Source organism: Bos mutus, chromosome 12 (assembly GCF_027580195.1).
Source record: "Bos mutus isolate GX-2022 chromosome 12, NWIPB_WYAK_1.1, whole genome shotgun sequence".
In the NCBI taxonomy this organism is placed as follows: Eukaryota; Metazoa; Chordata; class Mammalia; order Artiodactyla; family Bovidae; genus Bos; species Bos mutus.
The window spans coordinates 26,764,026-26,908,204 of NC_091628.1; the positions used below are offsets into that span (position 1 = coordinate 26,764,026).

The 144,179-nt window shown below is 41.7% G+C and overlaps 1 long non-coding RNA gene and 1 other non-coding gene across 2 annotated transcripts; both read left to right on the plus strand.

The window, feature by feature from the left end:
* Nucleotides 1-20,146: 20,146 nt before the first annotated feature.
* On the plus strand, nt 20,147-119,375 carry LOC138990194 (uncharacterized). The gene is made up of 6 exons (XR_011466305.1): nt 20,147-20,279; nt 21,850-22,102; nt 57,969-58,083; nt 88,087-88,292; nt 89,842-89,917; nt 119,123-119,375. It is a non-coding gene; the product is annotated as an uncharacterized lncRNA (long non-coding RNA).
* Nucleotides 46,682-46,753, plus strand: TRNAE-UUC (transfer RNA glutamic acid (anticodon UUC)). The gene has a single exon. It is a non-coding gene; the product is annotated as a tRNA-Glu (tRNA).
* Nucleotides 119,376-144,179: the final 24,804 nt, after the last annotated feature.

A 144,179-nucleotide genomic window follows, 5' to 3' on the forward strand; every position in this document is an offset into this window, starting at 1 on the left:
TCTAGATCAGTGGTATTCAAATATTTTGAATGTACACGTCATCAATAATATTTTAAAGCAAACATCCTTTCTGTTCACAATTATATTATAAATTCTTTGTACTACTGTACTCATATGCATATTATAACTATACAGAAAAAAATTAAAACTTAGAAAGGGCGTTTCATTTTATTAATACTACAGAAATACTTTCTCACCTTTGCTCTGTCTGATTTGAAAGCTTGGAAAATCTCGGTATTACACATGTTTCAAAGGTCTGGATCTCAGCTAGTTTTATTTTGATACTTGTCTTTAACTCGTCTTTTTATTGGATATAGTTGATAACTTATTTTCACCAACCCCTCCTCTAAGTCTTGCATAGCTTCTTCTAATCAGTACAGATATATTTATTAGTATTCAAAACCTTCTCAAAAGAATCTAGAAAATTTAAATATTGGTTTACCAAGTTTTGGAATATAATAATATACACTCAAGAAATAATCATGAGATAAGTCTGTGAACACTGAGAACCCACTCTGAGACAGTCTTGGGTCAAAACTCTATGTTTTTCTGTTTTCTACTATAGAGTCTTGAGCCAAAACTCTCCCTTTTCCTGTTTCCTGGTAGTTGCAGTGATGCTTCCACTAAACTAGGCTGAGATATCAGAAATTATTAGATAATGTAGAGGAGGAAGCCAGAAACTTAGGGAGATGGAAATTTTCAATTGAGTTTTGCTGCGAGACTTTCATTTTCACCTTATCACGTACCCAGAAAGGATCCTCAAGGACACTCTGTTAACCAAGAAATTAAATATGTATTGAGCTTCCCAGGTGGCTCAGTGGCAAAGAATTTGCCTGCCAGTGCAGGAGACACAGGAGCTGTGTGTTCGATCGCTGGGTCTCTCCTGGAGAAGGAAATGGCAACCCACTGAAAAATCCTATGGACAGAGGAGCCTGGTGGGCTACCATCCATAAGGTTGCAAACGAGTCAGACACAACTTAGTGACTGAGCATGCACACAAAATATGTATTAGCTATGTAAGGATTAATATGTTTGAAAAATGCTAGGGAATGCATGTCTCTGTTAGGCTCAGTATGAAAGTTTCAAAAAGTCCTGGCTTTGAAACTAGTTCCCTGACTTACAGTCTGATGGAATCTCCTGTTGGCAGAGTCCCGTGGCTACAATTAATCACCAGAAAATGGTCATCTATTACTGAAATAAACAGTAGGCTATTGTGGTCATCACAACAGTTTGACCCATGAATGTCTTTGTTGGTAGTTAATTGATCACGGGGGCTTCCCTTGTGGCTTGGTGGTAAAGAATTCACCTGCCAATGCAGGAGACCCAGGTTCAATCCCTGGATCAGGAAGATCCCCTGGTGAAGGACATGGCAACCCACTCCAGTATTCTTGCCCAGGAAATCCCACAGAGGAGCCCAGTGGGCTATACTCCATGGGGTTGCAAAAGAGTTGGACACTGCTTAGTGACTAAACAACAACAAATTGATCATTGATCATACAATCCCTAGAACGCTCACTAAATAGGGAGGCTTGTAAAGTTAGGCTTCATTTAAAAAAAAGAAACCAAAAAAACACCTAAATCTGGAAATGAAATATGATTTGAGTTACATGAGTGAGAGTTGTGGTCACTCTCTCAACGTCCAGACATGAACCAGTTCACAGATCCTTGAAGAAATATCCTAGGATGTTGGAATGACTATGTACTTTGCAAGTTTCCTTCTATGTGTTCTCAAAGAGACTTACAGCCACTTACCAGAAGAACTCTGAGTTGAGGAAATAAACGCCAAGGAAATGCGAGCATTATTGGCTACCGACTTTGGATTATATAAATCTATTTAAGACTCAGAATGGAGATTGGGGGGCAAGTGGAGTTGGCCGCCATCTGTCTACAGTGGGTCACAGTGTCCATGTGCATTTTCTGCACCATAGTTATTTCTCTGGTGCCTGAAGGCATAGTTGCAACATGCAAATTTGGCTACTAACAGATTCCCCAGAATAACTGTCTGATAAAAAGAGTGAAGGCTATTAAGGGAGGGTGGGCCAAAGGTAAGACTCTGCAACTGCATGTCTAACTAAAAAGTTACACATAAGCAGTACTGCACCTCATGGTGAATTACAACACACATTAGTGCCACATACAAAGACATAAAATATTCAGAGATTTCTAGTTTATTCTCAAATAAGGCAACATATTTTTTTCTGTGCAGAAAATGGAAGAGTCTAGAATGACGGGATTATTGTAAAGCCATCAGAAGGTGATTCAAATTATACTTACTGTTCTAGGTGTAGTCTTATTTTCTAAAACCACCACTGCCTTGCACCTGCTATGCAGCTGTTTTTCCAGAAAATGCTTTTGAAGACTATTCTAATAAACAGAGAACAACTAGAAGCGATTTGCCTTCATCTGAAAGGCAACAGCAGTACCCTTATGCTCTGCGCTGCTGTGCTGTTACTAAGAAGGCAAAACAAACTCTCGTGCTCATCTGTCCTCTAAACTGTGACCATCTCATCATTTCATTTTCACTCTGATAGGTGATAACGTATTCCAGCACTTCTGCGGCAAGAGTGAGTCGATACCTTTGATACCTAGTTTGGTAGATCGCATTTTCCCAAAATGGCTGCATCGTTATCTCCAACCCCACACACTTTTCATACAATGGGATTCTGACACGCCTCCCACTCAAAAGTAGAGTCAATTCTACATTCCTCTCCCCTTAAGGTGGGCTTTTCTAACTCCTTCAACCAGAAGAGCATGTCAGAAAGTGGTGCGACGTGTCCTACCCGACTCAGTGGTAAAAAATAAAATGCTTTCCATTCTGTTCAGTAAATTATTTGTCCCGGAAGCCTCCACCTGCTATAGAAGCAGAAAGACTCTATACTGTAAGGAAATAGAAAGATCATACAGAGAGACCTGAGATTACATGAAGGGAGATATCTCGCCTTCCTCCAGCTGCCTCTGCACCCCATCCGTTCCAGTGCCAGCCACAATCTGACTGCACCTACATGAGAGATTCTGAGCCAGAGCTGCCCAGCCAAACCCTCCCCTTATTCTTGACTCATAGAAACCTTGAGAGATAATGAAATGATTGTTGTTATTTTGAGTGGCTAAGTTTTGGAGTGATTTGTTACACAACAGTAGAGCCCAAACACCTGGTAAGATATATGCCTGTCCACAGTGGAATATAAACCCAATGAAAATGTATGTGCTTGTCATCTCAGAGAAATTTCTGGTACTCCTGTAATACAGGGCACGTCAGGATATTACATCCGAAGTGAAGACAAGTTTCTATATTTTTCAAAACTCCAACCACTTAAGAAAGGAGCTTTGGGGATTTTGAAGGCAACAATTTATCACATTTGGGAGCAACTAAACCAGGGCTGCATTGTAAGAAGCTCCACTACCTGGACCTTATGTCTCTGTGAATGTAACATTGTTCAGTATTCACTATGATAGATTGGGATACTCTAGGGATCTTGTGGGAAGCCCTATTAGGAGAATCACAGTGCAAGTGTCTTGAATCCCAGAGCAGAACTGTACTTTTTCCAGGAAGTATTTATTCTCTTTGAAAGAAATAACCCCTAGTTATTAAGCCTTGTGCTCAGTTGTGTCTGACTCTTGGCTACTCCCTGGGCTGTAGCCCACCAGGCTCCTCTGTCTATGGAAGTTTCCAGACAAGAATATCGGAGCGGGTTGCCATTTCCTTCTTGAATCAGAGGATCTTCCCGAATCAGGGATCAAACCTGCATCTCTTGCATCTCCTACTTTGGCAGAGGGATTCTTTACCACCAGTGCCACCTGGGAAACCATTGAACTTTAGGGATACCAAGTGGTCAAGCAGATCGAGTGTCTATTAGAAGCAGGGTGTTTTTTGACCCACTGAGCCATAAATTTGGACAGTGGATCAACATCAGTTAAAGAGTTAGGTTAGAGCAGGTATGGAAGGCACCAGTATGCCACATGGTCAGGTGGCTCACAGTCTTAATGCATCTGCATTTCCTGCCTCTCCCTCAGCTACAACCTAGGCATCACGGGAACCGAGGAGAATATTCAAGCCTGATTTAGAGATGCGTCAGTACAATATGCTAGAACCAGTCCCAAGTGGGATGCTGCAGGGTTATACCTTACCTGAGGGGTATCCCACAAGTGTGACCAGGAAGGTAAATTCCCCAGTGGTCAGAATTTCAAGTGATACATGTGCTTGTCCACTTTGCTTAGAAATAAAAATGAACAGAGGTGTGGAACTATAGATTCGTGGGGAGCTATGAATGATTCTGTGGGATGACCTGATATTTGTAAGGAAGAAGATTGAAGGATTGGTGATAAGGGTTCCCAGAAAGGAAGTATGTCAAATGGAATCTCAGATGTTACCCAGAGTGTGAGAATATTCATTTTACATGTGAATTCTCTGTAAGGGGGTTCTCCTGGGGTCTTTGAGACCATTTCAGGTGGCCCACAGATTCAGAACTATTTTCATAATAATATTAAGACATTATTTGCAGTTTTTGCTCATAATGTTTTGGGAGTATAGAGTGGTATTTTCTGGGGCAACATGATAGATGACAATTCACCATGTTGGTTTTCAAATCAGATATGAGACTTCATCTGTCTTCTAGTAAGACAGACATTAAAGAGACTTGCAAAAATGTAAAATAATGCTGTGCTAATCAGTTGCTATTTTATTTTTCATAAAAACCTATGTGTTGATAAAGACTGGAATGAATTATTAAAAATGAATAAAATACATTTCAAATTTTTCTCAATTTCTGTTTCTAATATATATAGTCCAGTTTTCCCAGATGATGCTAGTGGTAAAGAACCTGCCTGCCAATGCAGAAGACATAAGAGACACAGGTTGGAACCCTGGGTCTGGAGGATCCCTGGTAGTAGGAAATGGCAACCCACTCCAGTATTCTTGCCTGGAAAATTCCATGGGCAGAGGAGCCTGGCGAGTTCCAATCCATGAGGTCGCAAAGAGTCAGACATGACTGAGCACAGACGCACACAAGAATATACAATCCACACCAGTAAAGCACTTTGAAGTTCACAATAGTTTTTTAGGGAATGAAGGGGTCCTAAGACCAGGACGTTTAAGAGCCACTCTTCTAGTCTGTCTCATGCTTTGTTGTCATCTTTATTTGTGTGTTTGGTTCACTTGCCTACACATTTGTCTACCAGATTGAATTGTTAGATTATTAATATAACCATTTCTTCAACTTAACAAGGCCATTTGGATCTGGATCTTTATGAGTTAAGAAGATTCACCATTTCTCTTTCCCTCATTTTTGATCCCTCTACAAATGAAAAAAAAAAAAAAAAGGCTGTTCTCTATTTTATCAGATAACATCTTGATGAAAATATTTTCTCACCCTTGGCACAGATTGATCATGGCTGGGAACCCACTGATAATTATTCTTTGTCATGGTTCACCAAATGATGATGCATCTATCCCACACTTAAGTGGTCTGAACCACATTTTCCCACTTTATTACTGATTTGCTCTTTCGGGACAAAAACCAAAGCCATAGCAGTTTAGACCACAGTTTAATATCCCAGGTTTCTCCTTGTAGTCTACAACGTTACTAGAAAGACTCAAACTCAACTGCTTTGTCTTCTGTGGTGGGTAGCCCCTGGAGCGTGTGCCCAGTTCATTCAGCCTTCATTCAGCCTGCTGGAGCGTCTGTAGTCTCCTCTGGGCATGTACAGTTAGGGGTCAGTCAGTCCTTTATATGTGGATTTTGAGTATCTTTGTAGCTACTACCTCTCCAAAATTTTTCCCTTTAATTTCCCATGACTCTTACAGCCTCAAATACTATCATTATTGGGCTTCTCTGATAGCTCAGCTTGTAAAGAATCTGCCTGCAATGGGGGAGACCTAGGTTCGATCCCTGGGTTAGGAAGATCCCCTGGAGAAGGTATAGGCTACCCACTCCAGTATTCTTGGGCTTCCCTGGTGGCTCAGCTGGTAGAGAATCCACCTGCAATGCGGGAGACCTAGATTCAATCCCGGAGTTGGAAAGACCCCCTGGATAAGGGAAAGGCTACCCACTCCAGTATTCTGGCCTGGAGAATTCCATGGACTGTATAGTCCATGGGGTCACAAAGAGTCAGACACGACTAAGCAACTTTCACTCATTATCAGAACACTTTACACCATAAGAATGTCACTTTCTTCTTGAGTTGGAACCATCCTGTGCTTCACAGAAAAGGTGGATGTCCCCAGGAGAGGTTATACAAAGGTGAATCTGACCCAGTGAGTCCCTTCCTTCACCATTCCCTCTTCTTTGACCCTAGTTTTTGTTTGGCTTTAGAGACTTTCAGTACTTTGAAATAGTTGGATTTTTTGTTGTTGTTGTTGTTAATGGAATTTATAATAATTATCTGTGTGAAGGTTAGTTTAAGGTAAACCACTGTTATCAGACTGCCATTTGATTTTAAAAAATACTTTTTTACAGTTTTTAAGAGTAATTTTTACAGTTTTAACACTAATATAAATTTATGTTTATGTCAAATCCCTGGGCTTATGAATGAAAGATGCTCCCTTTAAAATTTATAATCAAATAGAAATAAAGTCATTATTGATCATGTGTTTTACTTTGCTAGCTCTCTTTTATATACATACACAGACACATTCTTATTCTTGCAGAAAGAAATCTATTTCTGTGCTGCTGCTGCTAAGTCGCTTCAGCCGTGTCCAACTCTGTGCAACCCCATAAACGGCAGCCCACCAGGCTCCCCTATCCCTGGGATTCTCCAGGCAAGAACACTGGAGTGGGTTGCCATTTCCTTCTCCAATGCATGAAAGGGAAAAGTGAAAGTGAAGTCGCTCAGTCGTGTCCAGCTCTTCGTGACCCCATGGACTGCAGCCCACCAGGCTCCTCCGTCCATGGGATTTTCCAGGCAAGAGTACTGGAGTGGGGTGCCATTGCCTTCTCCCTATTTCTATGAGGACTAAGTTATTGACAGATAGTATTTCTTGTGGGAAAGTAAGATAAGGAAACTTCAACTCCTACCTTTGCTCCTAGAACACTAGCTACTTTTAGGACTATGATAGTTAATCTTGCATGTCAACTTGGCTAGGCTATAGTGTCAAACACCAGCTAGATGTTGCTGTAAGGGTATTTTTAGATATGATTAACATATACAATATTAAAGTAAAGAAGATTTAAATAAAGCAGATTTCTCTGTATAATATGTTGGGCCTCATCCAATCAGTTGAAGGCCTTAGCAACAAATACTGAGGTTTCTGGAAGAAATTTCCTCTCAAGACTGCAACATAGAAATCGTGCCTGAGTTTCCAGTCAATTGGCCTGCCCCACAAATTTGCCCTCAAGAGTGCAACATTAACTCTTACCTGAATTTTCAGCTTATTGGCCTGCCCTACTGGTTTTAGATTTGCCAACCTCCATAATTCTGTGAGTCACTTCTTTTAAATCTCACTTTCTATCTCTACCTGTATGTCCTGTTGGTTCTGTTCCTCTGGATACAAGGAGATTACGTAGTAACTCATGTCATCTACTATAATTGAGATGCTGATGTTCATTTTTGCCAAATTTTAAACTGCTGCATCCCCACTTCAGAAAAGTCCTTCAACATATATTGACTTTGTGATTGCTTTCAGTGAACATTTTAATATCATAAAGAAATTACATGAACAGAAATATTAAACAATTAGCATTTATTGACACTGTCTTTTTTTTTTTTTTTTACTTTTGAAAGAAGTAAGGCAAATGGAATGATTTGAATATAATCACTCTTACTTTGTAATTAAGTAATCTTATATTAAAAAGAAATATTGTAGCTCAGCTGATAAAGAATCTGCATGCAATGCAGGAGATCTGGGTTCAATCCTTCAGTTAGGAAAATCCCCTGGAGAAGGGAAAGCCTACACACTCCAGTATCCTGGATTGGAGAATTCCATGGACTGTATAGTCCATGGGGTCACAAAGAGTCCGACACAACTGACTGACTTTCACTCACAAGATATGTTAATATTACAATGCTTTCCATAAGTTTAAAAATTAAAAGGAAATGCATCAATGCTACGGTTTCACCAAATGTTATAAATTATTCACAAACCTTTGTTTTTGAAGGTTAAAAAAATGTTTTATTTAGAAATGTTGCAATGATTGTACGCTGATTTAAATAGCTACGTTATACAAGAAATGGGGTAGCTCCCCTTGGCCGCTGCCCCTGACCTTGGACATGGGGTCGCTCCTCTCAGCCGAGCTCGTGCGCCATAGCAGCCAGCGCGCTCATGCACCATCAGACGCACTGGTCATAGCAAACACCCTCTTCCAACAACACAGGAGAAGACTCTACACATGGACATCACCACATGGTCAACACCAAAATCAGATTGATTATATTCTTTGCAGCCAAAGATGGAGAAGCTCTATACAGTCAGCAAAAACAAGACCGGGAGCTGACTGTGGCTCAGATCATGAACTCCTTATTGCCAAATTCAGACTTAAATTGAAGAAAGTGGGGAAAACCACTAGACCATTCAGGTATGACCTAAATCAAATCCCTTATGACTATACAGTAGAAGTGAGAAATAGATTCAAGGGTCTAGATCGGGTAGACAGAGTGCCTGATGAACTATGGATGGAGGTCCGTGATATTGTACAGGAGACAGGGAGCAAGACCATCCACAAGAAAAAGAATGCAAAAAAGCAAAATGGCTGTCTGAGGAGGCCTTACAAATAGCTGTGAAAAGAAGAGAAGCGAAAAGCAAAGGAGAAAAGGAAAGATATACCCATTTGAATGCAGAGTTCCAAAGAATAGCAAGGAGAGATAAGAAAGCCTTCCTCAGCAATCAATGCAAAGAAATAGAGGAAAACAACAGAATGGGAAAGACTAGAGATCTCTTCAAGAAAATTAGATATACCAAGGGAACATTTCATGAAAAGATGGGCTCAATAAAGGACAGAAATGGTATGGACCTAACAAAAGCAGAAGATATTAAGAAGAGGTGGCAAAAATACACAGAACTGTACAAAAAGATCTTCATGACCCCATAATCACGAAGGTGTGATCACTCCTACTCACCTAGAGCTGGACATCCTGGAATGTGAAGTCAGGTGGGCCTTAGGAAGCATCACTATGAACAAAGCTAGTGGAGGCAATGGAATTCCAGTTGAGCTACTTCAAATTTTAAAAGATGATGCTGTGAATGTGCTGCACTCAATATGTCAGCAAATTTGGAAAACTCAGCAGTGGCCACAGCACTGGGAAAGGTCAGTTTTTATTCCAATCCCAAAGAAAGACAATGCCAAAGAATGCTCAAACTACTGCACAGTTGCACTCATCTCACATGCAAGCAAAATAATGCTCAAAATTCTCCAAGCCAGGCTTCAGCAATTCATGAACCATGAACTTCCAGATGTTCAAGCTGGTTTTAGAAAAGGCAAAGGAACCAGAGATCAAATTGCCAGCATCCTCTGGATCATGGAAAAAGCAAGAGAGTTCCAGAAAAACATCTATTTCTGCTTTATTGACTATGCCAAAGCCTTTGACTGTGTGGATCACAATAAACTGTGGAAAATTCTTCAAGAGATGGGAATACCAGACCACCTGACCTGCCTCTTGAGAAACCTGTATGCAGGTCAGGAAGCAACGGTTAGAACTGGACATGAAACAACAGACTGGTTCCAAATAGGAAAAGGAGTACATCAAGGCTGTATATTGTTACCCTGCTTATTTAACTTCTATGCAGAGTACATCATGAGAAACACTGGACTGGAAGAAGCACAAGCTAGAATCAAGATTGCCGGGAAAAATATCAATAACCTCAGATATGCAGATGACACCACCCTTATGGCAGAAAGTGAAAAGGAACTAAAAAGCCTCTTGATGAAAGTGAAAGAGGAGAGTGCAAAAGTTGGCTTCAAGCTCAACATTCAGAAAATGAAGATCATGGCATCTGGTCCCATCACTTCATGGGAAATAGATGGGGAGGCTGACTTTATTTTTCTGGGCTCCAAAATCACTGTAGATGGTGATTGCAGCCATGAAATTAAAAGACGCTTGTTCCTTGGAAGGAAAGTTATGACCAACCTAGACAGCCTATTCAAAAGCAGAAACATTGCTTTGCCAACAAAGGTCCTTCTAGTCAAGGCTATGGTTTTTCCAGTGGTCATGTATGGATGTGAGAGTTGGACTGTGAAGAAAGCTGAGTGCCAAAGAATTGATGCTTTTGAACTGTGGTGTTGGAGAAGACTCTTGAGAGTCCCTTGGACTGCAAGGGGATCCAACCAGTCCATTCTGAAGGAGATCAGCCCTGGGATTTCTTTGGAAGGAATGATGCTAAAGCTGAAACTCCAATACTTTGGCCACTTTATGTGGAGAGCTGACTCGTTTGAAAAGACCCTGATGCTGGGAAAGACTGAGGGCAGGAGGAGAAGGGGACGACAGAGGATGAGATGGTTAGATGGCATCACCGACACAATGGATATGGTTTTGGGTGGACTCCAGGAGTTGGTGATGGACAGGGAGGCCTGGCGTGCTGTGATTCATGGGGTTGCAAAGAGTGGAACACGACTGAGCTACTGAACTAAATTGACAAGAAATGACTTAAAAAATCCCCTTTCTGATGTCCTTCAAGAGGTGGCTGCCATTATGTGTGCCCTATTTTTTTTCAAACCTCCAATTTCAGACTGGGGTTGAGCAGAACTATTGCTGACAATTTCCCTCTTATCATTCTTGGGCTCCACAAAAAGTGCTAGACCTTTGAGCAAACAAATAGGTTACTGGAAATAGAACCTGGGGCAAGACAAAGCCGCGGGCGGTGAAGGTCTCGCTCATCCTATCTCCTCACTCCTGTTTTCTCCGTTTTGTGGTTATTTTTAGTCTGCAAGGTAGCATCTCCTTTAAGCCCTCAGTTTGCTTTTAAATATCACACAGAATAGAAATGAAAGAAGATGACTTCAATTTTCTGTCATTTCCTTTTCTTTTCTTACCATTTTTTTTAAATTTACGAGATGTGAAGTTGTTAAGTTATTCACAAGAAACAATAATGAGATTTTTGAACTTGTACGTGAAGGTAAATAATGCTAGTGGCATTGTGTCTCCTTAAGTGTATAATAGAAGAGACTCCCTTGAACTCACAGTGCCTGTCCTGACTCTACCAGCTTCTGTGGCTGCATTTCGTAATGACTTCCAGGCTGGGCTAATAACACATGGCCTTTTCACCATTGGATACTCAGTGTATGAGCACTGTACAGATCACAGCTCACGGGCAAATATATGTGGGTTTTTCAGGGGGAGAGTGAAAAATCAAGAAAAATGGAAATAAGAGTATATCTTATCAAGGGAAAGGTTCTATGACATTTGAATTTCAGTATCTCTCCAATGAGGCTTTTTGTTTTTTTAAACAAGAAAACTACACTTTCATTTTTAACAAAATTCTTTTTTTAAAAATTTGGAATATAGTTGCTTTACAATGTTGTGGGGGGTTTATGTTTAAATTTTTTGATGGTGACCATTTTAAAAATAATTTTATTTATTTATTTAGATTTTTGGCTGTTCTGGGTCTTTGTTGCTGCACAAGATACTCTCTAGCTGTGGTGTGCAGGTGTGCAGGGCTTCTCTTGTGCAGCACAGGTTCTAGGATGCTCAGGCTTCCATAGCTGCAGCACGTGGGCTCTATGGTTGTGGCTCCCAGGCTCTAGAGCAGACTCAGTAGTTGTGGCGCACGGGCCTAGTTGCTCTGCAGCATGTGAGATCTTCTTGGATCAGATATCCATCCTGTGTTCCCTGCATTGGTAGTCAGATTCTTTACCACTGAGCCACCAGGGAAGCCCTGATGGGGGCCGTTTTTAAAGTCTTTATTGAATTTGCTACAATATTGCATCTGTTTCAGGTTTTCTGGGTTTTCTGGCCTTGAGGTGTGTAGGATCTTAGCTCCCCAACTAGGGACCAAACACACACCCCCTGCATTGTAAGGCAAAGTCTTAAGTACTAGACTGCCAGGGAAGTCAGAGTGTTGTGTTATTATCTAAGAAGATACTATCCATTTGTTAGATGTGGAATACTCCTCAACTGTAAATGCAAAAGCCCGCTGACTCCCTGTGCTTGGCCTGAAGTAAAGGCATTGCCACTTGCTCAGTAGAGAAATGGAGTGGGAGCAGCACCCCCGTCGGGAGCACTGTCGTGAGGGCTGTTACCTGAGATGGTCCCTCCATTGTGCGTCTCTAGAAGGTAGGGTTGTCCTGATTGTTTATATTTCCCATCAAAGGTGAAAAAATTAAGAGTCATTCTTTACCACTTCAATGAAGAATTGTACAAATGTCCCCTTGCTAATGGACTTCCCAGGTGGCACTAGTGGTAAAGAGCCTGCCTGTCAACACAGGTGACATAAGAGACGCAGGTTCGATCTCTGGGTTGGGAAGATCCCCTGGAGGAGGGCATGACAACCCACTCCAGTATTCTTGCCTGGAGAATCCCCATGGACAGAAGAGGCTGGTGGGCGACAGTCCATGGGGTCACACAGAGTTGGACACGACCAAAGTGACTTAGCATGCACACACTCCATCCCCTTGCCAGAAAGCAGAAAATACGCACCTCTGGACCAAACTCACCCAGAGTGCAGAATGGGCAAAGGGGAAGTCAGGAGTGCTCTGGAAAATAGCTCTGTTTGTAGCTCCACTAATCGTAATTCAAGTGTAATTGTCACTAGTTCTGCTGAAGCTGGAGAGTGTCATTTACCTGTTTCCTATCTTTCAACACTGTGTCTGCTTTCTGAGAGAAGTTAATACACCAGGTAAAGCTTTCAAGAAGTTTAAGATATAGCCTGTTTATGGCTTGTGCAACAGTAAGGATTTTTTGTGGTCATGTGAAGGCATGCTTTCTGATAATGATCATTTTATGGGACTTGCCTTAAACTGCATGACATGGAGGAAGGGAAAAAGGCTATTGTCTTTTCATTTGTCATTTCTTAGGGTCTAGATGTTCAGGGTCTAGATCCCCAGGGTTTAGATGCTAGACCTAAAGAGAGGGGCCAACCTGATCCTTCTGGAAGCTGACACAACATGGCTTCAGTTTGGGTAGGACCGTGGGCTCTTTGTAGGGTATGTAACTTTGAGGTGATGAGAAATGGTTCTCTAATCTCTAAAGCACTGTTCCCATGGCACCTTCTTTAAGGGCTGTGGGTGCTAGACATCAGTAAGCAGGGTGCTACAGAAAACCCTGAAATAATCATAAGCAGAAGGGAAATACCCCACAGCATCTTGGGATAAATGGAGCAGTCTGTTCTAATGGCCTGTTGTACAGGGGAGCCTGCACATAGGCCAGCAGACCGTGAATTCAGTCAATGTGATCTCAGTTGAACCCATAGTTTGGAGTGGCCTAGGGACATTTGAGTTATATATATATATTAATAAAATTGATGAACATTTGCTTTTCCCTGTTACTTTGCTAGATGATATTGAATTAACAATCCTTAAGTTGCCTTGTAACAATGTCACTCATTACTATTTATATATTAACTAAATATACTCAATTGAATAATCTTACACTTGACTTCTTTCTATTTATTTTTCTCACTACTAGCAGCTTTTGTATTTTTTCTATTTCTATGGCACATACAAAGAATTATTTATGAATACACAGTGAAACAAAGAAATCTGCCTATTCAAGTATGCCTGAAAAATACTAGTAATGGCTCCTTTGCATATATGTCATATTCTTTTGTGGGAATTGGAAAATAATTAAAAACAACTTTCATTTGCATTACAGTTAGTGTTTCACAGGCCTTTCATAATTCAGTTTTTCTTCTTCAAACTCTGAAATCTGGGTAAAACAGATGTTATTATTCCTATTTTATTAATAAGTGATATAGAGCCATTTGACTAGACTTCCTGAGAAAGAAAATGACTGAGCAAGCCTTGGTCTTAAAACAGTGTGAGAAAATCAATTTGATTGATTCATTCAAGAAATATTAAGTATTTTTACTGTGTGTTTCAAGTACTTTCTGTTAGATGCCCCATAATGAACAAATAACACTAGAATCCATGCCTTCATAGAGCTCAGATTTTCATGGGTGAGACACATACATTTATTCAAATAAGTGAGTAAAATATACAGTGTAAAGTGTGGTAATGTATGCTATGGAGAAAAATGAAGCTGGATTAGGGGGATAGTGTGTGTGTATGTGTGCCTGTGTTGGGGAGATGGGGCATGGTATTTTAAACCATTTTCCAGAAAATGTTTCAATGAGAAAAGATCCAAAAGCCTTGAGGGAGTAAGCATGGGATATGAGGGAAGGGCATGCCAGGCAAGAGGAGTGACCAGTGCAGAGCACCGAGGCTTGCCTGCTATATGAGATAAATGCCGATAGCATGGTGAGTAGGCTAGGAAAAAAAAAAGAGAAAGAGAAAGTCACAAGATCAGAGAGGTATGCATCAATCATTAAATTTTGGTTCCCAACTTCTCAATGACATATCTTTTTCAAGAGATTTTCTTTGCCGTTTCAGGGGAATTTCAAAGTGTGGTGCTAGTGGGAGCAGAGACCTGGAAATGTTAGAAATGGGAATTTCCAGGCCTCATCCCAGATTTGGGGGCTTCCCTGGTGGCTCAGATAGTAAACAATCTGCCTTCAATGCAGGAAGTTCAGTTCAGTCACTCAGTCACGTCCAACTCTTTGAGATCCCATGGACTGCAGAACGCCAGGCCTCCCTGTCCATCACCAACTCCCAGAGCTCACTCAAACTCATGTCCATTGAGTTGGTGATGCCATCCAACCGTCTCATCCTCTGTTGACCCCTTCTCCTCCTGCCTTCAATTTTTCCCAGCATCAGGGTCTTTTCCAATGAGTCAGTTCTTCACATCAGGTGGCCAAAGTATTGGAGTTTCAGCTTCAGCATCAGTCATTCCAATGAATATTCAGGGCTGATTTCCTTTAGGATGGACTGGTTTGATCTTCTTGCAGTCCAAGGGACTCTCAAGAGTCTTCTCCACACCACAGTTCAAAAGCATCAATTCTTCAGTGCTCAGCTTTCTTTATGGTCCAACTCTCACATCCATACATGACTACTGGAATGCAGGAAACCCAACTTCAATCCCTTGGTTGAGAAGATTCCTCTGGAGAAGGGAATGGCAACCCACTCCAGTAGAGGAGACTGTTGGGCTACAGGCCATGGAGTTGCAATGAGTGGGACACAACTGAGCAACTAGCACTTTCACTTTCATCCCAGATTTGCTGAATCAAAAACTTCGGGAGGAAGCCAGAAATTTGTGTTTTATCAATCCCTCATGGGATTCTTCCCTGGTGGCTCAGAAGGTAAAGCGTCTGCCTACAATGTGGGAGACCCGGATTCAATCCCTGGGTCGGGAAGATCTCCTGGAGAAGGAAATGGCAACCCACTCCAGTATTCTTGCCTGGGAAATCCCATGGACGGAGCATCCTGGTAGGCTACAGTCCATGGGGTCGCAAAGAGTCAGACACGACTGAGCGGCTTCACTTCACTTCATGGGATTCTGATGCAGGTTAAACTTTAAGAACCAGTTGTTATTGTTCAGTTGCTAAGTCCAGTCCAACTCTTTGCAACCCCATGAACTGCAGCATGACAGACTTCCCTGTCCTTCACTGTCTCCTGAGTTTGTGCAGACTCGTGTCCTTTAGGTCGGTAGTGCCTTTCAGCCATCTCATCCTCTGTCACACCCTTTTCCTCCTGCCCTCAATCTTTCCCAACATCAGGATCTTTTCCAGTGAGTCGACTCTTCACATCAGATGGCCAAAGTTTTGGAGCTTCAGCTTCAGCACCAGAAAAACTAAGCTGTTTTCTCAACAGATTTTCAAGAAACTCTCCCTCTGGACTCTACTTGGACCTCCAGTTGTATCCTATCACCCTCCCTCAGGCTCAGCAAGCTTTGCCACACTGACCGAACCACCATGGTGACTCAAGTTCAGACCTGTTCCATCTCTCTTTCCTGTTTCTTCTTTTCCAGGATGCTTTGCAATTCTGATACCCTCTTTATGAATTCAGACTCAATCATCTAGACCCATCCAAAGCATCTCCTCCTTGGCATTCCCACTGCTCAGTGTTCATAAATGGTACCTCAGTTCATAACATTTATGTGTGAGTTAATTACCCATATGTCTTCCTTCCTTTCTAGACCATAAACACTGTGAGGACTGAGGCCATGAGCTTGGGTTGTGTCATCAGTGGCAACATGGTGCCTGACCCATAGTGCCTGGAAAATCTGTGTTATCATTGAATGAATGAAGGACAAGGAATTAAGCTATCATCAGCTGCTGCTGTTTCAGCAGACATGTGTGGCCACTCTTGCGTTAGAAATTCAAGAGCAATGCTGGCTGAAGGAGATTCCAAGGAAAGCATCTGGCTGAAGGTGGGGGTTTAGACTGAACTATGAGGTGCTTGCTGGGGAAGATGAGTTCCAAAGCAGAGCCCTGAGCTCTGAGCCAGAGGGGAAGCTAGGACAGTGCTGGACTTCCAGGAGAAACCTGAAAGGTGATGTTGGTCCAAATTGTCAGGGAGGCGGTCATGTGCAATAGTCATGATGTGGTGGGGGTCCGGGGAGCTTTCAAATCCAGGGTTGAGTCCTGTCTTCCACAGTTAGTTGTGTGACCAGAGCAAACAATTCATTCTTCCCGAAGCTCAGATTCCTTTTATATAAAGTGGGGATAGTTATAGTTCTTAACAGTGTGTGCTCGGTCATCTTCAGTCATGTCTGACTTGTTGCCACCCTGTGGACTGTAGCCCACCAGCCTCCCCTGTCCATGGGATTCTCCAGGCAAGAATATTGGAGTGGGTTGCCATGCCCTCTTCCAGGAATCCACCGTACATCTCCTGGCATCTCCTGCATTGTAGGCAGATTCTTTACCACTCAGCCACCAGGAAAGCCTACCTAACAACAGGAGCTAACATTTATTGAGTGTTTCTACAGGTTATTTCTTTTAGTCTTTGCAATCGCTCTGGGAAGTTGGTGCTCAGATCTCCTTTTTCACAGCACAGAGACTTGCCAGCCTGCCTAGAGTCATGTGAGGAGATAGAAGGTAGGATGTGGACTTGAGCCCAACTGTCTGGCTCTGGGACCAGTTACTTGCCATGCTAGACCATCTCTTTAGGGGTCTGTCAGATCATATATGTAAACTCCCCAGAAAGTGATTAAATAACAGTCACATATTTTTGAGGACCAAGCTGGCTTCAAGATGTGAGAGAGAAATAATCCCCAAATATGGGAAAGAATTTTGGAATGAACACCAAATCTCTCCTTGGTTTTGTTTTGTTTTTTCTCTCCCTTGGCTGTGAGAAGTATGTTCTCCCAATTCTGCTGTTTGCCCATTAACCTTTTCCCACCTGATATTGGCCCTCCCTGGTGGCTCAGGGGTAAAGAATCTGCCTGTCAATGGGTTCAATCCCTGGGTCGGGAAGATCTCCTTGGGAAAGAAATGGCAACCCACTCCAGTATATCTTGCCTGCGAAATCCCATGGACGGAGGAGCCTGGCAGGCTATAGTGTGTTGCTTTGCAGAAGAGCAGGACATGACTTAGCAACTGAACAACAACAGCACTTGATATTGACCGTATCCTTGCTCCCAAAAAGAAATTTACTGTTTCAAAGTCAGTAACCTTAATCCAGTTATGAAGGGTGATGTTTTAGACAACACAATATTAGCATCTGGTGAAAAGCATCGGAGCCTCCCTCTCTGAACATCCTAGAGAAAGCACACAAGTGGTGAGGTGTGGTGTTTGGGTCTTTTCTGTTTCTGAGAGTGAGATCTCCACCCTGTGGCTTCGACGCACAAGAATACCACCCTTTGGAAGAGTTTCTGACAGGGTCCTGACATGAGGACAATGCAAAAGGGCTGTGCTAGTTCTAAGGAACAGCCTCTATTGGGAGAGCTAAGGCAGGCACGTCTCAGGCACATTTTCTCTGAGTTCTGCAGACTGAGTGATTCCCAAGCTGAGAAGGCTTTGCCCAGTAGGTCTAGAGTTCTTCAAGAACACCACTTAACAGACAGCCAGGATCCATTTTTCTGAGGTCACAGGAAGGACAGCCCCTCCCAGCTAACTTTTAAAGGTGAAGGTCTACATCTTCTCCTCTGGAACTTCAGGGAAAAAGGCAGGAACAACCATGGAAGCCGTTGTCAGACTCAGGATCCTAAGATGACCTCGACTTCCAAGGGCACAGGGTTGGCCTTCACTTCTTCAAAGATTCCATTTTAACACCTCGAATTTGGTTGACCATCTGCCTGGTGGCAGCAGGGTTTGTCTAGCTGTGAACCCGGGAAAGTCATGTGTGTTCCCATCTTGGTACAGAGTGAAGAATGGGCCTGTGTTGATTGAATCATGTTCCTCAAAAAGATATGTTGAAATCCTCACCTGGCAGTTTATGTAAATGACCCTTATTTGGAAACAGGGTCTTGAAGATGTAATCAAATTAATTTAATATGACTGGTGTCATTATACGGAGAAGGCAATGGCACCCCACTCCAGCACTCTTGCTTGGAAAATCCCATGGACGGAGGAGCCTGGTAGGCTGCAGTCCATGGGGTCGCTAAGAGTCGGACACGACTGAGCGGCTTCACTTTCACTTTTCCCTTTCATGCATTGGAGAAGGAAATGGCAACCCACTCCAATGTTCTTGCCTGGAGAATCCCAGGGACGGTGGAGCCTGGTGGGCTTCCGTCTATGGGGGCGCACAGAGTCGGACACGACTGAAGCGACTTAGCAGCAGCAGCAGCAGGTATCATTATAAGAGGGGAGTTTAGACAAAGACAGACATGCCATGTAAAGACACAAAGACATAGCAGGAAGGCAGATGAGGCCACTGCAAATCAAGGAACACTGGGGGTTATGAGATGTGCGAAGAAATCAGGAAACGTCCTTCCCAGAGGTGCTGAAGGAAGCCTGGCCCTGCCAACACCTTAATCTTGGACTTCTGGGCACTAGAACTGTAAGAGGATAAATTTCCATCGTTTGAGACAACACAGTTTGTGGCACTTTGTTATACATCCTGAGGGAACTAATACAGGGTCCCATTTGGAAATGAAGGGATAGGTAACTCAGCCTGAGCACTCAGGGAGTGATGGGTGTCTCTTTCAGATGTCAGGGTGATGACAGGGCAGGCAGGCACTCTTCCAGAACTGTGAGTGGTGGTAACACCGGGGATAGTCTTTTCACTAGTTCAGTGGACAGTAAGGGTTGTTACTGCCGCCGCCGCCCCCCGCCCCCCACGACTCAGCCCAGCGTGCAGTCACCTTCCTGAGCTGAGCTGGGCTGCTTGCTCTTGTGCTTCAGGCTGCCGGCCACTGCTCCGCTCCTTACCTGGTTGAAAGAACCTGTCATCAGGAACCACAGGATTCCAGAGAGGCAGCCTGGCCAATGACCTTGACAACCTCATGACATAATAATGCTTTAAACCACTCCCTGGCTGCAGGTCTAATGAGATTCTAGCCCCTGCTGTCTCCTCCCAGCCCAGGTGGCTAAAGTGTGAACAGGTAGTTCACTTCCAGGGATCCCTTTCGTGGTCTCTGCAGGATGCATTTTCATCGTCAATGAATGGGGAATCCAGCCATGTCCCAGAGGCACAGAAGTGTTGCTAAGGGACCTGAGATGACTGCTGGTGGGTCGGGTTTGGCTGTGGGCGCCCCAAGCCTGCTCTGCTGCTGTGAGGATTTCCTTGTTCTCTTTTCCTCCTTCTCTTCGTGATGCTTTAGTTCGGATCCCCTGAAGCAGTTCAGCAGCAAAGAGTGAACGTGACCCTCAGTAAAATGGGTTTCTGGGAACTTCCCCACCAGAACTGAATCCTGAGTACATCAGAGAATTATCCCAAGGGATTTCATAACAAAGCAGTTTCTCTCTCTTTGTTTCCAGCCATCCTCCCTCCAAATGTTTAGGGTTTTGAAAGCATGTCTTTAAAAAGCAAAGGCCTGGAGCAGAGTCGACATCAATATCTTGCATGCATGGCTTTACAGTACTCCAAGTTCTTCTGCAGAGTAGCCCCAAGCCACGTACTGATTAGCCAGAAACTGGGAGTGGGATGGGGGTGGGGGTAGGGGGCCTTTCTCCATCTGCAGCTGTGATTTAACAAAGGCCTAAAGTTGGTGTGTTCTTGGCTCTGTGTGAGAGATTTAATTTCTTGTCTCTTTCAATGAGTAAGTGACCATTTATCTCCTAACAGCAGGCAAGAGAGAGGGTGAACAGGAAGACCCATGAGCTATATCTCTCCAGGACTGGTGTTGATGTCAGCTGCCATAAACCAACAGACAGAGCTGAGCCCCTAATGTCAGAGCTCCATCTCCTGGGTTCCTGTGAGGTGAGGGCCAAGGCTAGGGGACATTTTTTGAGGATTATTTTACCTGCTCAGATAGACAAGGAGTCCTGATACACTCACTGTTAGAACATAATGGACTGTGGCTGATGGTCCCGATGTCCCATCCTTGAAAGCCATGCTCATGTCAAAGCTACAAAATCCTTTGTTAAGCAGCTCTCAGGCCGGGAAAGTATTTTTCTGGATGGTCAAAGGAAGTTCAGTGGCAAGTGGTTCAAAATCTCCTCAAACATATAGAAACTGTTTTCCAATACTGAGCCAACTGTACTGTGGCAACAGCTTCCTAATCCCCACAGTCATTCTGCCCCTTCAGTTAATCCTTCAAAATGATGACTTGTCATCTTGCTGGACCTGACATGAAGGTGGGGTAATCTCACAATCTAGACAGGACACAAGAAAGAGGGAGTCAGAACAGAAAGCCCCTGGGCCTCAGCATGGCCCCCACACCGGCAGGACTAACGGAACCAGCGCTACTGGTGGAGGCCCAGTGGTGATCTCTAGGGATGCCTTTCCCCTCCCCTCTCTTGGGGTAACATCCTGATGTGTCTCTAAATGAAAACTGGCACTTTTTCATTCGATTGTGCTTCTCAGCATAAATCGAAACATCTGGAAACAGTTGCATGCGGAGAAAACATTGGTACTAGTAGGACACAGTTGAGGTCACTTTTTAATTTCCGTGATTAGAATTAATTAATATGAGCATGCTGTGTACCATCTAGAGATTTGCCTTCAAACAGCATCACCACATGATTTCAGTGGCTGCTTTGCAGTTTCATTTATGATCTTTTTTATGCCAAGCCAAAGGCAAATGATATCATAGCATTCTGAAAAGGAAGATTTTACAGTAGTTCAGATCAAAAAGGGGAGAGGGAAAATGAATCATTTTGGGGCCTCCAGAATATAGGCATGCCGAAATCCAAAGAACTTGTGCTGCGGCAGCCAGTACCATATGTATGTTGGGAGCAGATGTATTATGCAGATTCCATTTTTGCACAGGCAAACTTGCAGCCATTCATCAGCAAAAAGTGTAGCAGTAAAAAAGCAATGCAGAATTTTCTGTTGATTCTAGCAGTAAGTGGATTAGATATCTATTTAATGCAGCTTTCAATAACACTGCAATGTGAAACTTATCTTCCAGTGAGCAAGCTAGATGGTTGTGTAGTTATCAAGGTTCACCTTATTAAAATGTGTATCTCGGGATTGAGAAGATTTCAGATTGCTGTGAGGCCTGATTATTCTGAATGAGCAAAACAAAGCTTTAAAATGTTATAGTGCATTTTTGTACAACTTATTTATGCCAAAGGGGTTTGTAATTTAGTTTCATGTTTTTGCAAGTTCAAGTCACAAAGAACTTATTGGGAGCAGGAGCGGTCTGTTGAATTTTTTCTCCTTTACAAAGACTCATACAGGCAGCCTCCAAGATGGCCCCAGCAATCCCAGCTCTGGGTATTCTTGCCCTGTGTAATCATGGCCCATGTTGTATCAGTTGGTCAGTGGGACTAATAGAATGCTGCAAAGTGATGGGATGTCATTTCTGCTTCTCTCTCTCGCTCAGATCATTCACTCTGAGGAAGCCAGCTGCCACATCACGAAGACCCTCTGGCTATACTATGAAGAAACTCCCATGACAAGGATCTAAGGCCTCATGGCCTTAAAAGCCATGAGAGGGAGCATCTTGGAGCTGATCCTCTATACCCAGCCTTCAGGGGACTGCAGACTGCAAGGCAACAGCTTAACTTGGAGGCCCTGAATTGGAACCATCCAACTACCCAGCTGTGCTGCTCTGGGATCCCTGAACATCAGAGACTGTAAGTGTTTGTTATTTTAAGCTATTGGTTATGTGGTAGCAGATATCTGATGTAGGCGCCTGTGTATAACTAATAACTGAGAAGCACTATGAAACGTCACTTCCTGAATTCAGGCAGTAGATGTGTTTACTGCTTAGTCACTGACCATAAGCATTATTTTTTAAAATGATATCAGCCTCGTCTCTTAGGGTGAACTCAATAGTGACATTCATCCGTGTTCATGTAATCTCTCAAAAACTATACATAGGAACAAGGTCAGCATTTAACACTGTCATTCCTTGTTATTGCTATGGATCACCCCCTTCCTGGTCCACTTTGATGAGGAACAAATGCCTGGTATATCTCCTGGTTGGTCTGTCCATTCCCACTTCTCATTTTATTCAGCTACAGAGTAGGACTGCAGATTTCATTCATCAGATCAGATCAGATCAGATCAGTCGCTCAGTCGTGTTCGACTCTTTGCAACCCCATGAATCGCAGCACGCCAGGCCTCCCTGTCCATCACCAACTCCCGGAGTTCACTCAGATTCACGTCCATCGAGTCAGTAATGCCATCCAGCCATCTCATCCTCTGTCGTCCCCTTCTCCTCTTGCCCCCAGTCCCTCCCAGCATCAGTCTTTTCCAATGAGTTAACTCTTCACATGAGGTGGACAAAGTACTGGAGTTTCAGCTTTAGCATCATTCCTTCCAGCTATAATATGCAGAGACTATGTAGCTCTTTTTTATTTCTTCTTCTATATCTAATCTGGTTTTTTGCCATGGACAGGGAGGCCTGGCGTGCTGCGATTCATGGGGTCGCAAAGAGTCGGACACGACTGAGCAACTGAACTGAACTGAATTACCTGGAGAAAAACAAGCCAATACAATTCGCAACTAACTTTAATACTTTGGATTCTGATTTGCAGTCTTAAAAAGGCACCTTCAGCTCAGTCTTTTAGGAAAAGAACCCCAACACTATTTATCTCTCAGATTTGTGTCATCTGCTTAGCACCTAGTTTCATTTCAAAAAGTCATCTGGATAAGTGGTAAGAATGGTGAGACTTACAAGATCTCATGGTGGAAGCAAAATCAGGGTCCTCAGACATGGTGTCCTTTGGCTCCCTGGCTTCTGGAATGATGTCTTGCACCCTGTGAACCTCTGTGGCTGCATTCTGGCTGTTGTTTCTCCTTCCTTGTCAATGCCTGTCATACTCTACAGGACACTTAGCCTCCAACTGTTCTCCCAGGGGTGCTAGGAAGCCTTCTGAATTCTGAGGGTGACTCTCATTTGGCTCCTGTCTAGGCCAAAACCCTCAATCCAGAGCCACCTTGCCCCAGGGAGGGTGATGCTCTGAGCATGGACCCCAGCCAGATTCTCAGTATACCTGGGTCTCTTCTGTGCTGTTTGGAACCAAGAGTAGTCCAGGGAAGCTAAAACTTAGGCCTCTCTCCCCCTCACTTCGCCAAACAACCAAGATTATTTTGTTGCGACTGTGTACAGGCTGGTATAGTCTCAGGAGACCCTATCTGTCCTCAGCCTGAATGTTGATGGTTTGATATGTGATATCCACACCAGGCTAGGTTGAAGCCCAGATAAGACAGGCAATGTCTGTTGCACAATGAAATGGTCACACAGTGTAATGGTCTTCCCCTCCTCCCTTTCTTTTTCTCCTCTTTCCTTCAGGTTCCCACCGCCTTCTTCTGTGTAAGGTCTTTCATCTGCAGTAGAACCATAAGCTTTATTGACTTGCTCCTCTAGTCACAACATAGCTAGGAGGATTATTTTCTTTATACCATGGAAGAAGAAATGTAAGGAATAAAGCGATTTAGAGTATTAGTAAAGCTTTATGTTGCTACATTGTCAGAAACCAAGTACAACCTCAATCTTCCCCTGTTCACTTCTGGAAGAAATCTTGGTTTTCCATGCAGGTGGTTGTCTCGGGCCAAGGTGGGTGAAGATGAACTCAGAAAGGCAAGGAAAAAGTCACACTCATAATTTTCAAACTATTACCTTGTTACATCTGTGTCTGTTATTATTTTTCAGTATCAGTTACCCGTTCACAGATTACAGTCTGCAAAATGGAGGCGGGGACCTTTGATTTTCATTTGATGCTCTTCCGTTTGTCTTCTAACCGCCTTGGAAAATGCCTGTGAGTCTCCTGCGTGTGTTCCGCTCCAGACACACAGGCCATCCCATTTTCCATAGGCACTAGGGTGTTAGTTTGTCATGCTCACTTGAGCTGATGAGCAGTGAGGCTGACTTCGCGCTCTTGGGCCGTTGGAGCACCTGCGTGGTATATGTGGCGCCCTCGGGAGAACAACGTAGTGGGTCATCAGGGACACTCAGTGAGTTTGTGAAGCCTGGTCTGGGTCTCTCCCATATTCCTGCTCACACCTCCCTACTCAGCTGCAGGAGATGAAGTGAGCCCAGCCAAGCCAGTAAGTTCTGCCTCCGAGGCTCCTTGTAGTGTCAGTAACTCACTTTCCCTTGAGGCTCTCAGACGCACAGAGCCACCCACCACCCAACAGTTCCCCTTGTGTTTAACACGACTCTTGTATGTTTCTGAACTTAAAATCAGATCTGCTTATACCTTCCAGATGTCACCAGGTCTCTTCCTATTGCTCTCACTTTAAATCAAACTACATGTGGCTGAAAGAGAGCCTTTATCACATTCTTTAATTGCTTCCATATCAGTGACTTGAGCTGCAGTCCTGGTCTGGCTCCTACAGCCTTCTTCTATCAGAATCCTCAGACTTTGGGCAACTCACTGCCATGCCTGCAGCATCTATCTTTCCTTTTTGTAAGTGACAGTGCTTAGCGTCTGCTCCTACTTTCATTTAATGACGACTTTAGAGGACATATTCTCTGAAGGAGACATTAACATTTGCATTAGTCAGCTCCAGGCTTGTCTGTGTTTAAGTCTGTGATGCTGGTAAATGGTCACCAACAGTTACTGACCACCTACTGTACCTGAGGCCACTCCCTTATGAGTGTTATTTCACTTAGTCTTCACTGACAACTCTAGTTATTATTTCCTCTCCACTTTATAGATGAGAAAACGAGGCTTGGATAGGATAGTTAAGCAAATCGCCCACGCTCACAGTCACTGAATGGCAGTTTCTCATACCAAAGACTGTTTGTCTCCAGTCTGCTTACTTGACGTCAAGATCTGCTCCTCCCTGCTCTGTTTAGTTGATGTCGAGATCTCAAGATTTTGTCAGTCACATGTCTTATAAAAACAGCGAATAAAAAGGAGCCAGCTTCCCGGAGAGCTCCAGTTGGATGTCTTCCAGGTAACACTGCATCAGATTATTGCACGTGAACCTATCTAGGTCCATCCTAAGCCTTCAGGGCCTTAAAAATGAGCAGCAGTTTTGGCCTCTGGGTCTTTGACAGCCCTGATTCCTGGGGCAAGAGCCTATGGAAGCATCTACCAGAAAATGCCTGCTGTGTGCCTTGTCACAGTGGGTACCTTGCCTTCTGAGACTCACATCCAGTAGGAGTGAACTTTTTGAGAACAGCTTCTTCATATGACAGCGTAGCATAAGCAACACTCTAGAGACTGGGTGGCCAGTGGCCCTTCATCCCTCCTCCTCCTAGATTGCCATTCCTATGCTTGGCAGCTTTTTCTAGTTTGCTCCTTTGGGCTGAAAAGAAGTATTTAAGGGCAGCAGGGAGGAGTGAGGGAGAGCTGGGTGTTGAACAGAAAGTGATGATGAGTGAGGAGATGAGGGCAGAGCATTTTGGTTCCTCTGCTGGCCCAAGAGATGGGCTCTGACTCCTGAGAAGCTATAAGGACCGGTTGACAAGGACCCAGAATCACTCCTGGCACCTACAGTACTGCATAAAGGCCCAGGTGACATGATATTGCACAGAATTCATGGGAAGAAACATTCTTGTGTTTCTGTGCAGAACTCAGTGACGCAAACACAGCTCTGGAAGGTTTCAAAGGTGGAGACGCTGGCCATTCCACTGGAGTTCCCCTGTATAGGATGGAGCAGCAGCAGGAAGGGGAGGTGGCTGCCTCACAAAATCTGTGGGCAGCAGCTTAAATGATAGGGCCTGAGAGTAAGAGAGTGAGTATCCTGGGAACTGCTAAAAACTACTGAGGACATGATGAGAGATGAAGATGATGTCAGAATATGCTGGTGGGGAATTTGAACTGGCTAAACTGTAGCACAGTTGCTGCTGAGGCTGTAATCTGGTCAGGAAGCTAGAGTGGGAGGTGGACATTCAAGTTTATGCATCTTCACAACAATTACAAATATGGCTGGGGTACAGCAACAGGGCTAGCAGCCTCTTCTCAATCGGTTATTGATAGAAACCCTGTGTTTCCAACAGCTTGACAAGCATTTCCCACTGAATCCTTTTGTCCTTTGTAGACCTGGATTCTGCTGGATTTTTTTTTTTTTTTTTTTGCTTCCACGTTAATCCACATACCATGAAGATCCATGCCGTGTTGACCATCATCAAAGCTTGGAACTCATATAGTAATGCAAAGAATTTTTTTTTCTATGGAGGCTTAAACTGATTTCTTCCATATAAGAACTTTCTGTCTTGCAATACATCAGGCACATCTCATCAACTACATCATCTCTCTTGTTTCTCATGGCTAATTTCCAAGGTAGAATACATGATAGGAAGACTGGGGAGTGGCTCTTCTTCACTGTAACAGCTGGGCTTGTGCTTTCAGCTCAGATACCTGTGAGTATTGTTCATGGCTGCCAGGGAAGGAGCCATGAAAAATTCTTGCCTTCCCTTTTCTCAACCTTTGATTGAGAAAAGATGAGCAGCTAGGTTATGAATTAGTTGGAAATACTGACTTTATTTTTCAGAAGCTGTTTCATCTATTGTTGGTTCTGTATCCCACAGCACCCTTTCTCCGTCTTCACACTCCCAGGTTATGTGAAATGTACATGCTCCATGGAAAGAAAGAAGTATGTACCTTATTTCATCCTACTTATATATGGATTATGCTACAAGTGTTTGTGGAAAACAAAGTACCAATTCCAAGTGGTAGTCAGCTTTTCAACTCCATCTAAGGGGACAGTTTCTCTAGCCCAGCACTTTAAAACAGAAATGGGCATCACTTATTTGTAAACTTGAGTTGCATCCACTCTAGGTTAATTTGATAAAAAAGGAGTTTAGATTAAACAAGAACAGTAATAAATATTTCCCCACTTACCTTCATCATAGACATTTTGATTACAGAAATGGTTTATCTGCAAATGCAGTTTGGTTATCATTTCCTTTCCTATCTTGAAAACTGGATCCCATAAACCATGCAGTTCCCAGATTGCTTTTGCAGCTATTGGATTATTTTAAACAAAAAAGGAAACAGCCACAGAATAATTGAATCAATCTTGTCATATAGACATAGCTCCAAGCCAAAACCCTAGGCATTTATTTTATTCCACATTCTTCTTCTAGAAAGACTCCATGGCTTTTTCCGGGCAGTATTTCAGTTTTTTTCCCCCTGTTTCTAAATTTGTTATGCAGTCAAGATAGTCTACTTTATCTTTACATTTTATATCCTGAGAATTCATGCTTAAGCAACACACCGCCTTTAGAAAAACTCAGAATGCATTAAGCTTCACCATTCCCTTTTACACTGATTCCTTCAAGCTTAGAGATTGTTAGTCAGGGAAGTCAAGTGGTAAATCTGTCCTCATCTGTGGTGCCTTCAGACTACTGACTGGAACGCTTTGGGCTAACACGATTTTAAAAAGAGCTCCAATCCCAATCTACTTAGCTTTCCTTTCCTTTGTTTTCAATGATGTATGAAATTTCTTTTCAGGTATTACAGATTTTTTCCAAATGTTTCTTTACTTGTCAACTGAAGAGAGCTCCCTTCTGTCAGCTGCTGGGGCCAGATCACGACATGAAGCTTTATTTGACAAAAGCCCCAAAACATGGGTCTGACATCTGTCCTGGAAACCTGATGTAGCCAGCTTGAAAACTTCTCTAGGACAGAAGCAGGGCAGAAGTAGAGCACGTTTTCTGTCACATTAATCTTAAAGAATGTGACTTTGTTACAAAGAAAAAAAATCCTTCTAAAAATCTTGTGTTGAATTTATGTCACAATGATGAAGTTATCTATACTTTCTAATTGCATTTTGAAAAGTAGTTCCATCAAAACACACTTTAGAAGGGCAACTCTTACAACTTCATTTTATAGGATTTGGGGGTCATTTTTCAAGAGAGAACAAATTGAGTTCTATTTTTAAAATTTTGACTTCTTATTAATGAAATGCTCATTAATTAAAAGGCATTGGTGAAATTTGACAAAGAGACTGATAGAATGTCTAAGAGTACTGAAAAAAGACAATTATTCCATTTCCAACAGGTTTTCAACATTTTATTTTTCTAAATCTTTCACATGGAGTTCATGGTTGGAAAATTTCAAAAGTACTTTTTGCTTCCTCTTTTTCAAAAAGGAAAAATGTTCCCACTTTTGTGAGAATGTCTTGATCTTGCTTTTGGAGAGAGGGCCATGACCAGAATAATGGAGTGTCTCTAAGACCTAAAGCAGAGATCCTAATGCCAAATTGGCAAAACAAAAGCAGCCTACTTCCAAATTTAGTCACTGCTTTCTGGCTGGTACTGAATTCACACTATTCTATTTATGTTTCCATTTATTGCTGTGACTTTTGAGATAAAGACTCTTAAGTTGTGGCTATCAGAGCAAGAAGTCAATGGACTATACCGACAGGACTGGGGGTGTGCTTGGCCATTGTTCCAGTCTCCTGATCCAAATTCTATCTAAGGCACTTAAACAGCTACAGATTTGTACAAGAGAACTTGAAATCTCAGGCACTCACTCCATCCCAGCAATGATCAGACCTCAGGTCTGGGCAGAAACTCTGCAAGAATGCATTACACACAGGACTTTAATGCAGACTAAAATCATGCATGAAGAAAATATATTTTTAAGAATTTTAGAAGTTCTGAGAATATTGTGGTTCAAAAAAATAAGAGTTTTTGTCTTCAGTTACTCTATAACATGCAGAGATAACTCATTATATTGAGATAGTACAGAGTGTGGTGGGAGAAATGAGGCAATTCTTTGAATAATATACATAAAATTGAAACTACTTATAATTCACTGTGTGGTTATTTCTGGGGGTAAGTTTTTTTGAAATGTCTAGGTAGAATTATTCAGAGTAGTGGCTTCGTCTCTTTACTTGACATCTTTAAAGTAAATATATTTGCATAACAAATGTACTTGTATAAAAGGCATATAAAAAAGAACTCAAGTCCTGTGTCCATGACTAGATTAATTGTCATAAAATGCACACGCTTACATGATCACCCCCTAGGTCAGAATGGAACATTCTAGGCACTCAAATGCTCTATTCATTCAGATCCCCTTCAAAAGCACCTGTTTCAAGCAGTGGAATTATCAGAGCGCCTCCAGCTACTCACACATTTCAGACCCACCATGGGCTTGACACCAAGGCAACCACCTCCCTAGGCTGCTCTCAGCCAAGGACCACACATGGCCAAAGCCTTGGACTAGTCATTCTTGCCCAATGCAGGACTTACTCTAATGGCCAGTCTTTGCTCTCTGACCCCCAGAGGAATGGCCATGATCTCTTCAGAACTGCACTGCGGTCTGAAGCTCTTTGACCAAATTCTCTTCCTGTGCCCATCTCTATTTGTCAAACCAGACCTGTATTGTGGTTTGAGGCTCTCCCACCTATGCTGACTCCTTCTCCCCTTCATCCTCCACAGGCGTTTCCCTGATAACTCTCTCACACTTCTCTCTGGTATCTTCTTCCCAGAGGACCCTAATTGACACAGGTGATTCCAGGAAAGCAGAAAATAAGATGGATTTAGGAGACTAGATCTGGAGAAGGTAATGGCACCTCACTCCAGTACTCTTGCCTGGAAAATCCCATGGATGGAGGAGCCTGGTAGGCTGCAGTCCATGGGGTCGCTAAGAGTCGGACACAACTGAGTGACTTCACTTTTACTTTTTCACTTTCATGCGTTGGAGAAGGAAATGGCAACCCACTCCAGTGTTCTTGCCTGGAGAACCCCAGGGATAGGGGAGCCTGGTGGGCTGACGTCTATGGGGTCGCACAGAATTGGACACGACTGAAGCGACTTAGCAGCAGGAGACTAGATCACTCCCTTTTTGGCTTATAAGAAAAAAGTTCAGTGGAACCCCCAATGTAACTTACATGTGGAGCATAGGTGGTTTCTGGCACAAGGTGGTGGATACCTGGGGAAACATCCTGGCAGAAGGGAACACCTTTACTCCCTTAATGATTCCCACATTTGAAAGCATTCGGAGGACACTGCCTAATGACAGTGGAGTTGGCTGGTTATTGTATTGACGGCTTCCACAGGGATGTGAGGAGCTGAGGGTGGTTTATGAAAAGTTAAAAGATGTGTAAGAACATGATGGACTCTTCAGTAGCTTACAAAAAGGCCCCTACGTCCTGCAGTAGAGAACAGGTACAGCTGAGCAGCAAGCATGGGGCAGAATTAGAGCCTGTGATGCAAAGGCCAGGCCACTGGTTGAAAAAAACCTGAGACCCTGAAGCATGGTTGGGGACATCTGGACAGATCCCCCCGAAGATTATGTCTCTGTACACTCCTCTGGACTTGTGACACTTACAGAAATGGCCCCTTGCCCTTCTAAGAGCTGGTACTTTCCCAGTGTAGGAAGATACTCTGGAGGCTTCTCAGCAAGGCAACAGGTGCCCATACCACTCCCCAAGGGAAGTGTGCCACCATCTTTCTTGGATGCCAGGCCAAAAATTGTTACTGCTTTTGTTTAGTCACTCAGTCACGTCCAACTCTCTGCAACCCCATGGACTGCAGTCCACCAGGCTCCTCTGTCCATGGGATTTCCCAAGTAAGTATACTGGATTGGGTAGCCATTTCCTTCTTCAGGGATCTTCCCAACCCAGGGATCAAACCTGAGTCCCCTATGTTGGCAGGTGGGTTCTTTACCACTGAGCCACCAGGGAAGCCCCACCAGGCCAATTAAGTAGGCTTAAACCCCAGCGGAACCTGTAGACAAGGAAGGGAAGAAGAGTATTACACCCTGAAGGAACTGCAAGGACCAGCTAGGATGGACTAGTAGGATCTAGAGGTATACCCCTGGGCCTGGATTTTGAGGATCTTGATCAAGGGGACTAGAGAGTAAAATTCTTAAAGCAAGAATTCATTGACCTGAAGGCATTATTTTGAGATACAGGATTTAACAGTCAGACAAGGAGCCCAGAGGGTAGGAAAGACTCAATGCTAGTGTAGGTCTAGGAATTCTGGACAGAGTGGTGACCTTTGCTGATAAAAGAGAAATGAGTGTCATGGCAGATGACAGAAAAGGCATAAAATACTCAGGGATCTTGGCACACTAGAACATACATTTAGGGGATGTGTGAGGCTCAGAAATTTTCCAGAGGGTGGTCTCTATGAAAAGACTCAGAGGACATAGCATTCTTTAAGGTCATGAGGAATGGGTCGAATAGAGGGTTACTATGAGTCTGGTAGTGGCCAGGATCTGTACCTGCATTATTATCTCATTCTGACCACTCAACTATGTAAATTAGGTACCAGTTTATCCCCATTTGGCAGAGTCTTCAGAAAATTAACAGTAACCATTCAGTAAATAGTAACTGAAATTGTAGTCGACCTCATTTTTGCTGTTATTATTTCTGTTGTTGTTCGGTTGCTCAGTTCTGTTGGACTCTTTGCAACCCCAAGGACTGCAGCACATCAGGCTTCTTTCACTATCTCCCGGAGTTTGCTCAAACTCATGTCCACTGGTCGATGATAACATCCAACCATCTCATCCTCCGTCACCTCCTTCTCCTCCTGTCCTTAATCTTTCCCAGCATCAGGCTCTTTTCCAGTGAATCGGCTCTTTGCATCAGGTAGCCAAAGTATTGGAGCTTCAGCTTCAGCATCAATTCTTCCAATAAGTATTCAGGGTTGATTTTCTATAGAATTGACTGGTTTGGTAATCTTACTGTCCAAGGTATTCTCAAGAGTCTTCTCCAGCACCACAGTTCAAAAGCATCAATTCTTTGGCACTCAGCCTTCTTTATGGTCCAACTCTTACATGACTACTGGAAAAACCATAGCTTTGATTATTTAGGCCTAGGTCGGCAAAGTGATGTTTGATGTCTCTGCTTTTAAATACACTGTCTAGGTTTGTCATAGCTTTTCTTCCAAGAAGCAAGTGTTTTTTAATTTTATGACTGCAGTCACCATCCACAGTGAGATTTGACTAATGCCTTTCGCTTATGTATTTCATATTGCTGTTGCTGTTAAGTCTCTTCAGTCGTGTCCGACTCTGTGTGACCCCATAGATGGCAGCCCACCAGGCTCCCCCGTCCCTGGGATTCTCCAGGCAAGAACACTGGCGTGGGTTCCCATTTCCTTCTCCAATGCGTGAAAGTGAAAAGTGAAAGTGAAGTCGCTCAGTCGTGTCCGACTCTTAGCGACCCCATGGACTGCAGCCCACCAGGCTCCTCCATCCATGGGATTTTCCAGGCCAGAATACTAGAGTGGGGTGCCTTTGCCTTCTCCAGTATTTCATATTACTCAAGCTGAAAAAGACATAGTTACTATTTCTGTCTAAAATTATATTGCTTGGTATTTCTTTCAAGCTTCCATCCCAAACATTAAATCAGTTTAAGATGTATTTTGAGACTATCTAAATCTACAATAAATCAGTTTATGTTAATTAAATAGCTCATTGAAAAAATATTCCAGAAGAGATAGATACTTGGAAAAATCAGTTGGTTAAATTTAATCCTGAGAAATCCTTTACATTGTCAACAAATGCTCTCAAACTTGTTATAAAATATTCGAACTGTGTAGCCCATCCTTTTACATACCAAAAGCAAGACAATATTATATAACTAGTGAATTTGAAGTGAAGAAAACTTATTCTGATAGTTCAGGTCACTTGTAGCAGTTTGGGTTACTGCATGGTTGATTCGAAAATGTGATTATCATTTAAGATGTCAAAACACCTGTTAATTTGATGTCAAATGTGGATGTATAATAATAGTTATTATTATTTGGAATCTAAAGTGCAACACTTAGTTATTCTAGTTTAACTCAATTAACCTTTGAAGAGCTAAGTGCCATAAGTATGAGGACAAATTATCATTTTGTTTTAGCAGTTTGATTTTGGCTACATGTCATTGTTTGTATTGAGTTTCTAAATTAATATCTGAAATACATATTTCAAAAAATATTGTAATTATGTATTCAACATGTGACAGATACTGTACCAGATTCTGGAGACAGAAGAATGAATATATTCTTCTCAAAGATCTCACAGTCTCAGTTCAGTTCAGTTGCTCAGTTGTGTCCAACTCTTTATGGCCCCACAGACTGCAGCACACCAGGCCTCCCTGTCCATCATCAACTCCCAGAGCTCACTCAAACTCATGTCCATCAAGTTGGTGATGCCATCCAACCATCTTATCTTCTGTCTTCCCCTTCTCCTTCTGCCTTCAATCTTTCCCAGAATCAGGGTCTTTTCCAATGAGTCAGTTATTCACATTAGGCGGCCAAAGTATTGGAGTTTCAGCTTCAGCATCGGTCCTTCCAATAAATAATCAGGATGGACTGGTTGGATGGACTGGTTGGATCTCCTTGCAGTTCAAGGGACTCTGAAGAGTCTTCTCCAACACTACAGTTCAAAAGCATCAATTCTTCGGCGCTCAGCTTTCTTTATAGTTCAACTCTCACATCCATACATGACTATTGGAAAAACCATGGCTTTGACTAGACAGACCGTTGCTGGCAAAGTAATGTCTCTGCTTTTTAATATGCTAGGTTGGTCATAACTTTTCTTCCAAGAAGCAAATGTCTTTTAATTTCATGGCTGAAGTCACCATCTGCAGTGATTTTGGAGTCCAAAAAAATAGTCCGTCACTGTTTCCATTGTTTCCCCATCTATTTGCCATGAAGTGATGAGACCGGGTGCCATGATCTTAGTTTTCTGACCTTAATTTTCTAGTTTTCTGGGTACGGCATAAGCCCTCTTAGAAGAGGTCACCATTAACCCCACAATAGAGCCACCAGAACTTACACAGGTGTGGGGAAACAGACTCTTGGAGGACACAAAGAAAACATCGTGTGCACCAGGACCCAGGAGAAAGGAGCTTGACCCGGACTTGCCCGTGATTGTCCAGAAGTCTCTGGCAGAGGCGTGGGTCGGTGGTGGCCTGCTGCAGGATTGGGGGCACTGAGTGTGGCAGTGGAACACAGGACCTTTTGAAGGACCTATCTTCATTATCTCCACTATAGTTTGGCCTCAGGTCAAACAACAGGGAGAGAACACAACCCTCCCCATCAAGAAAAAAATTGGATTAAAGATTTACTGAGCATGGCCCAGCCCATCAGAACAAGATCCAGTTTCCCCCACAGTCAGTCTCTCCCATCAGGAAGCTTCCAGAAGCGTCTTATCTCACAGTCTACTGAGATTTAATTCAACCATGTAAGTAAGTGTAAACCCTTCCCAGGTTGCTCAGGTAAAGAATCTGCCTGCAGTGCAGAAGACACAGGAGATGCAGGTTGGATCCCTGGGTAAGGAAGATCCCTTGGAGGAGGGCATGGCAACCCACTCCAGTATTCTTGCCTGGAGAATCCCATGGACAGAGGAGCCTGGTGGGTTACAGTCCATGAGGTTGCAAAGAGTCAAACACAACTAATTGTGTGATTGAGCAGCCATGAAAGTGTAAATCTTAGTGATTAGCTACATTCCTTCTCAAAAAAGCATTGATGTCCTAACACAAAAATAATCCTTGATTCTCCTGAGAGTTCATTTTATGTGCCAATTTGACTGGATTTCTGGGTCTGTCTGTGAGGGGGTTTCTGGAAGAGATTAGCATTTGAATGGGTGGGCTAAGTAAAGTGGATTGCCCTCCCTAATGTGGATATCCACCATGTGGTTCATTGGGGACCTGAATAAATAGAACAAAAAGGTGGTGCATGGGAGAACTTGCTCTTTCCCTCTAATGACCTGGGATGGGTATCAGTCTTCTGCCTTCAGTGCCCTTGTTTAAGGCCTTCAATCTTTGACTGGAACTTGCACCATTTAACCTCTCTTTCAGGCCTTTGAACCTTACACCACTGGGTTTCTTGGGTCTATGGCTTACAGAGGGCAAATCATGGGACTTCTCAGCCTCCATAACCATGTGAGTCAAGACCTTACAATCAGTCTCTCTCAATCAGGATATCATATTGGTTCTGTTTCTCTGGAGAACCCTAATACGATTCTTAAGCCCAATCTGAGACAATCAAAATTTCAATTGAGGATGGGCCTGATACCAGTTAGCATAGGAATTTAACTAATAAGAACTTAAAATGAGAATAAGAAAAAAAGCATAAAAGTTCAGATTTTCCTTTTTGGGAATTTATGGTCCCTGGTATGGAAATGAGATGAAGCAGGATTTGCCTGCATATGGTAAATATATCTAAGTCAAAGAGGATAAAACATATTGGCATATTTAAGATTTTCATATCTAAAGTACATTAGGAAAAAATATACTATAACATTTTGGCATTATTATAATATGTAATAATTACATACAATAATAATATGTTATAATATTAATACAATATGAATTATATAATTATAATCATATACTCATATAATATGTACTTATATATCATATACTTATTATATATATTTTAATAAATATATTATGTTTATTATGTTAAAATTATTAAATGTGAAAAATATATAATATGAAGTTATATAAACATAAATTTATATAATAAATATAAATACATATCATCTATGTATAAAATATATTTATATCTATATATTTATAAATTATTATAAATTGTTTATTATTTAAAATTATATCTATATTATATACACTATATATATAACTTTGTATTATAATATATAGTTTATATTATATATATAATTTTTACATATTGATTATATGTTAAAATGTAATATGAATAATATGTTATTAATAATAAATTTTAATTTATATATATATGATATATGTCTATATGTGTCTGTCCATATATATATGTGTGTGTATATATACATGTTTGGTTTTTGTTTCTGGTTCCTAGCACAGAGTTTCAAAAACCCTTGTGGATTTCCTGGTGGTGCAGTGATTAAGACTTCTTGTTTTCACTGCAGGGGTCTCAGGCTTGATCCCTGATTAAAAAAAAAAAAAGAAACTTGAAATTTCCTTAGTCATCAGTTCATTTCAGTCACACAATAGTGTCTGACTCTTTGCGACCTCATGGACTGCAGCATAAAAGCTGTCCCTGTCCATCACCAACTCCCAGAGCTTACTCAAACTCATGTCCATCAAATCGGTGATGCCATCCAACCATCTCATACTCTGTCATCCCCTTGTCCTCCTGCCCTCTTCAATCTTTCCCAGCATCAGGGTCTTTTCCAATGAGTCAGTTCTTCGCTTCAGGCAGGCCCAAGTATTGGAGTTTCAGCTTCAGCATCAGTCTTTCCAATGAACACCCAGGACTGATCTCCTTTAGAATGGACTGGTTGGATCTCCTTGCAGTCCAAGGGACTCTCAAGAGTCTTCTCCAACACCACAGTTCAAAAGCATCAATTCTTCAGCGCTCAGCTTTCTTTATAGTGCAACTCACACATCCATTCATGACTACTGGAAAAACCATAACTTTGACTAGATGGACCATTGTTGGCAAAGTAATGTCTCTGCTTTTTAATATGCTATCTAGGTTGGTCATAGCTTTTCTTCCAAGGAGCAAGTGCCTTTTAATTTCATGGCTGCAGTTACCATCTGCAGTGATTTTGCAGCCCCCCAAAATAAAATCTCTCACTGTTTCCATTGTTTCCCCATCTATTTGCCATGAAGTGGTGGGACCAGATGCCATGATCTTAGTTTTCTGAATGTTGAGCTTTAAGCCAACTTTTTCACTCTCCTCTTTCACTTTCATTCTTAGTCATAGGGGAGTTCTATTATTCATAAAGAAGTCCTTTCAGTAACAGGCAAGTTTATGCTAATGATAGGAAGCTTTAGGTAGCTTGAGAACAGAGACTGGTCACCAGAAAAACTATGTGATTAGAAGGTTGGAATTTCCAGCCTCATCCTCTGCCCTTCCTCTCAACTTGTAGTTTAATCTTAACATTTGCATTAGTAACACATTTTTCTTTCAGTACATGTATTACAAATATATGATTTAATATAAAAGTAAAATTTTTCCCAAATGTTCAAGTAACATGGACCCTGTGGGTTGATCCTCCAGTTTATTCTATGGCTTTTGTCCCCTTGCCCCATAGTACCACTTAACCCCATGGGCATCTTCTCAGTTCCCCCCTCCCCAGTGCCTAGGCTACATGGGAAACACAGCCGGAAGAGGAGAACCACCTCCAGAAAGTGGTTCTGACACATCAGTGTAGATAAGACTTATCCTAGGGAGGTTTTGTGTAAGTGTAGATTTATGGATGCTAGCCTAGAAATTCTTATTGGTAAGTATGGCAGTGTGTCTCAGGAATCTACATTTTATCCAGTACTTAAAGCATGCCTAATATTAATAATCGTTGCATTTGACTTTGAGCAAAACTATATGAGGCTTTTTTCTTATTTTTGACTACGCCATGTGGCATGTGGGGTGTTAGTTCCCTGACCAGGAATTGAACCCATGCTCCCTGCATTTGAAGCTTGGTGTTGTAACCACTGTATGGCCAGAGAAATCCTTGTCTTAGGCTTTGGTCTCAGCAAAGTGCATGACCTGAGTCAAGCAATTGACCCCTGTCTTCTCTTCCTCATCGTAAAATAAGAGAGTTGATTAGATGTACTTGACCATTTCTTCCAGCTCCACAAAGTTCTAGCATTCCTTTATCTGTCATGCTTGATGGCAAATAAATCACAAGCAAAGTTATAAGATAAAAAAATAAAGTCTTCCCTGATAGAATACAGATACTGAAGGATAACCCTGCTTTATTTATAAATAATGTTCAAACTTCCTTTATAAAGTCCTTTCCATTTTAAAAAACTATTCTTTATCATACCAGTGCATTAAGGCTTATACTTTTGTGGCTATGAGTCATTTAAATTAAATCTAAGATACTGAAGGAGGGTAACAGTATAATTAGTCCCATGGATTTCATTATCGTGACTGTCAGTACTGTATCCAGAAATTTTCATCAGCATATTAATAAATGCCTTAAGGAAAGATAACTTATTTATTCCTGGGTAGAGAAACCTATGAAAATATTTTCATAACAATTATGCTTTTAAAATTCTTATTACAGCATTTATAGGATTCTCGACAAATTATTTTATTCCTGTCTGCCCCCAAAATACTTAGATACTGTTACATCTAGAGTAATCAGAAAGACACAGACTTTTACATTAAAATTTAAAACTTTGGCTTGGGAAGGGGGAGCATATAGCAAATAGGGAGGGGCTGGTGCATAGTGACCAGAGGATGAGGCATTGAAGTTCCAAATGTGTACCTGTTGTATTTTACTTTTAAATATGGGCATTAATAATAATATGCAAAATATGAAGGTGGGGATAAAACATAAAATCTAGATCTAATTAATAGCCGGCAGTAATAGATGGGTAGGAAAAGTCATATGCAAATTCATCAGGATCCCTGGCCTCCTCTATTTCTAGCACATTCAAATTTGGAACACAAGGAGCAAACCTCCTTTTAATCCAAGAGACCATTAAAGGATGTGAAGAAGAAAGAAGCCATAATGTGGAGATAAACCCACTGGCGGACCCATGACAGAATAGAGATGCCAGACAAAACCCCACACATATGGTCAAGTAATGTCAAGGTCAACTAATTTGCAGAGAAGAGTAGAAAGGAGTGTCATAAAGGCTTCAGGAAATTTTGAAAATCTTGAGTTTCCAAAAGGGATGCTATATAACTCCTGAGGAGTGGAAGGAAAGCCCTTTCCTCTGTGTACACACATGTGAGAGGTTTATTTGCTCCATTCCTTAGGATGATGTCCTACAGCCAGTGTCCAGCTGCACTTTCGACCACCCACATGGTGCTAAATCCCTTGCTTTCCTTCTTCTGCGCATGAGTCCTCTGACAAGTCTGGGGTGGTGCATAAGAAAAATTGATAGTTAATGTTTTAAGTTGAAGACAAATTACTTGGAGGATGTATTTTCTGCCCATTCAGTGGTCACGAAGAATTTGGTGGAAGGAAGGGGAACTTCAAAGGCATGTTTTTCAACCCATGGCCTTGCTAGCACCACATTCCTGAACAGCAGGGCCTTGTGTGAGTCTCCCGTTTCCACGCCCACATCCAGCCAGCTTTCATCTCATTCTGTATAGGGTGTGATGTTGTCATTAATAATAAGAATAATATGATGTTACAGTGTTGATTACTATATTGAGCAGGAAACAGATGGCTCACTCAGAAGGGGTGATTGGAGAAGGTTGAGTGAAGGGGCTGTTTACAAAGGAGCAGCGCTGGTTGGAGAAACAGACTCCTGATGGTCCTCACTGCAGAGCCAGAAACAGGGGCAGGGCAGGGTGTGCCCTCACCAGCCCATAGCCTGAGGGGCCAGGAGAGAGCGTGGTTATCAAAGCCAAAAGAGAGCTCAGCCGTAGGAGTGGGCCGTCTGGCAGAAACTGGAGCAGAGAAAGGCACTGATGTTAGCCCGGGTCTGGCGTGGAGGGACCCCAGGCAGACCTTTCTCTCTGGTCACTCTCAGGAATTCTGTGGCTTCCCCTGTCTCTACCCCCGCAAGCCCCCATGGTCAGACCCAGGGCAGAGAGCAGGATGACGAGGGCAGAGGGTTGATTCAGAGGGCAAGCAGAGAATATCCTTCACCCCTGAAAGATGCGTAAGACCAGACCTTTGCAAAAGAAAATCCAGCAGACCTTCTTTCAGTGCAAACCTGGCATCTGCCCCATCACTTCCTCATTACCTTCTCCTTTGCTTCTTACTTGTAGCTCCCTCTTAGCTGTGAGAGAGACAAGGGCCACAGTTAGTTCTGGATGGGGGAACATCAGCAGAAGAATACTGCGAAGGTTCTAGGAAAGCATTTGTGTTCCTGATAAAAGTTGCAAGAGGGTAGTGATGTCTTTCCCTCTTGTTCCTGCCTTAGACGGGTATATGAGGCCTGGAACAGAAGTAGCCATCTTTCAGCAATGAGGTAACAAGAAGAAAGAACGCTGGTCCTAATATTATTAAGCCATTGATCCAATGCCAACAGTGCCTACCTCCAGATACTTGAGAAAAATCACCTCTGACTGTTTTCTAAGTGTTCATAAATTGGGAACTTGGTGCTTGATCAAATATAGGGGTCAGGTGGGTGTGACAGCTAGACTGCTGTCAGGAACACTTGCAAGAAACTGTGGAATTGAAACATATTTGGGGATAAAAAATCTCAAAAATTTAGATCCAGATAGATTAAATTAGGTTATATGTGGGACATCTATGGGGAAACATAGAATGAGAAGTTGCAGTTCTGTGTCTAAAAGAAAGACTATATAAGGAATAAAATTTAGGAATATATGTTATACATGATATAATAATTTAAGTCTTAGGAGTAAAATGAGATCCTCTTCCTCTATTTTATATAAAGAAAAGGGTCAAGAACCACGTTCTGAGAACTCCCACATTTAGAGCTTAGATAAACAAGGGGTGCTTCCAATGGTAGATTTAGCAAAGAACCAGGTAGAGGTCAAGAGAAGAATGCATTTTAAGAAACAGACAACAGTTTTTGGTGAAATGGAGAAGTAAGTCAAGGAAGATGTTGGTCACAGATGATATTTAGAAGGAAAAACTAGTTCTCGGTGGCTAATCTGATAGTTCAAGAAACAGTATTCCTGATGTAAAGGGTTACCGTACCCAGCATAGCTTTTCTCTGTGAGAACAGTGCCAAAACTTTGTTATTGGTACAGTTCAACTATTGAGAATAAATAATGGTTCCTTGTTTCATCTATAGAAGCAGTTATGTTTAAGGTTTCTTGGAATATCTGTTAATGAAAAAGTTACAAGAAACAGAGAAGAGGGGGGAGAAAGAAAGAGAGAGAGAGGGGAAGGAAGGAAAGAAAGCAAGAAAGAACGTAAGAAAGGAAATATGTGAAGCAAAGAGGGAATAAAGATTAACTTATTATCAGAAGGTATAATTAGATTAAAATAGTGGTCTTAAATACTACATTATAAATGGAAAATTTTAGTTAAATATGAAGATGCTCTCTTTATTCTTTGTCATTAGAATCACAGGCTCCAAACTGGAAAACATGCTGAAAGTGGGTGAGGAACAAAAGCTCTAACAGGATGTTACTAACATGACTGAACCATATAGACAATGATTTGAAGGCTTATCTGTGTCTAATTAAATAATTACTTGAGGCAACTTACTTAATCTCTTTGAGCCTTGAATTTCTCATTCGTAAGATGGGGACAAGCGTCACTGTCTTGGAGATTACTTGTGAAGATAAACCACAATTTGGGGGTGTTGAACTAATTTCTAAGTGCGTGCGTGCTCAGTGATTCAGTTGTGTTTGCAAGCCTATGGACTGTAGCTCGCGAGGCTCCTCTGTCCTTGTGATTTTTCAGGGAAGAATACTGGAGTGGGTTGGCATTTCCTTTCCACATGGTTAAAGAATCCCCCGGCCAACAAAGGAGATGCAGAAGACAAGGGTTCAATCCCTGGATCAGGACGATCCCTTGAAGAAGGAAATGGCAACCCACTCCGGTATTCTTGCCTGGAAAATCCTATGGATAGAAGAGTCTGGTGGGCTATAGTCCATGAAGTGGCAAAGAGTCAGACACAACTGAGCCACTGAGCGTGCACACATGCAATTTCTAAGATCCTCCCCAAACTGCTTTACTTGAGCTCATGGTCTTCAGTACACGCTCTCCTTTTACCCAAGAAGCACCTCATGATTGTTCTGTATGTGGCAGTGTTTCTTTTCAATTTCATGGCAAGTGAGACCTTGATTATCCTGGAATGACCTGGGTGAACTGAGATTTGGAAGCATTGAACAAAATGTTTCCTCTAAAGGAATACACTTCCAGCATACAGCCGTCTCACCTGTGATGTCTTTGGGCTTAAAAGTTCAGCATCTTCTGCTGACATCAGTTCTAATATTCACTGTCAGCTGCCGCCTTTGTCAGCATTACATAAGAGTCAGCAGTGATATTATTCCATTGTTGATTTAGTGCTATTTCTGCATGTGCGTTGCCAAACCACACTTAGGTTTAGTTGTGGTTATATTTAACTTTATTCTTCTCAGTAAACCTTTTAAGGCATTACAAAAAAGAATCCTTTCTCTCAGTGAGATGGATTTTTATAACTACTTGAAACTTCAGATTTTTTTCAGGGTTCAGTAAGAAGATGGTACACTTGATAATTCTAACCCGGCATCAGCACTTCTAAGACATGGCTCTCATTCCATCTTGACCTTTGCCTGCAGTCCCAACTTGAATCAATAAGTTGAAACTTTCTTAATTTCTTTAGGAAAAACACATGAGGTAACACATATTTTGGGAGAATTATCAAGACATTGTCTCTGTAATCCAGAAGTAAGAAACACTATCCATTTGATATACGTAAATTTTGACTGTCTACGTTGTTTATAGCACTGCGGTAAATACAATAAAGATACAGCAAGCAGTCAACAGATTCTGCCCTTTATATGCTTATATTCTTTGGAATAGATAAGGTCAGCAGTGACGTCACACCAACAATATAGCAAGTAACATATACTTGCAAGGGGATTTAGAGAGAGAAGAGATTATTTCTAGTGAGAAGATGTACGTCGGCACCTGTGCCTCTGTTATGAGTCATTCTCTCGTTTTCTTGAAGTATAGTATATGCTTGAAGATGACTAGTTTTCCTCAGTCTTTTTTCTCGCTGTAGAATTTTTAGGAATCATCCAACCATTCTTACATTTTATTCTCTCTCTTTCCCTTTCAAGATGGCAGTGTTTCTTGTGGTATAATATTTTCAAAAACCTTGTGGGTCTCTTGTGTATGTCACCTGCATCACATTATTAAACCAAATGGTCTTCTATCTCTGGGTAATCCTATCTCTATTTCTGTCCTCTGCTGTCTTCAGTAGCAGCAAAGGTTTGTCAACAAAAGGTTGTCATATTACCTTCCTTTTATGTGTGTTAAATCTTCCTCTGCTTCTCTCTTGTAAGGACACTAATGACTGGATTTAGGGCTCCCTCAGATAATCCTGGATAATCTCTCCATCACAAGAGTCTTAATTACAGCTGTAAAGACCCTTTTTCCAAATAAGGTATCATTCACAGGTTCTGGACATAAATATGAGGATATATCTTAAGGAGCTGTTATTAGCTACACATCATTTATGTCTATTGGACAGAATTTAGTCACATTTTATAGCTAGAAGAAAGGACAGTTAGGAAGGAAGTCTACCAGGTAATACACTAGGGTTCTATTACTAAAGAAGGGTAGAAGGGATATCGTGGGGACAATTAGTTGTCTTTTCTCTTCCATCTCCTATGTCTATGAAGGTAAGTGTTCTTGATTCACTGGGACGTTAAAAAAATAAATCAATTCTTCCTCAGGGGAAGTTACCATCTTGGTACAGAGACAAGTATTTGCCAACTTAAGTCACTCTATTAGGCGGTATTGAATTAGGCCCCAAATGGTGATCCAAGTGGTATGTAACACATTTTCAGAAAATAATATAATCTCTGTGGGATGAAGCATTTTTACTGAAGTCTTTCTGGAGTAAATGAGGCTTGAAATAAGTCTGAGAGGACAAGCAGAGTTTTAATCAGGTAGAAAGGACATACTGACAGGTATGGTCAGGAGGCTCCCGCTAGAAAATAGAATCTTCTGTAGAAGGTTCTCCAAAACTGGGAATATCTAGATTTCACTTGTTTTTCATCAGTCAGAAACTGATATGTAGTGACTAGGAATATTAATACTGCACTTGAATCATGAGAATAGAGAATAGGGGCAATTACTAAAGACCGTTAGAAGTTTCATGAGAACATATCGTGATCAACTTTGGAAAATAGGAAAGAGGAGTTTTGTATTTGATATCGACAAAGAAGTATTGTTTGGTCCTCAGTAGCATAATGTATTCCAAATACATTCACACTTCTTTCTCCCTTTACCAAACAACTGGGGTGGAGGGTGACAGAGTTTAGAGATATAGAAAACTTTGCCAACATAAGATTTGGACTGAAACTTAGAAAACGTTATCTCTTCTGGCTCAATATTTTTTATTTCCTGCAGAGAGAAGGGACTGGGGTGGGGAGCAGACTCCACAGAGCACTTTTCATAACCTCCATAAAGGCAGCACTTCTGACTTGCTTCTGTGTGTGCTCAGGCATAGATCCTTATGTGTGACAGGGTTTGCTGTGCAGACAGGTAAGAGTAAATGGGGCTCGATAAAGGAAAGGCCTAGGAATGAGTGGGGTTGAGGGTGGGATACAAATTGCATGGAAGTTTGTATGCAGGACTTCCTGATCCCCACACCTCAGGAGATCATACAGTGATCAGCTGTCAACTTGCACAGTGATCAAAGTAATAAAGTAGTCACAATCAGCTACCAATTTACATGATTTGTGATAAAGTAACATTCCAGATGGAAAATGAAGACTGTGCCTCAGCTGATGACATGTATTAATATTTTCAAACTCTTCATGTAAAAAACCGTAATGCCTTTGTTGAGATTGTTGTCACAGGCTGAAGAATCTTTTAGCTTTACATATTTTCGAGAGAAAATAAGTCCTGAGTGTATCTTTTCCTGCCAAAATGTGGAAGAAATCCTTAGTTTTTCCTTACAGGACACTCAGAAGCTCTGAGATGGGCTGCCTGAGACTAGAATTTGTAGAACTGTTCTACAATCAGTCAGGTGATACAGGGCAAGCCCCAGCCTTTTGGAACAGGAATAGTATCACTATAAAGGAAACATACCTGGAAATCTACAGCCTCAGCTTGTAAAGCCAGCTTCCTATTTCGGCTTAAGAGATGTATTATTCTGTGACATCCATTGGGAAGAAAGAGCATGTTTGTTAGCATATGCAAGAAGCACAAACCAGCATTGTGCGTGAGCTCCAGAGCCTGCCAGCAGAGATGGATTCCCCTCTGAAGGACCATTAATAAAGGCTGTGGCAGCAGCTAGGATTTGTAAGAGGACAGAGGAAAGAATGGAGGTGTTGAAAGACTTCTGTGCATCCTAATAGGAAGAAGACAATGGTCAATTGATAGAAAGGGAATCCAGAGAAATAGGGTCCACAGTGTATGTACTATAAAAGAGTAGAATGTATCAAAGATTAAAATAAATAGATATTTTTAGAGAATTTCAGAATTAAAATTTTCAATACCATGGTATTATACAATATAAGATTTAATTAAATTCATTCCCATTGTTAGTTGATAAAAGAAAACACTTTATCTAATTTTTAATGGAAATGCAAGGTGAGGGAAATGAAGCATAGAACTACTTAAATGGTGTCTGCTTGTCATACCATGGTTACTCCCAAATATATAAGAAAGTGGTGAAAAGTGATAGAAAAATGCATTTTTTTCTTCTTTTTTGGCTGTGCTGTGTGCCTTTCGGGGTCTTCTTAATTCCCTGAACAGGGATGGAATCCATGTCCCCTGCACCAGCGAAGTCCTACAGAAGTGCTATTCTTGAGATGATGTTAATCCCTTCCAACAGAAAACCCAGTGAATGAATAAATTATCTGGGAACTGGAGGGGAAAAAAAACAGTCCAATCCTTTAATGTCCTGTGTGATTCTGCTTCGCTCAGCACAGGTTCTCACTGCTTCTGTGGACTCGATAAATAGAGGTCCTAAGGTCTGCAGTCTCTCCCACCACCAGCCAGTGACCCTAGTCACCACACCCTATTTCGTTCTGAGTGCATGCTCACAAGAGCCCTGAAATGAAGGCAGGGCAGGAATTAACCAATTTGGAGCTTAGAGTGATAGAAGCCTGGGTCATAAGGAGGTTGAGCCTAAGGCTGAAAGGTCTCAAATACCCTCATATTTTGATCTTTGCTACACCTTATGTTTGTTATTCTCCCACAGACATTCTGATTATGTTATTTTTTTAAAACCTTCGATGATTGAATCAAGTCACTTCTTCTCAGCCTTCTACATAAAGCTGTTTATACAGTGGCTCAATCCATCTTTAACGTCATTTCACCCCATGCCCTGCTCTCACTGAAGAGTCCAGACCTGCCCTGGGCACCCCTGTTTGCACATCCCTATTCACACTGTTTCCTCTTCCCCAAACCTCTCTCTCATCCATACATGCTTCTTATGTCCTCAAATAAGAGGCTTTCTACTTTGATTTAACATTTAACAATCTTTTTTTTTTTTTAATTTTAGCACTCACTAGAGTATCTCTTGAATTAGAAGTACTCATATACTATATGTTTACCCTCTACCAGACTGAGTTCTTGGCCATAGGTTCTGCTGTTCGTATTCTCTGTATCGGGTCCCCAGAGTTCAATAAGTGGGCCTTGAAGATAAGATGCTCACTCAGTGTTTCTCGGAATCTAACATCTGTTGGACTGTTGTCTCGTTTTATTATTTAGCTTGTCACTCATCCATTCTTTCCCTACCCAGCTCGGTTGCATGTCCTTTGAATACAACTATATTTTGTAGAAGCTGAAAAATACTATGATTCAGGGAATTCCCTGGTAGTCCAGTGGTTAGGACTTGGAGCTTTCACTGCCAGGGCCTGGGTTCAATCCCTGGTCAGGGAACTAAGATCCTGCAAGCTATGTGGTGTGACAAAAACAAAACAACAACAACAAAATGATATGATGACTGAAAGGAGGGTGATATAGTGAGAAATGATACATGGGAGGATAACTCTTTTAAAGCTGACTTGTGTAGCCAAACTCTTGTGTATGTGACTTTTATAATCACAGTTATATCACTCCTACCATGGCAGCATAGGTAATATAGCAAGCCATTTCTTTTAATTCTCTTCATTCTGGTAATTCCAAAAGAAAATAAATATTTTAAGAGGTAACAAGTATTTTGCTTGACAAATGATACTAGGGTTTTGCCAAGATTTTTGTATTTTTTTGGAAAATAGCATCTGGAGTTTGCTGAAAGGATATGAGATTCTCCATGCTACTGAAGTATAGGATATTATGGAGTGGTAGCCTTTTCCTTCTCCAGGGAATCTTCCCAACCCAGGGATTGAACCCAGGTCTCCCGCACTGCAGGTGGATTCTTTACCAGCTGAGCCACAAGGGAAGCAGGCATAACCAAAGTGAACCTTAAAAGTTAGCAATAACAACATAAATGACATGAGTTGCAATTTCACTCCTACCATGGCAGCATAGGTAATATAGCAAGCCATTTCATTTTTTTTTAGAAGAAATTCTAAATTGTAAATGGAATATGCTCATGAACTAGGTACACTATCCTCGTGTTAGAGCTTGAAGTTCTTTAAAAAGTTAACAGTGAGCTAGTAAACGTTAGAGCTGAGATTCTAACATTTAGAATTAGATGTTAGAGGGGATATTCTCTAAAGTTTGCATACATTAATAGCTGGCATATTTTGAGGGCTTATTGTGTGTTAGGCACTCTTACAAGAGCTTTACATGTGTTGTTATATTTAATCCCCATAACAAGTTCAGAAGCAGGCTCTATTATTTTTCTCATTATTTTACAGTTAAGGAAATTGAGACAAAGTGTTTTATAATCTGCTCCAAGTCACACAGTCACTTGGCAGAGCTGGGATCTGAGTCCAGCCAGCCTGACTCCAGGGTCTGAAGATGATCCTGACTTTACAGGAGGGAGGGATGTTTTACTTCTCTCTTTGGGGGCAAGGCCAGACACAGACACAGGTCATTACTGCCCCAGATCAGCTACCTCAGGGGGGTGTCAGGCAGCAAGGAGGCCCTGTGATGTGCCTACAGAGCTCTCTCCTCCTTGCACACTGTCTGTAGGGACTGGTACATGCAAATTATTGCTGGGAAGCCAAGCAGTTTCTACAGAGCCTGGACATTTAATAGGAAAACAATTCAATCTTCAGGGGAAGTCCCAAATTGACTAGAGTTGATTCAGCTAAACGAGGTGTCAAGGTGTAAGCCAGGATATTAATCACACTTCCTCCCTCCAGTCATGACGCCTCCCTGTTCATGGGAGCTGGAACCTGAGGGCACAGGGAAGAGGGCTCTGTGCTCCCAAGAGCGGGTCTGCTTCATCTGCTCTTCCCATTCCCACCAGTGCCTTGACTCTGTCCATAGTCTGCCAACCTTTCTGCTGTGTTCAGCCCCAAATCATGTACAAACTAGAGTCAAAATAGCACTCAGGAAAATGCCGCAGTAAGGTAAAATTGTATAGCACGTTTCAAATCTGGTTAGCTAATATTGAATAATTTTAAAATTGCAACTCATGTCATTTTTGTTGTTATTGCTAACTTTTAAGGTTCACTTTGGTTATGCCTGCTTCCCTTGTGGCTCAGCTGGTAAAGAATCCACCTGCAGTGAGGGAGACCTGGGTTCAATCCCTGGGTTGGGAAGATTCCCTGGAGAAGGAAAAGGCTACTACTCCAGTATTCTGGCCTGGAGAATTTCATGGACTGTATAGTCCATGGGGTCGCAAAGAGTTGAACACAGCTGAGTGACTTTCATTGTCACTTGGTTATGCATGCTGCTGCTGCTGCTGCTGCTAAGTCGCTTCAGTCGTGTCCGACTCTGTGCGACCCCAGAGACAGCAGCCCACCAGGCTCCGCCATCCTTGGGATTCTCCAGGCGAGAACACTGGAGTGGGTTGCCATTTCCTTCTCCAATGCAGGAAAGTGAAAAGTGAAAGTGAAGTCGCTCAGTCGTGTCCGACTCTTAGCGACCCCATGGACCGCAGCCTACCAGGCTCCTCTATCCATGGGATTTTCCAGGCAAGAAATGTGGTGCCATTGCCATTGCCTTCTCCTTGGTTATGCATATGACTGCATAATACAAAAATATATATGATGTAAAAAAAAAACCCACATGATATGTGTGTATAATATAGATGGTTTGTATAATGATGTATAAATATATGGTTGACACCAAAGCTGAATAACAGATATCAGATAGATAGATTGTCTTAACTGACTATTCAAGTGCAGCACACCAAGGTTAGAATCTCAGCTCTAACATTTACTAGCTCACTGTTAACTTTTTAAAGAACTTCAAGCTCTAACACGAGGATAGTGTACCTAGTTCATGAGCATATTCCATTTACAATTTAGAATTTTTTCTTTCCTGAATATTGAGTTTCCTGGCTTTTAGGAAATATGACTTGAGGAAATTAAGGGTCTCTGACCTTGAAATCAAAATCCTGCCCTCCTAGGGAGAGGCCGAAATGTCAACAGAAGAGGTAACCATTTAGCAACAATCCCCTTGTGCCTCCTATGACAAATTTCCTATGTTGATTTGCAATCTACATGACAGATTGTTGGTGCTAAAGGCCAATGAGCTCCATCTATGTGAAGTATGGGTCTTTTGAAAAACAAATAAATCCAATTAAAGAAGAGAACTCAGAATGAGGAAGACAAATGGTTTGGTTTGTTGTGTTTATTATGCCAGCTCAACTAGAATGAAAAAGTGAGAAAGTTTGTAACTAGGTAGGTGAAAAGTCTCAAAGCTTTTTTCTTCATTTATTGGTCTTGATACCCAATTATATCACCCCCCTTTCAAGTCAATGGATTCTCTTCTTTTTAGCTCAAAAGAAACACAATCCAAAACGGCGGTAGCATAATTCTAATTTATTTCCATTTCAGATTTTTATACCTGTAATTATGTTTGTATTAAATTAGATGAAAATGTCAGTCTACCAATTTGCTTCTTCCTTTGTAACCTTTTGCATGCAAAGTTTATCATTCTGACAAATAAAAGGGCTCTCCAACCTTGACACCGAAGAAGAAATGCAAATTATATTTCTCCACATTAGAAAACAACTATCAATCATGTCATTTAAAAATTAGGTGAGATTTCCAATGAAGTTTGAAATCTTTAGCTGTTTGGAATCTATGATATTAAACTATGACTTGATTTAATATTAAAAGAGGAAAATTAGTGAGAGCAGATGTTTTAATTGTTAATTCAAATAACCCAAATATTAATTGAAGGCCTGAATAAACTGCAGATTCCACTTTAGGAAAACCATTTGGAAACTTTTTTATGTAATTTCTAAAGGGTGCAAGTAACTCTTAAAATATAGAACTCCAGTTTACTTTGATTAGGGCTACTCTGGTGGCTCAGATGGTAAACAATCTGCCATCAGTAATGTTGGAGGCATGGGTTCAATCCCTGGGTTGGGAAGATTCCCTGAAGAAGGGAATGGCTACCCACTCCAGTATTCTTGCCTGGAAAATTCCATGGACAGAGGAACCTGATGATCTACAGTCCATGGGGCTGCAAAGAGTTGGACATGACTGAAGGGCTAACATTGTGTATGTGTGTGTGTTGCTTTGATGAATTAGAAGCTAGCATTTTCCAAGATATCTGACCCTAGCTTCCTCCCTTTGCAGAAACTACCCATTTCTTATTTTTATGTAGCATTTCATTTCACAAATTGCTTCATGAACACTGGCCTTTAAAATATGAGAACTGATTTTCCTGGCTTTTAGCTGCCAAGAAGAGTAGATCGTCTGAAGTCTCAGGTCCAGATAAAGCAAGTCCCAGGGGAAAGGAGCTCATTCCTCATCTCCACTGAGATGACGGTGGGTCGGAGGGCCAGTGACTTCCTTTGACTCCTTTTCCATCACACGTCTTTGCTTTGCTCTCTCTGCTCTTGTTCTCGGCCAAAGACTTTGGGAAAGAAAAGAAGACAGGTGTACAGACCACCCTGATTGGAATTAATAGCAACATTTCCAAGGTTAGTGTTAGTCTCTCAATTGTGTCTGACTCTTTGTGACCCCGTTGACTGTAGCTCGCCAGGCTCCTCTGTCCATGGGATTTCCCAGGCAAGAATACTGGAGTGAGTTGCCAATTCCTTCTCCAGGGGATCTTCCTGACCCAGGGATCGAACCTGGGTCTCTTGCATTGCAGGCAGACTCTACCATCTGAGCCAGCAGAGGAGCTTGAATTCTCTGTAGGCAGATGCTGTGATTCCTACTTTACAGGTGCTGAAACTAAAATACAGAGAATCTAAATGATTGACCCACGATCCTAATGGAGAGTTGGAAGCAGAGGTGAGATGAGAAGGCACATATTCAGGCTGAAACTAGGGTCTTAAGTTTTCCATTTTTGTGAGGTCAGGACCCGTATTTGTTTCTGCTGCTTTGTACAATTCCTTTAAAGCACTCCCCCACCATCACACACACAGGTGGGTTTTTCTTAAGTGTTGATGCTATCTATGCCTTGGAGTGAGTGATGGTGGATTTTAAAGGCCCCTCTTTATCTGTCAGTCTAGCTCTCTTCCTGTCCCCAAATAGTGCCTGTGCATTAAGTTGTGTCTTCAGTTTGTCTGTGTTCAAATGCAAATAAACTTCCCAGGAAGGATAAAAAATTAGTCCCCTTTAAATTTAGCATATGTCATTTAATCATGTTGTCACAGAAAAAAAAACAATCTAAATCATATCTTCTCATCCTGAATTCATGGATCCAAGATGGGAGTGGCTGAGACACACACACATGTGGGTGTATTTAGCTCTGAAAACTCTACCTTAAAACTATTTTTGCCATTTTGAGTTTATCTGATTTTTTTTTTTTTTTAGAAAATCTGTCATTTTGTAAGATTCTTGAAAAGGTGTGTGAGCCTCCAAAGTTTAGTTAATCACATAGGTTAGTGACACTAGATCTAAGACCATACCTGATTGAGACCTTCTTGAAATCAGGGAATCCCTGAAACCCACCTCTCCCTCCTTCACAACACTCACCAGCACTGTTTCCAGTGAACCTGCATAATAAGTAATTTTATTATGCCCTTTATTTCTCTGTATGTCAGCCACCGCAGCCCCAAACTGCAAGTCAAAACACATCTCCCAACAAGAAACCCACAGGCTCTGTACATGCTTTATTCTGTTCCTTCCAGCTTTCCTCCTCAGTTCTTGATCCCTTCCATTGTGCTCTCTGGAAATTAGGGTCCGTTATTGGCAATAATACTTGGGCCAACTAATGCGAAGAGCTGATTCATTGGAAAAGACCGTGATGCTGGGAAAGATTGAAGGCAAAAGGAGAAGAGGACAGCCAAGGATGAGATGTTTAGATAGCATCACTGACTCAATGGACATGAATTTGAGCTAACTCTGGGAGATAGTGAAGGACAAGAAAGCCTAGTGTGCTGCAGTCCATGGGGTTACAAAGAGCAACCCACTGTGTGTTGTTCACACAACTTAGTGACTGAACAACAACAATCAACAACGTGATCTGTCCTGCATCTATCTTCTGAATGCTTTTCACCCTATGGCTGAAGGACTGACTCTCTCCTGAGGACACTGCTTTCCTGCAGCCCCTCAGTGGGGGTGTTGCCCCTCACATAGCAGTTGTGCCTCTGGACTTGGAGGGGAAGTGGCCAAACCTCCTCATTGTCCTCATTGCTGACTTTTTCTCCTTGCTCTTCCCTGAAAGCCTGCTTTTCTATTTCCATCTTGAGATTATATCTCCCACTACCTTTCCTTGTTGCTGTCACCTATCCACTCCCAGGTCACTCTTTTTCAGGAATTTCAACTTCAATACTATTCTTATCTTAACCTTAGTGAATTCAGTATCCTCACAGATGATCATATCAATATCTTGGTTTCTCTGTTCCTTGAACTTTTAAAAATGATCTTGTTTTCTATTCTATTGAAATATTTCTATTTTGGTTATTCCCATGGATAGACCCTCTGGTTTTTCTCAGATGGGGCTCTTTGTCTGATCCATAGAATGCTGTAGGTGATTTAAATGAATATTTTCTCAAATCTCTCAAAGATGGTATGTAACTAGTACCATTCTAAATTCATAGCAGTGAAGTTAATTCTTTACATATTTTAGATACATTGGGCATAAAAGCTTAATTCTCTCAGGGAACTCTGGTTGAGAATGTCTGTACCAATGATTGCAATTCTCCATAATCCTAATTTCAGGTATTTTATCTCTGGCAATAGCATTCTACCTTTCCAGCATATTCCCGCTCATTGCCAGCTCATCTGTCTACCTCAGTATCCTTGACTTAATGACAACGTCAAAGTCCCTTTAACCATAGACAGATAACACATTCACAGATCCTGTGAATTACAAGGTGAACAATTTTGGGGGCCATCATTCTATCTACCACCTAGTCTAGCTTCAGTCATTACTATCAAGAATATAGGTAGTTTATGTTCTTTCATCCTGTGATATTTTCTTATTTCATCTTCTTCTTTAGGGATTTCTATTGTTTGGATTTGTTTGTTTATCATCAATACTTTTCACTTTCTCTTGAATCTTTTTATCCTTTCATTTCTTTTATGATTTTTGAATGCTTCCTTCTTTTCATCTTCTAATTCTCTTAGGACATTATTTTATCTGTGTCACTTCCAGTAGTCTGGTATGACTTTTAGTCTAATAGTCTGAAACAACCTTTTTAAAAAATAATTTCTAATTCTTTACTGGGTTCTGTCACTTCATTTCATAATTTATAAAATTTTGGTTTAAGTTATTCTTTGATGTCAATTATTCAAGGTTTATTACCTTGTTTTGAAATAGTAGGTACAGATTTTGTTTGGTCAGCATGACTTTTTGAAATGTCCATATATCTATATGATATTTTGCTCCTTATTGTTGATCTCAACATGGCTTTGCCTGTTTTATTTTGCTTAATTGTTTTCTGTTGACCACTTTCAAGAAAATGATTTTTTGAACTTTTGAAAGATTTGTGGAACAAATGTTCACTTCATGGACTACCCTCTTCTATTGTTTTCTTCTGTTTGCTTTTTCGTCATATAGTATTAAAAAGTAGGGCAGTTTTCTCTCTGAGATTTCCTGGCTCTGTTCTCCCTTCTGACTTTTATTTGGAAATTCTTTTTCTTCACCTTTGTGTCCTTATTTTGCTCAATTATAATTTCAGTTCTAGCATTTTCTGTTCATTTAGCGACCTTGTCATGGAAGAGCTGTGGTAGTTCTGTCTGGGGAGCCTGGATGTTCTTAAGGCTGCTGACTGCTGGCCCTTTATACCTCGCTGAGGGGCCTTATGCTCACCCGCTAGTAGATTGGGCACAATCTCTCCCAGCTTCAGGTGCATTTGCACGTTAGCTGGTCACACCTTCCAGTGAACACTGGTTGACTCTCTTGGGATTCTCTCCTCAGATCCAGCTCATGCTCCCTCTGCTTCTTCCTGCACAGATTCTGGTTTCACGCAGTTCTGGTGGCTCTTGGTGGTTCATCCCCATCTGCTTGGCATTTCAACATTCATAGAAGATACCATGTCAGTCAGATTTGTTGTAAATTTTGTCAGTTTTTTTTTGTTTTGCTATAAATCTATAGTATTTACTATTTTGCTTCATCTGTTTTTATGTGGTTGTTTCAAGAGATCAAAAATTATACTGTCACCATCATCTTTCTAGAATGCTATAAAGATGATTTCTCATAGATAGATAATCTTTCATTAAAATAATATAGTTACAACAATTTATTAAAGTTTTGTTTTAATGCTTTTAAAAATAAAATTTCATTATAAGTGACATTTTGATTTTTTGTTGCCGTATTAAAATTATATACATATATAATTTAATAAACATTTTATTTTAAATAGATTCAGATTTACAGGAAAAAATTCAAAAGTAGTACAGAGAGCTCCTGTATACTTCTCTCCCACTTTTAGTTTCCCCTAATGTTATAATCTATATTCCCATGGCATATTTGCCAAAATTAAGAAACCACCATTGCACATTACTCTTAACCAAATTCTAGACTTTATTTGGATTTCACTAATTTTCCCACTAATGATGTTTTTCTATTCCAAGATCCAGACAAGGGTCCTCATACCATATTGCAGTAAGTTTCATGTTTTCTTGGTCTCCTCAGGTCTGTAACAGTTTCTCAGGCTTTCCTTATTTTTCATGTTGTTTATAGTTTTGTGAGTACTAGTTAGATATTTTGCAGCATGTTTCTCATTTTCATAGACTATTCCTCAATTTTCTCATCATTAGATATTTTTGTTTGTTTTTGTTTTGAGGGTTTTTAAAATAACACTGGGGTGAAGTGCCTGTCTCATGACATCGTATCTGGAAGCACATGATATCAACATGACCTTAATAAAGTGTTCACTTTGATTACTTGGTTGAAGTTCCATATATATTTGCTGAACTATGAACTGAAAGTATTTTCCTCCCAACCACCTTCACATGGCTGCAAACTGCATCCACTCAATAGTGTCCTTTATCTCCTTTAAGATACCAGGTACCTCAGCTTTCTTCTTCAGGGTCGAGGCATACGTATTTTAAATTTTCAGAATTTTAACTCTCTATCTAGAGAAAAATAGGCATCTCCATGGCTGACATGGTGTGCCAATGTGAGGAACATATCAAATGCTCTTCCAGGAAAACTTGACTTTTTGATAGCCTTCAATTCACAGTAATAAAATTCATGTGAGGTGTTTTCAGAGATTATAAATCGTAAAATTAAGAGAATATATCGAGAAGTTTAGAGTAGATCATAGATTCACTGCAGAGCTCAACTGACACCTGCCAAGATTGTGTTTGATTCTAATGAAGCCCCAGCTCCCAATGCATCTCTCTCCAAAGGAGATTTCAATGACAGGAGAGAAGTGAAGGTCTTACTTTTTCCTGACCCATCAGGTTCAATTTAGGCATGCATGATTTACTGCTAGCAATGTCTTCTTTCCATCTTTAAAACAAAAAGAAAATATAACATTTCAAATACATTACTGCTGTTGGTTCATCAACTTAAACATATGAGAAAATGGAAAGGTGATATTAATCACATGTATCCACCAGAATTGAAAAGCATTACAATATAAAGCAACCACTTTGCTAATCCAGTGGAAAATCATATACTGTTTGGGAAGATAATGTTTGCACAAAAGCTGCTGGGTTCTGTGAGTTTAAAATGGCTAATCTATAATAGTAAACCATGCATTTTTATGGAACTCCAAAGAGTAAGGGCTACTTTTACATTTGCTGCCTCATTTTATTTTCACGTATCTCCTGTGAGGTGTGAATTCTTATACCTGTTTTACAAATGAGGATGCTAAGGCTCAGAAAACTTAAGAATGGTACCCAAGGTCCCATATCTTACAGCTGATGTCCATACTGGGTCGTTAAATTGTTCTTTCTTTCCATCTAAGCTTGAAGCTGCATTTCACTTTCATCATATGATTCGTGTCCCACTAATGGAAAATAAACTTAACTTACGAATTATGAGAAAAGGATCTAAATGAAGGGAAAACCTGAATAAGAGCCTATATACAATATTCTTCTATTTATTTAGCACTTTCTGTGTGCCTCTATAGTTAATTCTATAATTAATTATAGCTACTCTATAAATTGGCTTCCCTGGTAGCTTAGCTGGTAAAGAAATCCACCTGCAATGCAGAAGACCCGGGTTGATTCCTGGGTCAGGAAGATCCCCTGGAGAAGGGATATGCTACCCAGTACAGTATTCATAGGCTCAGACGGTGAAGAATCTGCCTGCAATGTGGGAGACCTGGGTTCCATCCCTGGGTTGGGAAGATCCCCTGGAGGAGGGCATGGCAACCCACTCCAGTATTCTTGCCTGGAGAGTCCCCATGGACAGAGGTGCCTGCCAGGCTACAGTCATGGGGTCGCAAAGAATTGGACACAACTGAACAGGTAAGCACAGTGCACTCTATAAATTACATAATATTCTTTCATTTTTTATTAATAAGAAATTGAAGTTCAGGTAGATTAATTAATGTAAATGATGCTAACTGGTATAGCACATAAATCCCAGTCTTAGTGTTTAAGACAGTAAGAGTGAATTTCTGGCTCCTGCAGCATCCAGTACAGGTGTTCCTGGCTGGTGAGTGGCCTTCTGTGTAGTCAATCAGGGTCTGGCCTCTACCACCTAGTAGGGAACTGCAGTCTTCTGCTGGATACTCTGCACAGTCCTGTCAGAAATACTGTTCACACAGTTAATAAAGGCTTTGTTGCTAACCCTGCATCAGGTTTATTCTAGCTCCTTCTGAGTTAGATCAGGTTCAAACTGATGTTCAGATTTATGCCAGCTTCCCAGGCACAAGGCGTTCTAGTGGATGGGATCTAGAAGCAGCATGTATTACTTCTGTCCATGGTGCGTTTGTCAGAGCTCCATCACATGTTCCCTCTGGGCTGGTGGAGAGGCTGGGCAACATAATCAATGTGTGTGCTCAGATGGGAGGGAAAACGGGTTTCATCTGCTCACTGAGCGACTTGCCCAGAGTCATTCAGATAATAACTGGTGTTAGGTTCTGATATGCTCCTTTCACTGTATTATACCACTTCCAAATACTTTTAAAAATAAATTTAGTTTTATTTTTTTCAGGGATCAACTTTTCTGTGGCAATATCAATTGTGGATATAAATAATGCCACTTTAATCCCTTTTTTGTAGTTAAATGTGGGTCTTTATCTTATATTTTTTAAGTTTTTAAAAAAGATAACAGGCTTAATTTTTGAATTCTAATAAGCCATATTTGAATTTGACTGAATCCTTAATCCTTATTCCTCTGTTCTCCCAGGCCCCTTTTCTAGCCCCCACATTGCCCCTTGTCCATGATTGTATCTGGGACACTGAGATATGAGTCCCATGCTCTGGGAACACGTCCTGACCACTGCCAAGTGGCAGCCCCCTTGTTCTTTCCTCCCGAACCACCAGTGATGTGAAATCACAGGTGCCTCATCAAGGAAGCTTCTCCTCCTTACCCTTGCCCCCATTTTCTCACCTCACAAGTCATCAGATAAGACAAAAGCCTGATGCCTGATAGAGTCATTACTGCAAATATTAGGAATGCAAATAGCAACTTCTTCAGTATCTGTCTATCATGCCTCTCTCCTCAGCCTTCAGATAACATCCAAGAGGCTGCCAGAGAAGCAAATCTAAAAGACGGAAGTCCCTGCCCTTCCCATCACCCACTGCCCTGGTGTGGATCCCTTCCAACAAGAGACAACACAGGTACATGAACTCCGGGTAGGCCCTCCCTATCAGCCCAGTTCACATACCCACAGTTCCCAGTCCACACAGTGGACCATGATTACCCTTAAGCTGGGTTTCTGTGATACTGCAATTTATAATAAATATTTATTTGGTCTTCATCCTATTTCTGTTACAGAGCTCCTAATACTCTTTCCTATGATAAGAGTGATAAAGTTCTTTCACTAATGAGGTGACTTTTGGAAGTCCCTGAAGCTAATCCAAGGATGGGGCGGGTTGCCAGAGAACCCAACCTCATGATTAGAGGGTTAGAATTTCTTGTCCCGGTCCCGCTCTCCTCTCTACCTCCTGAGAGGGGAGAAGTGCTGGAGGGTTGAATCAGTTGCCAATAGTCAATGAGTTAATCAATCATGAATATGTATTGAAATCTCCATAAAACCCAAAGGATGGGGGAGGATTGGTGAACATGTGGGAACTTGGGCAGAGTGACTGCTTGGAGAGGGCATGAAGCCTCCCCACACCTTGCACTTTGCATCTCTTCCATCTAGCTAATTTCTGACTTCTTGTTGTTCAGTCACTAAGTTGTGTCCAACTCTTTGCAACCCCGTGAACTGCAGCAAGTCAGGCTTCCTTGTTCTTCACCATCTCCTGGAGTTTGCTCAAATTCATGTCCATTGAGTCGGTGATGCTATCTAACCAACTCATCCTCTGCTGTGCTCTTCTCTTTTTTGCCTTTAGTCTTTCCCAGCATCAGGGTTTTTTTCAGTGAGTCGTCTCTTTGCATCAGGTGGCCAAAGTATTGGAGCTTCAGCGTCAGTCCTTCCAATGAATATATTGTGTTGATTTCCATTAGGATTGACTGGTTTTATCTCCTTGCAGTCCTCGGGACTCTCAAGAGTCTTCTCCAGCACCACAGTCTGAAAGCATCAACTTTCCAATCAGATTCATACATGACCACTGGAGAAACCATAGCCTTGATTAGACAGACCTTTGTTGGCAAAGTAATGTCTCTGCTCTTTAATATGCTGTCTAGGTTGGTCATAGCTTTCCTTCCAAGGAGTAAGCGTCTTTTAATTTCATGGCTGCAGTCACCATCTGCAGTGATTTTGGAGCCCAGAACCTTTGTCAACAAAGTGATATCTTTGCTTTTAAATATGCTGTCTAGGTTTGTCACACCTTTCCTTCCTACATCCTTTTGTAGTAAACCAGTAATCATTGAACACTGTTGAGTCATTTGAGCAAATTAATTGAACTCAGAGTCAAGGAGGGGGTTGTTGGAACCTCCTATCTATAGTCAGTGAATCATAAGCGCAGGTGACAACATGGGTTTGAGACTGGCATAGAATTATATGGTGGAATGGGGGAAAAGGGATTCCCAGATGGCTCAGTGGTAAAGAATCTGCCTGCCAGTGCAGGAGACCTGATTTCAATCTCTGGGTTGAGAAGATTCCTTGGAGGGGGAAATGGCAACTGATTCCAGTATTCCTTCCCAGAAAATTCCATGGACAGAGGAGCCTAGCAGGCTACAGTGCATGTGGTTGCAAAGATTTGGACACTACTGAGCATGCACTGGCACCCCACTCCAGTACTCTTTCCTGGAAAATCCCATGGATGGAGGAGCCTGTTAGGCTGCAATCCATGGGGTCGCTAAGATTCGGACACGACTGAGCGACTTCACTTTCACTTTTCACTTTCACGCATTGGAGAAGGAAATGGCAACCACTCCAGTGTTCTTGCCTGGAGAATCCCAGGGACGGGGGAGCCTGGTGGGCTGCCGCCTATGGGGTCGCACAGAGTCGGACATGACTAAAGCGACTTAGCGGCAGCAGCAGCAGAGCATGCACAATGCTTCTACAGACAATAATAGGGAAAAAACCACTGGATGTTGGAATTGGATGCCAAACCCTCAGTTTCTCACTACCCAAGGACACTCCCTGGTGGCTCAGATAGTAAAGCGTCTGCCCGCAATGCAGGAGACCAGGGTTCAATCCCTGGGTCAGGAAGATCCCCTGGAGAAGGAAATGGCAACCCACTCCAGTACTCTTTCCTAGAAAATTCCATGGATGGAGGAGCCTAGTGGACTACAGTCCATGGGGTCTCAAAGAGTCGGACACGACTGAGCGAATTCACTTTCACTTTCAAGGACACACAGTACCAGAATACAGATAACCAAATGGGTTTAGTTAATTTTCTTAGGAGACTTGTTTTGATAAACAAACAGGAATAGCTTGCTTGGGAAAAAAAAGAAAGAAAAGCTTTGAAATTATAATCTTGAAGTTACTTAAAACTATTTTCCTCTCATAACCATTTACACCTTCTCCCTGAAATGTTGCATATACAATAAATAAACTCTTTATAGGTAATCCAAAAGTAGGTTTTACTGTGGCTCCATCAATTTCCAGATTGATGTTCAAATTAATGCATGTGTCCTGGGCACGCTACATTTCAGTTGTTATGTACACAAACACTGAAGTGTATACATTCTCACATAAATATACTCGCTGGGAGTGATGAGGCACTCACTGCACAGTGGGAAATAAAAGTTCCCCAAGGACCCGCTGCCTCTGCCTATGCACCTTAAATAAATAGCCCTTCCACTGGATAGTCTATTAATTCCAGCCATTTAGTGATCAATGAAGATTGGTGAATGAGTGATCTGTGACGGTGATCAATATGTACCATGAAGCTAGCTGAAATGGACCCCAGCTGCATATCGATATGGCCTCAATCAGAGACGAGTGCACTGAGAACCCAGTGCAAGCTGGGCCCTGGAGAGGCTGAGAAAACAGAGAGAAGCTTCCAGAACAGAGGATCCATTCTGAGATATCCTGCAAAGCAAGAACTCAACCTGGCCCTGTTCTTTTTAATTCTAGATCTTTCTGTCTCCTACTTCCCTTTCAGTGAAATATTCTTGCTACAAAATGTTAGGGCCCAAATCTGATTTTTGGACCCTCATGAGTATTGTTCTCACTGATTGTTTCATACCTATCTTGCCTTAATTCAAAAAGAATTTGGTGCTTGCAGAATTATATCTCATTTAGAAGATAAAGTCTCAAACTGAAGAAGTGGGGATTTGCAACATCTCGGGGGTACAGGAGGGGAGACCTTTGGATGTGTGGTCCCTATTGCTACAGCAGAACCATCACATTATAGGCTCTGTCTGTCAATGCAATCTACACAGAGTCTACCACTGGGCTAAAGGTTACAGGCTGTTTCTTCCCCACAAGGTGTGAAAATAAGAATTAGTAATACTTAGATCTACATCTAGGAGAGATTACAGAGAATGCCTGGGAAAACCCTGAGTTTCTTGGAGGTGAAGAACTAGCCAAGAACTATTATTAACATTTCATCTTGGCCCTGAGAGAGGTTCACTGTGGGTCTGGTCCCCACAGCCGATAGGACAGAAAATTCATGATTTCTCCTAATAAAAGGTCAAGAACTCAGGGTGCCAGGGCCCCTGGATTAAGCCTCAACCCAAGCAGACATGGCAGTGACAAAAAGGCCAGTTTGTATAAAGATCCGTGAGTATTTCTTCTTCTTTTTTCTAAAAAGCAAACGGAGTTTTGTCTCTCACTTCTAAAACAATTGTATTCTGACTGGCCTTTGAAACTAGTGCAGACATGGAAAAATCAAAGGAAGCCTGAAGGAAAAATGTCCATCAGCAGAAATGGGTTCAGAAAAGGTCAGCAGGTTAAGCTCAGGAGGAGGTTTGCCTCATGGAGAGAAGCAGTGACTCCTTCAGCAACGTGGAAGGATGGGACCCAGGCAACTGGATGCTCCATAGTCCTGAGCCTGAAGAGACCTTTCCTCTCATCCTCGTTGGCCTGAGTTGCTCCGCTGGTGGAAAAGCGCTCTGACAAGAAGAGGCTGCTTGGGTTTTTCTTGCTCTCATAACGGAAGTGCCTCTACAGTCAAATATGTTTTTAAACTAGTTGCCATGGAAATATGTTTTAAAGATAGCTAATACTAGCAGAGAAATCTGACTGGCTGTGATGGCAAATCAGGCTTTCATCTAACCTCCTAATGCAGTCTGTCGAGCAATTTTGGAACAAGTGTATGCGTAACATCGAGGTTTCACAGTCAGCCCAGTCTGCTCGCGAGTGTGGAGAAAGCACCGTGTGAGGAGCTTCTGTCAATTGCTGATTATTCAGGATGCAATTTTGAAGCTGGAGGGTTTTCAGCTCCTTGCTTCTCCTCCTCCTCCTCTGTGCACTGGGCTTTAGCCATTTCATCGCTTATTAGCATTTCCACCAGAGAGTGGAGAGGATATAAAATTCCAATCAGCCTGTTAGCAGCTTTCAGGAGAGATCTGCTGAGAAAAAGAGCTAAAACCATTGGCTGAAATGAGGTCTGCAAATTATCTATGGATTTCATTTATGGTTTCTGTGTGAGTAATTTGATCATTTGGCATTGGTGGTGTGTAGCTCAGTCGGAAACAGCAGCTTTGATGAAAACAGCCTTAAAAATATGCACAAAGATTTCTGTCCACATTGGATTAAGTAAACAATTGTCTAGAAACACAGATTAAAAAAAAATATGGGCAGAAGTGCAGATCACTAAGGCTTTAGAATGTTGTAACATAAATAATCAGTTTGACCATCCAGATTGTTCAAATTTACCTAATAATTTCCAAATTATTAGCAAAACCATACTTAAATAGATTTAACACAAACGAAGAAGAAACCAGGAGAAACTCCTGAGCTTTCTTTGAGGCTCTGACGGTATGAGAGTGCTCAGTCACTTCAGTCATGTGCTATGGACTATAGACCGCCTGGTTTCTCTGTCCATGAGATTCTCCAGGCAAGAATACTGGAGTCGGTTGCCATGCCCTCTTCCAGGGCATCTTCCCAACCCAGGACTGAACCTGCATCTCCTGTGTCTTGCACTGCAGGCAGATTCTTTACCACTCAGCCACTGGGGAAGCCCTCTGATAGTATATATATCTAAATACATAGAGAGATAAGTTTAGAAATATATAGTTAATACACACACGTATATATGTACATTATATAGGATATATATGTGTGTGTGTATGTATGACAAGGCTCTTATTACTTTGATATTTCTCATGCATAAATGCAGACTGTGGTCTGTATTATAATACTGTAACAATGTAAAATGCACTAACATTGGAGAGCACTTTCAAAATGAACTCACTCCTTTCAGTGCTATTATTACTACCCTTCACTGTTTTGTGGAGTGATCAAAGCTAATGTATTTTTGGAGATACAGATACTGGCACCAAATTATCTATGCATCCGAGGATGATTCATTTTTCCAATGGAAATGATTCTCACTTCTTTTTTTTTCTGGGCAGAATACAAACTAGAGACTTCTGGGGTGATTCCTTATGTCAATTAAGAACACGGGTATACCTGTGGCGGATTCATTTCGATATTTGGCAAAACTAATACAATATTGTAAAGTTTAAAAATAAAATAAAATTAAAAAAAAAAAAGAATAACCTGAGTCAGGTATCCTTCACTTTTCCTTTACAGAAACTTTTTTTTCAAATTGAATAATATATTTTATTTAAACCGATGTATCCCAAATAGTGTCATTTTAACATATATTCAGTATGAAATATATTTTAAATATATTGAGATATTTTATATTCTTTTATTTTTACTAAGTCTTTAAAATTCAGCATTCATTGTGTATTTACAGCACATCTCATTTGGAGCCCTACGTTTTCACTCTGAATGCCTTGATCTGTGTTTAGATTTCACAACAGTTAAGTTGAAAGAATAAATGATCATATTTAAGTTGGCCCAAACATACTGAAAATTTTTCCAATAACTGAACCAGGTTTAAGTTTTTAAAATCAAATTTAAATAAACTTTAAAATTCAATTCTTTGGTCTCCCTAGGCCACGTTTCAAGTGCTGAAAACCATACATACGTGGCTAGTGGTGCCATCATGGACAATGTAGTTTTATCCTGTCCTTTGTAAGCAGTTTAAAAGGTTTTAAAAATGTGACAGAATACAAAAGCTTTACTGATAAGGTTTCAGATTCTACATTTGCAGCTAACTTTTAAGAAACCACTTGCTGGGTTTTAGTCCAGCGGACAGAAGGATATCCACCGTTACCTGAAAAAGCTATTAAGACGCTCCTCGCTTTTCCAGCCACATAACTATGCGAGGCAGCATTTTCTTTCTTCTTGTCAATTTTTTATTGTGATTAAAGATACGTAACATAAAATTTACAGTGTCAACCATTTTTAAGGGTACAGTTCAGTGGTATTAAAAGTGGTCTTTAAAGTTGGTCCTCGCCCAGCTTCTGACTTCTAGGGATCAGTGGCTGGCTGCATGGGGCTTTGTTGTTTTGCTGACTGATAGAGCAATATCTTTTCATTTCTTTCTCTGGAGAAGCCCTCCTGTAAAATGCACACACACACACACATACACACATGCTGTGTTTGTAGGGAGCCACAGAACACCAGCAGGGAGTGGTACTATTTATTGAGTTTCTCAAGGAAAGCAGTTCTATCAAGTCCAATTACAAAGCAGATTAGACTTCTAAAAGTTCTCTTGTGCATCCCTTCATTTAAAATACCCCCAATATATTGTGGTTTATTAGAATTCTTACATTGTGCTCAGGTGAAAAATACCCTTTGCTTTAATACATTTTGGTGCTAAATTAATTTTTTCTAGGAAATATTAAAGAAATATATAATTAAAATGTTGAAATGAGGAAAGGAACATTATTGATAAAGTCATTTTTCACTTAAGCATAGATCTCTCCAAATGATAGTTACTTCAATAAAAAGCATTAAGCTTATTCATCTAGATTTTAAAGGACTTATCAATTTATCTATAAAGAACTGCATGGACAAGTGTTAATATAAAACATGAATTACTGTACATTCCTGTTTAAGACATTTCTAATCCACATGTACCTGAAGTAAAACTACTTTCAAAGATAGAAAATGAAGCCTATGCAGGAAGACAAGCAGGATTTTACAGTTTGTACCTTTCCTTCCCACAACCTTCTCTCCTTTCCTGATCTTCCCTTTGTCTCCTATTAAGTGTTTTCAGAAGACAGCAAATAGAGGAGTGCTGCTAACCAAATAAAGTTGAAAATAAAGTTCCCGAGCCTCTGCATTAATCAGGTGAAATCCCTCCATTGTCATGCCTGGCTTGCAATTGCTTGTGGCCACTATAAATATCCAGATCCAGGCTGTGTTCTCTGCAGTGCTTTAACACTGAGATCTGAAGGTGTTTGTACCCCAGAACAAGACCCTTCCTGTATGCCTCTATATTTTACCTCTTTCACAGCGGCAAAACTGAGATGCAGGGAGGTGGGGTTCCTTATTCACAGACCCACCACTAGTAAGCAACCTTAGATTTTTCTGGCCCAAAAGCCCATCCTACTGACCATCCTGATTCTCCTCCTGCTGGTACAACAAGATTCTGGCCAATTATTATTTTAGGGGGCCTGACTTCCTTTTCCTCTGTGCCCTGGTAGGGAATGTTCACCCACAAAGTAAATCATAGCCTATTTGGAAATGTTCCCACCCTCCAAACTACACCACATGATACTCAGAGATATCTGTCCTTTCCTGGTCTTTACCAGCCTTGCTGTGAACCCTTGGGTGGGGGGCAGCGGCAGGCTGTTGGGCAGGAGCCTTCTTGCTGGAGGTGACCAATTTTAAAAGTTTGGGGCAATCAGATAGGTCATTAATTAAATCCCCACAAGTAGATAGAATCACTTAAGTGCTCATGAGAATGAATCTTTGCTCTCTTTTAAGTTCATTAAGCTATTTAAAATTTGAACAGACACTGCTTTAAGAATCACATTTTCTACCTGTCTGCAAAGATTTAACAGTTTCACTATTTTATTGACACAAGTTAAAGCATTCAAAGGCATGCAGCTGTTGAGGTTTCTGAATGAATCAACAGGATGAATTCTATAGATTCGCAGTCTTTTTTTATGACTTAATGACTTCCTTGTTTTTTTAACAACCGTATTGCATATCTATTTCTGGAGGTTTGTATACACACATATAGATTTGTACTCTTGATAAAGAAAAAATGCAAACTAAAATATGTAACAGCAGGGAGAGAAAATGATCAAATTTAGTTCTCTTTACTACAGTTTGTGTGAATAGGTTAATTATTGTTTGTTTAAATAGGTCATATGTCTAGCATTGATGTTTCGGGCAAATGGAAGTGTTAAATACACTTGGTTTTCTGGTATTAAAGGCAGTAATTTAAAAAGCCACATATTTGCCATAAAAATATATTTGTGTTTATCACCAGACTATTAAAATAATTAACTCTGGATAAAGACATTCAATCAGAAACAGTGAATGTTTGTACAGATTTTTTTTATACCTGTTGCAGACATTAGATGCGTCTAGTCTTGACTTACTGAAGATATTTTGATGTTTTGTGTAATGTAATATATGGGCTTCCCAGGTGGCGCTGATGATAAAGAACCCACATGCTAATGTGGGAGACTTAAGAGACACAGGTTCGATCCCTGGGTTGGGAAGATCCACTGGAGGAAAGCATGGCAATCCACTCCAGTATTCTTGCCTGGAGAATCCCATGAACAGGCGAGTTTGGCAGGCTACAAACCATTGGGTTGCAAAGAGTCAGACACGAGTGAAGCAACTTAGCAGGCACGCAGCACAATGTATTGCTTTAAAATACTTACTAACACCTACTTTGTGCTTGGCTCTAAGTTATGTGATTGTTAATTGAAGAGCTATTAATTCTTCTGTGAAGGAGCCAACCAACCACATAAGAACATAACAGATTATAGTTAATGCTGTTTGAAACGGAACACTAAGAGACTGGATAAACTCCAAGTTAATGACTCCCTAAACTAAAATCACCCTTCCCTCAAAAGAGTAACTCCTCTCTTTCTGTATAGAAAATAATAGTTCTTTGCTTTGTGGATTTCTGACCTGAGACATCTCCCTAAGGTTTGGATTTATAGTCAATAATCTTTGCTATTTACATGCCGTACATTTCTGTAACATCTGTGTGTTCCACCCCTGGACAACCTATGGTCAGTGGTTCCTGGATCCCCCTGGAATAAAGCCTTGAAGCCTCCAACTGGCATTCACCCTTCTCTATCTGACCCGGCCTTCTTTCCAGCCTCACCTTTCCCTAATTACCTTTCTGCACTTTATGCTCTGGTCAATTTGCACTACTCCCTGTCCACCCTGAACAAGTCCCAATAACTTGCCTAAGTTGTCTCATCAGCATAGAATTCTCTGCCTCCTCACCCTTGTCTATGGAAAACTCTGTCCATCCTCTAAGAAGGGCCTGATCTTCCTCCCCAGCCTGATACAACTACTCCTGGTCTGAGTCCTGACAAGGCTTGATCTGTCTGCTTTATCTTATCTATTCCTTAGTCTGCAATGTTTTATTGCTTGTGTATTTGTGTTAGTTTGAATTAAATTGTAACTTTGGGGTAGGATCAGATCAGATCAGATCAGTCGCTCAGTCATGTCCGACTCTTTGCGACCCCATGAATCTCAGCACACCAGGCCTCCCTGTCCATCACCAACTCCCAGAGTTCACTGAGACTCACGTCCATCGAGTCAGTGATGCCATCCAGCCATCTCATCCTCTGTCGTCCCCTTCTCCTCTTGTCCCCAATCCCTCCCAGCATCAGAGTCTTTTCCAATGAGTCAACTCTTCCCATGAGGTGGCCAAAGTACTGGAGTTTCAGCTTTAGCATCATTCCTTCCAAAGAAATCCCAGGGCTGATCTCCTTCAGAATGGACTGGTTGGATCTCCTTGCAGCCCAAGGAACTCTCAAGAGTCTTCTCCAACACCACAGTTCAAAAGCATCAATTCTTCAGTGCTCAGCCTTCTTCACAGTCCAACTCTCACATCCATACATGACCACAGGAAAAACCATAGCCTTGACTAGACGAACCTTGTTGGCAAAGTAATGTCTCTGCTTTTGAATATGCTATCTAGGTTGGTCATAACTTTCCTTCCAAGGAGTAAGCGTCTTTTAATTTCATGGCTGCATTCACCATCTGCAGTGATTTTGGAGCCCCCAAAAATAAAGTCTGACACTGTTTCCACTGTTTCCCCATCTATTTCCCATGAAGTGATGGGACCGGATGCCATGATCTTCGTTTTCTGAATGTTGAGCTTTAAGCCAACTTTTTCACTCTCCACTTTCACTTTCATCAAGAGGCTTTTGAGTTCCTCTTCACTTTCTGCCATAAGGGTGGTGTCATCTGCATGTCTGAGGTGATTGATATTTCTCCTGGCAATCTTGATTCCAGCTTGTGTTTCTTCCAGCCCAGCATTTCTCATGATGTACTCTGCATATAAGTTAAATAAACAGGGTGACAATATACAGCCTTGATGCCTATATTTCATTCATCTCTGGATGCCCTGTTGAACTCCATACCAAGGTACTTGGTAAATGCTCATCGGATGACAAAGTGAATGTAGGCCTCACTCCCCCTTTGCCTTCAGGACCATGTTTATAAAAATGAGAGACATGGTATATATTTAAGCCCTCCATTACGCCTCATCTACCTACATCTGTGCAGAAGTGCTGCTGTACTGAGTCTTACGTGAGCATTAAACTATAGAGTCTATTTCAGACAACAAGCAGTAGTGGCCGATTTTGTCTTCTTGGCAGATTCCCCACTTATGCCAACATCTCAGGGGATTGTGGCCTCTAGGTGTCACAGATGGAGTGACATGTCATCATTTGAACCATGAAACATGCCAGTGGAATGACCAAGAGCAGCCCAAGTAGATGTTGTCCCTCTTCAGACACACTCTGACCCCTGTAAACCTGCAGGGGAACCACGTCTATGAAATTCGGATGTACTTTATCCTCACTGTGATGCAAAGAACTGGGCATTTACTGGGCCAGTCCAGGTCAAAAATAAGGAGGGCAGCAAAAATACGTCTCCCATGTCTCTTGTCTGTACCCCTCTGCCCACTTTTAACATTCTACTTCTTAGGCTATGTCTAATTCATATACAGATTAGGGGTAGAAATTAACTGAGTGTAATTCTCAGCAGTATTTGCAGTATTTAAAAAGAAGGCCTAGAAAGCTGACACTTCCTGAAAGGAAAGTCTCTTTCAGGGCGGTATTTCAGTGTTGGGACCCCCTGTGGATGTGTCAGTATAGTTGAGTGATAACAACCATGATATTTATGACCTAAGAAAATATAGACTGTTAGTTTTTTGGTTTTGTTTTTAAATTGTAAAATGGTGGAAATAAGAGTGTCTTCTCAAGGTTGTCCAGAGGATTAATTACTTCTGCCAAGATATTACTTCTGGGAAAGACCCTGATCCTAGAAAATATTGAAGGCAGGAGGAGAAGGGGACAACAGAGGATGAGATGGTTGGATGGCATCACCAACTAGATGGACATGGGTTTGAGCAAGCTCCGGGAGTTGGTGATAGACAGGGAAGCCTGGCGTGCTGCAGTCCATGGGGTCGCAAAGAGTCGGACACGACTGAGCAACTCAACTGAACTGAACTTCTGCCAAAACTGGGGTAGAGTCTGAGATTTTCCTCTGCTCACAATCTAATGAGTTATCCCGCCACAGTTTCTTTGATGCTGGCAGGAGACATGAGACCCCTGTGTCAGACGCAAGTGGACAAGCAGTAGCCAGAGTAGCACATTTTCCTGGGCCTCAGTTCCCACAGGACGACGCAAAGAGGGCCGGGTGAAAGTTGGATACATGCAGTAACTGCGTTCCAGAACTCTCAGCTTAGGCTGAGGGAATCCTTCAGAACAGGGGGCAGCACACTTCTCCTTTGTTTCACGGGGACATAATGTTTATTGTTTTGGACAGTAAGTCTGTTTCTTGTCTCTGGAGGGAGACACTCTATCTTCTTTATCTCCCAAAGCTGGGAAAACATCATCAAGGATAAAGGCAGTGTCTCTGCTTGCAGGACACACAGCAATGTGAAGGACCCGTGGATGACGACTCTCGACTCATAAAGCACTTATATCAGCACCTGGCACACAGCAAGCGCTCGCTGACTGACGTTACTACCGCTATTAGGTCACAAAGACAATTCCACCTTATTAAAAGATGACCTTGTTCAGTGATGGATGAAATAAATACGCAAACAAATCATCCTGTATCCCAAGGATTTTAGAAATGGAAATAGTTGCTAATTGTCCATAGGTACACAAACCAACACAGGAAGCTTAAGGAGAAGTTTTGCTTTTTCCTCCAGTGCCTTCAGCGTTAGCACTAACTGCACTTCCTGGCCGCTCGATGGATGCTGTGTGCTTCCTGAGAGAGCATCTGTAAGAGGAGGCACTGCCCATTCACCAGTGAGTTCCGTCTCTCCACCCTTGAGGTACCGCTCTCTGCTTCAGCACACAGAGCCATGGCTTGCTTCATTTTTTGCAGGATGGTTGTGCTGTGGTCCATTTCCTTCTAAAAATAAATATGCACCTGGACATTTTGTCTTCAAAATGCCATTGGGTTTTTCCATTAAGTTGAAATGACAAAGGATGCCTTTGAATGGAAATGGTAGCATCAACTCAAGGACTTGATGGGCTCCTAGAGGCAAGCTGGGTCAAATCAAGATATAGCAGAAGGTCACACTTGTCTTAGGAGAGCCCTTTCTTCTGCCCTTAAATAATCCCTCCTGCCAGAGAGAAGCCCGTTCTTCTCTGAATGCCCAGCTCTCTTGTCTCTGAAAAGTGAAAGTCTCTCAGTCGTGTCTGACTCTTTGTGACCCCATGGACTGTAGCCTGCCAGGCTCCTCTGTCCACGGGATTCTGCAGGCAAGAATACTAGAGTGGGTAGCCATTCCCTTCTCCAGGGGATCTTCCCGACCCCTTGTCTCTGGGGAAAAGTAATTATTTGGCACTAAACTCACTCACCCCTAGCATCCTGTACTATGTGGGGCACATAAAGCGGGCACATTAAAAACTTCTTAATTTTCTGACTAAGTAGTAAGGGACCCATGTGCTTTCCCTCCCAGGCAATGTTTGTATTTTAATGAAAATGGCAGAGTTTAGACAGAAGATGAAGGTCTAAAAGGATGAACACTGGCATTTCAACACAGGTGAGAAAGATAATTTGGGGATGGGCGGGGATGGGTTTGTGTTCCTGACGTCCTTCAGCTCCTGTGACCAGGATCTGTCCTGTTTGTATCAGATCCTCTGCAGCTGGCTCGTCTCCAGTGTAACAGGCATGTGAGTCACTGGAGATCGTGTAAGAGGCCAATTCTGATTAGAGGATCTGGGTGGGGTCTGAGCATCTGTATTTCTTTCAAGCTCTCAGGTGATGCTGAGGCTATTGGTCCACTGAGGAGGGTTTGAGCATCACATATTTAGAATACTTGACTAAAGAAGGCTTGCGGTGGAGGAGCAGGGCAGGGCATTCTGGGGCTGCCTGGCTCTCAGCACACTCTGCAGGCTTCACCAGACCCGGAAGTTCCAGTGAGGGTGTGAGTCCGGAGCTTACTGTGACACTCTGCACCCCTCCCAGATGAGTCCAGAAAAGCAGGTCAGGATAAGTGGTGGTGGTGGGAGGAGGGCTGGGAATGACCCAGACCACGCTGCTGCTTCTGTGAACCAGTGCGGGGTCCCAGCGCCCGGTGGCCGGCAAGCTTGGGGCTCTCAGAGCAGCGGGCAGGCAGGCAGTGTCACATGGAGGAGCCCCAGGCCTGCTCACAACCCCCGGCCCCTTCCCTTGGCAGCTCTCACACCTCCTTGGCTGCATCCCAAGATGAGCGGAGCATCACCTGACAGGCAGACTGTCTGCTGATTATTTATCACATTCCCGAGTCCTGGTGCCCAAGCCCAGACCCCAAGCCAGCAGAGAACGGCCTTGCTTTAGAGAAACTTGCCCCCGCGCCAGACAGAGCCAGCCGGGCCTGTGAGGTCAGACTTCCAGATCTGGGGTGACATCTCTGAGCTTCAGAGCAGACAGCAACGAAAGCAATATGTTCTCAGGCCGCATATAGCTTGTTTCCTAAAACAGAACAAAACAAGACATAACTCAACTGAAGTCATTTCTGGTGCAGTGCCTGGAATTATGATGCAGGTCAGTTCACTCTGAGTCGATTCAGCAGATATTGGCAGAGGGGGTTCCAGTGCTTAAGCGAGACCCTGCCTGGGGTGGGGGAGACCATCTTCTTCTTGGACTTGAGGGCAGAGGTGTCCCCAGGGCCCTGGCCAGCCTGCTGCCCCCTGACTTTCCTTACTCTGTCTCCCCATGCAGAGGGTGCCTCTCTCCAGCTTCTCCTGATTCTCACCACCCTGCCATCCACATCCAGGTTCATTTCCTGAAGCAAATCTGGCAAAGGAATTTCATACCAGGTTTTAGTGAGAAGGGCAGCCCACATGTCCTCAGATACGCTTCTGAGGTCATCGTCTTGTGTTGATGTTCCCCATGGAAGGGCCAGAGGCTGGGGAAGCCGGGGTTAGGAGGATCTGCCTCCATCCCCCCTCCAAGCAGCCCAGAGAACCTCTGCCTAATATGTACAGTCACCCAGACAAATGGAAGGAGCTCTCTATGGGCCGGGAGAGGCAGGACAGGCCCAGGGCAAGGAGGGTGGTGGGCACAGGAGCCGTGACCATAACATCTCTAACCTCAGGGCTCCTGGAACTTGTCCCAGGCTCAAAAATCTTTGGGGCAGGGTGGCACGAGCAGGTGCATCTTCTTAGAAATTCCTCAAATCTCCTAGCAAAGATGACTCTGCCCTGTTTCTATCAGTGGATAGTGCTCTTGACCTAAAATGCTACTGAAATCAGTGATGCTCGCCAGGGAGAGGTGTTTCAAGTTCCGGCCTCTCTCCTTCCCACGTCTTCCCCTCCTCTGCCCTCTGCTCTGTCTTTTCCAGATTCCAGGACACACGGGTTCTTTCTTCTCCTTCAGGGTTGTGTCATATCTTTCTATCATAAATTATAAACTTCTCTGAAGCATTATTTTCTAACCAACCTGGTCATAGATATTTGAGTTCAATTCTTACCTCAGTATTTTTTTTTTTTTCTGAGAAAGCTGTACCCAGACACTTGGGGGTTACGGGGTGATCTTCATCCCTGTGATGCCTGAAGGCAGTTGTCACTGCCACTGCATCCCTGCACCTTAAGCAGAGGAGCAGAGGGAGGTGAAGTTCCTTGCAGAAGCACTGAGACATTCCACAGCTAGTTAAGTGATGTCGGCTTGCTCAAAACTCAAAACAGAGCTCTTAATAGGTGCGTGTGTGCTTAGTCGCTCAGTCGTGTCCTATTCTTTACCCACTGAGCCATCAGGGATCTGATGCAGGCTTATCTATCTAGCTACTTATCTATACATCTGTCTGCTTAATTCAGGCTTATCTATCTATCTACCTATCTAATAGGACTTCCCAGGTGGCTCAGTGGTAAAGCATCCACCTGCAATGTAGGAGATGTGAGTTTGATCCCTGGATTGGGAAGATTCCCTGAAAAAGGAAATAGCAACCCACTCCAGTATTCTTGCCTGCGAAATCCCCTGGACAGTGGAGCCTGGCAGGCTACAGTCCACTGGGTCCCAAAGAGTCGGACACAGTTTACCAACTCAACAACAACCTGTCTATCTATCTGTCTGTCATCTATCATGATCTGTCTATCTCTCTGTCTATAATACATTCTATAATATTTTCTGTGTCTGAAGTCAATGGTTTCAGGCAGAGACCCCTTTGTCTCAGGATTTAGAGGTACCTCAGATTCGTGTCACCAAGAATAGTGAGGGGAGGGCTTCCCCGGTGGCTCAGTGGTAAAGAACGCCAATGCAGGCGACACAGGCTCAATCCTTGATCTGGGAAGATCCCACATGCCATGGAGCAACCAAGCTGATACATCACAACTGTTGAGCCTGTGCTCCAGAGCCGAGGAGCCACAGCTACTGAGCCCACGTGCTGCAACTACCGAAGCCTGTGTGCCCTAGAGCCTGTGCTTCACAGCAAGAGAAGCCCGCATGCTGCAGCTAGAGAGAAGTCCCCGCAGAAACAAAGACCAAGCACTGCCAAAAATAAATAAATAAAATTATGTTAAAAAAAATAGTGAGGGGAGAGTTAGGTAAATCACCCCCCTCGTTAATTCTTCCATCTTACGGCTAACACCATTCGTCCACCACCCACCCACCCACCCACCCATCCATGCTTCCACTGACTTGTTCCCCAACCACCATCACCACGCCACAGTTCCTTTCGGTAACAGCTGCTTTTATGTCATCGTGAGCCTTATTGAGGTGACTAATTTCAGAGGAAGTTTGAGAATCTGGACTTAAGAGATTGGCATTGGATGTCACTGAGCAAACAGCAGGCAGATGGGCAGATGTTAACAGGAGCTCTGCTGTTTAGGGTGGTATTTTCCTGGAAGTCTGTCAAGGAGTTTTCCAGCTAAAATTAACTTTGTGGCATCTGAGCCAGAAACACAAGCTGTGCTTTGTTCTTATCTTCTGATGTGAACTGTTGAGTGCATGTGCCTCTGTGTGTGTGTGTGAGGGATGGGGCCACACACAAAAAAGTGCTCTGGAGAACAGTTATAAAGGGCAGCATTGTGTTAGTTGATACGTCTCTCATGAGAATGTACCCAGTGCATAGTTCACCACGGGATGGAATTCGCTTTCTGAGTTGCACTTAATTGAAAGCAGAAGCCCATCCTTGTTAGGCTGACACCTGGGAATATCGTCAGTCACCAGCAAGGGTGGTTATAACCCTGGTGATAATATGCCTGTTCTTACTTATCTGGGAAATGACAGTGAAAGATGAGGCATTGAGGGCCCTTGGAACTAGCAACCAGAAGCTTGGCTTTCTCTGAGGCTCACTCTACGGACCATCTTTTGTAGAGCCTGTCTTCCCAGAAGTGCCCCTGGAGGCTCCACCGTTGGGATTCCACTAGTAGGCTTCCTTGCCTTCAGTCTTTCAGATGGGTTTGGTCAGTGTTTGGGGAGGAGAGGTGAGGAGATAAACAGGCCAGCGGGGAGTGTCAGGGAGAACTGGGTTGGGTATTTATTCCCCGGGGGGGTTCCTCCAAGCCACTGGCTCTGGGAAGACTGCATCCCATGCCTGAGTTCACCCTCCTTCCAGGGTCCTCTTAGGTGATTTCCACTTCTTCTGGCCCCTCAGGCAAAGGGATGGTAAGAGCAGCCTTTCCCAGCCCCAGCCTCTTGTGCCATCCCCAGGGGTTTCCCTCCTCCTTGGCTACGCCTTTGTAATAATTCCCTTTACTTAAAATCAACCCAGTGTCTGGCCAGGATTCTCTGATACACACATAACCTGAAGTAATGGAATCCTAAAGCAAGTCCTTTAACCTGTTTATGTATGATTTGCCTCTCTTGGAAGTTATGTAATACTAGCCTTGTCCTCTCACCAGGAAGTTGTAAAAGCAAAATGAGAAAGTAGAAAAAGAGGCTCTGTTCTATACATCAGTGTCTCTTTTGCTGTCTCGTACACAGGGTTATTGTTACTATCTTTCTAAATTCCATATATATGCGTTAGTATACTGTATTGGTGTTTTTCCTTCTGGCTTACTTCACTCTGTATAATAGGCTCCAGTTTCATCCACCTCATTAGAACTGATTCAAATGTATTCTTTTTAATGGCTGAGTAATACTCCATTGTGTATATGTACCACCGCTTTCTTATCCATTCATCTGCTGATGGACATCTAGGTTGCTTCCATGTCCTGGCTATTATAAACAGTGCTGTGATGAACATTGGGGTACACATGTCTCTTTCCCTTCTGGTTTCCTCAGTGTGTATGCCCAGCAGTGGGATTGCTGGATCATAAGGCAGTTCTATTTCCAGTTTTTTAAGGAATCTCCACACTGTTCTCCATAGTGGCTGTACTAGTTTGCATTCCCACCAACAGTGTAAGAGGGTTCCCTTTTCTCCACACCACAGTCTTATGGACTCTGTGGGAGAGGGAGAGGGTGGGAAGATTTGGGAGAATGGCATTGAAACATGTAAAATATCATGTAAGAAACGAGTGGCCAGTCCAGGTTCGATGCACGATACTGGATGCTTGGGGCTAGTGCACTGGGACGACCCAGAGGGATGGTATGGGGAGGGATGAGGGAGGAGGGTTCAGGATGGGGAACACATGTATACCTGTGGCAGATTCATTTTGATATTTGGCAAAACTAATACAATTATGTAAAGTTTAAAAATAAAATAAAATTTAAAAAACAGAAAAAGAAAAAGAGGCTCTGGAAGGGTTAACATAAAAGAAAAAAAGCAATTCAAAAGGAAGGTGCTAATGCTACTTGTGCAGTGTCATCTCTTTATTTTTTCAGCCATGATAATAGGCAAAGTGCTTAGTCACTAGCAATTCCAGGAAAATGTATCCTGTGAGTCGTTCTGGGGTGCTTTTCATAAGGCAGCATCTTGCTTTCTACTGGCAGTTCGGCCGAGCATGGAAAATATTGCACCCAAATTCCAAACTTCATCAGAACATTCCTACATTTGGCTGAGTGCCCTGCATTTTGTGGACACAGATGTCCAATGGCTGAGACCAATGAATCACACTGTAATCAGTAAGTGCAATAAAATCACATTTGACTTTGTAGAGAACAGCTCACCTGCGTTCAGTGTTTCCTGACCCAGTTCAAGGAAGAACTTTCCCAGGCCTCCTAGGGCACAGCCTGTTCTACTTGGTTAAAACCAACCAAGCGGGCAGGTGCCTCACTGCCCAGTGTCATGCTGCTCTAGGACACACGTGGCCTCTGGGCCACTTCCTCACATCCCCCAGTCCTGGCCACCGGCTGCTCTCTGGCCAGCTGGCCCAAGGAGGCACACGGGTGTCTAAAGGTCTCAGTGAGTACGTGTAGACATGGGTTAAGTTGTTCTGCTCTCATTTCTCAGGGGTTCTTTACATACCAGATTTTTCAGAATTTCTATGTGGCTTGTCACACACACCCATAAGCCTGATCTTTTAATAAAAGTCCAGTCCCCCAGATATACCTCACTAGCTCCTCAAAGGTTTTGACCTGTGCAAGAGTGAAACATATAAGGCATGGCAGGTAGATGCTTCCTGGTTTAATTATTTTCACTCCTTCAAGGAATAGAGACATAACCTTTAGGCTAGGATCAGGGCTGGAGAGGAACGAGAATTGAGTGTTCTTGGACCTTCATGTTATGGTTTGGTAGTGACTTCTAGGTCTTTGCATGGCCATATAGTTGAGAATAGGAAAGCAAAGATTCAGCTCAAGGAGACCAGTGGCTTGCTGGTGTATTCTGTGAAGTTCAGGGTCCTCCTTACAGAAGGGCTCCAAGCCAGGCAGCTTGGTCTGTGCATAAATGTCTCCCTGACAATATCCTTCTAAGACTAGAATTATGTATTCGACAGCCTCAGTAATGCTTCACAGCAATGCCCATGATACCATTTCACATGTAGCTACTGGAATAACCTCTCCACGTCACCATGTCTCCCCATTTCTCCTTAGCTGTTGCAGTAGAGACCCAGGTAAGAATGATGCTCTGTGTTCCCTCAGGCTTTCAGGGAGAGTCTGGTCCCTCTCCTGATAGAGCTGCAGGTTTACCCTGATGATCTGTGCAAATGCAGTGAGGCGTGGGGGCCCCTCGCTGGCGTGGTCTGTCAGCTCGCCTAGAATAGAATCTCCATCAGGGCTGTTTGCCTCCTGTGGCCACTCCAGCTGGCAGGCAGGTTGAGTCTCTCCCCCGGCATCTGGCTCCCATCTGCCCCCTATTGGTCTGCAAATGTGATCCTGTTTTAACTCTGATTTTCAGCAGAGCCATGAACAGCCACAAATGCCATATGGGTTTGAAACATTCACTTTTGAAAGTGACACTGTAGTTCAGTCATTTAAAGTCAGTATCTCAAGCAGTTTCATTAAGACTCCGCACTTTGCTGATGCCAGCTGATTTAAATGGAGACATTCCATCAATTCTAGAAAGTTGGAGAAGGTCAAAGCCACTCAGTTCAGTACACAATTCTGTAAGTTTCTCTTACAACACCCCTGAAAAATGTCCAGAAATGGAATCAGTATGTATGTTCTCCTCTGCGACTGGTTTCTTGGCATCTTGGGGGCATGATACAAATCCAGCTCTGAAAGGACATTTCACAGGGATCACAGTTGAAACTGGCATTGATATTGGTCACCTTTAGTGTCTCAGCAGGATTTGTGGGTTCTTCCCACTGAAAACATTTAGTGCCGGGGTTGAAATCCACCAGCCATATCTGGAACTACTTTACCTGCTTTAAGGAAGCAAGGCAGGTGACATCCCAAGCCCTCCCTAAAACCAGGCAGTTAGACTGGAGAAATCTGTCAAAGTCCCTTGGGCTCTGGAGCTGAGCGTGTCAGCTCTAGTTTGGTAATCCCTCTTCTACCAAGAGCATTTGACAGGACCTTTGGGGTTAATAAAAAAGGACAGAGCAAAGACACAGCAGACAGCACATGACTCTGGTTATAAGACAACACCCTGTCTCCCTGCATCCCCCACTGGTGGTGCTGGTGCACAGGGGAGGGGCCCAGGGTCCCACCTCCCTGTTCCCCTCATGTAGAGTTAATATAGGACTCTCACTGGGTGTCATTTACATGAGCAGAGCCCATGGGGATAGATTAATAAAAGCTCCCATAGAAGGCAGCCCCTTTGCCTCTGTTCACCTTGGCGCTGGTTCTGTGCATTAAAAGATCTTTGAGGAATTTGCGGTATTCAATACCTGGGAGATTCTGAAATTGTGTGATTTCTTTCCATGGACCCAGGTCCTGAATGAAGAGGGACCACCATTGGCCAGGGAGATCTCCCTCTTGTTTTATTCTTGGTGCCATTTGCTGTCACAGATTGCATGTTGCTGAAAAGAAGGATCCAGAGATAAAGTTTTAGAACACAGGAATTCCCTGGTGGTCCAGTGGTTAAGACTCCACACTTTCACTGGTAAAGGCCCGGGTTCGATACCTGGTTGGGGAACTAAGATCCTGAAAGCTGTGCAGTGTGGCCACACACACACACACACACACAGTTTTGGAACTCCAAAGGAGACAGTCTCAGGGAGGGACCACACCAGAAGGCTGGAGGCCTATTTGGTCTTTTTCATGCCTTTCTTACAAGTGATAGGAGCATAAAACTATTTACAGACTTAAATAAACCTTGAGATCAGGACGCTGGGACAAGCATAATACAGTCCTCTCAACCGAACTGTGCACAAGCAGGCCCTCTGGAGATTTCATCACATTGAACTGCTGTGATTATAATTAAGAGGTTTGGCGTAGTTAGCTCCCTGGAAAAAGACTTGACCCAGGTTGACACTTATTTAATATGAATAACTTTTTTCCCAATTAAAAAAAAAAAAGAAAAGAGAGGGACAATGATTTCTCAATGTGCTTTCTGTGATTACACTCCACCTTGTCTCACTGTACCCACCCTACATCTTGGAGTCTGTTCTCAAATGCATATTCAGTTCATATATATTAAATATGAGAATCCCTGCCCCTTCATGATCCTATTGTTGCCGCAATGTGCAGAACATTGTGGATGGATTGCAACCTGTTTTCTTTTGGGGGCGGCTGCTTTGACATCTCAGTCTTAAACACTCAGTACTTCTGCTTTAGATTTTTCAAGTTTCCACTTATGGACTCTTCTGCTTGGGCTATGCATTATTCTCTGAAGAAGAACACATCTGGACCCTGGGGGTCCTCATTTAAGCTTCCTAAAAAGCACTAGCTCATGGGCTGACAGTCCTGTGCTTTCCACAGAACATTCCCTCTGCTGCTGGAAGAAAATGTATAATTACCAGAGAAAATGTCACTGACATGATGTACAGGTGATGCGGAAAATGAGGTATAGTCACAAAAAGCAACAAACATTCCCAAATACGCCTGCCTCATCTGTGCTTCCTTAAGAGCCAAATACCATTTCGGGGTGCAGACCTTTCCCCAGTAGCATTTTCAATGACTCCCAGCCCTTCTTACATCTGCCTTTGATTGAACTCAGCATTTCCTTGTCAATTAAAAATGATAAATTAAGCTTCTTGCAGGGCAGACAAACAGCCATTGTGAACCATATGAAAACCTAAGATTTTGGATGAATCAGATTCAGCCTGAGAAATTCATCTGGCAACTCCCAGGCCCTGACCACCATCCAGAGGAGCATCTGAGGTGTCCAACGCGGCACCCAGGCATGCTGATGGCCCACTGGCATTCAGAACATTGCAGCGACCGACCACTTCAGCCTATGCATCCTTCCTGGTGCTTGGAAGAATGGCCAAGTACATCCATATTTGTCTACCCACCGCCCAGACAAATCCAGGACTACATTCAACACAGATGTTTGTGCTTTTCAGCTTTCATTTTTAGAGGCACGTTGTCTGGAAGTGATGTCCATTCACGGATTATTCATTTTGCTTTGTGCTCCAGGGATGTTGATAAATAAAGAGTGAGGATCTAAATCATTGGTCCCCCTCAGCCAAATCACAGAAGGTGTCCTGATGCATTTTATGTCCTGAGGGCAAGTGAAAATTATGTGTTGCGTGTTGCAATTATTTTCTGTGTTGCTGCTCCTTTCTGGGCATATGGACGCGTCAAGAGGGCGACTGTTTATCAACTGGAACGGGGAGGGGCGGGTGTGGGAGCAGGCGTGGGTCTTGCACCTCTGTTTCCTGTCACACAGATGCTCTGATTTTATATGAAGTAGAGCTCTCTGCATAGTCAAATTGATCTGCCTTTCTCAGATACTTTCCTAAGTAGAATTTCCACTAAGATGGGCTTAACTAATGATGAGAAGAATGTAATCCATCTGTGAAAAACCCTTAATCTTCATGGGGAAAAGAAAAAAAAAAAGAAACCTGATGTAGAGGGACTTTGTACATGTCGGTTACCTCTGATCCACTTCGTCTCCCTTCACAAAACAATTGTGTGTGCAAAAGGGGGAGGAGCCAGCTGACATTTTCTACAAACTGCATCCTACACTGTTAGTGTCAGTAACGGATGGAAAGTGAGGTATAGAAGATTGGGGCTGCCTTTTAGTAAGCTTTTTAGTTGATGAAGATAGTTACGTGTATAGTAATGTTGACAATGGAAGTAACAGTTAAAGCTTTTTGAGTTCTTACAGTGTACAAGTCTCATTGATAAAGTGCTTTATGCACCTTCGGCCATTTAGTTGGTCCAGCAACCATACTATTGTTACATATCCTTGTCTCGTCACATCTAAAACAGAACTCTGGATTCCACCTCCCCAGTACACTCTTTGCCAGGACTTCTCTTCTCAATAAAAGGTACAACTAGATCTTGAGCTGCTCTGGCCACAGGCCTGGAAATGGGTTCCCTTTTGTTCATCTCTTTCCCTTTGTCTCCCGTATCTAATTTGACAGCAGATTCTGCCAAACACGACAGCAAGTTTCCTAACTTGGAGTCTGTGATGGGATCCCTGCTTACTCCCCAGGCTTCCATCCCTCTTCTGGCTCAGTTCCCAGGGACACTGGCATTTCCATTGCTTAAATGCATCACACTTGTTGGAAACATATTTTTAGTATCTCTGTTTAAAATATGTCGAGTCCTTCCTTTTGTTCAAAGTCCATTGCCATAACCTCAGGCTAAACATCATCATCTCCAGCTGAGAGCATGGAAATATTTTTCTAACCCATTCCATGATTTCCCTCCTGCTCCCTCAGAAAGACCCGACAGTACGAATGAATCATGAAACTAATCAAACCCCACTGCCTAAACCTCCCATGACTTTGTGTTGCTCTTAGAAGAAATCCCTGTTTCCTGCTGAATCTGATTGCTGCCTGCTACTCCCTCCCCCACGTTCCATCACTGCCTCCCTCACTCTCCTGTCCCACGTATACTGGCCTGTTTTGTCTCTCTTGAAGACATCCCACTTGTTTCTGCCTCAGAGCTTTGAAATTACTGCTTCTTCCTCCAAGAAACACTCCCCCTGTCTTCACATGGTTGGCTCCACATCATGGTCATATTTTTATACCCGCAAGTAAACAAGAAATAGTAATCAGAGGGGAATAATGTGTAGCCATACTTGCTCCAAAAATGGGTGAAGGTTGAGAGACAGCTTTGGGAGGAGTTTGGATGACAGAGCAGCAGATCCTAAAGAGGAAGACTTTGGGCTTTGTGGACAAGAGTCGGGCTGAGACTGAGTGTACAGGCACCTCTTGGGAAGAGACGATTTGCATCTTTCTCTGATTTGATCAGAACCGTCACAGACAAGGGGTTTCCATGGTGGCTCAGATGGTAAATAATCTGCCTGCAATGTGGGATACTTGGGTTCAATCCCAGGGTTGGGGAAATCCCCTGGAGAAGGGAATGGCTACCTACTCCAGTACTCTAGCCTGGAGAAACCCATGAACAGAGGAGCCTGGTGTGCTGTAGTCCATGGGCTTGCAAAGAGTCAGACATGACTGAGTGACTAACACTTTCACACACGTCATGAACAAATTAAAAATGTTTGCATTGATATTGCCTCATCTACTCTTGAGTGATGCCAGCACTGCATGGAAGAAAACTCTGGAGGGTACAGAACTGGCAAGTTAATAGAATAGGTGAATTACTCCTACGGTTAAGGAAATTTGGACTTAGAGATCAGATATGCCCTGCCTAAGATTAAAGTTAACTCATAGAGGCAAAACTTAAACCCAGAGCTGTCTGCCTCTCCTCCAGTAATGTGCTGGTCCATGGTGTGCTCACATAACCTTCTTATTATGTAGCATTTCATCTGAATCATATAATTTAACACAAGATTAAATACAGTCTTCCCTATTTCATGTGTTATGTATTTTGCCTTATCAGCTTATCTGTAAGTTCCTGGACTCTATAGACTGGCCTTTCATAGTCCTTGGCACATAGAAGTCCCTTCATAAGCATTTATTATTTAGATAGCCATATTTCTTTTGTATCTCTAGAGATCTTTGGCCATGTTATTAAATCCTTACTCAAGTTATCAGCAGCTGTGCTGCTTGTGTATGAAAGTGATACTATATAAAATAGAAGTATTAGGTCACCAAGTTCAGTTGAAACAGAATGAATATTGAGTTTCTCTGAATGAACTTACATGCATACATACACACATGCATTCATCCACTCTATTCCCAATTCCTTTACAAGGGAGTTTCTTAATGGAATCATGATCAGTCATCATTCACAGTACCAGTCTGAAAATAGAATGAAATATCAAAATTACAGTGAGAGAAAGAGAAAGCAAATGCCATTTCTCAAACTCAATCATTCTTCTTGGACTCGGCAGGTTTCTGGGTTGTCACAGATAACTGCATATCTCAAGTAATGCATGATGACAAGCTTTTTACCAATCATACCCAGTGTGTCTGAGTTTCCTCTCTCTCAATGGGTGTCTGGGCAATGGATTACAAGTCAGTATGTTACTTTAGCCAAGTGGTCATTTATTCATTTGCTAACTAATAATTCAATATTTATGAAAATCATGTAGAGCTGACCATGAAAAACTGATCAAAAGACATATATGAAAATTCCTAGGCCCTAAAGTACAAGTGCAGACAAAGTTTGACCCAGTGTTGGCACAACAAGCAGTCTGCTGCGAGGGCCCTGGCTGTTAAGCTGTATGATACTTAACTGAGTTGCAAAGTTAAAAACTGGGCACATCTCTGTGAGATACAAAGAGAAACAATGGGAGCTACATTCAGCCCCACTGTCCTTGTCTGATTAATAACCTTTGCCATATTCATTAGCTGCTTTGGGAGTAAAACAAAGAAAAAGTAACCTTGAAACAAATCCACATTATTATTCTCTCCTGTCATCTAATATGAAACAGTCATCTTAATATGACTTATTGCAACTATTCTATGTGCTGAGAATTCAAAGATAGTTAAGCTGGAATCCCTTTCCTTGACAAATCTTGCGGTATTATATGTAATAAACACACACACACACACACACACCCTGGGCTTCCCAGGTGGTGCTAGTGGTAAACGACCCGCCTGCCAATGCAAGAGACATAAGAGGTTCGATCCCTGGGTCAGGAAGGTCCCCTGGAGGAGGGCTTGGCAACCCACTCCAGTATTCTTGTCTGGAGAATCCCATGGACAGAGGACCCTGGTGGGCTCCAGTCACAAAGAGTCAGACATAACCTAAGCAACACACACATCCACACACACACACAGACATATATAAACACACATCCATTCACATATGCACAAATACATGTAAGATGCCATGGGAATGCTGGGGAGAGACAACTAATTCTGTCAGGGTTGGGGGAAGTGGGGGTTGGAGAGAAGAAAGAACGGACATTTGAGAATTCTGTTTGAACTGGGTCTTGGTAAGCAGTTCTTTAGACTCATCAAGAATGAATGACACCCCAGGCAGAGGAAACAAGAAATGGGAAAACAGAGCAGAACGGGGCAAAGCATGTGGATGCAGGCATGGCCTAGGATCGATAGAGTCCCTCAGAGAGGATGAAAACAGTGATTAGAATTCATAGGGCAGAATTCCTGGAAACACTAACATTCAGGGAAAATGGAACCTGAAAAAGACTGAAAAGGAGCGCTGAGCTTGTACGTGGTGAACCAGGAGAGAACGACATCCAAGGAGCCCAGACAGGAGACAATGGGTGGCAAGTGCCTCCTGGAGTTGGCTGGTAGGTGGCGGCGGGTGTGCCTCACGGAGTGCCAACATGGAGTTGTGAGAGCAGAAAGCAGTTGGTTGTATTTTAAGAATAAATGGGAGCTAGGGAATGGAGATGATGTAGGCTGCTTATATGGAAGGCTACTTTTGTGGGAAGCCCAACAGGAAGAGAGGACGAGAGAGTACCTAGAGGCCATGTATTCAGCAGATATGGTTTGCATTTAAAGAATTCCTGCGAGGAATCAGAAGGAAGATAGATGTTAATGACAAACCTCTATAAAGAAGGAGTTGACTGCTCTAGGAATCATAGGGAAATGCTAAGTGTTGATGGAGGAATGAGCTTGACTGAGATAGGAGCTAGTCTCCAAGACAGAAGTGAAAGGGGTAAATGCAGGTGAGGACAGAAATGACGAAAAACGCTGAGGATCCTGACCTGCAGGCAACTATTTTGTATGAGAAGTAGGAGGCAATGTTTATTGCATCAAATTATATGATAAAAGGATTATCTTAAAAATTCTAGACACTGGAAACAGATGGAGAGAGAGTTCTGGAAGGATAATTGAAACAAGCCGTGAGTTTCGCCCTGGAGATAAGCATGTTTGTCCCTGTAGAGGGAAGAAGGGAGAATGACTGAAAGAATCATCCCTCTTGCTAAACCAACCTCTGCTTTCCAGGAAGGAAAAGAAGGGACCTACTCCGCCTATTTGCCAACTAAACAAATGTTTCTCCTGGAACATGAGTAGTTTTGGTGCCTTTATTTATGAAGCTTTTACTTTTGAATAATGAAAATACTTCATAAAATTCGAAGTATTTAATATGACATCACAGTAGTTATAACCAAAGAAAACCCAATTTTAATATAGAGCCATGAATAAAAGTTACTTGCAAACTTATTCAAAGGGACAAGGTATAATGGAAAACATACAAAGGCTTATTTTTATCTTTCAAGAAAAACTTTGGCAGATTTGTATTTTGGATTCTACATATTTCACTTCCTGTTGCAACCGACATTCATGAAATTCACTGACAGGAGCCTAACAGCAACTTTTAAAAAATGAAGTATATTTTCCTTAATTAATGTCTACAAAGAGATTTAATAATGAAAAGTGCCATTAAGTGCCAAGTATTTTAATTATTTTCTGCTGCAAGAGCATGCAGTCATTATATACTGTTTTAAATATTATGAAATATTTACAAAATAAGTTTAAAAAAATTGCAAACAAGCCATATAAAAAGGCATTTTCCTTTTGAGGTGAAACTAAGATCAAAACCCAAAGAAAAAGTCATTTGCTTCCCACAAGAGGAGACTTCGATGAATGCTCCAAAAATACCTGGCACTTTGCTTGTTCTTTCTCCATAGCCCTTGTACCTCTAACTGAATGCACAAACTGAAGTGCTTTACTACTTGAAATTTTGGCACAAATGTTATTTTTAAACTATTTTTAAACTTTTTAATTTTAATTTAATTTTAAAATTAAAAATTAATCAAATTAAAATTTAATTTTTTAAATTTAAAATTTAATTTAAAATTAAAATTAAATTAAAAAATTAAAATTAGTTAATTTTAATTTAATTTTTAATTAAAATGCTCTGTTTCAGGTATGCAACAAAGTGATTCAGTTATACATACATATATGGATATATATATATGTATATGTTATTTTTCAAATTATTTTCCACTATAGGTTATTACATGTTATTGAATATAGTTCTCTGTGCTCTACAGCTGGCCCTGTTCATTCTCTTCTTATATTTGGTGGCATGTATGTGTTACTCCCAAATTCCTAACTTATCCTTCTCCCATTCCCCTTTGGTAACTCTGTTTGTTTTCTATGTCTGTGAGTCTATATCTGTTTACTTTTTGACTCCACATATAAGTGATATCATATGATATCTGTGTTTCTCTGTCTGACTTACTTCACTTACCATGATAATCTCTAGGTCCATCCTTGTTGCTGTAAACGGTATTATTTCCTTCTTTTTTATGGCTGAGTAACGTTCCATTCTGTAATGTATGTGTGTATATGTACACACACACACACACCACCTCACCTTCTTTGTCCATCTGTCAGTGGGTCAATGCACAGTTTAGGTTGCTTCCATGCCCTGGCTATTGTAAATAGAGCTGCTGCAGATACTGGGGGTGCATGTGTCTTTACAAACTAGAGTTTTCTTTGCACATATGCCCAGGAGTGGGATTGGAAGATCATACAGGTAATTCTGTTTCTAGTTTTTTAAGGGACCTCGGTACTGCTTTCCATAGTGAAAGTGAAAGTGAAGTCCCTCAGTCGTGTCTGACTCTTTGCGACCCCATGGACGCCCACCGGGGTCCTCTGTCCATGGGATTCTCCAGGCAAGAGTACTGGAGTGGGTTGCCATTTCCTTCTCCAGGGGATCTTCCCGACCCAGGGATCGAACCCAGGTCTCCCACATTGCAGGCTTTAACCTCTGAGCTACCAGGGAAGCCCCTGGTGATCAGATAATTTTATCTTATCGCAGACATATGCTGGGATCTCCCACTTCCCATCTCTGTCCAGCTGCTAACTTTGGGACTATACTCTGAGGACTCGGTCTCTGAATCAGCTTCTAAAATCCCCTGGTTTGAAGGGCAGGAAAACCAAGACCTCTCTGTAATCTCTGGGTCTGATCTCGGTAGGAATATGTCCCAAGTTCAGACCCAAGTTGGTGCAGAATTAACGGGTAAATGCGCGTATTAAATTGAACAGTAACTTGGTGCATTGTGCCGGTTCTGTTCTCAAGTTATACACTGGTTAGCGGGAAACTTTACTCCCCTAATTACCACAGTCTAAATGGCACCCCACTCCAGTACTCTTGCCTGGAAAATCCCATGGACGGAGGGGCCTGGTGGGCTGCAGTCCATGGGGTCGCTAGGAGTCGGACACGACCGAGCGACTTCACTTTATTTTTTCACTTTCATGCATTGGAGAAGGAAATGGCAACCCACTCCAGTGTTCTTGTCTGGAGAATCCCAGGGACAGGGAGCCTGATGGGCTGCCTTCTATGGGGTTGCACAGGGTCGGACACGACTGAAGCGACTTAGCAGCAGCAGCAGCAAGTCTGTTTGGGTTGCTGTAACAAAATAACACAGACTGTGTGACTGTGGTATTATTTCTCACAGTTACAGAGGCAGGAAGGTCCAAATTCAAGGTGCTGGCAGGTATAGTGTCTGGTGAGCACCTGCTTCCTGGTTCCCACATGACTCTTTTCACCTGGAGGAAGAGGTACCTAGAAAGGTGCTTTCTAGGGTCTCTTGTATAAGAGCACTAACCCCATTCCTGGAGGCTCTGTTCTTATGACCTAATCACCCCAAAGCCCCACTTCCAAATATTATTACACTGGGTATAAGGTTTGAACACATAAATTTGGGGGGCACAGTCTATATCAACTATTTTATTATATGCTCCGCCTTGTATTTTCTTGTCAAAGAAAGCCTAAGTAGGGCAGGTTAGCTGGCAGGAGAAAAATGTTAACCTTTTCATTTTTTATGTTTTCTCTGAAGGCCCACTGGCTCTCACCATTTATGGAATTGCCTTGGCTACTCAAGGGACCAGATGTTCCCTGGGGTTGTGACCCACTGCTCCTGCATTTAGCCTCCTGGCTGGCTGCTTGCTTGCTTGGACTCAGCCCAGTACAGATGGCATTACTGCTAAATCAGAGAGAATGACACTCGGTTTCCTGGTCCTCCTTCAAGTTGCTACTTTGTTGGTAAGAGCTCATTTCCTGGGAGTCCAAATAATTAAGTTTCACCTGTGCTATGTACTCCATAATTACATTATTTTTGTTAATTATGCTTGATGGCAAAGTTATCAAAATTCAACTTGATCAAAACCAAAATAAAATCTGGAAGCAAATGTCTCTTGCTGTACCATCACAGCCGTTTATACATATTATAGGACACTTTGCACTTCCCGGAGGGGAAGGAATTACTCTTCTTCAAAATGATGCTAACAGTTGGCTACATTGGAACCAAATGGTGAATGTCTTGGAAATATGGGAACTCCTATGTATAAGTAAGTGTGACTCTAGGGGTCATCACCACACTATTGGGGGTGGGCAGTGACTGGCCAGCATCTGAAGATGACAGGGAAGGTGTTCACAGCAATGACGCTCAGTGAAGCTGAGGGCAGTTTCCACTTGACGTCACCTCCTTCCCCGCCCCCCTCTCCCTCTGCTCTGCTCTCCATCTGCTCCTGCCGCTCCACTCTCCTCCTTCTTCAGCTTGTGCTTCTGCTGCTTCTCCTCCGCCGCCTCCTCTTTCCTCTGCTTCCCACTTTGCCTTTCCTCCCATAATAGGCATTCATTCAACATATCTTGACTTGATGTGAATTGAAGGCATCTGTATCAGCTGAATTTTTCTCTCCCTTGAAATTGAGAGAAAGTTGCTTGATGCTTGATCAAGTTGAATTTTGATAACTTTGTCATCAAGCAAGTTGAGCATCAAGGAAGTTGAGACAGGAGATTTAACAGTAGCACAAGTTTTTGGATATCTGACAGATGAGAAACATTTGAAGACCCTGACGTTTTGGTCAAGGACATGAGTACCCATTTGTGCTTAGGTTCTGTCTATAGAGTTTCAGTGGGACTTGTTTGCATCTGAGCTCTCTGGTATTAACAGGAAGAGTTGTACTGAGAACATACAAGAGTAAAATTTCCTTCAAAAGGGCACAAGGTAATATGGTGAAGGCTTTTACTATTTTCCAAAGGAAGTCATTTTTCTGGTCATGGTCTGCTGGGAGTTCTCATTGGCTGGTTGATCCTCAGAAACATGTTTTTTTTTTTTTTTAATTTATTTAATTTATAAAATTTTATTTTTAACACCAAAAACATTTTGTACTGGAGTGTATCTGATTAACAATGCTGTGACAGTTCAGGTGAACAGCGAAGAAACCTGACATTAACTGACAACTCTCCTTACTCTACATTTATTCTCCCATATCCCATCATTTGAGGGTGACCAACCCCACTAGAGGATTTTTTTTAATGTAGGAAATGGCAGTGTCCATTTCAAATGATAAGTCCTAAGAATTAACTCTAATCACAGGCAGTGTCGGGAGTACGTTTTGAACAATGCATCGTAAGAGGCATGGGGACCCTACCCCATATCTCACTGCTAATTCACCTTCCCCAGGGGCTGAAATTCCACCACTGGATATTCTTTTTTGTGTCTGCTCTCATCACTGACGTCTAGATGAAATTGCCTGTTCAAGTAATTCTTACAAGGGTGATGCAGACTCATTACCGCTTTTTTCTCTAGGTAGTCAGAGACCTCTAACTCCTTACGGAAGGTGTGATATTGAGGAGAAAAGAAGTAACACAGTGTGAGTTAAGAGGTGAGTTACTCCTGACAGAGTACAGGCTCTACCTGCTGTACAGTTCAGGGAGTGTTGACTTTTAGCTGGGATGCTGTCTGGGTACCAGGGGTCTTGCCCATTGGAGGGAGCCCCTACTCAAAGTCCGATTGATATTTTTGTGCTTCTAGGTCAAGGTGTTCCCAGTCTTGGAACCCTGGGGTGTGGTTCTCTGCAAAATATTGCTATTGTCAAGCTGTCTGCCTGTGAGATTACATAGGACAACAGGGAGCTTTTTGCTTATCATCTTTCAAAGTATCCAGCATTAAAGACACTCCATCAGAAGCAGTGAGCCATTTAGTGCCACTGTCTTACCCCTGTGGCTCACTAGGGGCCCCAGCCTGGGTACTTTATTACCTTCTATGCAGATATATTGAAATGAGATGCTTATCACCCTAGGTACATATGCTCGTTCACTCTCTGGGCTGGAATTGTCTTCCTAAGGGTCATAAGGGAACAATTTTTCTCTCTTAATGCTCCCAGATTTGCAAGATTTTAATTCTACATGGCTTTATGACATGTATTTAGCTTAAAGGCAGGTTAAAAAAAAAAAAAAACTTGCACCACTAGCGAAGAAAGAAAAGGAATTAAAATATAAGCAGACAATTTACAATGTAGGAAGAAGAGAGAATTTCTTTTGTTGCTGATGGCCTACGTAGTACTTCTTTGAATGTCCTTCTATGGACTGAAGCAATTGCTCATTTGTACTGAGGAAAGGTGCTTCAGATTAATTTTGGAAACTTCAATACTGCACTGTGCTAAATTTTAATTATTTCACTTGCTGCTTGGTATATTAATGTTGTGATTACCCTTGAAAGTGTATTACCGATGATGATTTATGCAAAACCCAGCTAGCTCCACAGCTCCGTCAGTTTCAATTAAGACCAGCCACAGAGGAAGTGGGCTGTGGTCGTGTTGGCTGCAGACCGTCATTAAGCTCACAAGCAAGTACGGTCCGTTTGCTTAAAGCATTACCTTTTTTTATCCTTCTGGAACCATCTCTTCCATGGCACAACTAACCACTGAGAGAGGAGACTGTATGTAGCGATTTGGTCTGTCCAGGAAAATGAATTTTATCTCTGTTTCTCTGCTGATATAGGACATTTGGGGCCAATTCTTCCCTCTTTTGAACTGTTCAAGGACTGAACTGGCCAAAGAAGCTATTGCAAAGTTATCATTTTCTGATTTCCAGGAACAGGGTTTGGTCAGCCTCCGGAGACTGTGGTCATCTGGAGTTAATCATAAAGTGCGTCCTCCTTCTCAAATGAAGCACTGTTTTCAGAGCTCATTTATCTCGTTGACTTCAACTATTGAGAGGTCAGGAGGTTTTCCCTGGTGCGTCCCTGGTACCCAGTCCTTCTAATGACTCATTTGGCTGCCTAGTTATTGAAATCTCTTATCTACCTGGCAGTCCTTCCTAAATCTATTCCAAACCATGTCACTGAGGTCGCCTGCCAGGTCTGGGAGGCGCTCTTTCTTCTAAGTACTGGAAAGATGGGCCTCCAGACCTGATTTCCATGGCAGTTTCATTTTAATCACATTTGGAAATTCTTGACTACAGGCTGTGCATTTATGAAATCAAGGGAGCCCGTACCTGCCAAGTGAGAGCTCTCCTGACAGCCTGCCAGGAGTGGGACCTGATCCGCAGCAAAAAAAGGACAGTGCATCCACCTTCCGAGACCCAGGGCCAGATGGCACCTTAGAATCATGGCTGAGAGGCCTTGGGCTCTTCCAGGGCTCACATTACGTTTACATTTAAAGCTGCCCCGTCGTGTCTGACTCTTTGTGACCCCATGGACTATACAGTCCATGGAATTCTCCAGGCCAGAACGCTGGAGTGGGTAGCCTTTCCCTTCTCCAGGGGATCTTCCCAACCCAGGGATCAAACCCAGGTTTCCCGCTTTGCAGGCAGATTCTTTACCAACTGAGCTATCAGGGAAGCCAAAAATCTGACACTTAAAGTTTGTTTCCTCCTGCCACTTAAGAGAGAGATAAAAAATGTCTGACATTTGCAGCCTATTTCCTCCATTTGGAGACCCCTAGCCTTCCTGCCTGTTACCCTCTCATTCCCCCCTTTTCTTTTAGGAGGATTCTGTTGCCTAGGGAAAGGGGCATCCGAGCTGATAAGGGGCATTGTCCCTAAATTGGTGAGGCAACATAGTCTCCTAATCCTCAGGGCTCTTATGTGGTCTCAAATTGACCCTTCTTTCCAGTTTCATCTCCTGCCCTCTCCCACCTTGCACTCTGTGCCCGGGGCACACGCACCAAGAGCCTTCCCAAATCCAGACTTTAGCCCTCACTGCTCTCTCCACCTGAAAAACTTTGCCTGTGTATTTTGAACGGGCAGTCTTTGTGTGTGTTTTCTTTAAAACCCTCCGCGCCTTTGCCTGAGTATTTCTTCTCTGAGGTCTTTGACCACCACACTGTTCCCCATCCTATCTTGTTTATTTCCTTTGTGGCATCTCCCGTGATACGAAAGTTTACTTCTCTCTTGTCTGACCCTCCTGCTGCAGTGCGATAAGCTCCACGAGGACTTTTTCACTGCGACCTCCCCAGCACAAATCACAGAGTCTGGATGAAGTGTCACAATTCAGAGCACTGTAATCAAGAAGGTGACATTCCAATCTAGCTATGATTCCCATTCCCTCCTATTCAACAGACATTTATTTATTTATGACTATATGAACCACTCACTAAAAGGTGATTTTCAAGGCAAGTTCTTAAGAAGACTATTTATGGAAGGCAAAGTCTTGCTGAGCTCAGTCGAGACTGAGTTAAGATCCACTGTTCCCTTTTGGGGCGGGGGGTGGGTGCTGTTTGCATTCAAGAGGAGAAGTGCCATTAGTTAGTGTGATAAAGAGTTAAGCCCTCCCTCCCCCATCTGGCGTTGCTTCCCTGTATGCGCTGTTTTGGCATGTTCTAGTGACTGCCAGCCTCTGCTCAGGGGCAACTAGGCCAGGGAAATAAGCCCCAGCGATGAGCATTGACAGGGGACTTCCCTGGTGGTCCGGTGGTTAAGACTTTGCACTTCCAATGCAGGGGACATGGGTTCAGTCCCTGGTCAGGGAAGTAAGATCCCACATGCTGTGAAGTGCAGTTAAAACAAAAAAAAAGTTGACAAAATGGCTTAATCTCACTTTCTCTCCAAATGCTAACTGGTACCATCCTTATGGGTCTTCCCTCATAGCTTAGCTGGTAAAGAATCCAGCTGTAATGCAGGAAACCCTGGTTTGATTCCTGTGTCAGGAAGATCCCCTGGAGAAGTGATAGGGTACCCACTCCAGTATTTTTGGGCTTCTCTAATAGCTCAGCTGGTAAAAAATCCACATGCAGCGGGAGAAACCTGGGTTCGATCCCTGGGTTGGGACCATCCCCTGGAGGAGGGCATGACAACCCACTCCAGTATTCTTGCCTGGAGAATCCCTAAGGACAGAGGAGCCTGGTGGGCTACAGTCCATGGGGTCACAAAGAGTTGGACCTGACTAAGCACAGCACAGCACCATCCTTATAATTTGTCTCTCTTAATTGCCTCTTTTGTTGAAATTGAGTTGCAATGTGGTCTCTTTTTATCTTTCTTCATCTGTAAATACTATGCAACTTTCTTCTGACTTTCCGGCCTAATCCTAAACGCACATTTTTGTGATACTCATGCCCTTAACTTTGACTTCTAATCTCTTTGCTGATCTGGTTTTCACCGTAGTGCTGTCGGGCCCCTGCTGAAGTTCTCTGTTCTGTCTGGGAAGCGGAAACTGAAGTGCAGGTGTCTCCAGCGTTCCTTCCTCTGCCCCTGCCTGGCCGATCAGCAGCCCCCTTCTGGTGTAGCAGTTGCAGTGTCACCGTGCAAAGGGACAATGCTTAGGGCCCATGGGGGGCCTTAAGGACGTTGGTTTTGTCATCAGTCAGATGTTACAATTCTGGTCGTACTTTTTCTAGCTTTATAATATGATGCAAGTCACAACTGGTTTGACCTTTGGTTTCCAGTAAAATTGAAATAATAAAACCTCATGATTATTATTGTGAGAATTAAATGGATAATGTACAATGAACTGGGCATAATTCTGGCATACAGAACATAGAAGCTCAATCCAGCTATTTCTTCAGAACAGTGCAGGGGGGTTCTTCACTCTCAAATAATGAAAGCCTAAAAGCACATCATTAGCGATTTCTTCTTTGGAAAAAATGTTTCATTTGCAGTCCTTGACAGAAATGAATAAACTCTGAGGTCATTGTATCCATCAGGGTTTTATAGGAAATAGATGGCATACTCAAAAAGTTTTAACTAAAGAGATTTTAATAAAAGGTATGAACAGAATTGAAGGAACTCATAAAAGACGAGGAAGCACTCAGGGCCCAACAGCAGGAAAAATAAAACAGCACAATTTCAATGGTAGAAAATAACCTAGAATAAAATCACAGCTTATTTTTGAGCTCCTATCCTGTGTTAAGTTATGTGCTAGACTGGCTGATGGGTCCACAAGAGTCAAGTTCAGGGTAGAGTACACACAAACTGTTAACCACAGTGGTGCTTGAACGTCAGCTTGCATCAGAAACAGGTGTTGGATTTGATAGGATGCAGACTGCCAGGACCCAGCCCCAGAATCTCTGATTCAGTGGGTCTGGGGTGAGGCTGAGAACTTGCATTTACAACAAATTCTCAAGTGATGCTGATGCTGCTGGTCCAGGCCAATGCTTGCAGAATCATGGAACTATGATGGTGTAACAGGAAAATAAATACAACTCTCCCTAGAGTCTGGGGGGCAAATGCCTCAAATTCAGAGAAGAGTAAGTGGCAGGCCACCTATGCAGAAGAAGCTAAGTGTGAAAAATAATTTCTGTAGCTATTCTGTCTTCAAAGTAGCAAAGCAAAACTTCCCGCTATGTGAGCTGAGCATAGTGACTTCCTTCCAAAGGGTACAGTGTTGAAAGAGGAAAATACGAAGAGTAACTTTCCAGCGGAGAAACTGAACAAACACTACCTTAGCCAGTTGGTCAAGGTCAATATCAACAGTGAAGTTAATGCAGACAGTATGTACGCTTGATACAATGTGATGAGAATGGCAGTTTACATGTGTGGTCTTCTTCCTTAAAACCCATAACTCTAGTGTAATATGAAATGTTCTCAATTAGGGACATTCTAACAGATAACCTGATCAGTACACCTCCAAGCTAGCAAGCTCATCAAAACCAAGGCTGAGAACCTTTCACAGCTAAGGGGGCCTGAGGTGACACGAGGCCAGACATTGGCAGATGGATTCTTTACCACTGCGCCACTTGGGAAGCACCCCCACCCACCCCACCAAATAATGAACTGAATAAAGTATGCTGCTGCTGCTGCTGCTGCTGCTAAGTCACTTCAGTTGTGTCCAACTCTGTGTGACCCCATGGACTGCAGCCTACCAGGCTCCTCCGTCCATGGGATTTTCCAGGCAAGAACACTGGAGTGGGGTGCCATTGCCTTCTCTGGAATAAAGTATAGACTTCAGTTAATAATAAAGTACAAATATTAGGTCATTAGTTGTGTCAAATGTACCACACTGATATAAGAAGTTAACAATAAGGGCAACTAGGTGTGAGGTACATGGGAACTCTCTTATTATCTTGACAACTTTTCTGTAAATCTAAAAATATTCGAAAATCATACAACCCAGCAATCCCACTGTTGGGCATACACACCAAGGAAACCAGAATTGAAAGAGTACACGTACCCCAAAGTTCATCACAGCATTGTTTACAATAGCAAGGACATGGAAGCAACCTAGATGTCCATCAGCAGATGAATGGATAATAAAGTTGTGGTACATATACACAATGGAGTATTACTTAGCCATTAAAAAGAATGCATTTGAATCAGTTCTGAGGTGGATGAAACTGGTGCCTATTATACAGAATGAAGTAAGTCAGAAATAAAAACACCAATGCAGTATATTAACGCATATATATGGAATTTAGAAAGATAGTAACAACAACCCTATATGCGAGACAGCAAAAGAGACACAGATATAAAGAACAGACTTTTGGACTCTGTTGGAGAAGGTGAGGGTGGGATGATTTGAGAGAATAGCATTGAAACATGTATATTACCATATGTGAAATAGATCACCAGTCCAAGTTCGATGCATAAAACAGAGCGCTCAAAGCTGGTGCACCGGGACAACCCTGAGGGATGGGATGGGGAGGGAGGTGGGCAGGGGGTTCAGGATGGGGATACATGTACACCCATGACTGATTCATGTCAATGTATGGAAAAACCACCACAATATTGTAAAGTAATTAGCCTCCAATTAAAATAAATTAATTAAAAAAAAACATATTTCACAACATATTAAAAAAAAGTTGGCGACTTCTGTGGAGGTTCAGTGGTGAAGACTCCATGCTCCCACTGCAGGAGTTACAGGTTTGACCCCTAGTTAGGGAACTAAGATTCCACATGCCACATGGAATCGTCAAAAGAATTAAAACTTTTTTAAAGTAAAATTAAATTACGTTTGTTTTGAGAAAAAACTCCTGTGGAATTGACTGAGGCAAGGTGACCATCAGAGAAGGACCCCACTGGTGGATGGCCAGAAGCTAGGGTGAAGGGGTCATTCATGGCCAGTTGGGAGAAGTTAACTTGTTCAGGGAATGACAGTAAGATGGCCCAGGTGGCAGAGGACGAGTAGAGAGGTTTGATGAAGACCACCTCCCTGCCAATCCCTGCAAAATAAAGAGACAACCTGTGGCCACTGGGCACGCACAGCGGGCCTTGAGCCAGCATACCACCACATTAACTGTGTGACTGGGGATTTTCCACTGAACTCACTACTGTCACCCCCAGTTCCCTGTGCTTTCTGTTGAATGACTGACAGAATCAATGATCGATAGTAGATGTCTGCACTTTACGTTTCTGCAAGCCTACATCATCAGTTAGTACCTGAGAATGCTGTAAAAACTATAGGGTCACTCCAAGATTACCCAAAGGAATAGAGAGGGAAGAAAAAAAAAAAAGCTATTCAAAAGTGCAAGTTTAAAAGGCAGTAATGACCCAAAATACTCAAGTTACTTTCTGCTTGTATCCTAATGTGTTCAGATTGTTCAAATAATTCTTTACAATTCATTGTGCTGTGTTTTGTTGAAGATATTCAGGTAAAGGGGTAGAAAAATTATAGAGAGAGCAGTGGATTAGAGTGCTGAAAAGAGTTTTCCACATGAAAAGGCCACTGAGGAGGGCTGCATTAAAGCAAAAAAGAGGAGTTTCCAGGCTGCAGGTCTTTGTGCACACATGTGAACACACACACACACACACACACACTCCACAAGAGAACACAGGAAATAAGGGAGGACCATGATCAGTGCAGACACCTGGTGGTGCAGCACGTGTCACCCAGCGGGTCCACGGGGCGGGAGGGCACCCAGTACAGCTGGAGGCTGGCCAAAAAATACATATGTTACCCGTTCCTTGGTAAGAAGTGACTTGTCATAAAGAGTCTACAATAACCAGTCCAAGAAAAGGTTGATGTGGACCTCTCATGAGGAGATGGGTCAAGTCAAAATTTCTTGAGTACAATGAATTCATCCTGGAGATCTTAGGATGTGAGGTATAAAGGAGACAGAGAAACCAGAGCTGCCTCTCAGTTTCAAGATCTGATGCTATTGATTAATGATACCAAAAACTAGGATGGGGAAATCAGTTAGGAGAGCAGGTCAGATGTGGGTCAGTGTGTGTTTAGGAGTGGTCAGCTCAGTTTGAGATTTTTATGAGACATCCAGAAAAATGATTCTATCATGCAGAGTGTGAATTAATTTATTAGTAAAGTTATATGCTTTCTTGCAATCCTAGATAAAATGCGCCTTCCTCTCAACTCTGCTTTGACACCTCTTTATTCGTATTTTTATCTGGTCCCTCATCTCTCTCCAAAGCATAATTGTTCACACCTTTCTGTGTGTCATCGATACTGAGAAAACCTCAAATATAGCACTTAAATCAGTGTGTGTCAGTGGTTCCCTGTCAGCCTCCCCTGCAGTAAAGAGCCATTTGCAGCAAGGAGCTAACTTTGAGCCCTTCACTGAACCTAGAACACATGAAGTACTCAATAAATATTGTTGAATAAATGAGCGAGGAGATTTGGCTTCCTGTGAAACAAGAAGGTCCTCTGTGGTGTGAGAGCATGAAGAGTGGAAGAGGAAAAGGGGATGAAGTCTAGAGAGACAATGAAGGATAAAGTGAAGGTGAAGGATGGGCCTGGCAGCTCTTGGGTGTGCTATCAGCATCACCCCAGAGCAGGTGGGATGTTGGTGGTGAGTGGCACTCTCAGTGCGCTAGTCTTGTTTGATGTCACAACTGTTTCCTGGTTACTCTTAAAAAAAAAGAATAATTTATTTATTTTTGGCTGTGCTTGGTCTTCCTGGCTGTGTGAGGGCTTTCTCTAGATGTGGAGAAGAGAGTCTATTCTCTAGTTGCACTGCAAGGGCTTCTCTTGCCATGGCTTCTCTTGCTGGGAGCTCAACTTGAGTGGTTGTGGTGCGTGGGCTTAGCTGCTCCGTGGAATGAGGGCTCTTCCTGGACCAGGGGTGGAACCTGTGTCTCCTGCATTGGCAGGCAGATTCTTTACCACTGAGCCACCAGGGAAGCCCAGCTTCCTGGTTACTCTTGATGAACACTGAGGTGGCTTTGGACACAGAGCCAGTGTGACAGTGTATGGAGGGGTGGACAAATGATCTTTTTGGGGGGACCTTCAGTGAGATCTGGTGTATCATCTGGTATTTGAGCCACACTGTTTTTCAGCATCTAGGGCAGGTTAACTTTTTTCAGCTCCGTTTTCTATACATCAGAGCCCTGCTCAATGAGTGGAGCCTAGCACAATGTGAGTGCCAGCCACACACATGATATAAATGGAACCAATTTTCTCCTCACTCAAAATTCCTCTGAGGAAGAAATCAAATGATTTCATTGGTTTGGAATTTATAGTTCTCAAAGAGCTATAAATGAATAAAATGAATAGGAATGGTGTTCATAGAAAGTAAGCACATGGATAGTTTAAATTTTTAGTTGTAACAATCTTTTAAGAATGCAAATTGTTCATTAACAGATGTACACTTAAGTACCTGAGATCTAAGTAAGACCATATGCAGAAATGAACAAAATGGCCAAAAGGCCCAGCCTGCCTTCAACTGAAATCTCTCCAAACAAGCCAAAAATTTTTTTGAATTCAGTTCAGTTCAGTTCAGTAGCTCAGTCATGTCCGACTCTTTGCTACCCCATGAATCGAAGCACACCAGGCCTCCCTGTCCATCACCAGCTCTTGGAGTTCACCCAAACTCATGTCCATCAAGTCAGTAATGCCATCCAGCCATCTCATCCTCTGTCATCCCCTTCTCCTGCCCCCAATCCCTCCCAGCATTAGAGTCTTTTCCAATGAGTCAGCTCTTCGCATGAGGTGGCCAGAGTACTAGAGTTTCAGCTTTAGCATCATTCCTTCCAAAGAAATCCTAGGGCTGATCTCCTTCCGAATGGACTGGTTGGATCTCCTTGCAGTCCAAGGGACTCTCAAGAGTCTTCCCCAACACCACAGTTCAAAAGCATCAATTCTTCGGCGCTCAGCCTTCTTCACAGTCCAACTCTCATATCCATACATGACTACTGGAAAAATCATAGCCTTGACTAGATGAACCATTGTTGGCAAAGTAATGTCTCTGCTTTTGAATATGCTATCTAGATTGGTCATAACTTTCCTTCCAAGGAACAAGCGTCTTTTAATTTCATGGCTGCAATCACCATCTGCAGTGATTTTGGAGCCCCAAAAAATAAAGTCTGACACTGTTTCCACTGTTTCCCCATTTATTTGCTGTGAAGTGATGGGACCAGATACCATGATGTTAGTTTTCTGAATGTTGAGCTTTAAGCCAACTTTTTCACTCTCCTCTTTCACTTTCATCAAGAGGCTCTTTAGTTCCTCTTCACTTTCTGCCATAAGGGTGGTGTCATCTGCATATCTGAGGTTATTGATATTTCTCCCAGCAATCTTGATTCCAGCTTGTGCTTCTTCCAGCCCAGCGTGTCTCATCATGTACTCTGCATAGAAGTTAAATAAGCAGGGTGACAATATGCAGCCTTGACGTACTCCTTTTCCTATTTGGAACCAGTCTGTTGTTCCATGTCCAGTTCTAACCGTTGCTTCCTGACCTGCATACAGGTTTCTCAAGAGGCAGGTCAGGTGGTCTGGTATTCCCATCTCTTTCAGAATTTTCCACAGTTTATTGTGATCCACACAGTCAGAGGCTTTGGCATAGTCAATAAAGCAGAAATAGATGTTTCTCTGGAACTCTCCTGCTTTTTCAATGATCCAGCAGATGTTGGCAATTTGATCTCTGGTTCCCCTGCCTTTTTTAAAACCAGCTTGAACATCTGGAAGTTCATGGTTCACGTATTGCTGAACGTGAGATTGGAGAATTGGAGAATTCTCAAATTTGGAGAATTTTGAGCATTACTTTACTAGTGTGTGAGATGAGTGCAATTGTGCAGTAGTTTGAGCATTCTTTGGCATTGCCTTTTTTGAATTAATATCTAACAAAGCAAAATTTACCTTATAATTCACAGGCAGTTGATTTCCTATAACTCCAGTTCCTAATATACTGATATTATACTGCTATATTAAAGATATTTAATACTTAGGGATATGGTCAACGCACATTGCTCTGAATAGAGCATTTTGTGCTCTACTTAGAATTGTATTATTAGTTATTCACTCCATCCAAAGAGTATCTACTGCTGGGGAGATGGAACAGATATAGTATATATTTCTTTTCTACCCAACATGAAGCACAACTTGAATCAATTTCTTATATATGAACAATGCTAAAGCAACCTAAGAGAGATAATTGTGTACTTGGCATTGCTTGAAACCATAGAAAGGGAGTAAAATGGTGTCACAATATGGAGCAAAGACTAGCCTTCAGTCTGATAATCCAGCCCAGGGGCTTAGAGCTGTAGGCTGGGGGCTCTTAGAGGCTTAAAGAAGACTGTATTTTCTGTAAAGAGCTTGCCTTTGAATGGACAGTAGAAAAGATGACATGTAAAATAAAACCATAGGAAATATGAAGATTCAGGATACCAACACCTTGAAGAAAAAAATAACCTCATGCAATGTATTAGAGTCGATAACTCTATGAATTCCTTAACTCTTATAACCTTTCTTCTCTTAGCTAGAAACAACTCAGCTTCTCTTGGACAATCAGCTCAGTAACATTTTCCCCAATCACTGTCAGAGACCTACAGTCAAGTCAAGCCTGAGTATACATTGTCAAGTAGGTACAGAACCCACTGTGGGTGGATACCCTGGTTTCCCTTCTCCATCTTTACCACCAGTAACCCAGCTAGAGAACTAACATTTTTGAGATCTTGCTATTTACTACATACCAGGCATGGTGAAAGGCATTTTTTCCTCATACTCTTTTCCCTCCAGTGAAAACCTGTCTTTAGAGGAGGATCTAATGTATTTAATTAGTCGATTACTAATTAATAATAAGTAAACAAATGAGAAGTCATGTGTTAGGGTGACCATTATATTTCCATTTTAATAAGACTTGACCTTGAGCACTGTGGACAAGACAAGAGTCTTGGGGAAATGACAAGTTTATCAAGTGAGTTATAGGGGGATGTGACTTTAAAATATTGACAAATGCTGTCTTGGGTCAATGACCTGATGTCCACTAATGACATCATGAACAGCTCTCTGGGGAGAGACCACACCACTGAAAGTCCACTGGAAGTTCCTGCGCACACCTGCCTCTGGCCCTGGATCCTTAGAGCCACCTGAGTGGTGCGATCCATCCCATCTCTGTTTTCACTGTGGGCTATTCACATGTACAAGTCCCCTGGCTTTCCTTAAAACATAAAGGCTGTACTGAAGGCTGTATTCTAGAACCTTCATTCTGAGAAATACCTTCAGTGCGCACCCAGAAAAGGACTTGAATCTTCTGGGGGCTCCCAGCTTTCCAGATCAATATTTTCATATGGTTGCAAGTCTGTTTGTGTTGTGCATGCAGAAATAAAAATATTATTTCCCACAATATCAGCTATGTCTCTCATCCTTCGATGTAAAAGTTAAGCTAGTAAGCTTCTGTAATATTTCACAGAATCTTACTTGAACACAGCCCAATTTTCTACTGAAATAAAATTCCATTGTAAGCACTAGAATTTGTATGCCAAATTTGGCCCTTTAAAAATAATGGAAGATATAAATTTTTACCACTGAGTTATAGGCTTTGGAAAAGAGAAGGTTAGTAATGAAAAATGTCATACAAACTGAATAACTAATGCCAATAACAGATGATGCCACCTCAATAATGCATCTTACACACGGCAGGACTAACATTCGGGTCACGTCAGAGCTTAGTTTTGAATGAGGTGGAAGCTTGCTCACTCAGCACCTTTGGTTTTCAGACTCTATTATCTCGCTTACTTAGGAAATTTACTGTTGTGTAATTTATTTTTTTATCGCCTCATTTGAAAGTCTCTCTTCAAAACAAGATATCTTTAGGGGCTTCGACTGTCTTTTACACTCAGATATCTATTTTTATAAAAGTATAAGAACTCTTGTTAGAGAAGATGAGCAGCAAACACTGCAATTTATTGGAATCAAGAAAAAAATGCCACATTATGTTCTAAAATTACCAAGACAAGGATGGATTGAGGGCCTGGAGACTTGCAAAAGCTGTTAAGCAGTGAATACTGTCTTCAAGGAGAAGACCTCTATCAAAATATTAAAAGAAAACACATTCCCATCAGCATTTTTCTCTTCATGAAGGATTCGAGTCTTTTATAACTGATTTGCTCAGATATCCTTTCTCTAATTAGAGTATGTATTTATCTATGATTTTTCAGTTAACACAACTCCTATTATTCTTCCTCTCTTCCGCCTTTCTAACACTGGTCCCAAACTGCTGTTACTGTGAGGTGAACCTGACCTTGTAAATCAGCAGTGGCTTGTAGCGCTCACAAAAAGACAAACATAGAGGAGCCCATTCTACAAATTTGCAAATCTAGAAGCCCAATATCAGGAAAACAAAAATGGAAATAATTAGAAAATCCAGTTAAGTTCAAACCTATACAGACAAGAGTGTGTAAACACTGGGTATTTGGCAAGCTATCTTAGGCATCTGTAAGAGATGGTCTTATCATTTTAAAAACTAAATCTGATAGCAAACGGGGATTTATAAAGAGCCTACTAGGTGTTCAGATTTGGGAAGAGGCATGAGATGACATTAAATATTTCTCTATTGTTCTTAGAAAGGACCAGATAGGAAGGGTAAATGAACCAGATTTCCCTCGTTACAAGTACGAGCACTCCTGTCTTCACACTGTGTATGCCACCGAAATAGAAACAGCTTGGTTTGCACCTGTGTGTCCTGCCTGCATATGACAATGAGGCCCTTGGAAGGCGGTGCAAAAGTTTCCAAGGTCATCTGCAGTGTTGCTGCTGGTATCTTGGGGAGACAGCAACATGCATTGGTCATGAACTTGGACTCTGCGGCCGGGTTACCTGAATTTGCATCCAATCTTCCTTGCTTACTCACTGTGTAAGTGTACAGGAATTACTTAACATTCCTGTACCTCATTTTCCTCAATTGAAAAATGGGGATAATAATAGAATAGAGTTGTTCCGAAGATAGCTGAATTCATATAGGAAGTGCTTAGAACAGTGCCTGCCAAACAAGAAGCACTCAGTAAAACACGCTATGGTTATTTTTATTTTTTCCTTAAGGATGACAGAAAGATAAAAATGCCTGGTTCCTGATGGGAAGCCTTGCATCATCTACTGCTGTTTCTGGAAACAGCAAGGTTGCGTGGCCCCCCAGGTTTTAGAATCGAAAGGAGGGAAGTCTGCTGATGATGTAATGCCGCTGGTAGACAGAGGGGACCCTTGTCGTTTTAACATCCTTATTCTCTCTATGCTTTGATGGTCTTTATTTTCATTTGATTTCAATTCCTCACAATATCTTTCGCTCTCAGTATTGAATTGAGTTTTGACATGGTTATTGTTAGGCCGCTGTCCCCGGAGGCAGCTGCATAGTAACAGCATCAGCGCACCTTCCCCATCTCTTTCTTCTTCCTTCAGCCTTAGGTACTGGCTCCTTGCTCCATCCCTAATTTCTTTTTAGCAAGCAGGCACTCTCTCCTGCTGCTCCAGAGTGGTATTCTGCTCTGACAGCCAGTCTCACCATTTTGTCCAAATCCTTCATTTAAAAACTCACCTCATCCAAGAGACCTTTCCAGAATGAAAATGGTCTCTTACAGACAGCAAGTGACTGACTGGAAAACCACCATGTACTTCAGACCCTCTTCTTCTTATGCTCTCTCTGTGGAGTTTCCCAGGTCAAATTTTGCCCATGTTTCTGCATCTTTTCCCACTTTCCTTGTAATCTTTCAATTTCTCACTAATTGTTTATCTGTAATCATATAGATTCTTATTTTTAACTGCATTATATTTACCTGCATTTTCCATATGATGAACTTGATTTCTGGGGAGAGGGCACCCATTTTCCTGTTAGGAAACTAAAAACACCAGACCAACTATATTATTTTAATCAGTGTTTCTCATCATGGCCATAGTTACTCTGTGAATATCCTCTTACTTCTCTCAATGAATCAGCTATTTATTGAATGCCTTGTTCTTATTATTCTATTGCATTTAAGTTCAGTTTGATCAGCTTAATTGAAAAGAAAAGGCATGGAGTATTAAAAGATGATATTTTTGAGCAAGGGAGATGACCAATTATATATCTTATTTTTTAGTCTTTTGCAAACTAGAAGGTAGACTTTATCTAACATTGTGTTGATTATGTTTTATAAATAGATTTGCATGAAAACATAAAACCCAAACCAGGTTGATTTCCATAAAGGTGAGTTCTATCTTAGAATATGCTTTCTGTCTCACACAGACTATGGTTCCCTAGCTCTAGCCCTGTCCCTACAGAAGGAGAATCCTTTAGGACCTAGTTGTAATTGCAAAGAGTCAGCAGTGTAAACTGACTTTTCTAGCTACATAAAACTGTTGTAAAAATCAGCAGAGCAATACTCTCTCGGAAAACAAATGACAAAGAAATCACAGGGGCTAAAAGGTATGTGCTATGATAAGTTGAATAACCATTTCAAAGGAACTTTTTTTTTTTTTTGCAAGGTGGGAGGGGGGGGGCAAATCATATTTTTTTCCATAGCCTCGCCAGTTTTCTGGAGAAATATTTCCTGGTTTGAGTGTTTGGTAACTATTACATTATTGTGTGATGGGTATAAGATGTTCTGGGACCCCTTCTGCTATACTTTTCCCTTAAATTATTGTTAATCTTTTGCTTTTAGCTGGTTACAATGGTTAAATTCATAATGGCTTTTCATTTTGACAAACATGTTTAATTTTCCATAAAGTTAAATGTACAGAACAGTTCCCTCTGACTCTCCTCTCAAAATTCCCTCTCACATTCCCTCTCAGAATTCTCTGTCACTTTCTCTCATGGCTTCCCAGGTGGCTCAGTGGTAAAGAATCCACCTGGCAATGCAGGAAACTCTGGTTCGATCCCTGGGTCCTAAAGATCCCTGGAGAAGGAAATGGCAACACACTCCAGTATTCCTGTCTGAGAAATGCTATGGACAGAGGAGCCTGGCAGGCTATATATAGTACATGGGGGGTCCTAAAAGAGTCAGAAACCAGTTAGCTACTAAACAATAACAAAACCCACTACTTCAGTCAAAAATCCTTCACACCGTTACTCATTCAGAATTCCCTCTTGCACTCCCTCACTCAAAATACCTCTCATCCTCTTTATCTCAGAATTCCCTCACTCATAAATCCCTCACACCATCTCAAGTTCAAAGTTGCCTACCAACCTCCTTCTTTCAGAAATCCATCTCACCTTCCTAGTCTCAAAATTCCAATAAACATCCCATTCTCTCATAATTCCCTCTGACACTCCTCTCAGAATTCTCTCATATTCCCCTGCATTCTAAGAATTTCCTCATACTCTTTGACTGTCAGAATTCCATCTGAATCTCTTTCTTTCAGAATTCCCTCTGACTCTCCTAATATGAGAAATCTCTCATCCTTTTTCTCTCAGAATTCCATCTCACCCTCCTTGTCTCAGAATTCCCTTACAATATCCTTCTCTCAGATCATATCATTCTTCCCTCAGAGATCTCACTCACCTTAGTGCTTTCAGAATTCCATTTTCAATCAAGAATGCCTCTAATTTTGTTATCTCATAAACTGCATATACACTACATCTCTCAGAATTCTCTTGAACATTCTGTTTTTCTAAGAATTCTTTCAGGTTCCACATGGTTCTCAGAATTCACTCAGAAACGTCCATCTTTCTGTCAGAATTCTCTCAGAAAAGTCCGATTTCCTGTCAGAAACCTTCATCTTTCAGTCAGAAACGTCATCTTTCTGTCAGAATTCTACCAGAAACGTCTGTCTTTCTATCAAAATATTCGTCTTTCCCTCAGAAACGTCATTTTTCCTGTCAGAATTCCCTCAAATATGTCCGACTTTCTGTCAGAATCGTCCATCTTTCTGTCACAAACATCCATTCGTTTTGTCAGAAACACCCATCTTTCTGTCAGAAACCTCTCAGAAACGTCTGGTTTTCTGTTAGAAACGCCCATCTTTCTGTCAGAATTGTCTCAGAAACGTCCGTCTTTCTGTCAGTAATGTCTGTCTTTCTGTCAGAATTCTCTCAGAAAAGTCTGACTTCCTGTCAGAAACGTCCATCTTTGAGTCAGAAAGGTCATCTTTCTGTCAAAATTCTCTCAGAAACGTCTGTCTTCCTATCAATGCGTCCATCTTTCACTCAGAAACGTCGTTTTTCTGTCAGAATTCTCTCAGAAACATCCAAACGTCCATCTTTCTGTCACAAACGTCCTTCTTTTTGTCAGAAACACCTGTCTTTCTGTCAGAAACATCTGTCTTTCTGTCCGAAACATCTGTTTTTGTCAGAAATCTCTCAGAAACCTCTGTCTTTCTGTCAGAAATATCTAGCTGTCAGAATTCTCTCAGAAATCTCTCAGAAATGTCAGTCTTTCTGTCAGAGACATCTGTTTTTAATATACCTTGCTTATTTTGCTCTGTGAAAAATTATGAACTCAAGAGTTTTGGAAATGAACACTTCTCTGAGAAGTAGAAACCATAAATTGCTGGTTCAGGAGGACATAAGTTTAAGGACCTGAAAAATAGGGCAATGGGTTATAGAGGCACTGCTATTGCAGCTGTCTCTTCCTTGAATGCAATCTGCATCAATATTGCATGTGCTATTTTTCTCTTTCTATTTCACTTACTTTTTGAAGTACCTTTGCAGTGACCTAGTACCCTAGTTACCGTGTTCTCCTGAAGACATTCTCCAGAGACCTGGGCTGCCTCTTTTAAGTGCTTTCTCAGTTAGTTGAACTCTTGGAACTTAGGACATGCCTCCAAAAATGATCCTAGGCCTCTCAGAGACAGTGGTTCAAAACACACTTCTAGTTCTTCTCTTAAGGTGCTATACTGCTACTTAGAAGAAGGAGAACCCACTGTGTTCTATAATTAGATATTTTCCCTTATTTCAGCAGAGAGAGAGAGATGAGGGAGACAAAGAGAGAAATGATGTAGGGAAGTAGTAGATACAGGTTTTCTTTTTTTGCCGTCTTTATTTACACTCTCTACCAGTCAATGGCAGCTGTTATATGTGTAAAAGCAGCAGTGTTAAAACACATGAAAAACAACATAATGTGGTACGATTTAGGTTGCTAAATATGAAATGAATGTCATGTGTTTGCATGGCTGGTTCAAAGGATGTACTATATTGGTTTATATATAAAGACACTGATATTCAGAGAACTCATTTATGGTAAAGACTTGCTCTGCCTTTAAAATATTTTAAACTTACCTTGTTAGGTTTTTATATTATGTAGACATCTAAGGGGGGAAAAATGGTACCAAAAAAATAATCAACAGAGTGCTCCCAGATAATTTTTTTACACGTTTTATGATTACTTGAGAATGTTGTTCTTTTCTTAAAATTTCCTGTAGTAACCTACCCTAACAAACCACTTCAGTATTCTTGCCTTGAGAACCCCATGAACAGTATGAAAAGGCAAAAAGATATGACACTGAAAGATGAACTCCTCAGGTCGGTAGGTGCCCAATATGCTACTGGAGATCAGTGGAGAAATAACTCCAGAAAGAATGAAGAGACAGAGCTAAAGCAAAAAACAAAAAACAAAAAAACCCAGTTATGGATGTGAATTGTGGTGGAAGTAAAGTCTAATGCTGTAAATAGCAATATTGCATAGGAACCTGGAATGTTACATCCATGAATCAAGGCAAATTGAAAGTGGTCAAACAGGAGATGGCAAGAGTGAACATCAACATTTTAGGAATCAGTGGACCAAAATGGACTGGAATGGGTGAATTTAACTCAGATAACCATTATATCTACTACTGTGGGCAAGAATCTCTTAGAAGAAATGGAGTAGCCGTCACAGTCAACAAAAGAGTCCGAAATGCAGTACTTGGATGCAATCTCAAAAACGACAAAATGATCTCTGTTTGTTTCCAAGGCAAACATTCAATATCACAGTAACCCAAGTCTATACCCTGCCCAGTTATGCTGAAGAACTTGAACGATTCTATGAAGATTACAAAATCTTCTAGAGCTAACGTCCAAAAAAGATGTCCTTTTCATTATAGGGGACTGGAATGCAAAAGTAGGAAGTCAAGAAATACCTGGAATAACAGGAAAATTTGGCCTTGGAGTACAGAATGAAGTAGGGCAAAGGCTAATAGAGTTTTGCCAAGAAAACACACTGGTCATAGCAAACACCGTCTTCCAACAACACAAGAGAAGACTCTACACATGGACATCACCAGATGGTCAATACCAAAATCAGATTGATTATATTCTTTGCAGCCAAAGATGGAGAAGCTCTATACAGTCAGCAAAAACAAGATCAGGAGATGACTGTGGCTCAGATCATGAACTCCTTATTGCCAAATTCAGACTGAAATTGAAGAAAGTAGAGAAAACCACTAGACCATTTAGGTATGACCTAAATCAAATCACTTACAATTTATATAGAGGAAGTCACAAATAGACTCAAGGGATTAGATCTGATAGAGTGTCTGAAGAATTATGGACAGAGGTTCATGATATTCTATGGGAGGCATGATCAAGACCATCCCCAAGAAAAAGAAATGCAAAAAGGCAAAATGGTTGTCTGAGGAAGCCTTACAAATAGCTGTGAAAAGAAGAGAATTGAAAGACAAAGGAAAGAAAGAAAGATACACATTTGAATGCAGAGTTCCAAAGAGTAGCAAGGAGAGATAAAGAAAGCCTTCCTCAGTAATCAATGCAAAGAAATAGAGAAAAACAATAGAATGGGAAAGACTAGAGATCTCTTCAGGAAAATTAGAGATACTAAGGCAACATTTCATGCAAAGATGGGCACAATAAAGGATAGAAATGCTATGGATGTAACAGAACCAGAATATATTAAGAAGAGGTGGCAAGAATACACAGAGGAACTATACAAAAATGATCTTCGTGACCAAGTTAGCCACAATGGAATGATCACTCACCAAGAGCCAGACATCCTGGAATTCGAAGTCAAGCAGACTTTAGGAAGCATCACTATGAACAAAGCTAGTGGAGGTGATGGAATTCCAATTGAGCTATTTCAAATCCTAAAAGATGATGCTATGAAAGTGCTGCACTCAAAAGGCCAGAAAATATGGAAAACTCAGCAGTGGCCACAGGACTGGAAAAGGTCAGTTTTCATTCCAATCCCAAAGAAAGACAATGCCAAAGAATGTTCAAAATACCGTAAAATTACCCTCATCTCACAGGCTAGCAATGTAATGCTCAAAATTCTCCAAGCCAGGCTTCAACGGGACATGAACAGTGAACTTCCAGATGTTCAAGCTGGTTTTAGAAAAGGCAGAGGGACCAGAGATCAAATTTCCAACATCTGCTGGATCATTGAAAAAGCAAGAGTTACAGAAAAACATCTACTTCTGCTTTATTGATTATGCCAACAGCCTTTGACTGTGTGGATCACAACAAACTGTGGAAAATTCTTCAAGAGATGGGAGTACCACACCACCTGACTTGCCTCCTGAAAAATCTGTATGCAGGTCAGGAAGCAACAGTTAGAACTGGACATGGAATGACAGACTGGTTCCAAATCGGGGAAGGAATGCGTCAAGGCTGTATATTGTCACCCTGCTTATTTAACTTATATGCAGAGAACATCATGAGAAATGCTGGACTGGATGAAGCACCAACTGGAATCAAGATTTCCAGGAGAAATATCAATATCATCAGATATGCAGATGACATCACCCTTATGGCAGAAAGTGAAGAAGAACTAAAGAGCCTCTTGATGAAAGTGAAAGAGGAGAGTGAAAAAGTTGGCTTAAAACTCAACATTCAGAAAACTAAGATCATGGCATTTGGTCCCACAAGGCAAATAGATGGGGAAACAATGGAAAAGGTGACAGACTTTATTTTTCTGGGCTCCAAAATCACTGCAGATGGTGACTACAGCCATGAAATTAAAAGATGCTTGCTCCTTGGAAGAAAAGTTATGACCAACCTAGACAGCATATTAAAAAGCAGAGACATTACTTTGCCAACAAAGATCTGTCTAGCCAAAGCTTTTTTTTTCCAGTAGACATGTATAGATATGAGAGTTGGACTGTGAAGAAGGCTGAGTGCTGAAGAATTGATGCTTTTAAACTGCGGTATTGGAGAAGAGTCTTGTGAGTCCTTTGGACAGTAAGGAGATCCAACCAGTCCATCCTAAAGGAAATCCATTGAATAGTCATTGGAAGGACTGATGCTGAATCTGAAACTCCCATACTTTGGCCACCTGATGGGAAGAACTGACTCATTTGAAAAGACCCTGATGCTGGGAAAGATTGAAAGCGGGAGGAGAAGGGGATGACAGAGGATGGCATCACCGACTCAATGGACATGAGTTTGAGCGAGCTCCAGGAGTTGGTGATGGACAGGGAAGCCTGGCGTGCTGCAGTCCATGGGATCGCAAAGTCAGACACGACTGAGCAACTGAACTGACTGAACTGAACCCGCCTAGCAGGTTCTCTGATGTATTATAGAAGCTGAAAGTCTGGAAATTAGATTTTCAGGCACATTGGAATAATGTGTGCAAGGGTTAGGCACATTTTCCTTTTTGGAATAGCAGCAGTTTGATGTTGTCAGAATACAAAGGATGTCTCAGGATTATGGAGCTTTGAAAGGAGGTATAATAGTCGCAGCACCAGGCACTATTTCAAGTGCCTCACGTGTACTAACTCACTTATTCCAAACAACAGTCCCCTTTTAACAGAGAAGGAAACTATGGCACAAGAAGATTAATTTCCTCAAGGTGCCATGTAGGAGATAATAGATGAGTTTTGTTTTATGGTGTCAGAGCCAGAAAATGCCTTTAAGATGACACAGAGTTTCCTCATTGAAGAAAATCTATAAAATTGTTCTGAAGCACGTAAGAGAAGACCCAAATAAATACTGACAATAACAGGTCTCTCAGTGAAAAGTCCTCAGACTGTAAATGTTAATTCTCCCTAAATTAATCCATAAATTCAATTTAATTCCAATCAAAACTCCTTCAGGATTTTAAATGACATTTTACAAGGCAATTATTGTATTGAATTGGATTTATCTGGAAGATAATTTTCATCTAGAAGATAAAATTCTCAAGTTTTGCCATGAGAATTTTTAAAGAAATTGAATGGTGACTTTTACTATCAGATATTGAAAAATACTGTAGTGATGAAAGCGATGAAGCGTTAGTAATGCTGGTGCAGAAAAATGATAAAGGAAATAACCATGAAAAGTCCAAAATCAGTGTGCACATATGAACAATGAGGCATTTAAAAGAGTACTGGTGTATTTTTGAAAAATGATGTTGGGACAGGTTATTATCCATTTTGATAAAAATGAAGTTAGACACTTTTGCACACATCCAAAAATCCATATAGAATAAAATTGTGAATTTTTATTATGAAAACATTAGAATAGTTAAGAATCAAATAATTTAGCATGGAAGTAGAGACTTCTTGAGAATATATAAATCTCAGAATTTACAGAGGAAAAACTGGCAGGTTTGAACTGCCTACATTAAGGGGAAAAGCATTCTTGTATATCATTAATGACAACATAAACAACACAAACAACTTGAGAACAAAAATTCATAACAATGTCTGAATTAAAAAGCACCACCCAGATTTTAACTTGACCATGTCTCTCCAAGGGCCCCTTGGGGCTGCCATACTGTCCACATCCAATCAGTCCAATCAGTTCACACATGCTCCTCTCTTCACAAACCTCCAATACCCTCTTCTTCCTCCACATCCTCGACTGATGACCTTTTTTCACTGAGAAAATGAAACTGGCCAGAATTGAACTTTCTTGTGCTCCCACTGAAACATCTGACAGCTACCGGCTGTGCACCGGAGATTTGCTTTGCTGCTTTGTTGTTGCTGTTGTTTTTGAACAATGGAAGAATGACCTGTGCTCCTCTCTGTGGCCAGTCTCCACCTGGCCTCTGGGTCAGATGGTTTCTTAGCTCCTCAGGGTCCACTCTCTCTCCCACATCATTAATTTAGACTCTGTTGGCTCATTTCCACCACCAGAAATCATCCTAAAAAAAAAAAAAAAAAAACCTTGCAAAAATAAAATCTTTCTTTGTTTTACAACTTCCTCTGGCTACTACCTTATTTCTCTGTTCCTCTTTAAAGCAGAATTCCTCACTTGGCATGTGCCTGTCTCCTCTTGCTGTTCTCTCTGGAGAGCAATTCATTTAGAATTGTGTCTCCCTTCACTAAAACCTCTCTTCTCAAAGTCACTAATGACCCTCACATTGCCAAATATGGTGCGTGCATGCCAAGTTCCTTCAGTTGTGTCTAACTCTTTGCAGTCCTATGGACTGTAGCCCGCCAGGCTCCTCTGTCCATGGGATTATCCAGATAAGAATACTGGAGTGGATTGCCCTGCCTTCCTCCATGGGGTCTTCCAGACCCAAGTGAACTTGCATCTCCTGCGACACCTGCATTGCAGGCAGATTCTTTACCACTGAGCCACCAGGGAAGGCCAAATATGATACTTCTTCTAAATTCTCAGCTTGATCTATTTCTCTATCACTTAAGATCTGATCTTGGAATCTACTGCAGTTCCTGCCATATTCTATTAGTCAAAGCTGTAGTGGAATTCAACCCTATTTGAGGTCAGAACATGCGGGACTACTTGGGAATCATAAAGCTTCAAACAAGAATTAATAATTGCTAATTTTATGAGCATTTACTGTGTACTAGGCACCATTCTAAGTGTTTCCTTTGACTCCTGGGACCCCACATTCTCCTGGATTTTGTCTCACCCCACTGGTCACTTATTCTCAGGCTCCATAATGGATCCTCCTCTGTTCTTTTTACCCCATGGATACTGGAGCACCTTAAGACTTGGTCTTGGGCAGCTTCCTTCTCCTGCCCACACTGAATCCACAGAACTCCAAGCCTTTTAATAGCATCTGTACACTGCTGACTCATAGACTCATGTCATCTCCTTTCCCCGCTTGAATTCCAGACTCCTCCAGCCAGGGCCCAGGCAGCAGTGAGAAATTGAATAGGCTTCTCAAACGTAATGAATACAAGAGAAATTCCTTTCTTTTCCCTCCAGTCTTCTCCATCTCAGCAAAGGGCTCCACCACTTACCTAATGTTTAAGCCAAACACCCTATAAATTACCTTTTCTCTCTTTTCCCTCATATCCTGTATTCAAACCATCAGATGCTCTTGTCAGCCTTACATTCAAAATTCATTCCCAAGCTAGAATCAAGATTGCCAAGAGAGATATCAGCAGCAGCCACAGATATGCAGATGATACTGCTCTAATGGCAGAAAGCAAAGAGGAACTAAAGAGCCTCTTGAGAGTGAAAGAGGAGAGTGAAAAAGCTGGCTTAAAATTCAACATTCAAAAAACTAAGATCAGGGCATCTGGTCTTTTCACTTCGTGGCAAATAGAAGGGGGAAAAATGGAAACAGTGACACATTTCATTTTCTTGGGCTCCAAAATCACTTTAGACAGTGACTGCAGCCACAAAATTAGAAGACGCTTGCTCCCTGGAAGAAAAGCTATGACAAACCTAGACAGCATATTAAAAAGCAGAGACATCACTTAGCCAACAAAGGTCCACATAGTCAAAGCTATGATTTTTCCAGTAGTCATGTACGGGTGTGACAGTTGGACTCTAAAGAAGGCTGAGTGCCGAAGAATTGATGTTTTCAAACTGTGGTGCTAGAGAAGATTCTTGAGAGTTCCTTGGACAGCAAGAAAATCAAACCAGTCAATCCTGGTTCCTGAATATTCATTGGAAGGACTGATGCTGAAGCTGAAATTCCAATACTTTGGCCACCTGATACAAAGAGCCGACTCACTGGAAAAGACCCTGGTGCTGGGAAAGATTGAGGGCGGTAGGAGAAGGAGACGACAGAGGATGAGGTGGTTGGATGGCCTCACTGACTCAATGGAACCAACTCCAGGAGATAGTGAAGGACAGGGAAGCCTGGTGTGCCATAGTCCATGGGGTCACAAAGAGTCTGACATGACTCAGTGACTGAACATGTGTGCATGCATAATCTTACTGCATTCGGATTTACAGATGAGGAGACTGAGGCGTAAAGCAATGAAGTAAGGGCACTTTAGAAAGACTAGGTATTTCCCCCAGCTCATCCAGTAGGTAAATAAGAGGTTGATCATAATTTGATCCCAATAATCTAGTTCCAAAGTCTGTGTTCTTAGTTTCTATCAGTAAAACCTCTCATGTTTACTATTATGATGGAAAGATTTGGGACAGAGAAAAAGACAACTAGATGTCAAAGGCTTCTGTATGTATGTAGCTGACAGCGTGAATTTAGTTTTCTTCAAAATTTCATGTTCCCAGATTTAAATAAAGGCCATGTAAATGCCAAAGTCTTTTTGTTTCAAAATCATCTCTCTTTCTCCTTTTCTTCTTCCCTTCTACCCCATCTCTCACTTCTTTCTTACAGTCTTCACACCACCTGAATATGTCCCACAAGTTTGCAACATTAAACTCTACAATTACGGCCATTGTCTAGTACCGTAAGCACAATCCATTAGCAACTTTGGATATGAATACAGCCAATTTATTAAAGTAATCACTAAGCAGGTAATTTTTACTTTAAGAATGACAGTCTCTCCTTTTGCCCTTAGGTTTCACTACCCTCTTTTGGATTTAGAAAAGTGAAGAAAACATTTAAAATCCTCTTGTCAGTGCCTCCTGAAAAGAACTTTCCTTCCTCATATAACAAAGATATTTTTTCTTATGTTTATCATTGTCCTCCTCCAATAAAAAACAATTCCTGGTTATTTTTAGGTCTAAAAACCAAAAATTACCATAGATAAAATGAGAAGTGAAACTTCTATAGTAAATAGGAGATGGCAGCCTTCTTCAACCTAAGGAGATGGCATGAGAAAAGCCAGCGTGAGTGGAAACATCGAGTGCATGAGACAGGCTTGATCTTTCAATGTTCAGCTTATTTAGCTAAAGTCAGAGTCGTCACAGTCACCCACTGGTCTTTGCAGACACTCACAGTCTGGGTGGACTGTCACATAGGGATAAAGAGAAAAGAAGCAGCTTTACTGTTTGTATCAGGAAGTTGCACATTACTGTCAATTGAGAGAGAAAGTAAATTACTTTCAAATGCTGCCCCTGCAGCGTCAACTGGTGCAGGCTAAGCCCCTAGCAGCCCCCGCAGCGTCAGGCGCTGGTGCTGGGGGACATTTGCAAACACTGCCAGGGTGGGAGTACCTCATGGAAGAGCTGGGCGAGCAAGTTTCCCTCAGGATAACTAAAGAAAAAATCAGAGGAGAGTGAAGCACAGCTAGTTTCCTGGTGGAGAATAATTGTAGCACCTTCTGTCACTCACGGCTAAAATAGTCCCATTATGTAAATACATGTGGCTTGCTCCCATCGATAGTTGCTTGTTTCAGGTTTTTCTCCAAATAGATTTGATATTTTCTAAACAGCAAGGATTGTAGCTTGTATTGTATTTCTTTTCTAGACACAACGCTACTCCCTTTTGCCTGCTTTACCAGCCAGCACAGATATGAATTCTCTTATCCCCACTTCCTCTCCTTACTCCCTAAACATGAGGACAGATAGACCTCATCAAGAATAGACAGATAAGTACTCCTTGGGCATTGTTTAGTGAACAGATTTTCAGACTTGTTCACCTGGTACTTCAGCATACTTTTGTCATATCTCTAACTAGAGAAGTTAAAACTAAAATGCAATTTCCAGAACTTACCATGTGGCATGCACGCATGTACATGCACACACACACACACACAGAGGAGACAATAAAATCTTGAAATAATTCAACTCAATTTAAAGTTTTATTAAACCTTTAGTGCATGGTAGGTATTGTGCCAGGTGTTGTGGATAACAGAGAACTGAGTAAGACTCACCCGTAAGGATCTACTCTCTGGTAAAGGAGACAGACAGGGACATAAATAACTCTTAAGGGGAGACAGACTGTAATAAATATGACCCGGAAAAATAAATAAAACATTATAAGAGTATCAACTATATCCATAATCACAGAGGTATTAAACCACTAGAGCTAGAGTTTAAGCTACATAAATAGTTTCAATTAGACCATCCTTCTTTCCACACATAGACTTCTGTGTATTGGGTGATCTTTATTTCAAAATTACCTCTCTGTAATACAGTTTTCTAAGTTGATTTCATGTCTTTTGGTCTTTCTTGCTAAATTAGCACTTCTCTTTGCAAATATATATATTTTTTGCTGTTAATTATTTGCTCTCCACGCCTCCCTCCAGTACTCTCTCTCCTTCTATAGTCTTTTACCTATTTTCCTGTCCATTCTATTGTTATCTTCTCTCCTTGTCACCTTTTCCCATATCTGCAATATTTCTCCAGACACAATGCTTTCTTTTCTTGTATTATTATCCTACTGGTAGGAGAATCAATTTTCTTTTTAAGGGAAAATATTGTCAGAAGGACAATAATTCCCCTCAAATAATCCCTTTAATTCTGGTTCATGCTGGATCTTGGAACAAGTGAGTGTCTTTCTTTGTAACTGTCCATGGCTCTATTAACAAAACTGCTTGTGTTTCTCTGAAGCATAAGCAGTTGAAAGAGGTAAGAGCACAGACATAAGCTAACACTTTGATTCAGCGCAAGGTTGGGATGTGGTATGTATGTCCTCTCTGATGGGTGGGTGAGCCTCTTCTGGTGGGATAAACAGAGTGAATGCACTCAAGCCCCCCCTGTTTCAGGTGACGGTCTCTTGTATTTGTGCATTTGCCTAACACCTCATTCATATTCAGTATCTCACTGAACCCCAGCTCCAGGACTGTGATTCAGTGTGGTCCTGCCTCATCCCTTTTTCATACGCAAAAAAGAGGCTAAAGTCCAGTAACATTAAGAGTCTGCATGTCCCTGAGCAGCTGGTATAGGAGCCCTTTTTTTTTTTTTTCCAAATTCAGTGCTCTACTTCAAAACTAGCTTCTCACCCCTGGTGCCAACATGCAGCATGTGAGGGCGTCACATGGTAATTGCTTGACACTCACTTGATAAAAACTTGATCTCACACTCTAAAATGCTCATGATTGTAAAGAACCACTTAGGAATTAAATGTAACTGTTTTTTCCCATTTCCTCTTTTAAAACATGCTCTGCTGGTTTCGATTAGGCCGAAAATATTGTAACTGTGGTTTAGCTTGTAGTAGTGATGCTTCACCAACCAAGCGTGAGATGGAAGTTCAAGAAACATCACTGGAGAAAAGGGAGCTCTCCTCATTAATAAAAGCAATTAGTGTGGCCCCAGCTGAGCAGCCAACTCGCCCAGGGGTGTTCTCGCACTGCAGGCGTCTGAGTGCAGTCTGTTAACTGGGCAAGCCACTCTTGGCAGGAAGCTAAATATTGTCATTGATTTTAATTGTTCTTTCCTCTTTACAACTCCTGATTCACAGCCGATTGTGCTTAAGGAGAGTTTGTTCTCTGGAGAGAACTTCCACTGTGTCTGGCCCTCTGAGACAACCAAAGTAGTCTGCATTTTGAAAAATCAAAGTAGGACAAATGCTTTCTGTAAATAGCAGAGCAAAAAACTTCTGTGCTCAGTGACTAATTTTGAGGGAATCGTGCCTGCAGGGAGTCATAGGTGGACACAATAGTCAAACCACTGAATCTAAGTCCCAGAACAGAAAGCCCAGTGTAGGTGGGGAAGATTAGGAGGTTCCATGACAGTATGGATAGGATTCCCCCAGTCACTGGGGACAAAGGAACTTACATGGTTTGGAGGACTTCCAGAATTTCCTGGCGCTGGCAAAACTTCACCACTGCTAAGGAGAGGAAGGTTCTCTCAGATATCAAAAGCAGACACACTCCGTTTCTTTGTTTAATTATGAGTTCATTGTAAATACATATGGGAATACAAAAGGAGGGAAAATTATCCTGTCTGCCATAAATCCAGTCCTCTGAGCAACTGGAACGCAGTCTTTACCATCCAGAACACAGCAGTAGCTCTAGTTAGCCTGAATGAGCACTGGTGACTGAATGGCCACCCCAGTTGCTTAGAACTCAGCTCTCCTCTCCCTGATGGGTATTTTGTCTCTGCTAATGAATACATAACCTTTATTTTTCTTTTTTCTAATTATTTAATTCAGTTTCTACTTTACTTTTGCTTTTTACTGCTGCCATCTCCATGCAGCTGTAGTGGGTGGTTACCACTTTTTGACTGTTCAGCCTCTCACCACTGCCCTCCTTCCTAATGACACCAAATCCTCCTCAGAAGGAATTCTCCATCATCCCATCAGATGGCGGTCTTCATCTCTATCAGTCTTGGTGGAGACAAGGCCTCACTTCCACTGCAATAATTAAGGGATCCTGAATTTCTCTCTTCCTTCTAGAACTCTTCTGGTTCTCAGAAAGAACTATCTTAGATTTTGCCAATATGATCATTTCTTCTAAAACTTCAAATCTTGAGTGAATGATGTAAGAATTTGAAAATGACAAGAGGGATTATTCATTTCAGCAACAGTAGCATGTACAGAACATGGTGATTCTGTGCATGACCTTGGCTCCTGTGATTTTGCTGACTTTCTGCATTTTCTGTACATCTCTCATACAGGAGACCCTCACAGATACTGCAGATTTGGGTCTGGATCATCACAATGAAGTGAATATCGCAATAAAGCAAGTCACATGAATTGTTCTTTTGTTTCCCAGTACATATAAAAGTTATATTTACACTGTAGTGCAGTCTGTTAGGTGTTCAATGGCATTACGTCTATAAAAACAATGTACACGCTTTAATTTTAAAATTAGTGCTGTTGGGAAAATGCCTGATTTGCCACATACCTTCAATTTGTAAAAAGAAAAAAATTTTATTGCAAAGTACAATAAAATAAAGAGCAATAAAATGAGGTATGCCTGTATTTTTTGTGTTTCTTAGAGATTTCTTTCCAGTAAATTTCCTTTTCTTGTGAAACATTAGAATGTAAGCACTGGGATATTTTTCTGCTTGTTCAGTATAAGTATTTAGTGCATCAAGCATTGTCTGACCCAGAGTGAGTGTTCAATGGCTATGCATTAAATAAATAAATGAAAGAATGAAATATCAATTACTGTTGCTTGCAACCAAGTTTCTATAATGCAATGTAGGAAGAGGAACTCAAGCAGAGCCCAGTGGTCTTTCTGAATTAAGACAGACTGTGGAACTCAAGGACGCTTATGTTCCTAGAATGTATGGGATAGAATATCGAAGGGAAGAAAGCTGTACACAGGGAAGACTACTAAGATCTGTAGGGCATGTCCTTGAAGCTCTGAGCACAAGCTTATCTATGTACGCATGAGATGAATCTCTATAAGGTAGAGAAAAGAAGCTGCCAAAGCTATAGGTTGAATAATATCCTAAGTTAACACAGATATTTTTCCCCCTGCAGCCAGACTGGAGAGACCTCATACTACCTGGGGAATTTGGTAGAATCCTTGGAAAGTTCTTGCCTTAGCAATGGACTCACTTGTACCTGACATAAAGGCTGCTCTGGGACCATCCTAACAAAGCTTCAAAGAAAACCTTAAAGTCATTACATTGACTTGATGGTAACTTTAGTTTCTGCCAGAAATTAAACATTGTTTAAATGAATACCACAAAATTCACTATAAAACAACATAAATTTCACAATGTCTAGCATTTAAAAATTATCAGGCATGAAATAAAGCAGGAAAATATGACCTAGAAACAGTAGGAAAAAATAAGAAAATAAGGGAATGATATAATTAGCAAATACGGTTTTAATACTGAAAATACTAATTACAAATGAAAAGTGAAAGTGAAAGTTTGCTCAGTCATGTCTGACTCTTTGCAACTGCATGGACTATACAGTCCATGGAATTCTCCAGGCCAGAATATTGGGTAGCCTTTCCCTTCTCCAGGGGATCTTCCCAACACAGGGATTAAACCCAGGTCTCCTGCATTGCAGGAGTTCAGCTTTACCAGCTGAGCCATCAGGGAAGCCCAAGCATATAATTACAAATATGTGCTCAATAATGTAAAGAAAAATGTGAATATGATGATAAGAAAAACTGAAGATTTTCAAAAGACCCACATGAAACGTTTAAAGATTTAACTGAAGTATATAAACTGAAAAGTGCACTAGGAGCAATTAAGAGCAGATTAGATATTGCAAAGAAATGATCAGTGGATCTGAAGATGAAGCAATAATCATCCAAAATGAAGCAGCACAGTGGAAAAAATGAATAGACTTATTTCATTGTCAATCTGACAAATGTCCAAGTGGATGAGAGAGAGAAAGAGGGAGAAACACTTGAAGAGAAAACAGGTAAAAACTTGCAAAATTTAGTGTAAATTATAAACCCATATTATGAAGAGCTTTATAAATTAAAAAAATAAAGAAAAATCACACCAAAGCACATTATTATCAAAGCTTTAAAAAGCACTGATAAAGAGAAAATATTTAAAGCAACCAGGAATACGTGGTACTACATACAGAAAAAACAAAGAAAAGTTTTACAGCAGATTTCTCATCAGAAATTATGTTATCCTGACTATACAGTAATGTCCTCTGAGTTGAAATACGTTATTAAACTGACAGTTCTACATCTAATAAAGATGACTTTGAAATATAAGTGATAAATCAAGTCCGTTGTAGACAAAAGATGAGATAATTTATTGCCAAAAGTCTTGGTTTGTAAGAAATGTAAAGCAAAAATGTTAAGCAAAGTTCTTAAGGCTGAAACAAAATGTTACTAGGTAGAAATCTAAATCAACATGATAAAAGGAAGAGCATCAGAAATAAAAACTAAACTCTGATGTTTACCTCACACAATATAGAAATATTAACTCCAAATGGATCATTGTCCTAAATATAACAATTACAAATATCAAACATTTAGAAGAAAACATAGATATTTGTTATCTTTCTTAGAATATTAAAAGTATAAACTATAAAACAAATAATTGATAAATTGGCCTGCATCAAAATTGAAACCTTTGCTTTTTTAATGTAACTGTTAAGAAAAGACAGATGAAAGAGAAAATATTTGCAAACTTTATATCTGATAAAGGACTTATATCCTAAATACACAAATATATCTTAAAATTCAATAATAATTTTAAAAACAACTGAACAAAAATGGGCAAACCCATTTGAGCACCAATAAAAGAGCATATGAAAAGGTATTCAACACCATTACTCATTCAGTTCAGTTCAGTTCAGTCACTCAGTCGTGTCCAACTCTTTGCGATCCCACGAACTGCAACACGCCCGGCCTCCCTGTCCATCACCAACTCCCAGAGTTTACTCAGACTTATCTCCATTAAGTCAGTGATGCCATCTAACCATCTCATCCTCTGTCGTCCCCTTCTCCTCTCACCCTCAATCTTTCCCAGCATCAGAGTCTTTTCAAATGAGTCAGCTCTTCGCATCAGGTGGCCAAAGTATTGGAGTTTCAGCTTCAACGTCAGTCCTTCCAATGAACATTCAGGACTGATTTCCTTTAGGATGAACTGGTTGGATCTCCTTGCAGTCCAAGGGTCTCTTAAGAGTCTTCTCCAACACCACAATTCAAAAGCATCAATTCTTCGGCCCTCAGCTTTCTTTCTGGTCCAACTCCCACATCCATACATGACTACTGGATAAGTTGTTACTCATTAAGGCAACGCAAATTAAAACCACAACATGATAAAACTACATATCCATTAGAATAGGTAGAATTTTCTTTTTTAAATGGCAATGTCAAGTGCCGATGAAGCACAATTAGAACTCCCATACATTGTTAGTGGAGATTCAAAACGGCACTATCACTCTGGAAATCAGGTTTAACAATTTCTTATAAAGTTAACCATATCCTTACTCTATCACCCAGCAATTTCAGTCCAGATATTTACCTGAGAGAAATGAAGACTTATGTCCACATAAGATTTGTACACTAATGTTCATAGCTGCTTTATTTATAACAATTCAAAATTGGAAACCAGGGCTTCCCTGGCAGTCCAGTGGTTAAGAACCTGCCTTGCAATGCAGTGCAAGGGGACACCGGTTCAATGCCTGGTCCGGGAAGATCCCACATGCTGCTGGGCAGCTAGGCCCTTGGGCCACAGCTGTTGAGCCTGCGCTCTAGAGCCTCAACTACTGAGCCCACGTGTGGCAGCTACTGAAGCCCATGTGCCTAGAGCCTGTGCTCCACACCAAGAGAAGCCCCACAATGAGAAGCCCGCATATCACATCTAGAGAGTACCTCCCTCTCTTCACAACTAAAAAAGCCCCACACACAGCAATGAAGACCCTGTGCAGTCGATAATGAATAAATAAAAATAAATTTAAAAAATTGGAAACCACCTAAATGTCCATCAATAATTGAATGTATAAATAATTTGTGGTATATCCTTTCAGCAATAAAAAAAGGAACAGTCTATAGCTGTGCTGAAATACACAAATGAATATTAAAATTGTTATTTTGAGGAAAAGAAATCAAACACAAGACTGTTTAATGCTTAATTCTTTCACTCAACATAATTATATATATGAACTATATATGTATATAGTATAATATATGATGGTATTTTGTTATGGAAGCCCAAGAAACTAATACAAAAGACTCCATGTGTTTGTTAAAACTTGTGAAACTACATTTAAAATAGAGGATGATTATTGTTGAGGCAGTCCAAGTGCAGGTTGGAAAAGAATTTCCAGACAACATTTCAGAAGGGGGTGAGTTTATTAATAACAAAGAGCAGAGAGAATATGGACACTGCAAGTGTAGCGGGTCACCCTCTTGACAGATGCAGAGAGAGTCGATGCTTTCATGGGTTAGTAGCCAATTTCTATAGCCTCAAGGCAAAGAAAGTTCCTGCTGAAAGGCTGGCATTAGGTGATTGCTTAGGGTGCTATAAGGACATCTTTGCCTAATTTGGAGTCAGGAAGGCTGTTGTTGATGATCAGGGTTGGGGGGAAACGGGGATCGGCAACAGTTACAAAGTGATTCAGTCAGCTTCGGAGGTGACCTTGGTTCTGGACTCTGCTTCTGTGGCATTGGTATAAGGTCTCATACCTGTGGCCTTGCGGCAGGACTCAACGAGTATTCTATGTAAGTTGTATCTCAGTAGACCTGATTAAAAGCAAGGCCATAAAAGGATAGGGGTGCTGGAATGAATCTGTAGTAAATGCCTAACTATATCCCCAGGAAGTTCAAGATGAGCTTCTTTTTCCAAAAGCTTGAATTTGAGAAGTATTCTCTGTTGGCTGAGTGACATATGACTCCTAATTGCAGTGGAGAGAAGGAAGACAGTGGAAGGATTTTCAGGAGCAGAGGTTATGCAGTTGCCCCTTACTTTCTCCGTGATTGGCAGCAGAGCTGAGGGGACAATTTGAGTCTTCTGACCTCCTAGGAATTTTGGTGGTGGTTACTTGTTCATAGGATCCCTGGGGCATAGAAAGATAACTAGCCCTCTAAGGCCTTCCCTGACTTATCAAATAAAAGTAACAAAGGTATATTTTTGAAATAAGCCAGCCTAACAGAGATTGACAACCTCTCAATGTACAAATTCCATCTTTAAACTGAATTGGAAGCTGTGTACCCCTGAGCATGGACTTTGTGACCTCAAGGGTCATGTTGTAGCGTATACTAGTCCTTAATCCCTTTTTATGTCCAAATACTTTTCCACTGTATGCATATATCATATCTGATTATCCATAATCAGTTGATGGTCATATAGTTCACCTTTTGGCTATTATGATTAATGCTGCCAGGGACATTTGTTAAGCAGCAGAAAGCAGTGACAGCAGTCATCATTTGACATAACTGGTGTTCCAATCTTCTCTTCCAAATGGAACCTCGACCTGCCTTTTGAAATAATCTTCCATTGTGTGTGATCATTGAGAGAGGCAGCAGCCAACCCCTGCTGCAAAGGCTTTAGGGGCCAGCCTATACGGTTCTGTACCCGGGCAGCCAAGGAGTGAGCATCTGATGTAGAGTCAGTCCACTACTCAATGATGTAAGAGATGACTGGAAGTCACTTCATGGCTGCTACAGCACAACATCTCAGAGACACTTGCTTCCTGCTGCTTGACTCTTCTGGGGCTCTAGCTGTCTGTCTTCCAGAGATCTTTGGGTCTTGCCTGGTCACTAGTCTCTAGTCAATCCTGGAGGCCCAGGACCCTTCCAGTAAACCCTTTTTGCTTGGGAGATTCAGTTATTTTTGTTTTATTAAAGCTATGTATGTATATTACTTTGTACAGTACTCTGCTCTGTGTCATTTTCTTTATGGTTCTGCGTGCAAACTCCTTAAGAGGCAGGATATGACTGAGCGGGCCAGCCGCCATCCTAGGATCGTCCAAGGAAGATTCAGGTGGGCAGATAAGACACGATACTCCAGAATTCAAACTAATTGCAAGTATAGACATTTTGTTTTACAGCCAAGCACCCAACCTAGTCCAACCCATTTCTTTGGAGAGTCTCACACCATCAAATGTAATAACCTACAAGGACTTTTATGAGAAGGTGGCTCATGAGTAAGGATGCTTCAACGGGGGGCCTGGAACATCTCAGAAAGGGGCAGTGTAAATAGCATGTATTTCATGTGGCTTCATCAGTGTAATACAGAAAGCTCCAAGGATTTATCTTTCTATGCCAGTGAATTCCAGCTGTTATAAGACCCTCACATGGTGACCCTTGAGAGCTTTTGCAAATACACATGGGGAGAATCCCAGTTGAAGTTCAGTCCTCTCTTTGCTCAGCTCTCTAACCATTATGACTTGTCTGCAGTTTACAGAGCTCAGGTTCCAACCCAGGGGCTGTAGGTCACTGCTCCCTGATTTTTTAGGGCAATGCACAAAGGTAAGAATTGTATTGTCTGGCCTGAAAAGGAATTCATGGGTTTTGAGAGGACAGCAAATGAGGTCATTGTGAACTAGAACTTAGGTGTTGAGAAAAACAGGCCCACCGAATGTTAATTGCTGCTGGTGATTATTGCAATGTGTTGGGTATTTTGCTTTTTTCCCAAAGTGCAGGCTCAATGTGTGATGACAAATATTGGTGAAGCCCTTTTACTTTAATTGTGATTCTGGAGTCTAGACTCCCTTGCCTGCTGCTAGCTGCCATTCACCCTCATTACAGGTTTTGCAAATTAGACAGTCACTCTGTGGGTATCTACTATAAGGTGCACGAAGCAAATGCTGCTTGGGAAAGAATATATTATTAAACCTACAGGGTAAGCTGTTACAGGCACCGTGCCTCTAACCTGCTGTCTCCATCTCCTCTGCCTCCTGTGATGATCGCAGACTGCTCCGAATGTTAAAAACAGAGAAACTGAATTCCAATATTCATATCTCAGCATAACAGGAATAAAATGCTCATAGGCAATTTGTCAGTGTTTATTAACTATGACCTAGAAAAATGCAACTGTGGCAGTGTCTTCTCACATGTGTGTGACAGGATGGGATTTTTTTCCCCACCCTCTTCTTTTCTAATCCCAGCCCTGTCTGTCTGGTAAAACAGAGCAAAAGCGAACCTGCCAGCATGATGATACTGAGGAAGTTGGTCAATGTCAATGGGGAAAACTCCTCTTGCTATGTTTTCTTGGGAAAAAAACTAAAGATTGCCCCTGTCAGCAAGTCCTGGGCCCTGAGGAGACCAACCCAACAGATCCCTGTAGGAAACTGGGAAGAACTGGTTAGCAGAAAATTAGGGCCCTGAAAGCAGGAGAACAGCTTAAACGACCAAGAGCACTGCCAATGGAGAAGAAAGAAGAGCAGAGAGGACACCCACAGGGCCTTCTGGGGTGACTGTGTGGGCTTCCAGGTGACTCCACCCAAAACCAACAATAAAACAAAACAACCAACCACGAGATAATTTTACCCCTGCTTCTGTACTAGATATGTATCCTTGAGGGTTTCCTTTCAGTAAGGGAGGGTATTTGCATGGTTTCAAGACATTATGGGCTTCCCTGGCGGCTCAAATGGTAAAGAGTCTGCCTGCAACACGGGAGACCCAGGTTCAACACCCAGGTCTGGAAGATCCCCTGGAAAAGGGAATAGCTACCCACTCCAGTATTCTTACCTGGAGGATCCCATGCTCAAAGGAGCTTGGCAGGCTACAAGGCCATCGGGTTGCAAAGTGTCAAACATGACTAGCAATTAAGACTTTCACTTTTATGGCATTATGGGAATAACTAAAGGGTGACCTGGGTTATGTCATGTTTTGTCAATATCCTACTAGGGAATCTGAATACAATTTATATTGTAACAGAGCCCTGGGAGAGCAGCACAGTACCCATGTTCTTGGTAGTTCTCTCATGTTGCAAAGAAAACAGGCAAGGCACCATTGGGTTACCTCTCAGTGAGTGGAGACATCATGATTTAAAAGAGGAAAGGACACACCTTCAGCAGTTGCCCAGCCAGGCAGCCCAGAGAACTGGAACACTGCTTACCGTCGTCCAGGATACAACTGGGGCTCAAGAGGTTAAATGGTCTTTCTGCGTCCCCACTGCAATTCCTATAGTTGTTTCCTCAGAATGGAGTTTTGTTGCTTTTTTTCTAGAGCCACATGGTGATGCTGCAACTTTTATTTTTAGTTTCCACTGCTTATGTTGCTCCTGACTTTGGTGAAGTAAGTGGAATGATGAGACCAGAATCAGAATATATTACCACAGTATGTGTGTGTGCTCAGTCGCTCAGTCATGTCTGACTTTTTGCAACGCCATGGACTGTAGCCTGTCAGATTCCTCTATCCGTGGAATTTTCCAGGCAGGAATACTGGAGTGGCCTGCCATTTCCTCCTTCAGGGGATCTTCCTGACTCATGGATCCAACCCACATCTCCTGTGTCTCCTGCATTGGCAGATGGATTCTTTACCACTGAGCCACCCGGGAAGCCCACATAACAGCAGTACTTCTATAAAAGCTGATGAACGAACTTATGTAGAGACTGAGGAAGGGAGGATGCAGACAGGCCTCCTTCCTTTTCCCCTGCCAGCCTGGTCTGGCTCTCTCCCCACCCTCTCTCCTCTGCCTCACTCAATATTGCACACGGAACCCATCGTGAACCTGATGTCAAAGTCAGGGACTTATCTGACTTTTTCCTAACAAAATCACACCCACAAAGGAAACTTTGAGCCATTTCATTTAATTCTCATAAAACTCAGTTAATTAGATATAATTATTATTTCACATCACAAATTAGGAAAATGAAACTGAACAAGATTAAGTAATTTGTCCAAGATCATAGGATGGAGAGTTGCAGAATGAAATTCAGAGTTTCAAAGTCAACTCTGATACACTGATCGCTGTTGTTTAGTCACTAAGTCTTGTCCAACTCCTTGGGATCCCATGGACTATCACCTGCCAGGCTCCTCTGTCCATGGGATTTCCCAGCCAAGAATACTGGAGTAGGTAGCCATTTCCTTCTCCAGGGGATCTTCCCAATCCAAGGATCTAACCTGTGTCTCTTGCATCTCCTCTATTGGCAGGCGGCTTCTTTACCACTGCTCTACCCAGGAAGCCCACGTATTAGGTATAAAGGATATTACAAAGTATGTGTGTGTGTATAATTTTAGCCTGTGTCTGCAATGCATGAAGCAATCATAGATTTTTCCACAATTACTTGTAGACTTCTTAGTTTAGTAAAAAGGATCAAACATGTTACAATATAGGCCTAGAATCTCAAACATGAGAAGATTAGATTTTTTTCATCTTTTTTGTAAGCATATGAAATGAAAGTGTTAGTCACTCAGCCGTGTCCGACTCTTTGTGACCTCATGGACTATAGCATACCACCAGGCTCCTCTGTCCATGGGATTTCCCAGGCAAGAATACTGGAGTGGGCCGCCATTTCCTTCTCCAGGGGATCTTCCCAACCCCGGGGTTGAACCTGGGTCTCCTGCGTTGCAGGCCAACCCTTCACAGCCTGAGGCACCAGGGAAGCCCTATATGCAAGCATATATACGGGGCATCTAAGGTGACATGGGCACTGTGCCAGGCACAGAGGATGCACGCATGAAGCCTGTGTCATTCTTATCCTCAAGTGTCATCCATCAAAGGGACAGGTGAGTCTGACTCAGCTTTCACTTCTCAGGGCAATGGTCAGGAACCCTAAATGGAGTTGGCTGCCATAGCTGTACCCACCACTGATATCTTTAGGACTCAGCACTTCATAGCCATTCTGAGCCCGATTCTTTGCACTGTCGTGTCCCTTGGAGATACAGTGCAGAAAGAGTTGTTTGGAGGAAAGTTCTTTGAACTAATTTACCCAAGAAGCCAGGACTAACAGTGAGCCCATCTCAGAACTGAAAATAGGGGCATTAATTCAGAAGGAATGAGGAGAAAGAGAACTAGGAATGTATATGTGTGTTTTTTTTTTTTTTTTTCTGTTCATATGCAGGGATAGTTACAGAATAGGTCAAGACTTAAAGAAAAATGTGTCTGAAAGATCTCAGTGCATCTTCATGCATGAGTTTAACATAACAGCCACATATATGACTGTCCTGTTTTCATTTAAACAATTTAGAATTTCAAAGACAAAAATATCAATTTGTCTAAATAAAAAGGAGTGGGAAGATTTGACATATGCTTGTCTTTGGAATTGTTCAAGATAAAAACTGAAGTCAGAGATCTCAACCATAAATAGGTGACAGGTCAGAGCAGTAAATATGCTTTAAGAATCCAAGTGCCCCACTTAATACAATCTCAGGCTTTGAAATCAGCCCTGGCTTCCAAAAATTGGGCTTTTAACTCTGGTGGGGTATTCAGAGCTCAAACGTCATTTCTATCCTGTAGGGCTCTTGTGAAGATTAAAGGTATTTTTCACAATCACGAACCACACAGTCATGCTCAATGAATGATGCTGACCATGATTTTAATATTGTATTAAGAAACCAAGTGTAGGAGTTCTGTAAACTCCCACATGCCTCCCATTTCAACCTTCATGGTCCCAACTATTTAATTTATATAGCCTATTCCGGCAAAGCAATGCCAGTACATATACTTTTTTCTCATATTTACTGGAGATGAAATTCAGCACACCGACCATTCATCTCTTTATGAGTCACAACTTTGCCATCAACTTTTGTTTCAAATCTGAATCATTTGCATTTCCAATCATAGAATATTGGAAAAGACAGTCTTAGGGCATTTGGATTTCCTATACCTAGTGTGATTTATATTTTCTTCTTTAAATCTCTGAAATGTTTAAACGAAAAGGGGAAGGTCATGTTTGCAGGGTTTAAGTTAAATGTTGGTCTAGCTCCTACAAAGAGGAATAAAGGGCATTAGCCCTTGGGAATTTCTAGTTGGATTTCCTAGGGAGTCATAGCCCATCCTGTTGTTTCTACAAAGTGGCTTACTTGCAATCTGTTCCTGTATCTCTACTGAAATAACTAACAGAGGCCATTAGAAATTCATGGAAAAACTGTGCCTTAAATTTGTTCCCCTGTGAATTTAATTTTAGAAATTAATGAGCTTTGCTGATACGTTTTCCGAGTAAATTAGTGAAAAATTATGTAATTCTGTTTAGCTAGGTCAGGGATTCTGAGCTCCAACCTAACAGGGCATCTCTCTGCACCTGGCATGTGCTGAAGACTAGCCTCTGTTTTCCTTTGGGAGCTTCTCAGTATAATTGGCCTGCTAAATGTGAGTTGGGGCTGGGGAGGGGTTGATGAGTTTCTCATTGAGAGAATGGGAGCCAGGGAACAATGTTCTAATGGGGACTTGTGTCTTTCAAAGGGTCCCTACACTTTGTGATGAGGGTGAGGTAGGTGTGGTAACAGTGGCTGGGAAGTCCCGTTTTTATTTGTTTCTGAGGAAGTGAGTCAGTGTGAAAGATTCTCAGGCAATTAATCAATAATAATTATACCGAAGCACAGAACAGTGGAAACTTCTGTAAGAAGGACCCTGCTTCTAAGTGAACTGAATGCCCCCACTTAATGTATATCTCTTTTTAAGTCCAGAGGAATTGTGGTGCTGCTGAATGAATGGGATTAATCTTCCTGAAGATTCCTAAGCCTCTTCTGCCAGCCTGGAGGCTGTTTGTGCTCATGGTGTCTGGAGGCTGATGGACACTGAGGGCTAGCAGCCAGGCCAACTCACAGCTCTGAAGAGCTGTGTGTAGCTCCTCTGTTCATGTGTTGAGCATCTATACCATCCAGCTGTGTTATTTCCTGTAATCCTCACAACAACCCCATGGGTTATGATCACCCTGGAGCATAAATACTGTATCCAAGATCAGATGTGCAGAGTACAGGGGATCTAGAATATGACTCTAGCATGTCTACTGAAAAAGAAAACTGATCTGGGATTGTATTTACTTGGGAGTAACCATAGTTGTTTTTAAACTACCCCACACTAAAGATAACCAACTGTTAAACCCATAAATGAATTAACTGTCTCTTGAGACTCAAGATTAGATTAACATAACAACAATCCAGCACTTAACATTATTAAAAACCCACGGTGCCTAGAGATGTTTCTACTTTCCTGGGGAAGGACAGCATATTTTGTTTCAGAAGAGAAATAAATCCTTCTATTGCTCTCTTCCACCTTAGTGTTGATGGTCTGTTGTTAGCAGAGCACTTTGTGCGGCTTAAATATTCAAAGGACAAAGACTACTTTCCTGGTAGGATGTGAGAAACTCATATCGTCAGATTAATATGTGGCAGAGTAGTCTCTTATCTTTTTAGATTTAGGATATAAGGGGAGAGAATTGGAGGAAGAAAAAGATGAAGAAGGAGGAGGGGAGGGGAAGAGGAAGTGGGAAGGGGAGAGACCTGACTAATAAGTCCTCAGCCATTTGAGGTAGAGCTCATTTTGCGTAAAGGGCCAAGAAATATTTTTAAATGGAAGACTAATAATCAATTTCAATTTCTTGCATTTCTGTAGCACAAACCACATTTGCATCCTAAATCTCTAGTAAAATCTGCTACACTCAAAGTATCTTGGGTGAGTAATATTTTGGTGGAAACAAGGAAAGGGCTGATCTCCCTGGCTGCCCTGGCATAAAGAGGAGAAAGGGGAAAGCTGCAGGGTGCCAGGCGTGAGTGAGTCCCAGGGGCCCGAAGGCCAGGAGGTCACAGAGAGTGGGCGCCCTCGGGAGGTGCTGCAGTCCTCATGGGCTCACAGGGCAGCATCATGGGGCAGGGACAGGATGCAGGAGCTGTGGGTGCCGCTAGTCCCTTCCCATTTGCTTAATCAAGCTTAGGAAAGCATTTTTGAGAACTGAGGTAAGTCTGTACATATAATAAGGAGGTAAAAGAATTCTGATGAGTGGGCTCACTTTTTTCAGAAAGTTGAAATAAAACCTAAAGAAGTCTTTTTTTTTTTAATATTCTTTAACTTAAAAAAAATTAAATTAAGTTTAGGACCTATTCAAGTCACTGGTTATATGTAATATAGATTTATTGAATATTGTAATAGAGTATTCCATCAACTTTTAACTACACTGTAGTGTGAGCCAAGTTCTGAGCCAAGTTCTAAGACTCCCAGCTGCGGAAAACCATCTTGGTGACAATGGCCAGGGTGACTAAGGTTTTTTCAGTGTATAAAATACCCTTCTTAGAAGGAAATGGGAGAGAACAAAAATGGGAAGGAGAATAGAAAAGACGCCATCACATCCCACGTCTTCTGCATCTGCTCACCCACCCAGGCCATAAAAGTGCTCAATTCATTTCCCTGTGAGCCTCACCCCTAGTTGCCGCTGTTCACTTGCTCAGTCATGTCCGACTCTTTGTCACCCCATGGACTGCAGCATGCCAGGTTTTCCTGTCCTTCATTATCTCCAGAAGTTTGCTCAAACTCATGTCCGTTGAGTCAGGGATGCCATCCAACCATCTATTCCTCTGCCATCCCCTTCTCCTGCCTTCAATCTTTCCCAGCATCAGGGTCTTTCCCAGTGAGCCAGGTCTTTGCATCAGGTGGTCAAAGGAAAATTTCTAAATATCTAGAGAAGAGTAAACTCCAGGTGAAAGAAACAGCAGTCAGTCTACCTGACAAGGCAGAGAATGTTGCCAGTCAGGATGCTATCTGGCTGCTTGGTCATTTCTGATCAAATGAAGCCCAGGACAAGGTGGCATGCACCCATCAGTGACAGCAAATCCAGGGGGTTTGTCTCCCTGAACAAAACCAAGACACGTCACGGCGGAGAAGGGGTATGCAGCCCCAACAGGGTTTTGGCACAGTTTCCGGTACCTCTGTTAGCCCACACCATAATAAACTTGACAAGATGCTTTGACATTGTTAACCCTTTGAAAACGCAGACTCTTTTACCCATATTTTTGTCTCTAGACCCTCCCTAAGTGGTGGCAATGGGAGATCCCTTAACGATTGTTTTATAATAACAGCAGGCATTTATTAAGATAATTTATTATGTGGAGTTACATGCTTTATGTCGAAGAATGTCATTTAAGTCTCAACAAAATGTTGTGAAATAGATTGTCTAAATCCCATTTACAGATAATAAAAAAAAAAGAGGCTCAAATAAATTAAGAAAATTTCCCCAAAGTCATAGAACTTTTAAATACTGAAAAAGTTAGGATGGGAATGCATGCACTCTGACTTCTCTGTAATTGCTGAATATAATTGACTAGGATAGACATGATATAAATCAAGAGATGAGCAGGGACAAGTCTATATTCCTGGTGTCTCCTACTTCTTGAAGGTCTGCTCCCCTCACCACTGCTCTCTACCAGCCTGCTGCATACCACTTTCCCATCCCAAGTCTGCCTGACCTTGAGTATTTTATCAAGTAGGACAGTGTTCAGTTCATCACATTCTCTTTTATGTTGCACATTTGATATAGTGACTTGCAACTTGGTCCTTAACATGCTAGGCACAGGCTGTTAAAATGGAGTTCTAATAAAATGAAAGCAGAGATCAAAGCTGGAAATAGCTTACATTTATTTGGATTTCACCAGGGGAACATTAGCTCTTTATGACATTTGAAAGATGATGCTTTTATGATCTTTATATAATAGGTTTACCAAAGGACTCTGTCTTATTTAAATTCCAGTGATCCTAAAAAGAAAATTTGATTCGTGCATCCTTAGTTATCCTGCAGCTGATGAACTTGAATCATTCATGGCTTAAATTTTTTTTTCATTACAAATGAAATATAGCTCAAGTATATAAGAAAAATCTGGAAGTCTGTCCTATAGGTCACTATTTAAATGGCCATGTACAGTAACATCGCCGACTCAATAGACATGAGTTTGAGCAAGCTCCAGGAATTGGTGATGGACAGGGAAGCCTGGCGCACTGAAGTCCATGGAGTCAGAAAGAGTTGGACTTGACACAGTGACTGAACTGAACTGAACTGTACAGTAACTGGCTAGATATTTTATAAGCAAATGCTCTTTCCACACCATAGTGGGAGTGATTCGATTATTTTTTCAATTATGCTTGGATACCCCAATATAACTAACAAGAGTAACAGGCAGCCTAAATTAAGTACTTTACTTTTTGAAGTAGTTAATTCTTTGAATTATTTCAGTGGAATTAAAATAACAAGAAAAAAAAAAAAAACACCCACACTGATTACTCAAACAGTATAAACTGCCTACGTTTGCCCCACACAGTACAAAACAGGAATGTTCAGGTAAAAGGCAGAAGTAAAAGAAGCCCTCTCAAGATGAGATGTCCAAGTGGAATGCTTAGCCTCTCAGCAGTTAATCAAAGCTCTCACTCTCATTAAACACACCTAAGAGGCATTCGTTATTCTCATTAATGATCTAATGTTAATTCGAGTGTGCCAGCCTTCCAGGGAGGATAGAGATCACTGAAGCTTTAGACAAAGGACAGAGGCAACACACAGTTCGTGGTGCTTTGTGTATCTGAAATTTTAGGACATGAGGGGCAATTTGAAATCTGTGTCAGAGGTGACACGACTGTTTACTCTGTTGTGTCGGAAATACCCACCCTCATGTCTGGCTAACATGGCAGAACCACATGAAGCAACTGCCACAGGCCCCACTCAGGCCCGTGCTTTGCAGACGGGTTGCACAGAGCCCTGGGTCAGGTTCTGAGGGCTGTTTATTGACACGAGTCTATAACCCACCCTGGGACTCAGAGTAGGTCCCTAAGACTATCTGAGGTCTCCTTGGGGACAGAGGATGCTCAAGAGAGATGAGGTATCAGAGCCGTGGCACTAACTAGCTTCTATCAGAGCAGTCCATTTCACTTATTTTTGAATGATATTCCATTAATAGCTTCATTTTAAAAATTTCTAACACTAAAATTTATAAGAATAGTGTGTCTGGCTTTTTAAAAAATATCTTTCAGGTCTCAGCTTTATTATCCCCTGTTCAGAGAGATGTTTTCTGACCCTCTACCCACCCAAGATGTCTTTACCTTAGAATTCTCTTTATTACTTTCCTATACTTTACTACAGGGGTTTCCCTGATGGTTTAGATGGTGAAGAATCTGCCTGCAATGTGGGAGACCTGGGTTCTATCACTGTGTTGGGAAGATCCCCTGGGGAAGGGCCTGGCAACCCACTCCAGTATTCTTGCCTAGAGAATCCCATGGACAGAGGAGCCAGGTGGGCTACAGTCCACGGGGTTGCAGAGTCAGACACGACTGAGCCACTAAGCACAGCACACATACTTTACTACGAGCTTAATTACTTGGGGCTGGTTTTTTGCACACTGTCTGTCTCCTGTGTAGAATGGCAGCTCTGTTAGCACAGGTGTTTCTTAACCTCCTTGATATTAGCTATATCCTTTCTGTGGTGCCTGACACATAGTAAATGCTCAATAAATATGCCATGAAGAACTGAATGAAGCACCAAGTGTATGATGAAAAGCGATAACAACTGTGCACCGCAGGACTCAGGCATGCTTGATTATGTCTGGAAGAACAGAACGGGGGATTCTCTTCTCCCCCACGGATCTGTCTGCACACAGAGATGAGAGAGCATCCTAGGTAACACCCAGTGTACAGAGAAAATGAAGTTAAAGCCCTGAGGTTTGGTGCAGTTTCTGCCCATTCACACACTTGTTCCTCAGCTTCTAGGTCTTCTTTCTGTAAGATCTCAGATGTGTGCGCACACATGTGACACTTGGAACTAAACTTTTGAGACAGCCAAACCAAAGTATTTTTTTCAGTGACAGTACAGCCTGAGATCAAAGCATTATCAGATAAGGAATAAGGAGAACAAATGCTAGAGACTGGGAAAACACATTTGTTAGCAACCAATGAACTTGGCTATCTGCTGGCTGGAGTAGCAGCTCTGGTTTCACGTTGAAACAGGTTGGGGTGAGATAAAGGGAGCGAGAGTCTTCTCCCCGGGCTCCCAGACCCTTCTTGCTGCCTCCAATGAGCACACAGACTCAGAAAGGGAACAGACCCGAAGATGTCTCTGGGTGCTCCTGACTCTGTGTGGAATCTTATGATCCTTATTTTACAGGTACCAATAGTGGGCTTGACAGAAACAAGTGGGGGTAAACAGATGCTAATTTATGAACTTACAAGTGATGATGCTCCCTGAGAGACAACCCTGCCAATTCAGGCTGGGCTCCTTTAAAGTACTTAACTCTGATAGTGTTTGTTTGTTTGTTTGTTTGTTTCCTTAAATTAAAAAAGGATTTTGTGTTTTTTTTTACCAAATGTGTACCACCCTGCCCTTTTTTTCTGCAAGAATTGTTCCTTTGCTACCATTATTCTCTTCAATTCACTTAGTCTTTTTAGTTCTTTGAGCAGCTCTGACTAATCAAATAATCTATCCTACCAAGAAAGATGAGTGGAAACTGACCTTGAAGTTTGATTAATTTCCAAACTAACCATGAAGGATTTTAAAAAATCAAGGACCTAAATTAACCTATGGGAAACCAAATGGTGCTTCTCAAATCCCATCAGTGAATGAGCGTTATGAATAATTGATCACCTGTATGGTTAATTATTCCCAAGTGAATGGTGTCCAACTGCAGAGTTTACATAAAGCATCCAATTAGAGTGTATAAGTTTGGTGGATGGGTTGGTGAGCAATAACTTGTCAAAGGCAAATAAAGCTCCCATCCCTCCCCCACCATGAGGCCACTTACTGGCATCAAACTGCAAGTACTAAGAGGTAGGACCCAGACTTCAATTTGTTAAAACAAAGCAGAACAAAAAATAACCCATCACCACCCATGAACCAAGAGGCTGAGTATTAATTTAGTGAAGCATTTAGAAATATTAAGAAATGGAAGTAAGAATAGGGTACTAAATAAAATTTTTACATAGGAAAATGGAAAATACATCTGATGATATGCTGCTACTGCTAAGTCGCTTCAGTCATGTCCGACTGTGTGTGACCCCATAGACAGCAGCCCACCAGGCTCCCCTGTCCCTGGGATTCTCCAGGCAAGAACACTGGAGTGGGTTGCCATTTCCTTCTTCAATGCATGAAAGTGAAAAGTGAAAGTGAAGTCTCTCAGTCGTGTCTGACTCCTAGCGACACCACGGACTGCAGCCTAGCAGGCTCCTCCGTCCATGGGATTTTCCAGGCAAGAGCACCGGAGTGGGGTGCCATTGCCTTCTCCCTGATGATATGAGTAGCTTGTAAAATGCCCTATGGGAAATGGTTCCTCTGTATTTTCTTTCCTTGCTGACTTTTCAAGGTAAAAGATATTATCTTAATACAAAGAAAAAATGCACACAATTTGAAACACGAGAATAATAATAATGTGAAGATTATAAAACTCAGTCTGAGTTATGACACTGGAAAGCTGCATAATTCTCTGGCTGGACCTCTGATGTCCAAACTCTTTCCCATGATTTTTGGGAATTCCCAGAGCTCATGTCCTCCCAGTCTTTCCACCTCCAGATCCTATGCACACATATTGTGTTCTTGCGTCATCTCATGCGACACTCAGTTCTTTGGCTGTTTTCACACACACACAAAAATCCTCATATTAATGACTTCATGAGTTTGGTTGATATTAGTACAGCTAATATCTAGCTTTTCTCAGACTCCAATTACTATTCCAAGTCCCCTTTCGGTCTCACTTTCTCTATTCTTGCTGTTCCTTTAGGATTAAAAATGAGAAAATGCCTCATGAGATGAGTTTAGTAATCATTCTTTATAACAAGTTATCGTGAGTATTTAAAAAAGATAGAATATAAAGTAATATAAAATAACTATGCTTTCCTTAAGAGGAATTTCCTTAAGAGTCCCTTGGATAGCAAGGAGATCAAATCGGTCAATCCTAAAGGAAATCAACCCTGAATATTCATTGGAAGGATTCATGCTGAAGCTCCAATACTTTGGTCACCTGATGCAAAGAGCTGACTCATTTGAAAAGACCCTAATGCTGGAAAAGATTGAAGGCAGGAGGAGAAAGGGACGACAGAAGATGAGATGGTTGGATGGTATCATTGACCGGATGGACATGAGTCTGAGCAAACTCTGGGAGATAGAGAAGGTCAGCGAAGCCCGGTGTGCTGTATTTCATGGGGTCGCAAGGAGTTGAACATAACTTTGTGACTGAACAACAAGAGAAATCAAAAAATCCTTTGCTCCTCATGATAATACTTACACAAAATATATCCCAATGTTATATACCAGTTTATACAATGAGCTTGTTATAAATTATTTTTTATAAAACTCTAATTAACTTTTGCCTCCTTTTAGACATTCCTTAAAAGTACTTCTATTAATTCATTCATCCAATGAACAAGAATATAGAAAATAGTAGTTATTGCCCATTTCCCTCTTCTTGTGTCTATAACTATCACCAGAAATATATCAGAGTGTCCATTTTCCTGGACACTGAAAAATATTTCAAAACATTTTGAAAATCAAAGATGAAAATTATAGCTTATAGTGCTCTCAATGGGTATATCTTCGAGTCCTAGTGAGACAGAACACTTGAATATACGCTCAGTTATCTCTGTTTCTGCCTCTAAAAATTGCCTGTTCATATGCTTTACTCATTTTAATTGAGTTTTCACGTTTCCTATTGATTTACAATAATTCTAACCAATAAATACCATTCATCTTTTCAGATGTTCTCAGTTTATTATTTAGTTTTTAATGTTGATTTTATTTGAGTTGCTTCCTATAGCAATAAGCAGAAGACCTTTTTTATCCTCAAACTGTGCCAATGTTTAGCCACATCTGCCCCTTCTGCTGCTGCTAAGTCGCTTCAGTCATGTCCGACTCTGTGTGACCCCATAGATAGCAGCTCACCAGGCTCCCCCGTCCCTGGGATTCTCCAGGCAAGAACACTGGAGTGGGCTGCCATTTCCTTCTCCAATGCATGAAAGTGGAAAGTGAAAGTAAAGTCTCGAAGTCGTGTCCGACTCTTAGCGACCCTATGGACTGCAGCCCACCAGGCTTCCCCGTCCCTGGGATTTTCCAGGCGAGAGCACTGGAGTGGGTTGCCGTTGCCTTCTCCACATTTGCCCCTAGTAGTTTCATTTAATCCATGAGATTATATATTTGTGTATTATTTAATTAAAAATAAAATTAAAACAAATATGTTCATTATATCCTTCGCTCCTTCTCAGAATGTTAAGCAGATGTTGATTTATAGTGATTCATTTTATAGGCTAACCAGACAAGAAGAACAGATATTGTTACAGTATTCGGAGACTGTTACAAATGTTTTATTTCTCTCCATTTATTCATGGATTTCTTTATGTCTTCCAGTAAAATTGTATACTTTTTGTATAAAATCATTATAAATCTTGCATATTATCTTTAAGTTTATTCTTACATCTTTATATCTCTATTGTTATTGTTAAGGGTCTCTTTTCCCCACAATGTTTTCTAACAAGTTGCTTATTATAGAAAATCTATTCATGCATAATTAGAGCTCTTTTAATTTCTAATTATGTTTGGTTGAATCTACTTGTTCAGGAAGATAATCATATCACTTCCTGACTGTCTATCATAATTTAACATCTCTGCTGCTGCTGCTAAGTCGCTTCAGTCGTGTCCGACTCTGTGTGACCCCATTGACGGCAGCCCACCAGGCTCCCCTGTCCCTGGGATTCTCCAGGCAAGAACACTGGAGTGGATTGCCATTTCCTTCTCCAGTGCATGCAAGTGAAGAGTGAAAGTGAAGTCGCTCAGTCGTGTCCTACTCTTAGTGACCCCATGGACTGCAGACTACCAGGCTCCTCCGTCCATGGGATTGTCCAGGCAAGAGTACTGGAGTGGGGTACCATTAACATCTCTATGACTCAGTTTCTCCTAATCTTTAAAGACAAAGTGCCCACCTGACAGCCGTGCTGTGTTGATTGAGGGAGTCAATATCTATAAAGCTCTTACCCCTGTGCTCAGCACATAGAAAACACCATAGAAGCCGGTTGTGGTGGTGGTTGTTGACATTGTTGCTATTATATTTCTTGGTGGGTTTCAGCATCCAGCACTCTTCTCAGTGTTTTGTTGTTTTTTTTTTTTTTAGGATCAAAATGTGCCACTTCATATTCATTCTTTTCTAATCAAAAATTATTAGGACAATCTGACTAAGATTCCCTTCACTTTGCTCAGGCAGTCATTGCCCTTGCGCTCATGCAGTCACCAGATTATTGCTCCGTCTCCCACGTGTATCTTTCTCCCACCACATCTTAAATGATCTCCACTCCTCCACTGTTGCCAGGCTCCACAGGCAACTCTCCCCTCTTTTATTTTGGTCACTTCAGTCAGCATTTGTAAGAGTAAGGTTATTAAATCGTAGATTCAGAATCTCATCCTGGATCAGAAAAGACTTCTCTTCTCTTTTTACATCCTAACTACTGTTCTGATCTGTTCTTCCTAATTATCTGTAGTATCTTCTCCTACACCCCTGTATTTCTCTGTGAATTCTCTTTACTTCTTTCTCCCCTTCATGTACACTTCAAGTAAGGCTGCTGTCAACTTTAACCAAAGTAAAGAGCAATTTTAATTAAGCAAAAATAATGAGTTTATTCAAAATAACTGCAATTCGGGACAAATGATTCTATTCTGGTGAACTGTAGACAAGTCCTGGAGAAGGCAATGGCACCCCACTCCAGTATTCTTGCCTGGAAAATCCCATGGACGGAGGAGCCTGGTAGGCTGCAGACCATGGGGTTGCGAAGAGTTGGACACGACAGAGCGACTTCACTTTCACTTTTCCCTTTCATGCATTGGAGAAGGAAATGGCAACCCACTCCAGTGTTCTTGCCTGGAGAATCCCAGGGACGGGGGAGCCTGGTGGGCCACCGTCTATGGGGTCGTACAGAGTCGTACACGACTGAAGCAACTTAGCAGCAGCAGTAGACAAGTCCAGAGAATAAAGAGGAGAACAATGTTTTATAGAGGGAAGGAGGAAGTTAGGAGGTGTTGTTTTGAGCAAAAGTTCATTGGGGAAAAAGGTACGTTGCAACTCTAACCTTGAGTTAGGTTTCCCTAACACATTTTCATGGTGCTTAAAATTTTTCATGTCTTTTCTACTAGGAAAGATACAGGGTTATATGCAAACACTGTCAGAAGCATAGCCAAGGTAAAGATCCTAATTAATACCCAAGTAGAAATCTCTTACATGTCTAGTTATGTGCCAAAAGAAATCAATCAGGGGTTAGAGCAGGAAATTAAAAAGATCAGTCTGACACCAAACTCTGTCATCTTCTCCAGTTATAATAACTTCTTGTCTCAATCTGCAAGTTGTGCTTTGCTAAAATTAAATTTTAGTAGCTACAAGCAATGTGTTTAATTCATATCTATAAAAGCAAAAGAGAGCAATTTATTATCAATAAAATGTATTTTCCTCTTAATCCTTCTCTGGCATTGCTAATGAATTGTGTTGGACTAATTTTTTTTTTTTAATTCCTTTCAAAGAATCACCTTCAGAGTAGAATGGAGCGCTTACTACATTAAAGACTTCAGTGGAAAATTATTTGCTATCCCTGACATGAAGTCATTGTGGAGGGAATTTTACACAAGATTCAGCCCCTCAAGCATCCCAATCAGAAAGGCAAATCAGTGCAGGGATCAAATCAAAAGTCACACAAAGGGCTTCATTTGATTGACTAGATACAGAAAGCATGTGGTTCCCAAATATCTAAATCTCTTGGCCCCCGAGGAATGGAAAATTGTTAAACCCCAGGGTTTAACAATCCTTAGCACTGAGTTAAAATCTGCTTCGAATAGATTTCTAAACATGTGTTTGGTCTAAAAATGCTATTTCAAATCAGAGGACGTTTTGCTTATAAAGTTTGCCAAGGTCAAAGGACCTTTTTAAGGACTTTTCTTTTTTCTTTTTCTTCTCCTTTCCTTGCTACTGCACACTCTAAAAAAACATTTTCTCATCGCTAGTAGGTTTCCATGTTTCATCATTTAGAATCTGCATGTCACCTTGGAGTAGGGGAGGGCCTTTTACCAGAAAAGCTTTTCCTCTGCATGTATTTATTACATTCGTATCTTCATTTATATTTTTTATTGTACTTGCCCTAAATACTTTGGAATAGGCTTGAGAGGGATCAGGCAGCAGCCAGCCACAGATTCCGGACCAAATTCAACCTCTGTTCAGAATTTCCTAGATGATGGAATTGACCTAGATTCCGAGCTCCATTTGTAGTATTTTTTTAGGGACTAACTAGACCGATATGCTGGGATTTGTAAAAATTCTGAAGATTTTTGGTGACAGTGAAAAGCCTGGGGAAGGTAGGTGGGAGATTTCCGTGAAATCCCCACCCTCTCAACCTGGCTCAGGATTAAAGGGAATCACAGTTTTACTGTTCACTGAAGAGAAACAAATGCCCCATTACACATAAGGGATTAGGGCCGGGAGGAGCGTTTATACTTTCTAAATGGTCTTGCAGTTCGCCTCCGAGTGCAGAGCTCAGAGTCCTAGGCCATATCAAAATCGGAGGCCTGTCTGTGAGCTGGGATCACAAAATGAATGCCACCCAGGGTGAACCATTCTTGAGAACCTCCGGGTCATACTGAAATGAGAACCTTGATCATATAATGGATTTGCAGATTTCTGTCTCAGAGTTACATATGGGAAAATATTCTTATCACACAACAGGAGAGCCCCCTCCTGAAGTTTACATAACCACCCTGCAGCAGCCTCAGACAACAGCACAGGAAGAAAGGAAAAGTATAAATTATACAGATAAGTATATACTTATACAGAAAGTACAACTTCTCTGATGACCTGGGTGAGCAACCGATGCTTTTCCTGAAAGGCAGGACTGACGTGGAGTTTGGAATACCTTGTATCCACGCACTGTGGGTTTAGTGTGTGTGTGTGTGTGTGTGTGTGTGTGTGTGCGTGCGTGCTGTGTGAATTTCTACCTGCTGCCTCTATTTCACAAATAAATATTAACACAGATGTTTGGGAATGAAGAAAAGGAAGCCAGGGTCATTTTCAAATTTGCTAACTTCATACGGTGTGTGCATGTCCATAAATGTGTGTCTATGTTGACACATGGTACTTTGAAATAAATGGAAAGAAATGTATGTTCTACTTGCTATGCCTCACAATCTAAACCACCTTTAGAAGATTTATCACTTAAAGTTGACTGCTAAAAAATATTAAAACAAGTAAAGCAAATAAAATTGAAATTAACATGTGGGCTGAGTTCTCAAATATAATTTATATAGCCAATCAATAGTTATATTTTGAGCACATATTCTTGAAGGGGCTTTGCAAGACACTATGCAGATGATAAAGATGAATCACAGTTGGATTCTGTTCATGGCACTTGTTCTCGTGGGGCACATGATGCTGCTTTAAACAAATGATCTCTCATATAAAAAAAATAATGCATATAAAGAAACTATTTAAAAAGCATCATACAAAGTAGACCATTATAAATGCTGTGACAGAGACGTAAATAATACCTCCTAAGATTTTCAGGAGAGAGACTGTCTTTACTGAGCAAGGGGAGATGATCATAGAGAGCTTTCTTCTGGGCCCTGAGGGACAGATGGCCTTTGGACATCTCCAGGCAAGAACATAAGAGGACAGAATTCAGTGAGCTTCTGCCCAACACTGTACCATCTAAGGTCAGCCTTGGGCATTACTGTAAAACAGATGGAATTAGCCTTGTGTGCTTTTTTCAAACTTCCCTTTCTCTATCCTAACTAAATAGGGTGACTTGATCTGACAAACTAACTCATGCTAAAGTATTAATGGCTAATAAGGGTCAAATTCTACTTTTCCCAGCTATTTATCTTTTCAGTTCAGTTCAGTCGCTCAGTCGTGTCTGACTTTGCGATCCCATGGACTGCAGCACGCCAGGCTTCCCTGTCCATCACCAACTCCTGGAGTTTACTCAAACTCATGTCCATTGAGTCAGTGATGCCATCCAACTATCTCTTCCTCTGCCGTCCCTTTCTCCTCTCGCCTTCAATCTCTCCCAGCATCAGGGTCTTTTCCAATGAGTCAGGTCTTCACATCAGGTGGCCAAAGTATTAGAGTTTCAGCTTCAGTCCTTTCAATGAATATTCGGGACTGATTTCCTTTAGGATGGACTGGTTGGATCTCCTTGCAGTCCAAGGGACTCTCAAGAGTCTTCTCTAACACCACAGTTCAAAAGCATCAATTATTCAGCACTCAAGCTTTCTTTATGTTTTAATATACTTTAATTCTTATTACTGTAAAACAGGCATTCCTTGTATAAATGGCTATTCAGATATAACCTGGGCTGAAATGTGGACATGCATTTCTCTGTTTCAGTTTTGCCTCCTCATCACCCTTTTATTTGTAGTCTAGGGTAGGGCAGCCTA